General features: G+C 36.9%; 1 non-coding gene across 1 annotated transcript; it reads right to left on the bottom strand.

The window, feature by feature from the left end:
- Positions 1-30,219: 30,219 nt before the first annotated feature.
- On the bottom strand, positions 30,220-30,291 carry TRNAC-GCA (transfer RNA cysteine (anticodon GCA)). Its single transcript has one exon. It is a non-coding gene; the product is annotated as a tRNA-Cys (tRNA).
- Between the last annotated feature and the right edge of the window lie 113,888 nt (positions 30,292-144,179).

The raw sequence follows: 144,179 nt of genomic DNA, 5'->3' as shown, positions 1-144,179 counted from the left end.
AAACTCAGTAATCTGTTTTAACATTGTACTTTGATAAAGCAGCTCTTCTCTAACTTTATTTTAAAATGCGCAGATGCTCTTCCATCTTCCATCCCAGTGTATCTATCAAGCCAGATAAATCACTATTAGCTACTGTCTGTAGGCAATGCACTAAGAGAGCATAGACATCCTGCAGGCTCACCATGTGCTGTGGTTTGTGTTGGACACTTGCTATTCCATTCTCATAGCGATCTTAGGTGGTGGGTATAATTATTGCACTTTTACAGATAAGAAAACAAACTCAGGACTGTTAAATAATGAACTCAGGATAGCATGGCTGGTGAGCGAAAGGAATGCTTTTTGTGTGTGGTTCTGAAAGTTCTTATGAATTTTAAAAAATTACTGAGTATTTTACTATAGTTTATTTTTGTTATCTATTTAGGAGAAATACTGCTGCTTCTTTGCTTTACTGTTTTTATCCCATATGACTCACTCTACCTATATTCGCATTAATCTCTTCTACTTGCCTACAGCATATTTTATGTAGACTGTGCACACTGCCGGCAGAGTGTACTTAATAAAGGACTTTCCTATGTGCCCCTATATCAGTCTATAACCACTTCATAAGACTAGCACTTGGCCAGTAATTCTGTGTCTCCAGGGCAGATACAATGCTTTAGACAAATCTCTTTTGAAGCAAAGACTACAATTTTTAAGATGCCTACTAAATAAAAATAAAATTTAATTATGTCACCAGATAAAGCATTAGGCCAAGATTTCTGTATTTAGCATTTACTGTAGTTTAAATGTGCCTGAACTAGAGTTTTACTCTCAAAATAAAATATTTTATGATTCTCACAGCAAATGCTTTCGACATTATCCTTTATTGTTTATCAACTTTGTCAGTTCCAAAAATAATTTAATATTGTAAAAATTGAATCCACATAGCTCTGAGGTAGAAATTTTATCTTTGATAATATATGCACATGGAATAGGAAAACAATGTGATTTTAGCATATAAGATTATCTAATGATATTAGGTAGAAGGGATGTTGTTGACTAGGTTTTTTGTTTCTTTATTTTTTAACGATAGGGCTATCCTGAAATTTGAAATTCAAGCAGAGTCTTTTCAAAGAAAAGATTGAGTAGAATGTATAATCAGAAAGTCAGTGACCAGAAATACATTTTAACGTTTTTATTTAAAATCACCTAGTTTAAATCTAATCAACTGAATTCCATGAGAAAAAAAAAAATTTAGAAAACATACAACAAGAAAGGTTTATGGGGAAAAAGCCTAATTATTGGCTAGTATGTACCTTTAAATTCTTATCTATTCTCTTTCTCCCTTAGTTTAAATTCAGCATCTGATATCTTACACTGGAAGTTATCTTGTCATCACGAATTCTTCTAGGATTATGTGAAAAGTAACTAGGAGAGTAATTATCTTGAAACATCTCAGGGATCAATTATCAGTACTAATTGACTTAATGCCAGTCATTTTTATGCTGGGATCTGTTTTACTCAACTGTTTCTCTGAAGGACAGCTGATGCTGAAGTTGATGCAGTCAGATATAGCTTTACCAAGAGTGTCTTTCCTTCATTTCTCAGTCATCTCAAAAAAAAAAAAAAAAGAAAAAGTCATGACCCACCTCCCAGAATATTGGAAAAAAAAAGCAAAAATAAACAAATGGAGCCTAATTAAACTTAAAAGCTTCTGCACAACAAAGGAAACTATAAGCAAGGTGAAAAGACAGCCTTCAGAATGGGAGAAAATAATAGCAAATGAAGCAACTGACAAACAACTAATCTCAAAAATATACAAGTAACTCCTACAGCTCAATTCCAGAAAAATAAATGACCCAATCAAAAAATGGGCCAAAGAACTAAATAGACATTTCTCCAAAGAAGACATACAGATTGCTAACAAACACATGAAAAGATGCTCAACATCACTCATTATCAGAGAAATGCAAATCAAAACCACCTATGAGGTACCATTTCACGCCAGTCAGAAAGGCTGCGATCCAAATGTCTACAAGCAACACATGCTGGAGAGGGTGTGGAGAAAAGGGAACCCTCTTACACTGTTGGTGGGAATGCAAACTAGTACAGCCACTATGGAGAACAGTGTGGAGATTCCTTAAAAAACTGGAAATAGAACTGCCTTATGATCCAGCAATCCCACTGCTGGGCATACACACTGAGGAAACCAGCAGGGAAAGAGACACGTGTACCCCAGTGTTCATCGCAGCACTGTTTATAATAGCCAGGACATGGAAGCAACCTAGATGTCCATCAGCAGATGAATGAATAAGCAAGCTGTGGTACATATACACAATGGAGTATTACTCAGCCATTAAAAAGAATACATTTGAATCAGTTCTAATGAGGTGGATGAAACTGGAGCCTATAATACAGAGTGAAGTAAGCCAGAAGGAAAAACACCAATACAGTATACTAACGCATATATGTGGAATTTAGAAAGATGGTAACAATAACCCTGTATACGAGACAGCAAAAGAGACACTGATGTATAGAACAGTCTTTTGGACTCTGTGGAAGAGGGAGAGGGTGGGATGATTTGGGAGAATGGCATTGAAATACGTATAATATCATATATGAAATGAGTTGCCTGTCCAGGTTCGATGCACGACACTGGATGCTTGGGGCTGGTGCACTGGGACGACCCAGAGGGATGGTATGGAGAGGGAGGAGGGAGAAGGATTCAGGATGGGGAACACATGTATACCTGTGGCAGGTTCATTTTGATATATGGCAAAACCAATACAATATTGTAAAGTTAAATAAAATAAAATTTTTAAAAATTTTTAAATGAAGAATGAAAAGAAAACTGAGTGGTCCTTGCTTAGTTCTAGCTTAGCAATCTGGATTCTTTATACCAGCAGAAATAACTATGTAGGTGACTGTGATACGTGGAGAGGAAGAGGCCTGATAGAGAAAGGAGGTGAGGCGAGTGAGATGAAAGCATTGTAACACTGTGGGAGGCTGGAGTTGAAGTTATTGAAAAGGCTAAACAAATACTTTAAAAAGGATACTAAACAGAATTTTAAATTGTTGGGATCATTGCAATGTAAACCCCTTGTATTTCTGAAAACCCATAGTAAACTTTATATCAAAAGAACTTGGAAGAATGTGTGTGTGTGTGTGTGTCTGTGTGTGTGTGCATGCACACCTGTGTACATGAGTTAGAGATTCATTAATTAAGTAATATGTTCTAGTTTTAAATCCATATTAAATTAAAAAGAGTCAGATTTGGAGAATGTTCCAAAAGGTAAATTAATGCAAGGGTTACCAGACCTCCGAGACAAAAATAACCACTTCTTACCTTTACTCCTCAGAAATTATATATATTTTGAGATGTACATTTCAGTTGCTCAGTTGTGTCTGACTTATTGAAATGCCAATGGGCTGAAGTAAGCAAGGCTTTTCTCTCGTTCACCAACTCCTAGAGCTTGCTCAAACTCATGTCCATGAGTCAGTGATGCCATCCATCCATCTCATCCTCTGTCGTCCCCTTCTCCTCCTGGCTTTAGTCTTTCTCAGCATCAGGGTATTTTCCACTGAGTCAGTTCTTCTCATCAGGTGGCCAAAATATTGGAGCTTCAGCTTCAGCATCAGTCCTTCCAATGAATATTCAGGACTGATTTCCTTTAGGATAGACTGGTTGTATCTCCTTGCAGTCCAAGGGACTCTAAAGGGTCTTCTCCAACATGACAGTTTGAAAGCATCAATTCTTCTGCACTCAGGTTTCTTTATGGTCCAACTCTCACATACATACGTGACTACTGGAAAAACCATAACTTTGACTGGAAGGACTTTGTTGGTTATGTAATGTCTCTGCTTTTTAGTATACTGTCTAGGTTGGTCATAGCTTTTCATCCAAGGAACAAGCATCTTTTAATTTCATGGCTGCAGTCATCATCTGCAGAGATTTTGGAACCCAAGAAAATAAAGTCTGTCACTGTTTCCACTGTTTCCCCATCTATTTGCCATGAAGTGATGGGACCAGATGCCATGATCATTTTTTAAGCCAGCTTTTTCACTCTATTCTTTCATTTTCATCAAGAGGCTCTTTAGTTCCTCTTCACTCTCTGCCATAAAGATGGTGTCATCTGCATATCTGAGGTTATTGATATTTCTCCCAGCAATCTTGATTCCAGCTTGTGCTTCATCCAGTCTGTCATTGGCATGACGTACTCTGCATGTACGTTAAATAAACAGGGTGACAATATACAACCTTGATGTACTCCTTTCCCAATTTGGAACCAGTCTGTTTTTCCATGTTGGGTTCTAATTGTTGCTTCCTGACCTGCATACAGATTTCTGAGGAGGCAGATAAGGTGGTCTGGTATTCTCACCTCATGAAGAATTTTCCACAGTTTGTTGCGATCCACACGAAGGCTTTGATGTAGTCAAAAAAGCAGAAGTAAATGTTTTTCTGGAACTCTCTTGCTTTTTCAATGACTCAAGAGATGTTGGCAATTTGATCTCCAGTTGTTCTGTTTTTTCTAAATCCAACTTCAGCATCTGGAAGTTCTCAATTATGTACTGTTGAAGACTAGCTTGGAGAATTTTGAGCATTACTTTCCTAGAATGTGAGATAAGTGCAATTGTGCAGTAGTTTGAACATTTTTGGGCATTATTTTTCTTTGGGATTGGAATGAAAACTGACCTTTTCCAGTCCTGTGACCACTGCTGAGTTTTCCAAGTTTACTGGCATATTGAGTACAACACTGTCACAGCATCATCTTTTAGGATTTGAAATAGCTCAACTGGAATTCTATCACCTCCACTAGCTTTGTTCATAGTGATGCTTCTGAAGTCCCACTTGACTTCACATTCCAGGATGTCTGGATCTAGGTGTGTGATCACAGCATCATGGTTATCTGGGTCATGAAAATCTTTTTAATATAGTTCTGTGTATTCTCGCCACTCTTCTTAATATCTTCTACTTCTGTTAGGTCCGTGCCATTTCTGTCCTTTATTAAGCCCATCTTTGCATGAAATGTTCCCTTGGTATCTCTAATTTTCTTGAAGAGATCTCTAGTCTTTCCATTCTATTGTTTTCCTCTATTTCTTTGCATTGATAACTTAGGAAAGGTTTCTTAACTCTTCTTGCTATTCTTTGGAACTCTTCATTCAGATGAATATATCTTTCCTTTTCTCCTTTGCCTTTCACTTATCTTTTTATCTCAGCTATTCGAAAGGCTTCCTCAGACAACCACTTTGCATTTCTTTTTCTTGGGGTGATTTTGGTCACGGCCTCTTGTACAATGTTATGAACCTCTGTCCATAGCTCTTCAGACACTCCATCAGATTTAATCCCTTGAATCTACTTGTCATTTCCACTGTACAATCATAAGGGATTTGATTTAGGTCATACCCAAATGGTCTAGTGGTTTTCCCTACTTTTTCAATTTAAGTCTGAATTTGGCAATAAGGAGTTTGCCATCTGAGCCACAGTCAGCTCCTGGTCTTGTTTTTGCTGACTGTATAGAGCTTCTCCATCTTGAGAAGCAAGGGGTATAATCAATATTTCACTATTGACCATCTGGTGATGTCTGTGTGTAGAGTTGTCTCTTGTGTTGTAGGAAGAGAGTGTTTGCTATGACCAGTACATTTCTTGGCAAAGACTGTTAGCCTTTGCCCTGCTTCATTTTGTACTCCAAGGCCAAACTTGCCTGTTACTCTCTATATCTCTTGACTTCTTAGTTTTGCAATCCAGTCCCCTATGATGAAAAGGATATCTGTTTTTTGTGTTAGTTCATTTTGAGATAAGTAAATATTAAACTTCCTACAAACTTGAAATCAACATTTTGGCAGACTTTTTGAGATCTAGATAGCTTATGATTGGATTTAAATTAGACTTGCTTTTGTTCACTAAAATCTACCTCTAAGAATACCTTCACAATCTCTCCCCTCAAATCTTTAGAACTTCGGAGTATGTTTTCAGATTTATGTACTTAAATGATTAAAATTGATATAACAATCATCTTGTTCCTTTTATAAAGGTAAAGGAAATATTTCAAATAAATACTATATAACTGAGAAATTAATCATCCAAAACAAAATAAATTCTCCCTGAAAGAGCTAAAAATAACATTTCATCAGAACCCTATGGAAACAAAATAGGATTCTTCAGTGTATTATCCTACATTGACACCTTGAAAATATCCCCTAAATTACCTGTTGGCTAGACAAAACTGAGTTTCATCTTATTGTTGTACAGGAAATCACCATCATATCAAGATAGATAGGGTCTCAGAGAAAGAGCAAATCTTGGATACATTTGTGATTTGGAGTCTGTTTAAGGTGAGTTTTTCAAACTGGTGCCTATTTAAGATTATAGTACTATATGAACACAGCAAGATGAGGTTGCAGGAAAATTAAAGTCTTCATTAGAGAATAGTAACTTGATGTTTTCTATTCAAGTTGAACAATTTGGTCATTTAAGTAATATTTTCATCAAATTTCTGGAATAAATATATTTGTAATTTTTATCTTGTTGAGTCAGAATTTCTGAGTATAGTAAAACTGGATTAACAATAGCAGTGCTTAAAGAAGAAATCCATGTTAGGAATGACATCAAATAATAGTCATATTAACATAGTAAACTGTGCATGTACAAATGGTTTTGATTCTATGTGTGATCATAAGGTGAAAACTCTGAGATCATTTAAAAACTAATATAAAAATGTGGACACGTACAGCAAATTTGAGAACTGAAGAATTAACATACCACAGACCTAGCTCAGCTGGTAAAGAATCCTCTTGCATTGTGGGAGACCCCAATTTGATTCCTGGGTCAGGAAGATTCCCTGGAGAAGGGATAGGCTACCCAATCCAGTATTCTTGGGCTTCTCTGGTGACTCCCACCTGCAATGCAGAAAACCTGGATTCAGTCCCTGGGTTGGGAAGATCCCCTGGAGGAGGGCATAACAACCCCCTCCAGTATTCTTGCCTGGAGAATACCCATGGACAGAAGACCCTGGTGGGCTGCTGTATATGGAGTTGCAAAAAGTTGAACATGACTGAGACACTAAGCACAGCAGAGATCATTCCTGACTGTCCTTGGCAGAATACTGAGGTTCTGTATAGTGAAAAAAGTGAAGTCGCTCAGTCGTGTCCAACTCTTTGCGACCCCATGGACTGTAACCTACCAGGCTCCTCCATCCATGGGATTTTCCAGGCAAGAATACTGGGGTGGGTTGCCATTTCCTTCTCCAGGAGATCTTCCCAACCCAGGGATTGAACCCAGGTTTTATGTATTGCAGGCGGGAGTCACCAGAGAAGCCCAAGAATACTGGACTGGGTAGCCTATCCCTTTTCCAGGGAATCTTCCTGACATTCAGTGGGTCTCCCACATTGTAGGCAGATGCTTTACCATCTGAGCCAGGATGGTGGTATAATACAATTGAGCAATTCTTATGTTCTCATATTCACAAAAAGGTGTGACCTCAAAGTTATGTAATATATTGACATATATGAGTTAATGTATATTTAGAAATTATTGTTATATCCAAAATTATCTTGTTAGTCCTTAACAAAATAAGTTTTTCCCCATTTCAAAACCATATTGAAAGTGTTTCTTATTATATTATTCATAAAAAAGTTCTTATTTTAGATAAGTGTTCTTTGGTAAAGCATGCAAAATGAAACTGTAACACTGTGAGTCTGTGATTTCATATACATGAGAATTGTTTCTATGGAGAATATGTAAGGATATTGGAATTAACCTACCTCTGGTGAAAGCTATAGTGAAATGTGCAGAATTCACTTTGTTTTAGAAGTGGCTTTAGAGACTACATAATTGTTAGATTCCCGGGAATGGCATCAACTATCTCTGATAATCGTCATTTGACGGGGACTTTAGTGGTTTATATTTCTCAAAAATCATACCAAAAGAATTTCACTGTGATTTTTCATTATCAGATATTTTTTACACGTTAGTAAATCAGATGGTGATTGCAGCCATGAAATTAAAAGACGCTTAGTCCTTGGAAGGAAAGTTATGACTAACTTAGACAGCTTATTAAAAAGCAGGGACATTACTTTGCCAACAAAGGTCCATCTAGTCAAGGCTATGGTTTTTCCAGTGGTCACATATGGATGTGAGAGTTGGACTATAAAGAAAGCTGAGCGCAGAAGAACTGATGCTTTTGAACTGTGGTGTTGGAGAAGACTCTTGAGAGTCCCTTGGACTGCAAGGAGATCCAACCAGTCCATCCTAAAGGAGATCAGTCCTGGGTGTTCGTTGGGAGAACTGATGTTGAAGCTGAAACTCCAATACTTTGGCCACCTCATGCAAAGAGCTGACTCATTGGAAAAGACCCTGATGCTGGGGAAGATTGAGGGCAGGAGAAGAAGGGGACAACAGAGAATGAGATGGTTGGATGGCATCACCGACTCGTTGGACAGGGGTTTGGGTAGACTCTGAGAGCTGGTGATGGACAGGAAGGCTGGCATGCTATGGTTAATGGAGTCGCAGAGAGTCGGACACGACTGAGGGACTGAACTGAATTGAACCTAGTAAATCTATCTCCTCTCCAATTCTAATGCCTTAATTCTTACCTTGATAACAGAATGCTGTATGCAGAGTAGTTTGAAGTTTAATAATTAAGTAGACCTGTACTGAGCTTCTGTTTCAATGGGTGTTTAGATTTTTTTAAAAGTTGGATTCCCCTGTCTATAAATGAGGATATTGACACCTGTCTTGCAGGTTTGCTAGGACTGTCAGAGGGAATGACTAATATAAAGCTCTCAGAAGTGATAAATTTTAAAAAAAATTATAATTTTTTTCTCTTCTTATTTGAAGAAGGATGTGTTCTAGAGCCAGTTTTTCCCATAAGAAGATCACTTCTCTCTTAAAGCTTTTCATAATCTGTCTGGTGAAACACTGAATTTTTAATTTTCTCTGTGCTAATAACCTCTCTGGGATATAATTTGCTTTCTGTACAATCCTGAAAGTAACACCACCCTCATATGGTTATGGTGGAAATTAGAGGAAAGAACACAAAATATATTTATCAGATGTACATAACAGCATTATTATTATTAAGTTAGCAAATAAGTTAGCAATTGATGAAATAAATCTCTCCTTTAGGCCCCTCCCAATTCTATCCTCCTATCTCTCCACAAACCCTCTACTATCAGCCCACCTTCCCCTCCAGACCCCCCCAACAAAGGAACACAAATTCTGTCATGTAATTTGTTTCAGATTTAAAGGCCAGTGTGACCATACACATACTATATTTTCAGTTCATAAAAATTTATCACCTTAAGTAGAAAAGCTCTTTTGCTTTTCTTACCATTTACTTATCTTACTATTGTTAAGATTCTCCCCTTATCTGGAACTGGCTGAGCCATTTTGTCTGCTGCAGGGAAAGAGTGTGCAACCAACCTAATTCCTGCTGGCAAATTATTTATAACTCAGATACTCATTGAAATCAAGCCATCCATTTGTGGGCCAAATGTTATTGACTTGACTCTCACAGTGAGTGATATATTTTGAATTCAACACCTACACAAGATTTCCAATTTTGGGGGCGGTGGGGCTACATTGATTGTCTTAGTTAATCTATGCCTTTGTATCACCCTGAATTAACTCAGGGTTTGAATCATCCAGTGATTCCACACACGAAGCTGTACCTAGTTGCGAAACTCCGCAGGCTTTCCTGGTTACTCAAATTCCACTTACTGAAACTTTGACCATATTTCCAGCTCTCCTGAAGTCATGGGGAGACTGGGAGATGAGGTAGGGGAAGATTATGGGAAGAACTATTTCACAGCTGAATCACTTAGCAAATAACTTAAATTTCAGTAATTTACAAATCTGTTTCTAAAAGTCTTTTCTACTACTCCCAGTGCACAAAGTGAGTGTTGCAGAAACTTGGCATTTTAATGTTTTCTCTTTGCCTCCCAGGGACTATAATTCTTCACACCCTGGAGTAAAGAGAAATTTAGCACTTCGCTACCCCATCTCCCAGTTTCTGCTCTGGGCCCACTTTTGTATGAACTAAAATCATCAAGGTGCTCAGTTAAACAAAATACATGTCTGTTCATTTATAACATCTTGCTTACCTAGAAGGCTACTTTCGATTAAAACAGAAATTTATTTTATCTATAATTGCATTGAATATTCCAATATCATTATTTTTATGTGTTGCCTGATTTGGAATCCAAGTGTTAAGTAACCTATACTCTAATAATCTATAGAGTATATTGTAGTGCTATCTAGTATCACAGATAACTTTATGTTGGATGAAGGTGTTTCTCTTAAATTAGAATACATTAATAAATTGGCTTCTCAAAGAGTGAACACAAAGTAATTCCCTTCCTGATCTTTTCCTTTAATTTGTTTCAGAGAATTTGAAGGATAGTACAGTATGATGAATGGTGATTAAACTGAGCCCGAACATAATGATGAAGAAAATATTTAAACTTTTCAGTCTTGACAAGAGGCATTAAAATAGAACACAGACCATTTTATGTTGAGCAGAGTTAAATTCAAGATTCTTTTGGAAGTCTGCATGATGCTATATATTGAACAAAGCAATGAAGTCAAAGGACACAATGTTTTATTTATAAGCTTAAAAAAAAAGGATCAGCACTCAGCACTCAGAATTTTGATTATTTAATTTCCTTCCAAATAGGGAATGTTTACTTTAGTAATTTTCTCATTTTTGGTATTTTGTTATGAGAAATTTTAATGTATATTTGCATATAGCGATGATTTAATTGCCTAAAATAGAGGAACTATCATTAAAAAACTATTGTATTTTTTTTTCTTTTCTTTTTTTTTTTTATTCAATTTTAATTAAAAAAAAATTATACATGTGTTCCCCATCCTGAACCCTCCTCCCTCCTCCCTCCCCATACCATCCCTCTGGGTCGTCCCAGTGCACCAGCCGCAAGCATCCAGCATCGTGCATTGAACCTGGACTGGCATCTCGTTTCATACATGACATTTCACATGTTTCAATGCCATTCTCCCAAATCTTCCCACCCTCTCCCTCTCCCACAGAGTCCATAAGCCTGTTCTATACATCAGTGTCTCTTTTGCTGTCTCGTATACAGGGTTATCGTTACCATCTTTCTAAATTCCACATATATGCGTTAGTATACTGTATTGGTGTTTGTCCTTCTGGCTTACTTCACTCTGTATTATAGGCTCCAGTTTCATCCACCTCATTAGAACTGATTCAAATGTATTCTTTTTAATGGCTGAGTAATACTCCATTGTGTATATGTACCACAGCTGTCTTATCCAATCATCTGCTGATGGACATCTAGGTTGCTTCCATGTCCTGGCTATTATAAACAGTGCTGCGATGAACATTGGGGTACACGTGTCTCTTTCCCTGCTGGTTTCCTCAGTGTGTGTGCCCAGCAGTGGGATTGCTGGATCATAAGGCAGTTCTATTTCCAGTTTTTTAAGGAATCTCCACACTGTTCTCCATAGTGGCTGTACTAGTTTGCATTCCCACCAACAGTGTAAGAGGGTTCCCTTTTCTCCACACCCTCTCCAGCATTTATTATTTGTAGACTTTTGGATCGCAGCCATTCTGACTGGTGTGAAATGGTATCTCATAGTGGTTTTGATTTGCATTTCTCTGATAATGAGTGATGTTGAGCATCTTTTCATGTGTTTGTTAGCAATCTGTATGTCTTCTTTGGAGATATGTCTATTTAGATCTTTGGCCCATTTTTTGATTGGGTCATTTATTTTTCTAGAGTTGAGCTGTAGGAGTTGCTTGTATATTTTTGAGATTAGTTGTTTGTCGGTTGCTTCATTTGCTATTATTTTCTCCCATTCTGAAGGCTGTCTTTTCACCTTGCTAATAGTTTCCTTTGATGTGCAGAAGCTTTTAAGTTTAATTAGGTCCCATTTGTTTATTTTTGCTTTTATTTCCAATATTCTGGGAGGTGGGTCATAGAGGATCCTGCTGTGATGTATGTCAGAGAGTGTTTTGCCTATGTTCTCCTCTAGGAGAAACAAAGGGAGAAAAATAAAATCAATAAAATTAGAAACGAAAATGGAGAGATCACAACAGACAACACAGAAATACAGAGGATCATAAGAGACTATTATCAACAATTATATGCCAATAAAATGGACAACGAGGAAGAAATGGACAAATTCTTAGTAAAGTACAACTTTCCAAAACTCGACCAGGAAGAAATAGAAAACCTTAACAGACCCATCTCAAGCACGGAAATTGAAACTGTAATCAAAAATCTTCCAGCAAACAAAAGCCCAGGTCCAGATGGCTTCACAGCTGAATTCTACCAAAAATTTAGAGAAGAGCTAACACCTATCCTGCTCAAACTCTTCCAGAAAATTTCAGAGGAAGGTAAACTTCCAAACTCATTCTATGAGGCCACCATCACCCTAATACCAAAACCTGACAAAGATCCCACAAAAAAAGAAAACTACAGGCCAATATCACTGATGAACATAGATGCAAAAATCCTAAATAAAATTCTAGCAATCAGAATCCAACAACACATTAAAAAGATCATACACCATGACCAAGTGGGCTTTATCTCAGGGATGCAAGGATTCTTCAATATCCGCAAATCAATCAATGTAATACACCACATTAACAAATTGAAAAACAAAAACCATATGATTATCTCAATAGATGCAGAGAAAGCCTTTGACAAAATTCAACACCCATTTATGATAAAAACTCTCCAGAAAGCAGGAATAGAAGGAACATACCTCAACATAATAAAAGCTATATATGACAAACCCACAGCAAACATTATCCTCAATGGTGAAAAATTGGAAGCATTTCCTCTAAAGTCAGGAACAAGACAAGGGTGCCCACTTTCACCATTACTATTCAACATAGTTTTGGAAGTTTTGGCCACAGCAATCAGAGCAGAAAAAGAAATAAAAGGAATCCAAATTGGAAAAGAAGAAGTAAAACTCTCACTATTTGCAGATGACATGATCCTCTACATAGAAAACCCTAAAGACTCCACCAGAAAATTACTAGAACTAATCAATGATTATAGTAAAGTTGCAGGATATAAAATCAACACACAGAAATCCCTTGCATTCCTATACACTAATAATGAGAAAACAGAAAGAGAAATTAAGGAAACAATTCCATTCACCATTGCAACGAAAAGAATAAAATACTTACGAATATATCTACCTAAAGAAACTAAAGACCTATATATAGAAAACTATAAAACACTGGTGAAAGAAATCAAAGAGGACACTAATAGATGGAGAAATATACCATGTTCATGGATTGGAAGAATCAATATAGTGAAAATGAGTATACTACCCAAAGCAATTTATAGATTCAATGCAATCCCTACCAAGCTACCAACAGTATTCTTCACAGAGCTAGAACAAATAATTTCACAATTTGTATGGAAATACAAAAAACCTCGAATAGCCAAAGCGATCTTGAGAAAGAAAAATGGAACTGGAGGAATCAACCTACCTGACTTCAGGCTCTACTACAAAGCCACAGTTATCAAGACAGTATAGTACTGGCACAAAGACAGAAATATAGATCAATGGAACAAAATAGAAAGCCCAGAGATAAATCCACGCACATATGGACACCTTATCTTTGACAAAGGAGGCAAGAATATACAATGGATTAAAGACAATCTCTTTAACAAGTGGTGCTGGGAAATCTGGTCAACCACTTGTAAAAGAATGAAACTAGAACACTTTCTAACACCATATACAAAAATAAACTCAAAATGGATTAAAGATCTCAATGTAAGACCAGAAACTAAAAAACTATTGTATTTCTATATCTTATTATCACCTTCAATAATGACAACTACATAAGGGAAAGTAGTGTTGATATAATAATAGTTGGTAATATATTATATTTATGCTATGGTAGACAATGTTATTGTATTTTAATAAATAGTAACTATTTCTCATGAGCATTTTATGATATAAGAAAAATTATTATTCATTTTTATAAATGGATATGCTAAAGAGATGTTACGTGAATTACTCAGGCTCTCTGATTCTCACATCCATGTTTATCAGCATTTATGACAATTTTTCCACATCTTCATAAATATTTGAAACTGGCTATTCAGGAGTTATATGATGGTGGTTCTGATTCAAATGGTAGCAGTGGATAGCATAAGAGGTGGAATCCTGGATATTTTCTAAAGGTGGAGCTGACACATTTTAATGATGGATAAGTATGGTGTATGACAGAAAGATAAAAAGTCAATAAGGACTCCACGTTTTTATCCTACACACTGAAACCTTGGAATTCCAATGAATGGATAGAGATAAGACTATGGAGGGAGCAAGGAAATCCAACTAGTCCATCCTAAAGGAGATCAGACCTGAATATTCATTGGAAGGACTGATGCTGAAGCTGAAACTCCCAATACTTTGGCCTCCTGATGCGAAGAACTGACTCATTTGAAAAGACCCTGATGCTGGGAAAGATTGGAGGCAGGAGGAGAAGGGGACAATAAAGGATGAGATACTTGGATGGCATCACCAACTCATGGACATGAGTTTGAGTAAACTCTGGCAGTTGGCGATAGACAGGGAGGCCTGGTGTGCTGCAGTCCATGGGGTCACAAAGAGTCAGACGTGACTCAATGACTGAACTGAACTGAACTGAACTAATGCAGAGAGCAGCTTTTAAGGAGATCATTTGAAATTTGGTTCTGACAATATTTATTTAGCATATTAATTAGACATTGAGGTGGCAATATCTAACAGACACTGGATATATTTCACAAGATATGTAGAAATTCAAATTTAGGGTGTTTCTGTTTACAGGTTATATTGAGAAAAGATATTATATAAAACCTTAAAGGGAGTGGATGTAACTAGAGAACAGAAAGGACTTTTTTCTAATAAGAAAGAACTAGTTAATCTCGGTAAACTATTGGTGAGAACACCTGAAAAACTGCTGTCACATTACTAACAAATCTACTGCAAGGTTCTAAAGGTAATGATGTAGTAAAATGTTGCCAGACAAATATCTCAGGAATAGGTATAAATCTAGAAAGGTGAGATCAGTATCTGAAAATAGTATTCATTTAGGGCTATTCACCAATTCAGGACTGGTGGCTCAGATGGTAAAGAACCTGTCTGCATTGCGGAATACTCGGATTCGACCCGTGGGTTGGGAAGATCCCCTGGAGAAGGAAATGGCAACCCACTCCAGTATTGCCTGGGCAATTGCTCGGGAAATCCCATGGACAGAGGAGCCTGGCAGGCTACAGTAGTCCTTTGGGTCACAAAGTGTTGGATACAACTGAGTACTAACACTTTCACTTACTTTTTTTCTCACCAATTCAGGAAGAGGTGCTGACAGGCAAAGAACATGAGCAGAGTTTTTAACAGCCTTCAGGACTGATATAAAGGTCTAAGTTCTGCCATTGAGAAGCAACTAGTAATTTCCCACATTTTGTATTATGATCCCCAAAACCTATATTCTAAGAATTAGGATGAATGAGAAGTTGACTTGCCCTCACAGAGTGTGAAGCCAAATTTTCAAGACTATTGATCCCAAAGGTGAATGGGATATCAGATTGCTAGTACCCTTATTTGAATTCCAGAAGCCAAAGTAAAATCGGTTTAGAAGAAAATATCTTTATTTTAGACTTAAATTCCATTTACATTATCAAATGTCACTTACAATTCCTCACACTTAATAAAAAGTAGCTACACACTAGACACATAAAGAAGTTAAAACACACAAATGAAATGAAAAACAAGAAAAAATAGATAATAAAGATAAACCAAGGAATCCTAGACATGTTATCAGATAAAGACTTTAAATCAAGTTTAAATAGTGTGTGCACAGAGATGTAATAAAATGTTGAAACTTTTGTCAGGGAAGTGAAAATTATAAAAAGGAATCAAATTACAATTTTAGAACTGAAAAATAAAGTAACCTAAATTAAGAAATCAACAGAAGTTTTGCAGATGATTGACAAGGAAGCCACATCTAGTTACATGATTCAACTATTGAAGACTGAAAGAAGCAAAATAGAAATTTTTATAAGTAGAAAGAAAAAAAGAAAAAATACTGTTTTCCTACAAAGCAGTAACATAGAGACTTGTTACTATTTTCTCAACCCAAATGAAAGCCCAAAAGACAATGAGAATGATGTCTTTAAAATTCTAAAGAAAGTGAAGTCACTCAGTCGTGTCTGACTCTTTGCAACCCCGTGGACTGTAGCCTACCAGGCTCCTCTGTCCATGGGATTTTCCAGGCAATAGTCCTGGAGTGGATTGCTATTTCCTTCTCCAGGGGATCTTCCCAACCCAGGGATCAAACCCAGGCCTCCCGCATTGTAGACAGACCCTTTACCATCTGAGCCACCAGCGAAGTGATTAAAAGATAACAACTCAACCTAGAGTTCTCTCTCCAGCAAAGGCATCCTTCAAGCTAGAAGGGGAAATATACTTTCAGGCTATCAAATTTGAGGAAATTTATTACTAACATATTTATATTAAATGATAGATTCAAGGTGGGCTTCAGACAAAAAAACACAAGTATCCTAGAAGAAACATAAAGAAAAAAAAATCAAAACAAAACAGCAGTAAAATGGTAAACACAAAGGGAATGATAAGTGAATAATGCTGTATAAAACAATTTGGTCTTACTGTGTTTAACACATATCTATCTGTATATCTAGATATATTGCCTATATATACATACATATATTGCATTTAAGACTAGCATATAACTAAAGAGGTAAAGAGTGTGGCAAGATTTTTGCACTGCACAGGAAAATATAAATTCTTGGTGGTTTAACCTAACCCTTTATTCACTGAAGGAAAAGTAAAAGATTATGTAACTTCTAGACTAAAGGAAGGAAACAGCTTTTTTAAAAATAAAAGGAAGGCAGAAATGAAGAGAAAAAGGATGTACCAGGCAGGAAAAATAGGAAACAAATGTTGTAAGGGTAGATTTAATCTCTCAAATATCAGTAATTACATTCAATGTAAGTGAACTAAATGATGCCTTTAATGGACAAAATATGTCAGACTGGATTTTTTTTTTAACTTTACAATATTGTATTGGTTTTGCCATATATCAAAATGATTCAAAAAACTGTATTTTTCAATGGGAGATTCAAGAGAGATCTAGAAGGTAAATAATTGAAAAAATAGAACATCTCCAAAGGTAGAGGAAATGCCTGTGTTTACATTCTAGCTAAAATCGCTTGCTTTTGCTACTATTCTTGTCTCTCAAAATGGAAATCCACGTTTAAGGCTTCGATTTAATCTTCATCACCATAGAATGAGCTTTGACACTCTGTGAGGCAGTGTGAGCTTCCCCTTAATTTGATGTTCTTGATTAACCATACAGCCATCCCCCTCCTCAGCTTGGCGGAGGATTCCAATCAAGCTTTTGAAGCTATCCATTATCAACTTTTTTGTGGTCTAGCAATTTAAACAAGTCTTGCAAGTTTAAAGTTGTAATATTTCGTTATCTTTTTCATGTTTGCCTCTCTATAGAAAAAATGTTAAGAAAGAGTTTAATGGGAAAAGAGGAAGTAAAAGATAATGAAGAAGTAAGGGATGGAGTTTTCACTGAGGAAAACAAAAGCAACAGGAGGCAGGAAGAATGGGGATGGAGTATGAGGAAATACTGAGTAAAGTTATTCAGTTGTGAAGACTATACATTTAGAAAAAAAATTAAAGTTGGTTTGTACACAGGATAGTGTTCCATGAGAGAATTTTTTTCTGGCATTACCTGGGAAATTTTGCTTTGCTTTGTTTTGAATAACTGATACTGAAAACAATGTAGTTGAGAAATTAGGAGAACAGGAAAATAACTGTAATACTTCTGGGATAGCAAAGCATTTGTGATCCTAAGGAAACTACTAACTTCAAGTGGAGAGTAAGACCAGGAAATGTTCATGTCCAGTGAACCTGGACGATCAAGGTTCATGTTTCCAGAACCCAGTACAGGAGAATGTGGAATAAAATGGTCCTTCATTCATCGGCCAGTTGGATCCTGGGTGGTTGTGGCTATATCTGCATTTTCTCGAAAATAAATCTTACTAAGTCATTGTATATGATATATTTTATGCAGATTTTATGATTAGCCTTCCATGAAATATCAACATTTAGTACCAAAATAAGTTCTTAATGTGGCAAATCTCACCTATATTTCGAGTACTGTTGATCTTTCTAGGAAGTATGGAATGCTGACATGATTAACTTCTCTCCAGTGATGTTTGTGCCTGGAGAATCCCAGGGACGGCGGAGCCTGGTGGGCTGCCATCTATGGGGTGGCACAGAGTCGGACACGACTGAAGTGACTTAGCAGCAGCAGCAGTGATGTTTGCTTGTATTTTCCACTGTAAGAATTTTAATTATAGGTTCTAGTTCCTTGTAAAAATATTATTAAGTCATGCTTTATGAATAATTTTAAAGATACAGTTTTAATTTTATTTTATAATTTTATAAATTTTAAAGATTGCTTAAAGCATTTGAGAAGATCTTTTGATTTTAGGAATTCCAATTTCTGTGTATGAATCAGGAATTTGAAAACATTAAATCAATATCGAGAACTGAGACATTCCTGTGAGAAGGGAAAACAGTTTGGTGAAATTTACCAAAACCAACTTATGTGTATTTCCCAGGTTGTGAAGTGAGAAAAACAAAAGAGATACAAATATGTATCATCTAACATGGATACAATAGATGTTAAAGGCCCAGTAAGCATGGAAGTGTTTCTGAGAAAAGTGTAGGAATAGAAGAACCCACAGTATGAAATGAAACATAAACATCAGTTGTATGCATTTTAAGTCAGCCAAAGAGCCAAATGTTCACTTTTGTAGCAAAATAAGAAGGTGCAAACACAGATTTTACTGAGCTCTTACCCACTCCAGTGTTCTTGCCTGGAGAATCCCCACCGACAGAGTGGCCTAGCAGGTTGCAGTCCATGGGGTAACAAAGAGTAGGGCATAACTAAGCACAGGGCATATTCTTATTTTCAACCTAAGGACAATGATGGATGTTTAGACCTATAAATGACTGATGTTAAAATAATGCTAGGGTGTCTGTGTTCAGCTCCCAAAAGGAGAAATATTCTCACTTATCAGTAGTAACTGTTGGAGTCAGGGGTATAGAATACCCCACTTTCCCTGATGGGGTCATGATCATCCTTGGGGGAACTTTTTGGGCATTTCTGATACTTTTCAAGATTATAAATATCAGGTCTGAAATTATTTTAATGGATCAGGTATTTGTGGAAGATTTTTCTTGCACAATAGAAGATTTGGCATCCTAAGATTTGCACCCAGTACTCCAAATATCAGAGCTTAATATAATTCTCTTTCCTAGAAAATTGTGCAGAATAATCACTTTAACCATATCTCTCTTGTTTGTTTTTCTTAGCTTCACATATTTTTAATCATTCAGTAAGCATTAATCGTGCATCTGTAGTATAGCTGACCTTGTATAAGATAATTAAAATGTGATACCAGGCCTTCAAGAAATTCAGCTTATTGAATCAACAAATTTTTCACTCATCATCATTAACATTATATTAGTTGCCATCTCAGAGAAGGCGATGGCACCCTACTCCAGTACTCTTGCCTGGAAAATCCCATGGACGGAGGAGCCTGGTAGGCTGTAGCCCATGGGGTCGCGAAGAGTCGGACACGACTGAGCGACTTCACTTTCAATTTTCACTTTCCACTTTCATGCATTGGAGAAGGAAATAGCAACCCACTCCAGTGTTCTTGCCTGGAGAATCCCAAGGACAGGGGAGCCTGGTGGGCTGCTGTCCATGGGGTCACACAGAGTCAGACACGACTGAAGTTACTTAGCAGCAGCAGCAGCAGCAGCAACAGTTGCCATCTAAGATCTACCATTCGTTGAACACTACATATGTGTGAAGTATTCAGCTAAATATATTGCATGTATTATCTCAACTAAAACCTCTGCAACAGCTAATGTGACATATTTTGGAGTTCAAAACATTGAGTGTAGAGTAATTAGCTCACAGTTAAAGAGTTAGAGGTTGATGAATCCTGGGCTAAGCTCGGAGCTAATTGATTTCAGTGTTTGAACTCTTCAGCATTATTTTAAACTATATACCCTAGGCAAACTAATTGGTGCTTTGGGAACCCGTAATTGGAGTAATATACTCTATTTGAAATAGGAGGTACCAGGAAGGCTGTAAAATGATATGACATTTAACTTGTGCCCTTAAAAATGTATAGCAGGTAGTCATTAACTCAATGGACAAGTAAAGATAACACATTCCAAATACATGAATCTACATGACCAAGAGAATGAAGCCTCATTATTTTTAAGATAAATTTCCAATATGAAGATATGTATTAACCTACTTACCTAGGAAAAATGCTATAGGTAATGGATATGAAATAAGGGTCTGTGTCACAAAATTTATTGGCTATGGTGAGCCTTGCTCATTGCATTTTACCTCAGTGGTGATTAATAAACATCAGATTTTAATTTTATTTTATGACATTGTAATAGTGTTTACCATTTCTGTTCAAAATAACCTTGTGCATTTATTGCATTTTTAGTAAGAATTATTATTATAGATCAACACCTTTTGGTTAATAGCACTGATAATGCAAATAAAGTTAGTTTATTACAGGAACCAGACACATAAGAACAAGCCAAATAAATTTTGAATAGCCATCAGTATAATCATGCTAATGGCATTCTCATCTTCTTTGATCTGTTTTAGTACCAACTCCTTTAACATTGATGGACAATAACATGGAGTAGTGACGACAAGACAGTTAATAAGCTGCTGACTCTTATTTCACTGTATCTTTTCTATTAACATCCTTTGATCTTAGATGGGAGGACTAACTATTTTAAAACTGTCATTTCTACTAGAGATTAACCTATATAGTTAATGCAAATTCAATGAACATCTCAACGTGGTTTTTTTTTTTTTCTGTATTAAAATAAATTGATTCTGAGTTTCATCTAGAAGACACGTGTAATAGGTAACAAAGTACGATTTGTAAAAGAAAAGCAGTGAGGAGGAACATGGTTGCTTTGCCATGTGTATAAATATCCCATAAACCCATAAATTTTAAAAAATGCTCCTGTGCAATCATAGATAAAGAAAGAAATGGAATAATATTTGAAATAATATTTATTATTACCATATGTCTATCATCTTCAAGATTACTGAGCAGGGAGCAAACCAAGTCAATGAGCTATATAGTGATATTGGAATATCAAATTAGTAGGGAAGAGGTTGATTGTTATTATAAGCTAAAAAGTTATAGGAAAAGTAAACTTAGATCACTAAAATATACATGCTCATATTCAATTCAACTGTGCTATTATGTAACCTAAAATAAACTATAAACTATTACAAGAACAAAGTTTCTGAGAGCATTTTTGGGCATCAGGAAGTAAGAGAATATATTCAAATATGATATGAAATGAAAATTGTTAAAGAATAGTAAATATTTTATATGTAAAACTTCATTGCTAAGTCTAAAGAAAAAAAGACAAACTGGCAAAATACTGGCAGTGGATATTTTGGGCAAATCACTGAAAGGCATAAAAAGATAGACATTTTAGTCATCTATACATCCATCAGTGAAGAGTCAGACACGACTGAGCGACTTCACTTTCACTTTCCACTTTCCTGCATTGGAGAAGGAAATGCAACCCACTCCAGTGTTCTTGCTTGGAGAATCCCAGGGACAGGGGAGCCTGGTGGGCTGCTGTCTATGGGGTCGCACAGAGTCGGACACGACTCAAGCAACTTAGCAGAAGCAGCTGCAGCAGCATCTATACAAAAAGTCATCCCAAAGCATAGTAACTTAAAACTGGAATAATCAGGAGTGGACTGGGAATTCGGGTGTGGTTTATCTAAGTAGTTCTAGCTTGAGATCTCTGAGATTACCATCAGTTGTTTGGTTGTGGCTACAATCATCAAAATTCTTCATTCATATGTGTAGTGGACTAGGCTGTAGAAATCAGAACCACAGGAGCTAGGACTGCTGTGATTCTGCAGACATGCTCTCTCTAGATAAATAGTCTCTCCAGGTTAGTAATATCACAGTGGCAAGACTTCTTTTAAACAGCTTCAGTGTTCCAAAGGCAGATAAGCCCAGAGAGCAACCCGGGTGGAGGTTTTGTCAATTTTATGACCTAGCCTCGAAAATCACTTTATTCTTACCCTATTTTGTTGGTCAGAAAAGGCAGAAGCCCCAGTCCAGATTCCAGGGTAGGAAATACAGGATCCATCTCTTAATGGGAAAAGTGTGAGTCATATGAAAGAAGAATATCTGGAAAATACATTCCGCCACAGGAAAGTGACTCACAAATTCTAAATATATAGATACATACAATCATCCCATGGTAACTGTTCAAAAACATTCATTGTATTAATGATTGCAATTTTATTACAGGAAACAATATGCTTATTTTTTAGTTAAAATGCAGTCTATCCCTACCATTAAATCTCATGACTGTTAAAAGTGTGGTATAAATTAATATTTAAAGCAATGGGATGAGAATTCATGAGCTATTGGTGGAAGGAATGTAGGTTACAAAATAGAATGTATGATAAATAGTCTATTCATAAATAATTATAAAAGAAACACCCCAAGAGTTTAAAATGTTATTTTTTATATATTAACATTTTGGGGAGGAAAAACACAACTATAAATAAAGCAATTATCAAAATAATGATCCAGGTTTTATCGAGTAGTAATGCAGGGAATGCAGAGATGGAATCAACAATATGGACAATAATAATGCCTGGTTCTGGAGCATATTCTATATTTCGCCTCTTAAAAAAAATAAGAGAACTGAACTGCAAAATTTTAGTAAGTGTACAGTGGTGAGCTTCACAGCTAAACCTGTCTTCTTTTATTCAGCGTTCCTTTGGTGTACTGAGCTTTAAAATTGCATTCCAGTTCAGAAATCAAACTTTTTTTAGATGTTCTCTGTGTGCAATCACTGAGAAGTTTCATGTAAAGACTTGCAGTGTTTTCTGTCTGACCCAGACCAAATAGGAATATATAAGGGAAACGTTATTTCCAAAAGCTGTACTTCTGCATTAAAATGTGTGACATTTTAGTTATTGCTAAGTAGCACATTCGTTGATAATAAAACTTCCTGCTTTTTCTCCAAAAACATAAATATGTTATGCATCAGACAGTAAATGCAATGAACACTGGGCAAAGTGACCTGAGTTCCATTGTGGACAAGGAATGTCTCCTGCCATATCGGTAAACAAAGGATGTTGCTGCTCTCAAGCCATCAATCAATGGGTCACCCAGACTACATCCTGAGGGGACTCAGGATGGATGGAGAAAAACAGGATACTGGCCCTAGATATTTAACGTGAATGTTATATACCTAGAAAGGACTTTATTCCTTAATTTGAGATGTGTGGTTTTCCTTTATTAACAGTAATCTTTTGATATTCCAAATACCTGGGGTTTATTTTTGTTTTTACAAAAACTCTTATATATCCCAGCTCCTCCTTTACCTCTTTGGAACAGTCCTTCAGAGGCATTTGAGAGGCTATCTCCTGGGCTGAAGTCCTCAGCATGTTCACCAAATAAACCATAATTCCTAATTTTTAGGTTATGTATTTTTTTCAGTGGACACTATCTTGTTTCTCTAATTACATGTCCTCAGGCATGTTATAACCTCATTTAGACCTATTACTTCATCTAAAAAATAAATAGCACACTCACTTAATTTTTAATGTCTTTTTGGTTCTGAAACAATTCCAGTTTTCTCTTTCTCCTCTATAGTGGATTTATTAATCAGTCCATACCATATGATGTTGTTTAAATATTCTGTTTCTGCTATCTCTAATGTTTTTCTAATATTGCTAGAGTAAATTCGCATGATTGTCAGCCCAATTAACTAGTGAAAACCTTAAATCATAGAAGACATGCAAACATTATTTCTCCAAACACAGTATAAGACTTGATGGAAATTTACTCATACATGCATTTGGCGTACAGCAAAACCTGGAAATGGAGGTAAGCGAGTGCCCAGTCAGATGCATGGTCAGATCTCTGTGCTCAGGGCTACAGCCACAGTATAGAAAGATTTAGTGAGTCCATTAAGTGAGAGGGAATACAAAGGCAGAAGGGATAGGGACACAGGCTTCCTCACCCTGTATCCCATCCCTCATCCTGTGTAGATACTAAAAGAAAATCGAGGAGTGACATAGTCATGAGGCAGAGTGAGACTGAAGATGCCTCAGGGAAGAACCTTTCCAGTCCTAGTGGTATGGGAGGATGGCAGAATTCCTTGAATCCTAGAATGTTGTGACACTCTCAAAAGGATACACCTAATAATAAAGGGTTGTATAACTGTGGATATCAGGTGTGGTTCTTTCCTCAGTCCTTGTCTTGTCATAGTGAAGAAAAAAAAAATTAAAATGATTCACCAGAAAGTTCACACAGGCATGATCTATTAAACAAGCAGCAAACAATGTGGTGGGGGGGAGGACACTCCCTAGATGTGAGAGTAGACCCACCCTGTTTTAGGTCCTGTTCCCCTCCCAAGTAATCCTTGGAGTCTAATTGTTTTGCCCCATGTCAAACAGGGCTTGTATCCGAGACCAACCAGGGAGGGGCATGTTGGGGATGTTTTTCCCGCCAAAGCTCCAGTGCTTTTTGATTTGTTTCTCTGCCTTTTAGCTGCAGTTTTTAATCCTCACTTTGGACTCTTTTCTCTACCTAACAGGTGGATGTGTTTCATTATCATAGTCAATTTTCGCTGCTATGATAAAGGACCATCGACTGATTGGTTTACAACCAACAGAAGTTTATTTCTCACAGTTCTGCAGGCTGAGACATCCAAGATCAGGGTGCTTGCATGATCTCATTCTGATGAGAGAGCTTTTCTGATTTTCAGACTGCCGACTTCTTATCTTCACATGGCAGAAAGCAGGCAAGGGGATGCTCTGGAGTCCTTTTTATAAGAACACCAATCCCATTCATGAGGGCTCCACTTTCATGACCTAATTTCCTCCCAAAAGTCTTACCATCTAATACCATTGTGTTATGAATTAGAATTTCAACATAAGAATTTAAGGGAGGGGAGCAGAGACATTCAGTACCTTGCATGCATAAGCATGGAACTGTAGGCTTTCATCAATTTCTTCTTTTCTATATGTGAACAGAGGCTCTCAGACAGACTTGGAATCCTCTCTCTGAATACTTAGGAACTCACATTCTTCCTTTGAGGCATTAATTTCCCAATACCCGGAACTATTTAGGGAAACAATAGATATAAGCTGGTCCTGACAAAGCTAATATACTTACGAGTTATCCTACAATCCAGAGATTTCTCAGTAAATGCAAAAAAAAAAAAAAAACCAAACAACTGTTAATTTATACTGAATCAAATTAAATTTTAATATGCAGAAAAGGACTAAGTAAAAACATTTAATAATGGTAAAAAGAGTGATTAAAGATTAAATATTACCTACTTAGGAAAACAAACCTTTCAGACACTGGGTGGCATGTATTTCCATGCAATTTGCATTACATCAATATAATTAAACTAAATGTGAAAGTAATTAAAAGGTAAAACAAATGCTAAAAATGTGTACATTTGCAATGAGTCAAAAATACATTCAGTGTTTAAGAGGGAAAGGGCATTGTTAGCCAGATTAATGCAACATATGTTAAAGCATAAGGGTGAGCAAGCCACAATAATTTTCCTTTTGTTTAAAAGGAGGGGGGATATGATTAAAAGTATATTTTAATGGAAAACTATGCATTATAACAACATGTAGAATGCAAAGGCTTGGAATTGTATATAATGCTTTTATAAAAAGATATATTAAAGCTTAAGTGTGTACAAGCCAAAATGAAATGTGATGAAGCAACTAGTATTATGTATTTAGAATCTGAAGTGTAGAAGAATGTGCCACCACAAAAGACCTCTTTGGCAAAAGGATTATTTTAAGCTGATTGTTTTGAGAAACAGCAGAAACAAGATAAGCTTGGAAAACTGAAGAGAAGTTGCCCTTTTGTAAAGTGTGAATTTATAAAGGATATCTCCATTTGTAAAGGAGTTTTCCTTCTCTGTACCAGGAAGAGACAAATCTCATCAAAGGAAAAGGCACTAAGATAAACTTGTATAACAAGCCTTACCCTTTTTACCATGCTTTTCTTAATAACCTCCTCATAACTAGTCTCCTTCTAACCCCTTTATTCTTTCATCTCTAGCTAGTTTTTAAGCCAGAGATCTAAGCCACCTCAAAGAGTTGTTCATTCTTCCCTGGATACTTCCCCTGTGCACATGTTAATACACTTCTGTTTGTTTTTCTCTTGTTTATATATTATTAAAAAGATCTCAACCTAGAACCCAGACAGTACAGGAAAAATTGTTTTCCTTCTCTAAGAAACCATGTGCACATTTAAATACATCCCTATTCTAACTTTTCGTGTGTTGCCCTATTGATTCATCTTTTCCCATTCATCATTTTTCTCAAATTCCTCTTATGAAAGTTACTAAATGCATCTAATCACCAGCTGCTACTATTAGTTCTCATCCTATTTTTAGATTGCTTGAATATATCTTCCTTTGCCTTCTATGTTGATGCACTGCTACCTTCTCTGATTTTTGAATAATTATGATAATTTTGATTCTTAACAGTCTGTATTACTGTTGGTATTAAATGGTTAAATGAATGAAATTGTGGTGTGGAAAATACAATAATAAAAAATGTTATAACAACTTTATTTCTGTTTTCACCTTATATGTCAATAAGAAATTACTATACTCTTATTTAAAACAAAAGAAAGGAAAATTCAAACACTCCATTTCCACACCAAAGAAAAAAACGTGAAGCAAAACCTAATTCAAGGGTAACAGCAAAAAAAGCAAATATGGTAAACAGAGAGTACAGCAAAATGCTTCAGGGGAAAGGAAAAGAAGCAGAAGTTATTGATAGGTGTTAAGTAATTAGCAGTTGACATTTTCAAGATGAGGTAATGAAGGTAACGAAAATATCTTAGAGATGCTATTAATAAGAGAAAGTCTCTACTATCTAATGTTTAGCATATACAAAATATGTCTGAAAATTTTCTGTTTTTCCAAAAATAGACTATATCAGAACAAAGACACCAAAAAGTCTCAGTAGAATTTTGTCAAGGAGAACTCAGAACAGAAGAAATTCTCTTTATTACATCTTCCTAAAATTTTTCACTATTATATTTATGAGTACAATATTTATTATTAACACAAGAATCTCTCTTTATTACAATTTGTGGTTTTCTATTTGTGTATGTGTGGGCTTCCTGGTGACTCATTGGTAAAGAATCCACCTATCAATGCAGGAGATGCAGATTCAGTCCCTGGGAGAAAGAAAGGTCCCCTAAAGAAGGAAATGGCAACCCACTCCAGTATTCTTGCCTGGAAAATCCCATGGATGGAGTTGCCTGTTGGGCTACAGTGCATGGGGTCTCAAAGAGTCAGACTCGACTCAGAGACTTTCACATACATACATATATATGGTATTAAATTTAATTTGGCTTAGCATGTACATTTGTTTCTTTCTCTCTACAATGTGTAGTCAGTGATTCTAATGAAAAGTCTTTCTTGTCTACATAAATCCTAAAGGATTTTTATCATTTAAATGAATGATAACTAACAGCATTGAATGGTCATCTCTAAGTAAGGCAGCTGCCCTCTTAAATGGTGAGCCAAAGAGGCTTATTTGATTTAGTTTCTTTTTTTTTTTTATTGTACATTACCTTTTAATATCCAACTATCCTTAGACTCCTCTACATATTTCTCTTTTGAAAGATCTCCCCAACCCCAGAATTTTACACCTACTATGCAAATGGTTTCCAAATATCTAGCTGAAACCTGTCTAATGAGATTTAGATTCATACTTCCAGTTCAGCAGATCAGCATAATCAATTGTTTTTTCCACTAATACTTCAAACTCAATAAACACAAACATCATCTTTCCCAGGTGATCTGTCACTTTGCTATTCTAAATTTATCTTGGTAGAAAGCGATTCTCACACTTACCTGAGAACAATCATCAAGACCTAACACTGGAGGCAAGTTTTTCCTGTAGAATTCTCTGCTACCTGTAGTTAGAAAAACAAAAAACTCTTCCTTGTCTGATAGAAATGTACCTGACATTTGCCCATGACGTTTAAATTCTTTGTCTAAGAATTAGAGCTGCATGAGGATATAATTGTTGATTCAATTAACGTCTTCACAGTTTTACAGATTTTAGTCCTATCACAATGCTTTCATCTTGCAAGATCTGAGTGCTGATTTTTAAAATACACTTTACGCATCCTCATGCCACTTCTTTACTTTTAATCATTTCATATGTTCTTTCTTAGAACTTTTCTAACTACCTACTCTATATAAAATAATTTTATATTAGCATAATTTTTCATGCTAAACTAAGCATTATCAGTTCACTTCTACTGTAAATTTACATATGACAAAAAGGTATGTGGTTTTGCTTCCAAAGATTTTCACAAGATGGCCAAGATTATCTTGATTTATTAGTAATTTATGTCTTTAGAGAATATAATCCAGTGTCTTTAAACTTTCATTCTAAATCAGATGAATATGTATATATACATATACATCATATGTAAATGCTGCAGGTGTAAAATGGAGATAATAGCTTGGTAGGGCTATTGGGAAAGGAAATAAGTAAAAGTAAAGCATTTTGGAACAATGGCTGGCACATAATTGCATGCTAATCTCAGCTCTGATTATTATTAATATGTATGAATTTCTCAGGGTCTTTTACAGTGAAAGACAATAGCTGTTGAATTGAAATTTCATATCTGTGATAAATCATCCTCCTAAATTATAAAATAGAAACTCTCAAAAGCTTAACTTTATGGAGATTTAGACATGAACTAATTTGACTCTCTAGCATGGGTTAGATTTAGATGGCAGACTAAGAAATATTCAGCGACTTACCCAAGACGACATATCTAGTTTGACTTGCAAAATTGGTACTAGAACATGAATCTTATGAGCCAATACTGTCTAACTCATCGTGTTAGTTGCAGTTTTCATTTGTTGTTACTTTATTTTATGGAATTGTGTCAAAGAAATTTTGCAGATAATAATGAGCATTAACTTGTGGTTCCCTTTGTCATATGATTAATCATAAAATTAACTTGAGATTGTGATTATTTCTTATAGTACCCATTTCCTTACACTCTCACACCTCCAGGCATTATGATCACATATTTTCTATTCATTCTTTTGTTACTCATATCTGTGGCTGGAGTTAGGGGAAGCTCACTCACTGAAACCTCCCACTCTGGCCAGTAACCCTAGTAATCATTTAAGTGAGTTATTTTACAACAGGAGGTCCTGGTAAGGAACATGGAACTATTAAGCCATCATCAACTGGAAGAATTCAGGAAAGATCAGAAGGAGACACCATGTGTCTCCCAGAATCCTTCCTGCTAGCATCTTGGCTGAGCAATGTGTGTGCCACCAGGAAAGGCCCTGAGTCATTATTATTGGCCAAATACAAACTGCAAACTAATCCCATCGTCATGAAACTGAGACTGGGAGCCATGTGGCAGAGCAGTTCTCCTGGGTTCCCTTACCCTCCACCCAGGCGCCCTTTCCCAATAACATCTCTTACTTGGTCAGCTCTTGGTGTCTCCTTGGACAATTCATTTCCAAATTTTAGACAAGAGCCTATTCTCAGGACCTGGAAGGGGTCCCTCTTCCTGCAACAGAACTATCAAGAGCAAGGTTTGGTAACTAGTGATCCACCAAAATTGTAAATGGCAACCCACTCTAGTATTCTTGCCTGGAAAATCCCATGGATGGTGGAACCTGGTAGGCTACAGTCCATGGGGTTGCAAAGAGTCAGACACGACTGAGCAACTTCACTTCACTTCACTTTCCTGTTGTGGAATCTGGCTGGGAGCTGGGTGTCCAGCCAGGGACATTTCCCAGCAATATCACTTCACCTGGTCTTCAGCTGTGGCTGTGTAACTAGTTTCACAAGACATTTGAGTAGCAGTAATGGTGGCACTTCTGGTGTTAATATTCCTTCTTCATTCTTTCTCCTTTCTCCAGTTACAGGGCTCCGATATCCTGTGTGTATGTGTGTGTGAAGTCGCTCAGTTGTGTCCGACTCTTTGCAAGCCCGTGGACTGTAGCCCACCAGGCTCCTCTATCCATGGGATTCTTCAGGCAAGAATACTGGAGTGGGTTGCCATTTCCTTCTCCAGGGGATCTTCCCAACCCAGGGATCGAACCTGGGTCTCCTGCACTGCAGGCAGACGCTCTATCCTCTGAGCCACCAGGGATATCCTGCTGCTACTGCCAAGTCGCTTCAGTTGTGTCCGACTCTGTGTGACCCCATAGACGGCAGCCCACGAGGCTCCCCCCTCCCTGGGATTCTCCAGGCAAGAACACTGGAGTTGGTTGCCATTGCCTTCTCCAATGCAGGAAAGTGAAAAGTGAAAGTGAAGTCGCTGAGTTTTGTCCGACTCTTAACAACCCCATGGACTGAGGCCCACCAGGCTCCTCCATCCATGGGATTTTCCAGGCAAGAGTACTGGAGTGGGGTGAGGGATATCCTAGGAGATAGCAAAACCTTAACAAGAAGAAGCTGCAGGCCTAAATCAACTGTAAGGGAGGGGAAATGTTTCCCTACTCTTCGAGGACCTTTTGGCTAATCTGATAATTAAATTGACATGAGACAAATTAACAGGACAAAAAGCTAATTATGTACATAAATTCAATTATGTGCATTCGAGGGCCAAGGACATATTACACAATTGAGGATTATATGACAACTAAGAGAAGAAGAATCAGATAGGAGTCTGAGACTTCAAAGGGGAAGAAGGTAATTCATATGGAATTAGAAAAGCAAATGTTTAGTAAACAAACATTTGCTATAACAAGCAGAGACAATGGGACAGGGAGAACTTTGGTCTCCTTGCCCCCCTGAGTTTCCCTCTCCACTCCTAGTCCATAGTCTTTGTAGATATTTCTCTCTCTTTATCGAAATTCGTTTAGCCAGTTAAGTAGGAGGTACAAAGAGACTCCTTGAGTGTTTTATTTCTGAAAAATATTCAGCCTAAAATAATCTTCATGCCAAATAGATACATTTTGGGGTGGCCCATGTTGCTTACCTAAATAGTCCATTGAACAGAGCTGCCTCAGAGATCATATCAGACTGTTATGGAAGTGAAAAATAAATACCTATTATCTAACACCACTTTGATTTGAAGCATCTCCTTGGTGTTTCTACAAAGAATTCGATATTTGAAGTTAATAAAATTAGCTACTTTTAATGTTTTTAATGTTTTATTGTAGATTTCTACTAATTCAGAGAGCCAACTCACAAATGTCGTATCATTAATATATGTACCTTATCTCGATGTAGCATATTTAGTATTTAGAGACTTAGAGACTTTCTAATAACATTCAAAGTACCACGATTTACTTTTATTTCCACAGCCATCACTCTAACCCACTATCTTCAGGAAAAGTCTACATATTACCAAGTGGATTGAGACGTGTAGAGTGGGGGGTATGCTAGAGTGAGAAATAAATAAAAAAGCATAAGACTATTTTCTCAACATGAATACAACAGTGGAAAAATGTAAACAAGTAATCTGTGAGTATTGTTACTTGGAGGTAACATAGATATCGTTTTTTTGCCAATAATACATATCAATTACTCTTTTATATTTGCTAAAGCATTTTCTGAGACTTGGTTTTGTACTCCTCTTGCTTTTTTTCCCTTTTGTTTTCATTTCACGCAGCTGTAGCTTCCCTGTGACACAGTTAAGCCCCATTCTGCCCACCTTCTTTAAAATGTCCTTTCTGTGACTTACTGGAAATAGGCTCCCAGTTGTTTTTTAATTGCCATGCATGGGAAATGTTTTTCAACAGCACAGCTGGCTCCAGGATAAGCCTCTGGTGTTGGAGCAACTACTTTCTAATCATGTCCCTACCTTTCCGATTAAATTGTGAAGAACCCAGCTGGGAGCAAACTCTTCAAATGGATAACCAGCCCTACTATGTCAGCTCCTAGTTGCTCTAATGTGATAATCAGGAAAAAGAAGTGTTTTTTGTTTGTTTGTTTGTTTGTCTTGATAACTGCACTTCAGTAGTATTGAGAACAAAAGGACTTCAGTAGAAAGGAAATGGGAGTTTATGTAGTCTTTTATTTCAAGCTCATGGGAAAAATCAGAAACACTGAAATTCTGTTTACTTATTACATTCCTAAATTCTTCTGTATTTGCTCTATTAATTATTCTTGGCTACATAGCTAACTCTCACTCTATTATCCTGATGTCCACTTTATATGAATTCCTGCCTCTGGGTTTACTGTATCCTACTAATAATTATTCTTTTGCTATTTGGTCTGTATGTTAGCTTGCAGTGTCAGAAAAAAAAAAAAATTTATACAACTACAACACTTCTATTACTAGCTAGACAGAAATCATTTGCTAATTCTAACTAAAGTGAAAGTGTTAGTCACTCAGTCATGTCTGACTCTTTGTGACTCCATGGACTGTACCCATGCTCATGGGATTCTCCAGACCAGATACTGGAGTGGGTTGCCATTCCCTTCTCCAGGGCATCTTCTGGATCTGGGATTGAACCATGTCTTCTGCATTACAGAATTCTAACTAAAGGCCATTCTAATAAAATCTCTTTTAGGCTCGGTTCTTTAAGATTGCTTATTGCAAAATACATAGAAGAAAAATATGCACTCTTGCTGCTTTCGTTTTGGTCTGATGAAGTTCATTTTAAGTCAAACTCTGAGGCAACTTCCAAAATGATCCTTAAACTTAGATCATACATTGTTTTTAAAAGTAATTTGGTGTCAGTGTTTAATTAAACTGATTTTTTTGAGTTATAGTTGATTTAAGACAAATATGATGTAGTAAGTGGTACTGATAAACTGACCTAGACAGCATATAGGAAATACAGCTCCAGTGCTGCCACCAAGGAAAGGCAGATTGGAGGTTATTTGATGAAAAACTTCCCTCCAATGGAAAATAAAGAGGTTGACCTTTTTGAGAGCAATTGATTATTTAATGGTGGCAAAGGCACTTTATTTATTTATTTTTGTCTTTGGAGTTTCTAAATATTATTTCAGCTAAAAGCAAAGAGATATTTTGTTATATCTATGATTTTAAACATGTAGACTTTTGCTTCAAAGCTTCCTCATGTCCTTGAATCTACTAATATTCCTTTACAGAAAAATCAAAACCAACCCAAACAACCCCACAATTATTTAAAGGATAGAAATCAAAGTGTAGATTGGAGTCTCAGCAGAGCTTAGCTTAATTGACATATATTTATTGATGCTAGAGAGATTTAAAAAATATGCCTTATGATTTAAATTCCATTCTTCAATGCTTTCATGGAAATATTATAGATTCATATCTCTTAAGCTTTCTAGAATCATCAGGTAGAGGTGATATTTAACTTTTAGGATAATAGTCACAAGTCTATCCCCTAATGAGAAATAAATACAATAAAATCTCCAAATTTTGTAAATTCTGGTTTCATAAAGTATAATTAACAACAAAAAAGTATCAATACCTTTTATTTATTCTTATTAAGAATATAAAAACTGATTCAGAAAATCATAATCCAAGTCACACTTTCTTAAATATTCATTTTACAGTAATGCACACATCTAAAAGTAACATTTTATAATGCTTAAATTATATTTTAGCATGTTCTTAAATTTTTTTACCTTGTAAAAATGCATGACAATGAATTTGTCTAATTATGCTCTTAGATAAAAGCATATTGGCTCATTAATTTTATTTTTTTCTTCTTAAATGTAACAATAAACAGTGTTGTATTCAAAGGTGAATTTTTAAAAAGAGAATAGCAGCAAATTAAAAACATCAAATAAATTAATATTTTGAAGAAATATAATTATGTGTATATAATTATTTTTAAAATATTATCACTTGAAGACTGCACTTTTAGAAAACTGTTTTCAATTGCCTTCCTATGCACAGACTTTACACATATAGTTTAATTTTTTCCAACCTAAGCTACTGCTTGATGACATACTTTGCAACTTTCTACATAGTATATCATGAACCGTTTTGACATGCAGTTACAAAATTATCTACCAAGAAAAATCAGAGTTATATGAGAAAGAAATATTTTATCTAATTAAATTGAATTTGACATATTTAGCAGCATAAAGAGTATTAAAATATTAATGATGATGATATGTCACCATTTTTAGTTTTAATTACTATGCCATAGCTCAATCTTTATTACAAATACATATAATAACTCAGGTGAACCATAATATATGCTCTTAGATAAATTCAGCTATTCTATTTTTTATCACAGTATAAACAAGCATTTAAATCAGTAGAAATATCTATCTTCAGTTAACTCATTGGTTCATTAATAAATTTTATATGTCATATAAGATTAACAAAGATATATACCATATAAAAGAAAATTTCTACCAGTTAAAAAAAAATAAAAGATAATAAAATTAAAAAGTCAAATAATCACAAAATATGATGGGAAATATTAAGAGATTATTTTTTCATTGGAATGTGATTCCTTTGCAATACTGTGTTAGTCTCTGCTGTATAACATTGTGAATCAATCATAGGCATACATAAATCCCATCCCTCTTGGATCTCCCTCCCACCTCACCTCAATCCCACTTCTCCAGGTCATCACATAGCACCTAGATGAGCTTCCTATGTTAGCTATCTGTTTTACACATGGTAGTGTATATATGTCAATCAAACTCCCAGTTCATCCCATCATCACCCTCCCCCTAACTGTGTCCAACATATCCAATTTCTAGGTCTGCATTTCTATTCTTGCCTTAGAAATAGGCTTGTCTGTAATGACCTCAGATATGCAGATGACACCACCCTTATGGCAGAAAGTGAAGAGAAACTATAAAGCCTCTTGATGAAGGTGAAAGAGGAGAGTGAACAAGTTGGCTTAAAACTCAACATTCAGAAAACGAAGATCATGGCATCTGGTCCCATCACTTCATGGGAAATAGATAGGAAAACGGTGGAGACAGTGTCAGACTGTATTTTTGGGGGCTCCAAAATCACTGCAGATGGTGACTGCAGCCATGAAATTAAAAGACGCTTATTCCTTGGAAGAAAAGTTATGACCAACCTAGACAGCATATTGAAAAGCAGAGACATTACTTTGCCAACAAAGTCCATCTAGTCAAGGCTATGATTTTTCCAGTGGTCATATATGGATGCGAGAGTTGGACTGTGAAGAAAGCTGAGAACCAAAGAGTTGGTGCTTTTGAACTGTGGTGTTGGAGAAGACTCTTGAGAGTCCCTTAGGCTGCAAGGAGATCCAACCAGTCCATTCTGAAGGAGATCAGCCCTGGGATTTCTTTGGAAGGAACGAAGCTAAAGCTGAAACTCCAGTACTTTGGCCACCTCATGTGAAGAGTTGACTCATTGGAAAAGACTCTGATGCTGGGAGGGATTGGGGGCAGGAGGAGAAGGGGGCGACAGAGGATGAGATGGCTGGATGGCATCACTGACTTGATGGACATGAGTCTGAGTGAACTCGGGACTTGGTGATGGACAGGGAGGCCTGGCGTGCTGCAATTCATGGGGTCGCAAAGAGTTGGACACAACTGAGCAACTGAAATGAATTGTACCAATTTTTCTAGATTCCACATATATGTGTTAGTATATGATATATTTTTTTTTTCTCTTTCTGACTTACTTCACTCTGTATGACAGACTCTAGGTCATCCACATCTCTACAAATGAACCTATTTTGTTCTTTTTAGTGGCTGAGTAAGATTCCATTGCATGTATGCACAATATCATCTCTATCCATTCATATGTCAATGGACACTTAGGTTATTTCCATGTTCTGATTATTGTAAATAGTGCCACAAGACACTACACATGGACATCACCAGATGGTCAACACCGAAATCAGATTAGTTATGTTCTTTGCAGCCAAAGATGGAGAAGCTCTATACAGTCAACAAAAACAAGACCAGGAGCTGACTGTGGCTCAGACCATGAACTCCTTATTACCAAATTCAGACTTAAATTGAAGAAAGTGGGGAAAACTATTAGACCATTCAGGTATGACCTAAATCAAATCCCTTATGATTATACAGTGGAAGTTAGAAATAGATTTAAGGGACTAGATCTGATAGATAGAGTGCCTGATGAACTATGGACTGAGGTTCGTGACATTGTACAGGAGACGGGGATCAAGACCATCCCCATGGAAAAGAAATGCATAAAAGCCAAATGGCTGTCTGGGAAGGCCTTACAAATAGCTGTGAAAAGAAGAGAAGCGAAAAGCAAAGGAGAAAAGGAAAGATATAAGCATCTGAATGCAGAGTTCCAAAGAATAGCAAGAAGAGATAAGAAAGCCTTCCTCAGCAATCAATGCAAGGAAATAGAGGAAAACAACAGAATGGGAAAGACTAGCGATCTCTTCAAGAAAATTAGAGATACCAAGGGAATATTTCATGCAAAGATGGGCTCGATAAAGGACAGAAATGGTGTGGACCTAACAGAAGTAGAAGATATTAAGAAGAGGTGGCAAGAATACACAGAAGAACTGTACAAAAAAGATCTTCATGACCCAGATAATCATGATGGTATGGTCACTCACCTAGAGCCAGACATCCTGTAATGTGAAGTCAAGTGGGCCTTAGAAAGCATCACTACAAACAAAGCTAGTGGAGGTGGTGGAATTCCAATTAAGCTATTTCAAATCCTGAAGATGATGCTGTGTAAGGGCTGTACTCAATATGCCAGCAAATTTGGAAAACTCAGCAGTGGCCACAGGACTGGAAAAGGTCAGTTTTCATTCCAATCCCAAAGAAAGGCAATGCCAAAGAATGCTCAAACTACCACACAATTGCACTCATCTCACATGCTAATAAAGTAATGCTCAAAATTCTCCCAGCCAGGCCTCAGCAATACGTGAACCGTCAACTTCCTGATGTTCAAGCTGGTTTTAGAAAAGGCAGAGGAACCAGAGATCAAATTGCCAACATCCACTGGATCATGGAAAAAGCAAGAGAGTTCCAGACATACATCTATTTCTGCTTTATTGACTACCAAAGCCTTTGACTGTGTGAATCACAATAAACTGTGGAAAATTCTGAAAGAGATAGGAATACCAGACCACCTGACCTGCCTCTTGAGAAATCTGTATGCAGGTCAGGAAGCAACAGTTAGAACTGCACATGGAACAACAGACTGGTTACAAATAGGAAAAGGAGTTCGTCAAGGCTGTATATTGTTACCCTGCTCATTTAACTTATATGCAGAGTACCTCATGAGAAACGCTGGACTGGAAGAAACACAAGCTGGAATCAAGATTGCCGGGGAGAAATCTCAATAACCTCAGATATGCAGATGACACCACCCTTATGGCAGAAAGTGAAGAGGAACTCAAAAGCCTCTTGATGAAAGTGAAAGTGGAGAGTGAAAAAGTTGACTTAAAGCTCAACATTCAGAAAACGAAGATCATGGCATCCGGTCCCATCACTTCATGGGAAATAGATGGGGAAACGGTGGAGACAGTGTCAGACTTTATTTTCTGGGTTCCAAAATCACTGCAGATGGTGACTGCAGCCATGGAATTAAAAGACGCTTACTCCTTGGGAGGAAAGTTATGACCAACCTAGATAGCATATTCAAAACCAGAGACAAATGTGTGACGAAAAGCAGACACAAATGAGTGACGGAACTGAACTGATGATACTGTTCTCCACAGTGAAGAGATTCTTTATAATTAGTGGAGATAGACTTAGTATCTCTAGTTCCTGCCATGGTGTCATCCTATCGTTCATGATACACATTTGATGCATTCTAATGCCTGCTAAGATCTGTTTATCTTTCTTCTAGTCCTTCTGAAACAATATTATTAAGGCTCATTTCAAGGATGCAGTCTGGGTGCTCTCTTTATTAATGTGCTTTGGAACAGGCGTTTCTAGGGACACTGCTGCTTGCTGGCCACTTTGGTGTGCCAGCCAGTTGCCGTGTGACTTGTGCTGAAAACTTTGTGATGCAAGCTGGCAGTTGAGGAGGTTAATAGGAAAAATGGAAAATTTATATCAAATGTTAAGTGAAGTGTGTGTAGAAAATAGAGGCAGAACTGAACTGCTTTAGAGAGGTTAAAAAGTAGTATGAATCCTTTTACTCTAATGGTTTTAGTCATTTTATGATCCAAACCTATTATATCTTGTTGGGAAAAGTTGTCATAATTTTGCAGAGTTCTTTTACCAACAACAGGTTAAAAATAACATCAAGGGATGCTAAGTAAAAAACAAGTGATAAAAAATTCATCAAATAAGTTGCCCTATTTCTTTACTTAGATTTGTTCTCTTCACTTGCTTGCACTATGAATGTTGAGTTTCAGTCATCTAAAATTGAAAGCACTGTTCTTTATTAAGGTTGTTGTTATTCAGTAACTCAATCATGTCTGACTCTTTGTGACCCTGTGTACTATAGCTTGCCAGGCTCCTCTGTCCCCCACTATCTCCCACTGAAAGTGAAAGCCACTCAGTCATGTCCAATTCTTTGCAACCCCATGGAATTCTCTAGGCCAGAATACTGGAGTGGGTAGCCTCTATGTTCTCCAGGGGATCTTCCCAACCCAAGAATCAAACCCAGGTCTCCTACATTGCAGGCGGATTCTTTACCAGCTGAGCCACAAGGGAAGCACAATCTCCTGGAGTGTGCTCAAATTCATATCCATTGAGTCAGTGATGCTATCTAACCATTTCATCCCTTGCTGCTCCCATCTCCTTTTGCCTTCAATCTTTCACAGCATCAGGGTCTTTTCCAATGAGCGGACTCCAATCCAGCATTTCACATGATGTACTCTGCACAGAAGTTAAGTAATCTGGATGATAATATACAGCCTTTTCATATCCCTTTCCCAATTTTGAACCACTCAGTTGTTCCATTCCAGTTCTAACTCTTATTTCTTGACCTGCATACAGGTTTCTCAGGAGACACGTAAGGTGGTCTGGTATTCCCCTATCTTTAAGAATTTTCCACAGTGTGTTATGATCCACACAGTCAAAGGCTTTAATGCGGTCAAGGAAGCAGAAGTAAATGTTTTTCTGGAATTCCTTTGCTTTCTCCATGATCCAACGACTGTTGGCTATTTGATTCTCTGGTTCCTCTGCCTTTTCTAAACTCAGCTTGTGCATCTGGAAGTTCCCGATTCAGGTAGTGCTAAAGCCTAATTTGAAGGGTTTTGAGCATAACCTTGCTAGCATGTCAAATGAGTGCAATTATATGGTAGTTTGAAATTCTTTGGGATTGAAATGAAAACTGACCTTTTCCAGTCTTAATCTCTTCTGCTTCTGTTAGGTCCTTACCATTTCTCTCCTTTATAGTGCCCATCCTTGCCACCAGGTGATATTAATTTCCTCATGATGCAAAGAAATGTTGAGTGAGCTAAAGTCACATAGATTCTAAGTGACAAAAATAAGAATTATACACTCAACTCCATATCTATTTTTACTTTTTTTCTTTATTTTTAATTAGACGGTAATTACTTAATATTGTGATGGGTTTTGCCATATATCAAGATGAATCAGCCATAGGTATACATATGTCCCCTCTCTCTTGAACCTCTCTCCCACCTCCCTCCCCATACACCCCTCTAGGTTGTCACAGAGCACCGACTTTGGGTTCTCGGTGTCATATGTCAAACTCGCTCTGGCTATCTATTTTACATGTGGTCATCTACATCTTATTTTTGAGCCTAACACTCATAACGTTTTTTACACTATTTCTCTAGACCAGGTAGAGGGGTACATTTTCCTGTGTTCAGACAAAGTAAAAACAAGGGAAGTAGAGCCTGCCTAAAATGTAAGTAGTACCCAATCTAACCCTGTCTTGAAGTAATTTAACTCTGGGACTCTTTCCACTGCTGGTGATTTTCCTATGCCAAAATCTCCACAACTCCCTGCATGTGCCAGGATATTGTATGATCTCGTGATTTTGCTTGTGCTATGTCCAATTATTAATACACTTTGTCTTCACAACTTTGCCTTGAAAGCTCATACAAGTCCTTTAAGACCCAGTTGAAAAGCCAGATCAATCAGAATTTCCCAGGCAGAGTTTACAGCATCCAGACCTTAACAACATGCTTTAATGCACCCTTTAACAGAAAACAATATGTAGGCAAGTTGAAAATGTTATTTATGAACAATTAAGCCCACAGTACAGAACAATTAATCTCAAATCATAGAGCCAGAAATTAGAGGGCCTCACACATAGACCTTTTTTCCAAAACTGCTGAGAATTTTGCATGGTATGATGGTTAGTAACCAGTCTCACTCTGGAGCTAACCTAACTTGGTCAGAACCCCAGCCCTGTGGTTTGTGTCCATGGATAAACTACATAATTTCAGTGGGCTTTAGCATCTTTTTCTCTGGGAAAAGAAAGAGAATAATAATAATACTGTCTTAAAGTTAGTGTGAGAAAGAAATAGGTTGATTTATTATGAAAAGTGAAAATAGTATCTAGCACACACTGAGTACTGTACAATGTGACATTGATGATCAGAAAAAAATAAGTAAACATCTCTAAAGATTATAATGAAAACCTTGGGGGAAATAAAAGTTTCCCTAGCAATAAATCAATATATTCTATCTACCTAAAATGAGTGCTGCTTCAAACAAAAACAGAAGCCTGGATAGAACCATCCCAGTGTAAAACGTTTGGGTCACGGTCTCACTGAGAAACACAGAAATAGATCAGCTGAATAAAAAAAGAAAGAAAAGAAAGAAAAAAAAAGCATGGATAAAAGCAGAACAGACTCCAGTTGCTTTCCCAAGCTACTTCGGAAAAACTATATATTAATATTTGAAGCTTAAGTCTTACAGTTATTTTTTTCTAGCTATGAATCTTAAAATAGTGATATACCTTTTAACTCTTTCCATGATTTGCTTCAAAATAATCCAGTGGATGGTCCAGGGAGAGATGAGGGGGTATAGACGTAACACTTTTTCCTTGAAAAATTCTAGAAGTTGGGTGGTGGCAGTACTATTCTTTTTACTTTTATTTGTAAAACAATTTTTAACATTTAATCTTATCATTGGGTTATGAACATTTTCAGATTGGGTGTGAGACCAGGTGACTTTTTAAAAAATATCCTTCCTGACAGCAACAGCTCAACATTGGTAGTGTTAACCATGACATTTGTTTTAACAAATGAGCTAAAACAGCATTTTTTTAAGATGCTAAAATTACCTGTAAAACATTTTATTAAAATAATTAATCATAAAATAACTAATAGGGAAACAAATTTTATAATATCAATAAATACCAAATACATTGAGTGCCATTCATTTTTTTAAAAATAGAATGTTTATATCAAAACTGTATTAAAACTTCAAAAAGAAAAAATGTACAGAAAAGCCTTGCTCTCACCCCTCTTCCCCCAGATGATATTTTACTAGGCCTCTGTTTATCTTTCCAGTGTGACATTATACAGATACAAGCAAATGTGGGTATTCCCTTTCTCCTTCTTATGTAAAATTCATTATATATTATATATTTTTATAAAACACATAGTTATATGTACATACATATATTGTTCTTCACCTTGCATTTTTTACTTACTATATCTTGGGCATATTTCCATTTCAATAAGGAAATTTTCCTTCGTTTTTGTTACAGCTGCATACTATTCCACTGTGTGGATATACAGTCTGTTAAACCAGTTTTCTGTTGATGGACATTTGTGTTGTTTTCTATTTTTTACTATTGGAAACAATGACAAACATTTACAAAGCATATGAGTAACTGTGGGATATGAATGTGAGCTCATTTGCTCAGTTGTGTCTGAGTCTTTGTGAACTCATGGACTGTAGCCTGGCAGGTTCCTCTGTCCATGGAATTTTCCAGGCAAGAATACTGGAGTGGGTTATCATTTCCTTCTCCATAAAACAGCTTTTTATATTACCATTAGCCCTGAATTTCCCTAGCTTGAGTGTATATCTAGATCATCTACAAGGTCTCATTAAAACCTGATCACCAGACTTCTTCCAGTCAGGAGTTTCTAATTCAGTAGTTCAGGAAGGATTCCAGTTTGTGTATTTCTAACAAAGTCCTGGTAGAGGCTGCTGCTCTGGAACCCATTCTTTCAGAACATTTCACCCAATCTCTATATTCATAGCATTGTCTCCCGTATTATTAAGGACTCAGCATCATGAAGATAGAGTTATATTCTCTGTATTATTAGAGCACTGAACAGTATGTGGAATATTGTGTAAGATTCATAATTGAACATAAGTGTACTTAATATCTCTAGATTTTCTTGGCTCATATTCAAACAAAAGAATCAGTTTAAATTACCTTTGAGATTCTTTCCAAGAGATTGAAATGAGAATGTGAGAACAATGGATATTATTTTAAATTTTACTGAATATGACTTTAATTGGGATAGCAACATCTAGTCATTAATCCAAAAATAATGAAAGGGTAAATGCATCCTTTGTACCAGACACTATCTTGAGGACAGGAGCATGGCTCTCAGATGTCTTCAAGGCTTTGCTTCCATTGACTGGAAAGATTAATATTGTAATAGCATGAGAGAGAATTAGAATCCCCAGATAGGGAGGTCATTTTTATTGCTACTGCAAAAACACAGATGTAAAATCATACATGTCTCATTGCAGGTTGTCAATGCAAAAATGGAAAAGAAGGAGTAAATATAAAAGAAGAATAAATCGTCTGTTATAAAAGAAGATTAAAAAAAATAAACCTCAGTATCTCTTTAATTTGGGAGAATAGAATGCTAGACACTTTTCTTGTTTCTACCATAAAAGTATATTTCTTGAAAAGGATAGAACGTTATGTCAGCACAATGTAAATATAAATAAGTCAATTTGATATAAATATAATCTGTAAGTTAGGTAAGAATACAGTCTTTTCCATTTCTGGAAATTGGAAAAAAATTCTTATATTAATCACAGGGATTGTGACTTTAGTAAGATGATTCTTATATAGGTGGTTTATGCTTTTTGATACTCAGGCATTGAAAAATAAACTAAGCCTTAAAGATGTCATGTTTGCTCACACTACGTTTTTATGATTCAACTTTTCATTTTGGTTTGTTTTGCTGTCTTTCCTTAAGGGCTAACCATTGCTTTACCCAGCAGGGAGAAGAGAGCTCACCCACCAGGTTCCCTCCAACTTGCACTGATGAGCTCTTGGGGCTGTTTACATTAGCCATGCAAATTTGAAAAACCCCAACTGCCTCCTGGTGTTTAAATCTCACAACCCAATTTGTTTCTGAGGCTGGTGCACTTAGCAGCTGTGCCACAGAGCTTTGCCCATCCCTAAGACAAAAGCTAAGAAATAAAAAATAAAAGACTAGGCAAAATACCCCAATGTCTTAGACAGATCACTGCATCGAAGGAGGTAATTAATGACCCTGAACAGTCACAGCCAACCTATTTTCAGTTATAATCAAGATGAAAACGTATGTGTCAGGTATTTTCCGGAACCGGACCATATGTATAATAGTCGCTCACAAGCACACTTTGAAAAGTTAGTAATGACAAAATGTATGTGCCTAAGCAATTTCCTCCCTCCCCATCAACAATAGCTTTTTCTTACAGTTTATTTTAAAACATCTGTTTCTGGCAGATTTAAGAAGATATGAGTTTGGATTTTTAAAAATCCCACTGCTGTTAAAACAACAGGAAAAAGAAAAAGTACATATTTATGTATTTTGGCTGAAAATGTCCCTCAGTTGAGCCGTTTCTGAGGAAAAGTGCCTTTAACACAAGTCTCAGAGACTATGGGGGTGTAAATAAAAACTCAAAAAATGAACATCTCTGAGCTTTAAATCTGGAAGTGAGTTGGAACTGACACTGCTATTACAAGGAAATAACCTTGGAGTCTAGTGTTCCATTCTGCATTTAGCACACTATATTAGCATATGTAGAAAAAATTCCCAGTAAGACCCTTTGCAATTTAGCCTTAATCTGCTTCTCCCTTCATCAAATAAATAAATAAATAAATAAATAACGTCAATACACTTCACAATGTTTTTCAAAAACATAGATACCTTTGCATTGCTATATGCCATAGATCATTATTCATGATGATGATCCTGCCTTGACGGCGTCCTCATTCTTTACCTTTTAGTCTTACTTTTATTTATTTTTAAATTTATTATTTTTAATTTGTATTGAAGTATAATTGATTTACAATGCCGTGTTACTTTCAGGTATACAGCAAAGTTAGTTGTACAGATACATATATCCACTTATTTTCTCATATGCTATTGCTAAGTCACTTCAGTCGTGTCCGACTCTGTGTGACCCCATAGACGGCAGCCCACCAGGCTTCCCTGTCCCTGGGATTCTCCAGGCAAGAACACTGGAGTGGATTGCCATTTCCTTCTCCAATGCATTAAAGTGAAAAGTGAAAAGTGAAAGTGAAGTCGCTCAGTCATGTCCGACCCTCAGTGACCCCATGGACTGCAGCCTTCCAGGTTCCTCAATCCATGGGATTTTCCAAGCAAGAGTACTGGAGTAGGGTGCCATTGCCTTCTCATATAGGTCATTGCAAAGTATGGAGTAGAGTTCTCTGTGCTATACTGTAGGTCCTTATTATCTATTTTCTGCATCAGTTCAGTACAGTTCAGTCGCTCAGTCATGTCCAACTCTTTGCAACCCCACCCACCGTCTATGGGGTCGCACAGAGTTGGACATGACTGAAGCGACTTAGCAGCAGCAGCAGCAGCAGCAAGCCTCCCTGTCCATCACCAACTCCCAGAGTTTACTCACACTCATGTCCATCGAGTCGGTGATGCCATCCAGCCATCTCATCCTCTGTCATCCCCTTCTCCTCCTGCCCCAATTCCTCCCAGCGTCAGGGTCTTTTCCAATGAGTCAACTCTTTGCGTGTGGTGGCCAAAGTATTGGAGTTTCACCTTTAGCATCAGTCCTTCCAATGAACACCCAGGGCTGATCTCCTTTAGGATGGACTGGTTGGATCTCCTTGCAGTCCAAGGGACTCTCAAGAGTCTTCTCCAACACCACAGTTCAAAAGCATCAATTCTTTGGTGCTCAGCCTTCTTCACAGTCCAACTCTCATATCCATACATGACCACTGGAAAAACCATAGCCTTGACTAGATGGACCTTTGTTGGCAAAGTAATGTCTCTGCTTTTGAATATGCTATCTAGGTTGGTCATAACTTTCCTTCCAAGGAGTAAGCTTCTTTTAATTTCATGGCTGCAGTCACCATCTGCAGTGACTTTGGAGCCCTCCAAAATAAAGTCTGACACTGTTTCCACTGTTTCCCCATCTATTTCCCATGAAGTGATGGGACCAGATGCCATGATCTTAGTTTTCTGAATGTTGAGCTTTAAGCTAACTTTTTCACTCTTCTCTCATCAGGAGGCTTTTTAGTTCCTCTTCACTTTCTGTCATAAGGGTGGTGTCATCCGCATATCTGAGGTTATTGATATTTCTCCCGGCAATCTTGATTCCAGCTTGTGCTTCTTCCAGCCCAGCGCTTCTCATGATGTACTCTGCATATAAGTTTAAGCATAGTAGTGTCTATATGTTAATTGCAGTCTCTCGATTTATCCTTCTCCTCTCTCTCCCTCTTGTTAATCATAAACTGATTTACAATGTTGTGTTAATCACTGTTTTGCAGCAAAGTGATTCAGTTATACATATACCTGTATTTAATTCTTTTTTCAAATATACTTTCTGTTATGATTTACCATTTTTTTTTTTTTTTTTTGGCTGTGCTCTGTCTTCATTGCTACAGGCTCTTTTCTAGTTGCAATGAGTGAGGGCTACTCTTCATTGCAGTGTGTGAACTTCTCATTGCAGTGACTTCTCTTGTTGCAGAGCACAGCTCTAAAACATGCAGGCTTTGTAGTTGTGACACATGGACTCATTAGTTGTGGTTGCCAGGCTCTGGAGCACGGGCTCAATAGTTATGGCACATGGCCTTAATTGCTCCATTGCTTGCCAGACCAAGGATGGAGTCCATGTCTCCTGTGTTGGTAGGTGGATTCTTTACCACTAAGCTCCCAGGGAAGTACTAACATGGGATATTGAATACGGTTCTCCATAAGACCTTGATGTTTAGCCATTCTATATATAAAAAGCTTATATCTGCTAACCCCAGTCTCTGACTCCATACCTTCCCCAGCACTCTTGGCAATCACCAGTCTGTTTGCTGTGCCCAGGATTCCGTTTCTGTTTCATAGATAGGTTCATTTATGTCCTATTTTAGATTCCACTTATAAGTGATATCATATGATGTTTGTCTTTTATCTTTCTTACTTCACTTAGAATGATAATCTCCAGTTGTAACCATGCTGCTGCAAATGACATTATTTTGTTCCTTTTTGTGACTGAGTAGTATTCCACTGGATGTATGTGCCACATCTTCTGTATCCATTCTTCTGATGATGGTCATTTAGCTTATTTTCATGTGTTGGCTATTGTGAATAGTGCTGTTATGAATAGATGAGTACATGTATGTTTTTGAATTATGTTTTTTTCCCCCAGATATATGCCCAGGAGTGGGATTGTTGGATCATATAATAATTCCATTTTTAGTTTTGTGAGGAACCTCCATATTGTTTTCCACAGTGGCTGCACCAACTTACATTGCCACCAACAATGTAGGAGTGGCATTCACATCCTCTCTGGCATTTGTTATTTGTAGACTTCATAATTATGGTCATTCTAACCAGTGTGAGATGGTACTCCTTGTCATTTTAGAAAATCTTATAATTTACATTTGTTCTCCAATTTCTCCAATTGCAGAACTTGTTCTCCAAGTTCTCCAATTTTATCAGCTCTCTAAGCCTTCCTCTATCCTAACATACAATATCAATGTCTACCTATTAGCTGCTTTAGCAATAGCACTATCAAATGTACATTATTATTATATATATGATAATGCATTGCCCTCTGAACTAGAAACTCCATAAAACTCTCTGGTTGAAAGTGACTCATTTATCCTCAGGTAATTGACAGTTGAAGTGAGTAATTCCAGAGTCTTATTTTACTGAGTTGTCTGTATGACGTTTCTTACATCAAGAATTAGTTAACATACTCATTTGTCTATTTCAGGTTATAGACCTGCACTTCTAATTTCTTTAGGTAATTTTTAAATAAGTTTTTGAAGGTGTGACCAGATGCAAATCTTTTCTGAAGCTCTTGGTGGAATAAGTTGCTTTTATAAGCCTGGATGTCAATCCTTCACCACTTATTCCCTCTGTAAATTTTCTATTTTAGCAAATGACCAATGTTTTCCTGATTTTAGGTACAGTGTCTTGTATAAGATTGCCTTTGAAAAGTGAAGTATGCCCTCAATGGCCTAATTAATTATGTACTTTGCAGCAAGGCTCTGCTTTCAATTGTCTACTACATCAGAGCACTTCAACACTAACTGAAAATTTAATCAAGCAGGAGCAATGTAGTTTAAGCAAGGTAATGTTTTAGATAAGAGTAAATAGAACTTAAAAAGAAGATAAACACACCATTCTAATTGAAAAAAACAATGTGTCTCTATATTGTTAGAAGGAAATTAAAAAAAAACAACACTCTTGTGAGTTAATGTAGCATGTCTTCACTTTAAAAATGGGAAAAAATAAAAAAGATAAGGCTTAAGAAAGCATTTTAACTTGAGACTCTCCTCTATACTTGAACACTATCTTGTTATGAAATGCTGTGAAGACAAGCTTCTAGAGTACACCTCAGCCTCAAATGTGTCAGTGCTTTTTGGAGAGAGATTACAGGTGAAATCCTAGGAGAAAAATTGCAGAAGGAGCCACAACTTGCTTTCCCCACTTGATGAGTTATTTATGTCTCTCTCTCTCTCTCTCTTTTTTTTTTTTTTGTTTGAAAGTACAGTTGATTCTGTGCTTTCATTCATATCTGATAAATACTCAAGGAAACCTAGTTTTATATTAGAATAAGATTATTTTTCTTAGCCACAATAGAGGATTATGAGCTCATGAACTTTTACACCACTGTAAATATTAAGACTAGAAATTTACCTGATGAGTCCCTAAGGTGAAAGAATGTACATGTCAGTCTGTGTACCTCTCTTCCCTCCTCTCAGAAGAGAATGAGCTCATAAAGTTAATGACATGTAAGCTGTTTCAGCAAAGATTATGAAAACAATGTGTTTTACACTTTATTCATTTGTGTTTACATCTGTTTGCATTCTTTCTGTAGCTCATTAATAGCCTTCTCAAAATATATTACATTATGTAGCTAGCATTTGTGTTACAATTTTAGAAATAAAAGTCCATTGCTTTTTATGGGATTAACTCTCATAAATGAAGCACTGTCCCTGAAAAACCAGAAAATGTGTAGTTAGTTAATCTATCTGTAAGGTTTCATGATATTCTACATGTAGTGCCCATAGAGAAAGCTGAGGGGATAATTCCTCAACTGCTCTAGAAAACTAACCTCCAACTCTGGAAACAGTTGCATTCAATGAAATTCTAGGTTCCCATTAAGCAGTTGGAGACATTCATAAGCCAAGAATTCCTCTCCCTTGAGAAAATCCTGTTCCATATCAAAGGTGACAGTGGTTCATCTAATCATTTATTTGGATAAGTGGAGACAAAACAGACATCTCAGACAAAAGACTGGAGTTCAGTCTAAACCACTTTACTTACTGGCTTTGGGCAACTAAGTTCTCCGTGTCTCAATTGATACTAGGATTAATATCTTTAAAAAAAATAGTTTGTTATAAAAACTACTTGTTAATCATCCCAAGATAAGGAAGCTGTGTAATGCTTAGCTTTCTGCCCTTTTCTTAGATGATACTAGAAAGCAGTATTAACTTTCATCTGGAAGTCTGGATACTCCAGTTTCACAGGCCTAATTTAATCACTCACTAAAAATTGGGGAGCTACAGAGTTCAGGCTAATATTTTTCTGTTGGCTTGAAAACCATGCTTTTCAAACATTATTCTCAAAATCAGTCTATTTGCAAAAAGGATACTTTGTTTTTCTAGGTCTCTGTCTCCAATATTAGAGTATTCCCAGACTCCCAAAATACACATTGCTTTGTAAGTTTTGAAAGTGCTCTCTAATCTGGAGGACATAGCCTTGGCTAGTAAAAAGTCTTCATGTCCAGTCGCTTTTGGTTTTTCAGGGCCATGTGGTTGCTTTCCTATCCATATGCATCAGAACATCGTTTTATCACAATGGTGACTGAGACACCAAATAAACTGACCATATCTCACACATTCTAATTTTCCTTTTGTCCCTGTTTCTCAAAATTATGAGATGACAATAGAATTTTCCACCATTTTTATTTGTGAGACCTCTGAAGTGCTGCCCTCCTCCTGCCTTTCTCCCTCACCAATGTAGGGCTTTTTGGCCTTACCATTTCTCTGGCAGGTTCCTTCCATGGCTTTTTAGGTTGTGTATCTTCTGATTGCCAAGCATGATCACGATAACAACAACTTATTATCTATATGAAGAGAGGATTCTTTGAAGAAGACAGAACAGAACATTTCCTATTTCCCTTGTCAACTTATTCCTCATACGTTATTGATAGGATGTCCTCAAGTAGAAATTCCAATCTAGAAAACATGGCAGTTGAAATTCCAATTTCCAAAGACATTCCTTGCATAGTCTTCGCATAAGGATCTTCAATCCTTAGGGCTCCACATGTAAGTTTCCATGTAAAAGCTCCTACTGTGTCAGACCAATTTATATCAGAGTCCACATCCCATCTCTTGTAATCTTGTTCTGTCAGATTCTCCACCCTCCTTTCAGGAGAGGCCAACATTTGAACAGGTAGAGGTTTCATTCTCTGTGTCCTACATCTTGGAACTGTTAATTGTAGCTTTATTGCTATAAATATTGATGCCAATAAGGGAAATAAATCAGACAGGAAATATTACATGATCTCACTTTCATGTGGAATCTAAAAAACTTGAACTCACAGACACAGTGAGTAGATTGGTGGTTGCCAGGGGTTGGAAGTTGGGGAAATGAAGAAATTGTGGATTAATATGTATTAACTTTCATTATAAGATGAATAAATTCCATAGACCTAATGTTAACAATACAGTACTATACAGTAGTATGTACTTAATATTTGCTTAGAGGGTAGATGGTAAATATTCTACATACACACACACAGAAAATAATTACAATCTGAGGTGATACAAATGTTAACCAGCATTTTTGTGGTAATCATTTCATAATATATACCTAAACCAAATCATTACTTTGTACACCTTGCTGCTGCTGCTGCTAAGTCACTTCAGTCGTGTCCGACTCTGTGTGACCCCATAGACGGCAGTCTGCCAGGCTCCCCCATCCCTGGGATTCTCCAGGCAAGAACACTGGAATGGGTTGTCATTTCCTTCTCCAATGCATGAAACTGAAAAGTGAAAGTGAAGTCGCTCAGTCGTGTCCGACTCTTTGCTACCCCATGGACTGCAGCCTACCAGGCTCCTCCGTCCATGGGATTTTCCAGGCAAGAGTACTGGAGTGGGGTGCCATTGCCTTCTCTGTTGTACACCTTAAATTTACACAAAGTTAATTTGTCAATTATATCAAAATGAAGCCAAGAAACAAAACAATAAAAATAAAGACACCTGTAAAAAAGACATTTATACCAGCCTCTGCTTTAAGATTTAGACTTAAAAGACCTCTTAGCCCTGGAGAAAAATTGAATCATGGTTCTCTGTTTCCTGTAGATTTCAACCAATGATAAGTTTGGCTTTAACTATGCATATTTTTTAAAAAAGATAAGTTTATGTGTAAATCAAGGTTAATTCCAGAAAATAGGCCCAATTTGGAAACAGCCCAAGTATCTATCAACATAAGAATAGACAAACTAACCATGATACATCACATAAAAGGGACTAGTATTCAGCAATAAGAAAGGAACACTATCTGAAACACACAAAAAAGATAAAATCATAATGAGCAAAAGAGGTCAGCCACCAAAGGTTATACATGAATGTTTCTATGTATAGGACATTTTAAAACTGGCAAAGCTATTATTCTTAGAAGTCAAAATGTTGGTTGCCTGGGGCATGAGGATAAGGTTGATTGCAGTGGGCAGGGAGAACTATCAAGGTATATAGGAATATCCAGTGTCTTCATCTAGGCAGTAATTATAGGAGTGTATCCATGTGTGTCAGGAGGCAACAGTTGGAACAGACATGTTGGAACAACAACAGACGTGGAACAACAGACTGGTTCCAAGTAGGAAAAGGAGTACATCAAGGCTGTATACTGTCACCCTGCTTATTTAACTTCTATGCAGAGAACATCATGAGAAACACTGGGCTGGAAGAAGCACAAGCTGGAATCAAGATTGCTGGGAGAAATCTCAGTAACCTCAGATATGCAGATGACACCACCCTTATGGCAGAAAGTGAAGAGGAACTAAAAAGCCTCTTGATGAAAGTGAAAGAGAAGAGTGAAAAAGTTGGCTTAAAGCTCAACATTCAGAAAACTAAGATCATGGCATCTGGTCCCATCACTTCATGGCAAACAGATGGGGAAACAGTGGAAACAGTGTCAGACTTTATTTTTTTGGGCTCCAAAATCACTGCAGATAGTGACTACAGCCATGAAATTGAAAGAAGCTTACTCCTTGGAAGGAAAGTTATGACCAACCTAGATAGCATATTGAAACAGAGACATTACTTTGCCAACAAAGGTCCGGCTAGTCAAGGCTATGGTTTTTCCAATGGTCATGTATGGATGTGAGAGTTGGACTGTGAATAAAGCTGAGCACCGAAGAATTGATGCTTTTGAACTGTGGTGTTGGAGAAGACTCTTGAGAGTCCCTTGGACTGCAAGGAGATCCAACCAGTCCATTCTAAAGGAGATCAGTCCTGGGTATACTTTGGAAGGAATGATGCTAAAGCTGAAACTCCAGTACTTTGGCCACCTCATGCGAAGAGTTGACTCATTGGAAAAGACTCTGATGCTGGGAGGGATTGGGGGCAGGAGTAGAAGGGGACGACAGAGGATGAGATGGCTAGATGGCATCACTGACTCGGACGTGAGTTTGAGTAAACTCCAGGAGTTGGTGATGGACAGTGAGGCCTGGCGTGCTGCGATTCATGGGGTCACAAAGAGTCGGACACAACTGAGCGACTGAACTGAACTTATCCTTGTGTTAAATTATTTTCAATAATTATCCATAGCTAAATATCTGTATTTTCCAGTAGCATAACAATGTGGCTCATTGTCTTCAGTTCAGTTGCTCAGTTGAGTCTGACTCTTTGTAACCCCATGGACTGCAGCATGCCAGGCTTCCTTGTCCTACACCAACTCCCAAAGCTTGATAAAACTCATGTTCATCATTAGTGATACCAACTGACCATCTCATCCTCTGTCCCCTTCTCCTCCCACTTTCAATCTTTCCCAGCATCAGGGTCTTTTCCAATGGGTCAGTTCTTCTCATCGGGTGGCCAAAGTATTGGAATTTCACCTTCAGCATCAGTCCTTCCAGTGAATATTTAGGACTGATTTTCTTTAGGATGGACTGGTTGGATCTCCTGCAGTTCAAGGGACTCTCAAGAGTCTTCTCTAACACCACAGTTCAAAAGCATCAATTATTCAGTGATCTGCCTTCTTTATGGTCCAACTCTCACATCCATACATGACTACTGGAAAAACAATAGCTTTAATTACATGGACCTTTGTCAGCAATATCTCTGCTTTTTAATATGCTAAGTCAGTCAAAGCCTTTCTTCCAAGGAGCAAGCATCATTTAATTCGTGACAGTAGTCACCATCTACAGTGATTTTGGAGTCCAATAATGTAAAGTCTGACACTGTTTCCATTGTTTCCCCATGTATTTGCCATGAAGTGATGGGACCAGATACCATGATCCTTGTTTTTTGAATGTTGAGTTTTAAGCCAACTTTTTCATTTTCCTCTTTCACTTTCATCAAGAGGCTCTTTAGTTCTTCTTCGCTTTCTGCCATAAGGGTAGTGGCATCTGCGTATCTAAGGTTATTGATACTTCTCCCGGCAATTGTTCCATGTCCGGTATTAACTGTTGCTTCTTGACCTGCATACAGATTTGTTAGGGGCAAGTAAGGGGGTCTGATGGTCCCATCTCCTGAAGAATTTTCTACAGTTTTTGTGATCCACAGTCAAGGGCTTTGGCATAATCAATAAAGCAGAAGTAGATGTTTTTCTGGAATTTTCTTGCTTTTTCTATGATCCAATGGATGGTGGCATTTTGATCGCTGGTTTCTCTGCCTTTTCTAAATCCAGCTTGAACATCTGGAAGTTCATGATTCACATACTATTGAAGCCTGGATTGGAGAATATTGAGCATTACTTTGCTAGCATGTGAGATGAGTGCAATTGTGCTATAGTTTGAACATTTTTTGCCATTGCCTTTCTTTGGGATTGGAATGAAAACTGACCTTTTCCAGTCCTGTGGCCATTCCTGAGTTTTCCAAATTTGCTGGCATATTGAGTGCAGCACTTTCACAGCATCATCTTTTAGAGTTTGAAATATCTCAACTGGAATTCCATCACCTCTACTAGCTTTGATCTTAGTGATGCTTCCTAAGGCCCACTTGACTTCTCATTCCAGGATGTCTGGCTCTAGGTTAGTGATCACTCCATTGTGGTTATGTGGGCCATTAAGATCTTCTTTGTAGAGTTATTCTGTGTATTCCTGCAACCTATTCTCAATATCATCTGCTACTGTTATGTCCATACTGTTTCATTCTTTATTGTGCCCATCTTTGCATGAAATGTTCCCTTGGTGTCTCTAATTTTCTTGAAGAGATCTCTAGTCTTTTCCATTCTATTGTTTTCCTCTATTCTTTGCATTGATCACTGAAGAATGCTTTCTTATCTCTCCTTGCTATTCTTTGGAACTCTGCATTCAAATGGGTATATCTTCCTTTTTCTCCTTTGCCTTTAGCTTCTCTTCTTTTCATAGATATTTGTAAGGCCTCCTCACACAATCATTTTGCCTTGTTGCATTTCTTTTTCTTGGGGATGTTCTTGATCACTTCTGCCTGTACAAGGTCACAAACTCCATCCATAGTTTTTCAGGCACTCTGTCTATCAGATCTAATCCTTTAACTCTATTTGTCACTTTGAATGTATAATCATAAGGAATTTAATTTAATTCATATCTGAATGGTCTAGTGGTTTTCCCTACTTTCTTCAAGTTAAGACTGAATTTGGCAATAAGGAGTTTGCAATCTGAGCCACAGTCAGCTTCCAGTCTTCTTTTTGCTGACTGTATAGAGCTTCTCCATCTTTGGCTACAAAGACTATAATCAATCTGGTTTTGGTATTGACCATCTGGAAATGTCCATGTGTAGAGTCTTCTCTTGTCTTGTTGGAAGAGGGTGTTTGCCATGACCAGTGCGTTCTCTCGGCAAAAGTCTATTAGCTTTTGCTCTGCTTCATTTTTTACTCTAAGGCCAAATTTGCCTATTACTCCAGGTATCTCTTGATTTTCTACATTTCATTCCAGTCCTCTATAATGAAAAGGACATCTTTTTTGCACGTTAGGTCTAGAACATCTTGTAGGTTTTCATAGATTCATTTAACTTCAGCTTCTTAAGCATTACTGGTTGGGGCATAGACTTGGATTACTGTGATACTAAATGGTTTGCCTTGGAAATGAACAAAGATCATTCTGTTGTTTTTGAGACTGCACCCGAGTATTACATTTCTGACTCTTTTGTTGACTTTGAGGGGTACTTCCTTTCTTCCAAGGGATTCTTCCCACAGTATAGATATAATGGCCATCTGAGTCAAATTCACCCATTCCCGTCCATTTTAGTTCACTAGTTTGTAAAATGTCAGTGTTCAGTCTTGCCATCTTCTGTTTGACCACTTCCAATTTGCCTTGATTCATGGACCCAACATTCCAGGTTTGTACGCAATACTGTTCTTTATAGCATCAGACTTTACTCCCATCACCAGTCACATCCACAACTGGGCATTGTTTTTTCTTTGGTTCCATGTCTTCATTCTCTCTGGAGTTATTTCTCCACTGATCTCCAGTAGCATATTGGGCACCTACCAACTTGGGGAGTTCTTCTTTCAGTGTTCTCTCTTTTTGCCTTTTTATGCTGTTCATGGGGTTCTCAAGGCAAGAATACTGAACTGGTTTGCCATTCCCTTCTCCAGTGGACCATGTTTTGTCAGAACTCATCACCATGACCCGTTGTCTTGGGTGTCCCTACACGGCATCGCTTGGCTCATTGTCTTAGATGTAAATATAGTAAATTCTAAAATGTAGCGTTCAAAAGCTGGGAATAAACATCTTAATATACCCATGTAATTTATTCATTATCTCTATTTCTCTTCTTATAATTCTTTTATGTCTGTTTCAATCTTAATCAGTTTAGCCAAAATTATTATCAAGACAAGTTTCCTGGTGTTTTGATTATATTTACACACTGATGAAATTTGGAGTTCATTGATATATTGAAAGATGAAACTCAAACACTGAGTAGACTTTTTTAAAATGTCAATATCTTTGGTTAGTAAAGATGCAGTTTTAGTACTGAATCATTAATATCAACAAGTATGATTTTTATAAAATAAACTAAGGAGGAAATCTAACATAATTCCCAGTGATAGAAAGGGCAGAAGACCTATTTGGAAAACAAGTAAAATTCAAACATCTTCTGCGTTTTGATAAGAGACTACTGCTTATGTGCTGGAGGTTAAGTAACATTACTTTCTCTTAGGCTGCCTATGGATAATCTTCTCTCATTTGGACTACATATAATACCTATTCATACCATTAATATGACTTATTGAAATCCAAAACTTTGGGATGCTCAGAAGTAATCAATAGTGATTGCATTTGTTTTCTTACCTTATAAATAGACTCATCACATTTTTAAAAATTAGCATCCTCTGTAATAATAATAAATCTACCAGTGTGTGTTTGTGTCTGCATGAAACTTCAGAAAGGAATGTTTAAAACACTTCCAAATAAGTACTCACAAGCATTTTAAATAATTATGATTTAACATAATTTTTTGAAGGAAAAATTTTTTGAAGGAAAACCACGTTCATGGAAAAATTCAAAAAGATGAAAAGAAGTACCTTAAATAGCATTAATAAATATAGTTGTAAAAAAAATATATATATATATATAGTTGCAATCACCAAGCTGTTTTAAGGAACTATAGTCCTCTAAACATTCTAGATTATTTTTATTCATCTTCTCTCTCCTGGAACCTAGAGCTTTCATGTAATTATTGTTTGTCATTATTATTGCATCTCTTAAGACATTTAAAATGTAATTTTTACCATTTATGTTTATATTTAATCTAAAAGAATATAACTGTCAATTTCAAGAAATATTCCATTATATCCATTGCTTTAAGATCCACTCTAGAGTCTGAATATGGTAAATGATTAATAATATGCTAATAAATGATAGCCATTTAACAATAAATTCTTTCTTCCAAAAAATCTAGTCAAAGAGAGTATAAGACCTATCTAAAATAAGAAAATAATCAGATATTCATAAATTCCTATTCTTATTATTGAAAGTGAAAAAAATGTGATCAAAATAGATTGCAAACATGAACACTACTTTTGCCTTAAACCTGAGTATTTGAACATCATTCAAAAACTAAAACCTTTATAGAGAAAAATTTGAGATACCTTCCTTACCCAACTTTACACCCAAGCAAGTCTCTCCAAAATCCATTATCTCTTATTTATGTTCACAATTTTTAAAGATTCTTTTAATATGGGTCATTTTTTAAAAATCATTAATGAATTTGTTACAATAGTCCATCTGTTTTATGTTTTGTCTCTTTTTTTTTGGCTGCAAGGATGTTGGATCTTGACTCCCCAACCAGGTATCAAACCAGCACCCCCTGTACTGGAAACCCAGACCACCAGAAAGTCCTAACTGGACCACCAGAAAAGTCCTAACTTTTGCATTTCAGAATAGTATATTTATACTGCCGTTTCTCTTTTAATGACTTTGGACATTAACTTACAAGTACAGAGTATATCTCATCATCATACCTTCTTGTTTCCAATATTATACTCTTATTTTTAATTAAATCATCACTCTGTGATTATCATGTTAAGACTGTAAATGTTCTTTACTTCTGAAGCATGCAGTGGTCTACTTTAAAAAAAATGAGTTTTTAATATTCTGTTCTTCCTTGACTCAACTTTTGCTTTATTTTTGATTGCTTGATATTGCATATTAAATGCATAAGAGAACAATCATTGTCTTTATGTTGCTATAGCCAGAGAGAGATCCCCATCTTCAGTTTCACAGTAATAATTTCTATATAATCACATTCTTAAATAGGTATCTCCACCATATCTTCTAAGTTTTCTAAATAAGAGTATTATTCCACTTGGCCATGTTGCTTGAAATTAATTTTTATTGTTTGTGTCAATTAAGAAGGCTTCTGATTGAAAGGAACAAAAACTCATTGCAAATGGTTGAAACCATATTAAAATTTACCAGTTCTCATAAGGTGCTGTTTTAGTCTCTAAGTCACATCTGAGTCTTGCGACCCGATGGACTATAGCCCATCAGGCTGCTATGTCCATGGAATTCTCCAAGCAAGAATACTGGAGAAGGTTGCCATACCTTCTCTAGGGGATCTTCCTGACCCAGGAACCAAACCTGTGTCTCCTGCATTACAGGCAGATCCTTTACTGACTTAGTTACAAGGGAAGTCTTATCCTCATAAGAGAATATTGCAAACCTGGGACACAGTAGGTTGGGCTGCTGTGGTGGAAGAGTAGTTTATCATGTTATCAAAGGTGATTGGCATTCACAGATGTCTCTGTCAAGTTTTAGTAATATTTCTCAATTTTCTTGGAGAAGGAAATGGCAACCCACTCCAGTACTCTTGCCTGGAAAATCCCATGGACAGAGGAGCCTGGTAGGCTACAGTCCATGGGGTCGCAAAGAGTAGGACACTACTGAGCAACTTCACTTTACTTTTACTCAATTTTCTAGACTATTCAGACATGAGTTGACAAGGGAATAGGTGGTGAAATATTTTCCAGTGATAAATACTATTAATATGCTAAACTCAAAATTGTCTCCTCGTTCAGGTCAAAGCTTTTCTAGTTTGGATTACTTTATTTTTATTTTCTATTACAATAAGAATGCTTCAAATTTCCTAAGTGTTTCACCAGAAATACTTTAACTTATCTGAATCATGGCGTTGTTAAAATATTTTCTGAGAAGAAAACACCCTTTGGTTGCAACTGGAGCAACTAAACAGACCCTGCAATCCATGAGAAGAACTCTTGTTTCTTTTCCCATGGAGGAAAAACATTAAGACTAAAATAAATATTTATTAAAATAGGATACAGCAAAAGTCACAGTATAGGAGCTGACTAGTCATTTCTCCATTCTTGATACCTCCAGTTCATCCTTCCCTTACCTGCCAGATTTTCTAAGCACATTGATCCTATAATGACACTGCTTAAACAAAATCTCTATAACTACTATTGACTTAACACTGCTAGTAATATTATTTCAAGATGCTAATAGCTTCTCTCAAAGATAATTTCTACATCCTTAGAAAGTCAAGAGAACTTCCTAAGTTACATTTATATTATAATGATGTTTTGCTCCATATGATAATTATTTGGATCTTTTTTTTCTTTCCAACTGAGTGGCAAACTTCTTGAGACGGTGCACCACATCTTATAAACTTTTTATTCCCTATAAAATCCAGTACTATACCTTTCATATGTGAAATACTTAATATTTATGAAATAAATGCATTTTAAGAATGAATGAAGACAGCAATATCTAATACACTTTAGGGGAAACCATTAACTTTTAAAATATAAAGGCCATATTTTTTCCCACACTGGTTACTTTTTAATTTATCAGTGCTTACTGATACCATGCAGCTAGTGTAATTTTTGAAAAGTGGACGATAGTGAGCTGCACATGGGAGTTAATTCAAGTGTTTCAGACATCAAGCTATATTGAACGTAAGGTCATTTTGTTAACTTATTTTAATTGGGTGAAATAGCTGCACGTCTGACAATACCTTTTGATACTGGAACCATTTTGATGCTGGAACCATCAGTGATAGGCAGATTTTCAGTTTTTACCCATACAGTCTCATCCTGTGCAATGTTTCTTGTGGCTTATAAACTTTTAGAATCGTATACTAAAACTACAGAGTCAGATACAAACATCTTAAGTTTACTCTGTTGATGTTGTTGATCAGTCACTAAATGGTGTCCAACTCTTTGCAACCGCATGGACTGCAGCATGCCAGGCTCCTCTGTTCTCCACTATCCCCCTGTATTTGCTCAAATTCATGTCCACTGAGTTGGTGATGCTATCTAACAAACTTGTTTTTTGCCACCCCCATCTCCTTTTGCCTTCAGTCTTTCCCAACATCAGTGTTTTTTCCAATGAATCAGCTTTTCAAATCAGGTGGCCAAATGATTAGAGCTTCAGCTTCAGCATCAGTCCTTCCAGTGAATATTCAGGGTTGGTTTCCTTTAGGACTGACTGATTGGATTTCCTTGCAGCCCAAGTAACTCTCAAGAGTCCTCCAACACCACAGTTCAAAAGCATTATTTGTCAGCGCTCCACCATCTTTATGGTCCAACTCTTACATCCATACAGGACTACTCGAGGAAACATAGCTTTGTTTACTCTTAGGCTGTATTAATTTGTTGATGTTTATTTCATGAGGTATATGAACCTTTGTTTTAATCAATATGACTTTCTATGTCTTTATGATTTAAAACCTGAACTGATTCACCTACCTAAGCTTAGAAGTATACATTCTGTCTCTTGTCCCTCTCCTCTGCCTTCTCCTCCCCTCTCTCCCTCTAATTCCCTTTCATTATTCCTCTCCTATCTTCTCATTCCCAGAACTTCAAAAAGGTAACACTTGATTAAATTTGTATTAAAATTGATTAGATTAAAATTGTAAAACTGATCCAAATAAAATTAAACTGATTCTCCCAGAATACAAATAACCACCATAAAGATTCTGAGATTCTAGGCAAAACAGTGATGGCTCAAAGCCATGGGGGAGAGACAGTCATCAGCATGAGGCATACTTTTTTTAAGATTACAGGCTACTCATAAGCATGCATGCACAGCTAATTTCTACCATATAAAGTCTTCCAAAAAGGAATATGTATATTACATAAAAAAACAACACCTAGGAAAAACCTTTAAAGGCTAACAATATAATTTTTTTCTGTGTGTGGCGTAAGATGGAGGAATAGAAGGACGTGTGCTCATATTCTCCTGTGAGAACTCCAAAACAACAACTCTCTACTGAACAACCATCAACTGGAGAATATTGGATCCCACTATAAAAAGATACCCCATGTCTGAGGGCAAAGGAAAAGCCTCAGCAAGACTGTAGGAGGGGTGAAATCGTGTTTAGAATCAAACCCCTTACCCACCAGAGATGCTCAGAGGCCTCAAACCTGGTGCTCAAATCCAGAGCACCAGGATCCAGAGACCCCACAGAGACTGAGCCAGAACTGTGTTTGAGTGTCTCCTGCAAGGTAGTGGCCTGACGCAGGGACAGGGGCTCTGGGTGCAGCAGACCTGGGTGGGGCATAAGCGCTCTTAGAGGAGGTTGCCATTAACCCCACCATAGAGCAACCAGAACTTACACAGGACTGGGGAAACAGACTTTTGGAGGGCACAAATAGAACCTTGTGAACACTAGGACCCAGGAGAAAGGAGCAGTGACCTCACAAGAGACTGACCCCAACTTGCCCGTGAGTGTCCAGGAGTCTCCGAGGGAGGCTTGGGTCGACAGTGCCCTGCTGTTGCTGCTACTGCTGCTAAGTCATTAAAGTCATGTCTGACTCTGTGCGACCCCGGAGACGGCAGCCCACCAGGCTCCCCTGTCCCTGGGATTCTCCAGGAAGAACACTGGAGTGGGTTGCCATTTCCTGACCCAATGCATGAAAGTGAAAAGTGAAAGTGAAGTCACTCAGTTGTGTCCGACTCCTAGCAACCCCATGGACTGCAGCCTACCAGGCTCCCCTGTCCCTGGGATTCTCCAGGCAAGAACACTGGAGTGGGTTGCCATGTCCTTCTCCAGTGCCCTGCTGCAGTGTCAGGCAAAAGTGAGCAGACAGTGCATGCATGGGACCTTTTGAAGGAGGTCGCCATTATCTTCATTACCTCCACCATAGTTTGGCCTCAGGTCAAACAAAAAGGAGAGAATACAGCACCACCCATCAACAGAAAATTGGATTAAAGATTTATTGAGCATAGCCCTGCCCATCAAAACAAGACCCAGTTTCCCCCTCAAGACCCAGTTTCCCCCTCTCTCCCATCAGGAAGCTTCCATAAGCCTCTTATCCTTATCCATCAGAGGGCAGACAGAATGAAAACTACAAACACAGAAAACTAACCAAACTGATCACATGGACCACAACCTTGTCTAACTCAATGAAATGATGAACCATGCTGTGTAGGGCCACCCAAGAAGGATGGGTGATAGTGGAGAGTTCTGACAAAATGTGGTGCCCTGGAGAAGGGAATGGCAAACCACTTCAGTATTCTTGCCTTGAGAACCCCATGAACAGCATGAAAGGACACTGAAAGATAAACTCCCCCAGGTCAGTAGGTGCCCAATATACTACTGGAGAACAGTGGAGAAATAACTCCAGAAGAATGAAGAGATGGAACCAAAGCAAAAAGTAACACTCAGTTGTGGATGTGACTGGTGATGAAAGTAAAGTCCTATGCTGTAAAGGACAGTATAGCATAGAAACCTGGAATGTTAGGTCCATGAATCAAGGTAAATTGGAAGTGGCCAAACGGGAGATGTCAAGAGTGAAGATCAACATTTTAAGAATCAGTGAACTAAAACGGACTGGAATGGGTGAATTTAACTCAGATGACCATTATATCTACTACTGTGGGCAAGAATCCTTTAGAAGAAATGAAGTAACCCTCAAAATAAACAAAAGAGTCCAAAATGCAGTACTTGGAAGCCATCTCAAAAACAGTAGAATGATCTCTGTTCATTTCCAAGGCAAACCATTCAATATTACAGTAATCCAAGTCTATGTCCCAACCAGTAACGCTGAAGAAGCTGAAGTTGAACGGCTCTATGAAGACCTATAAGACCTTCTAGACCTAACACCCAAAAAAGATGTCCTTTTCATTATAGGAGACTGGATGCAAAAGTAGGAAGTCAAGAGATACCTGAAGTAACAGGCAAATTTGGTCTTGGAGTACAGAATGAAGCAGGGCAAAGGCTAACAGTGTTTTGCCAAGAGAATGCACTGGTCATAGCAAACACCCTCTTCCAACAAAAGAGAAGACTCTACACATGGACATCACCAGATGGTCAACACTGAAATCAGATTGATTATTTTCTTTGCTGCCAAAGATGGAGAAGCTCTATAGTCAGAACAAACAAACAGGAGATAACTGTGGCTCAAATCATGAACTCCTTATTGCCAAATTCAGACTTAACTTGAAGAAAGTAGGGAAACCCATTAGACCATTCAGATACAAACTAAATCAAATCTCGTGTGATTATACAGTGGATATGACAAATAGATTCAAAGGATTAGATCTGATAGACAGAGTGCCTGAAGAACTATGGATGGAGGTTCATAACACTGCACAAGAGGCAGTGTTCAAGACCATCCCCAAGAAAAAGAAATGCAAAAAGGCAAAATAGTTGTCTGAGGAGGCCTTACAAATAGCTGTGAAAAGACAAGGGAAAAACAAAGGAAAAAAGAAAGACATACCCATTTGAATGCAGAGTTCCAAAGAATAGCACGGAGAGATAAGAAAGCCTTCCTCAGTAATCAATGCAAAGAAATAGAGGAAAACAATAAAATGGGAAAGATTAGAGATCTCTTCATGAAAATTAGAGATACCAAGAGAACATTTCATGTAAAGATAAATAAAGGACAGAATAAAGGACACAATAAAGGACAAAAATGGTAGTATGGACCTAACAGAAGCAGAAGATATTGAGAAGAACTGGCAACAATATACAGAAGAACTATACAAAAAGGATTTTCATGACCCAGATAATCACGATGGTGTGATCACTCACCTAGAGCCAGACATCCTGGAATGCAAAGTCAAGTGGGCCTTAGAAAGCATCACTACGAACAAAGCTAGTGGAAGTGATGGAATTCCAGTTTGAATTCCAATTCAAATCCTAAAAGATGATGCTGTGAAAGTGCTGCACTCAATATGCCCACAAATTTGGAAAACTCAACAGAGGCCACAGGATTGGAAAAGGTCAGTTTTCATTTCAATCCCAAAGAAAGGCAATGGCAAAGCTATAGCACAATTGCAGTCATCTCACTCACTCGCAAAATAATGCTCAAAATTCTCCAAGCCAGGCTTCAATAGTACTTGAACTGTGAACTTCCAGATGTTCAAGCTGGATTTACAAAAGGCAGAGGAACCAGAAAACTGGCAAAAGAAAATTGTGAAAATTCATTTTTTCACAAATCTGGAAATTAACCAAAATCTTACAAAATTTGGAGTCATTTTTCTTTTTTAAGAAAGAAAATGACTGAAACTTGGTAAGAACAGTTAGCTTATGACATGTTTACTTGTTTTTTTTTTCCACCCTTTTGTCTCCAGCACTACAGTGGTCTTTAAAACCAACAGCCTGCAATCATAACAAAGTTAGAACGTTGGCAGACATTGGAGAAGGCACAATGCTGTAAGAACTCCTTTAAACCCCAGTCCCACAAATTTATCTCTATTTTTCTATTGGTTCCAAGAAGTCACAACTTGTTAGGCTGTATATATGTGGCCTGACACAGAAGATCCCCAATGTAAGCAGTCTTTGCTCCTGGAGGAGAAAATACCTCAGTTGGAATCAATTTCCTACAGATACCAAGGAGCAACTGTATTACACTAATTGATTAAAGACCCCTACCATGGGATCCCAGTTGAACCAATCTGTGCAATTAACACTTCATGCTTAAAAAAAAAAAAAAAAAAAACACTTCATGCTTTCTCCTCACCAAAAACTCGCTCTTTCCACATGAGTCTCAATTTTTTCCAAGTTTTAAGCAATTATAAAAAAAAAAAAAAGTGTGAATAGCTGACAAACTTAACCTCAGGTTGTTAATCTTTGAGAGAAGGAATTTATTTGCATTTTTGGAAGACTTCTGTTACCAAGTTAATCTTGGATTGTGGAATATTTTGTGAGACTTTCTGGTTTATAGATGGCCACGAAGCACACCTCAGTCCCACATTAGCCATTGTTTCTTATATTGGGCAGATTAATTTTCATTTTTATCCTTTTGGGCAGTTAAAATATTAAACTGAGTTTCCTCAGTAACTCTCCTGTGGCTGGCACAGTGATTGTTGCTGGGGTAAAGATAGGAATATGACATGGTAGACAAAAACTCAAGCTTTATGAAAGAATGCTAGAGGTGAGGTCTCAGCCTGTCCTAGAAATAGTTGTGAAATTGAGCTACTTAAGTTTAACATTTTTATGTAAATTAAGGCGGTAATAGGAAGGTTATGAAATTAATTAAGAAAATTCACATAGAAGTCTAAACATGTAAACCAGTACTAGACACACAATACATACTATATAAAGCTGATCTATGATGATGATGATAAGGAGAAATATTTCTTATTTCCTTTAATCAAAGACTTAGTACCCTCGTAAATTATGACAGCATAAATTTTCAATTTTTTTCAAAACTAGAAAGAGTTTTCAATACTAAAAGGAGAATCTTCACTTTTGAATCTTGCCTTCAATTTCACTAATGTAACTTTTTTCAACTTGAGGCTTTTGATCATCTCTTGTGAGATTTCCTGCAAAAATTAGTATGTACGGTGACTTTAGAAATGTATAAACACTTATTAAAGTTTATTCCAGGCAGATGTCACCTACTAGCACAAGTATATAAAATCTAGCATTCCACATAATGAAAATATCATTAAGATTCATGTCCCATCAAGAGTCAAGGTGTCTTTCCAGTCATATCATTCAGAAGTGTTTTCTATCAAACTGTATCTTTCAGTCACACCAAACATTTTATTCATGACAAGGCATTGTTAACAGTATTACAAAACGTAAGGACAGCTCTCAATGTAAATGCAGTCACTGATTATTATGAATATCATAAACTCCATATTCAGAAGACATAGGCTTTTTGGAACTGTAGGTTCTATATTTAACCTATTTGCATTTGTATATGTATAATAACTACTATGGAAATACTCAGGATCTATATTGCCAATGAAATACGAAAGAATGTCCTTATTATTTTAAACTACACACTACTCTGCAGCCAAAATGAAGGGATTAGCACTGGTGTTCAAAGATCAACGACAAAAGCGGCCCTTTCATCTCTTTTTGAATTCCCAGATGTCAGAGCAAAGCAACAGAAGGACTTTTAGGGGCAGAGAATTGTATAACCTTGGATGTGCAGTGTGTTTCTTAGGTGATTATAAAGGAAGGCAATGCTTTTCTGAGTTTCAAAGGAACACAAAATATAGCCAAGGCATGCATTTTGTTTCTCAATGGATCTGTCATCCAAAGTCTATTTGGATGTGTTAACAATAGATAATAACAGAAAATAGAATACATTTTTGAACCAAACAGGAGACTAAAATTATCATGTGAGACAATTCTACATTTCCAATATATTATATTACTCAGTTCAGTTCATTTAAGTCACTCAGTCCTTTCCGACTCTTTGCAACCCCATGAATCGCAGCACGCCAGGCCTTCCTGTCCATCACCAACTCCCGGAGCTTACTCAAACTCATGTCCATCGAGTCGGTGATGCCATCCAACCATCTCACCCTCTGTTGTCCCCTTCTCTCATCTTCAATCTTTATCAGCATCAGGATCTTTTCAAATGAGTCAGTTCTTAGCATCAGGTAGCCAAAGTATTGGAGTTTCAGCATCAGTCCTTCCAATGAACATTCAGGACTGATGTCCTTTAGGATGGACTGGTTGGATCTCCTTGCAGTCCAAGGGATTCTCAAGAGTCTTCTCCAACACCACAGTTCAAAAGCATCAATTCTTCAGCACTCACCTTTCTCTACAGACTAACTCTCACATCCATACATGACTACTAGAAAAACCATAGCTTTGACTAGAAGGATCTTTGTGGGCAAAGTAATGCCTCTGCTTTTTAGTATGCTGTCTAGGTTGGTCATCAGAGAAGGCGATGGCACCCCAACTCCAGTACTCTTGCTGGAAAATTCCATGGATGGAGGAGCCTGGTTGGCTGCAGTCCATGGGGTCGTGAAGAGTCAGACATGACTGAACGACTTCACTTTGACTTTTCACTTTCATGCATTGGAGAAGGAAATGGCAACCCACTCCAGTGTTCTTGCCTGGAGAATTCCAGGGACAGGGGGGCCTGGTGGGCTGCCATCAAAGGGGTCACACAGAGTCAGACATGACTGAAGTGACTTAGCAGCAGCAGCTAGGTTGGTCATAGCTATTCTTCCAAGGAGCAAGTGTCTTTTAATTTCATGGCTGCAGTCACCATTTGCAGTGATTTTGGGGCCCAAGAAAATAGTCTTTCAATGTTTCCATTGTATCTCGACCTATTTGCTATGAAGTGATGGGATCAGATGCCATGATCTTAGTTTTCTAAATGTTGAGTTTTAAGCCAACTTTTCCACTCTCCTCTTTCACTTTCATCAAGAGGCTCTTTAGTTCTTCTTCACTTTCTGCCATAAGGGTAGTGTTATCTGCATATCTGAGGTTATTGATATTTCTCCTGGCAATCTTGATTCCAGCTTGTGTTTCATCCAGCCCAGCGTTTCACATAATGTTAACTGCATAGAAGTTAAATAAACAGGGTGACAATATACAGCCTTGTTGTACCCCTTTCCCAATTTGGAACCAGTCTGTTGTTTCATTACCAGTTCTAACTGTTGTTTCTTGACCTGCATACACATTTCTCAGGAGGCAGGTCAGGTGGTCTTGTATTCCCATCAGTTTAAGAATTTTCCACAGTTTATTGTGATCCACACAGTCAAAGGCTTTGCCGTAGTCAATAAAGCAGAAGTAGATATTTTTCTGGAACTCTTGCTTTTTTGATATTCCAAAGGATGTTGGCAGTTTTCTTATTACCTTTATAGAGAAGATATTTTTTTTAGAAGTCTTTGCTTTGCCATTTTCCCTGTCTCCTTTATATTTTAAATTTTTAGTTAAATTAATATTGCTTTCTTAAGAAATTTATTTCTAACTCTTAGGTCTAAAAGAAGTTCTGGAAGCATATTATTTAAAAGTGCACAGTAATTTTTATATTCTTAATATTTGTAATTAACTGTGAGGTTAGGGCTTAATATCTGTATCCTTCATGGGAATAAGCTAAAGGAAGATATTGCTTTTCTTGCTCATTGATGTATAATCAGTACAAGTACAGTGTCATTCATATAATAGGACTATAGTATTTTTTAATTAAGAAGTGAATTGGTGAATACATGACTTTGAGCTTCACTAAAAAGTGTCAATACATAAGTATGCTCTATTTGAATGACTAGGACACACCATGAGTGAAAACAACTTGGAATCAATTCAACTTTATATGAAAAGTCACTAACCCCAGAACTGTAGTGGGAATACAATGATAAAGGCTTTTCTCACTCATGCCAAATATCCATCAATGTTCATTTTTTGTTCTAATCCATATAATCATCATGTTAGAACTTAGGCTGTTAAAGGAGCTTTTATTTTCAACCTTTCTACCTTCTGTGAAGGAGAGAAAGACATTGCTAACCACATCTGACTCTTAAAGCTACTCTTACAAATGTCACATGTCATTTCTGCTCACATTTAATTGACTAAGTAAGTCATAAAAGCAATCTTAATTCAAGTGGATGGGCATGAATAACCCTTCAATAAGGAAGGATACAAAGTCATATGGGCAAGCTGGTTTTCAGTGGGAAAGTGTGAAAATATTCTTCTGCAGAGAGAAACAACAAATATGTGTGAACAATAATATAACCTATCAGAATAACGTTGCTCCCCAGTCTGATGTTAATTTTACTAAACCACACTAGACTTAATCTTGCTATGTTTCCAAGCAAAAAAGAAAATTAAACTTCACTGGATTTTCTTTAATGTGGTAGCATGTTAAAAACTGGCCTACATAATGAAAGTTGCATTACTAGAAATGTTGGATAGCATGCTTTAAAGTGCATATATACAGTGACTCTACTGTATATGAAAACAATTTATGACAGAGATTTCTTCACAGTTCATTAAATAGCTTTTCAAAACTGGTTTGAAACTTTCCAAAGCATGTTTAAGATTTGTAGAAATGACACCTTGGATATAAAAGTAAAATAAAGCATTACTTTGACTCCTGACATATCTGCAATGGAAACACATCAATCACCCACAGCCTGAAGTATTAGATGATGTTTAGTGCTAAGAAAGACTCCTTAGAAATATTGTCTGACAGGCATATCATGGTCTTTCTTTTTTTAAAAATTTTCTTTCCAAAATTAGCAGTTCAGAGAGACCTTAATCAACAACACTTAAAAAACACCTGCCTTATATTCCTTGGAGTACATGTTTTCTTGAAGTCTTATAGAAAAAAATCAGAACAGGACACACTCGGACAATACTTTGAATGTTTCATCTATAAATGACAAATTTTTCTATTAGCATTCTCTAAACCTTATTTTTCATGTTCTTGGTGAAAGGAAACAGATCAATCAAAAATGCCTCTTGGGTCTTGAATTCTACTAGGTGATTTGAAGGATACAGTTGAAATATATTGAATAATTCCTACCTTGAGGTATCATACAGGTAGGATGTTAAGCTAAGCCAAAATTAAGCATTTAAGAATAAATAAATTCTAAAATGTATAGCACAAAATTCTGGATGGAGATAATAGTTTCAATTCAAATCTCAAAATATTTAACTCTAAGCTTGAAGGGATTAGTTTAAAATAATATATATATATAGTATATGTAATAATGTATACATTATTATATTTTAGTCTAATCTCTTCTTCCCATATTATTACATATATTATTTATAATTATATATACAAATTTGCATATTATGTATAGAAATATATATATATATATAACACACAAGAATGGAAAAACTTTAATGTATAGTTTATGACACTTCTGGAAGCTTCTGTTTCAGCCTCAGAAGAATTTCAGTAAGCAAAGGGAGTAGGCATTTAACTTCAAATTTGGAACAGTAAGCCAAGGGGAGAGAATAATTTGAATAAAATAGTACATAAATAGGTTAAAGGATTAAAATCATATAATTACCTCAACACAGAAAAAGTAACTGGTACATGTCCACATCTATTAACAAGAATTCTTAACTAGAAATAGGAAATTCCCTTAACTCAATAAAGAGAACCCTTAAAAGCCTATTGTGAATATCAAGGTTAATTATGAAACACTGTAAACATGACCTTTCAAAATGGGCACCCACTATAGCCAATGCTATTCAATGTCATATGTGGGTATTAGCTAGCTAAGCAGTTTTAAAAATAATAAAATTTTAAAAAGAAGAAAATGATAAATTGACTGAGAAGGAAAAACATTGTCATTTTTCCAAGTGAAATTATTGCCTACTTTATAAAAATCAAAACTCCTCTGATAATGTATTAAAGTGAACAAGACAATTTTTCAAAGAAAAGAAATTCAAAATATAAAATCCAGTTAAATTTTGGCATACAGCTGTTAAAACCATAATTTTCAAAAATACATGACATAAAAATATAACACCTAACAGTAATTATAAGAAAAAAATATATAGAGCATGTGTGTGGAATAAGTTATGAATATATGATGGTTAAAGATTGGAATTCAATGCTGTAAAGATTCAGTCTCTCTGAGTTAATCTATAATGTTGATGAAATCTCAAATATAATACAAAAACTGGCAGTGTGTGTAAAACTCTACTTGTAGTCTCTAAAATTTCTGTTAGTGTTGGATGTTCAGAGAACAGCAAAGATACTATTGGATAAAAAAAAGATTTGTGAACATATGGAGAGTTCTCTTAAAGTGTTATGTAGAAATAGACCCATAAATAGAATAGATGGCCTAGTAAATAGACCCACTTTTAAATGCACACTTATAGAAGACATTAACAGATTGCAGATCAATGCCTGAAAGAGAAATACTGAAATAAATGATACTGGGGTAATTAATTTATCCATGTCAAAAGAGAAAAAGAAAAAAAAGAAGAGAAAGAAAAAACAGATCTTGAATTCATACCATAAACCAAAGCAGTCCTATATGGATAAATGGCCTAACTGTAGCAGATAAATCTATAAAACTTTAGAGACAATTTGGAAAACACACTTATAATTTAACTCTGGCTTTTGTAAGTAAGATATCAAATCCAAAAAAAGTGAAATTTACAAATTCTACAGCATTTAAAATGAAGTACATCCATTTATAAAAAAGTTAAAAGTGAATAAAATATGTAAAGTTTTTAGAAGACTGGAGGAAAATACATTTATAAACTTGGAGTAGGAAAAGATGTCTTAAATAACAGAGAGAAAAAGGAAAGGATTGATAAATCAATTATGCCATACTTAAGGGAGAAGGCAATGGCACCCCACTCCAGTACTCTTGCCTGGAGAAGCCCATGGATGCAGGAGCCTGGTAGGCTACAGTCCATGGGGTCGCTAAGAGTCAGACAGGACTGAGCGACTTCACTTTCACTTTTCACTTTCATGCATTGGAGAAGGAAACGGCAACCCACTCCAGTGTTCTTGCCTGGAGAATCCCAGGGACGGGGGAGCCTGATGGGCTGCTGTCTATGGGGTCGCACAGAGTTCGACACGACTGACGCGACTTAGCAGCAGCACCAGCAGCAAAACATAAGAACTAATGCTCCTCTAAAACAAAATTTAAAAATTAAGAAACAACCTGGAAGAAGATATTTGTGAAAGCATTTCTAAAAAGAAGTCAATATATAAACAATGCCTAAAATCTATTTTAAATAAAAATTTAGAAAGATGCATTCAAAAAAGAACATGATGCAGCCAATAAACAGTCTAATTTCTTGACAAATTGTTCATCTTAACCAAAGCAACCAAGAAGTTTTTAAGTAAAAAAGGATAAATAAACATACAAGAGAAGTGTTAGTCTCTCCAAGAAGTAAAATGAGAGAAATTTTCCTGTTTTTAATTTCATTGATTCTACTACAATCCTTATTATTTCTTCTGTTTACTTTGGAAATAATTTGCTTTTACTTTTCTAGTTTCCTTACATGGAAACTTAGGTGATTGACTTTAGGTTTTACTTCTTTCTTATTGTTGTTGTTATTCAGTCCTTCAGTCATGTCTGACTCTTTGAGACCCCATGGACTGCAGCATGCCAAACCCCCTGTCCTTCACCATCTCCGGGAGTTTGCTCAAACTCATGTCCATTGAGTTGATAATGCCATCCAACCATCTCATCCTCTATGGGTCCCTTCTCCTGCCTTCAATCTTTCCCAGCATCAGGGTCTTTTCAATGAGTCAGCTTTTCGTATCAGGTGGCCAGTATTGGAGTTTCAGCTTCAGCATCAGTCCTTCCAATGAATATTCAGGATTGATTTCCTTGAGGACTGACCAGTTTGATCTCCTTGCAGCTCAAGGGACTCTCGAGAGTCTTCTCCAGCACCAGAGTTTGAAAGCATGGATTCTTTTCTATTATATGTGTTCAATGCTGTAAATGTCCTTGTAAGCAATGAATTTACCGTGTTATACAAATTTTCATAAATGGTTTTAATTTTTATTTAGTTCAAAATATTTTTAAAATTTTATTTAAATTTCTTCTTTCCCTCCTGTGTTATTTAGAAATGTGTGGTTTACTCAGCATGAATTTGGGGATTTTCCAGTTATATTCTGGTTGTTGGTTTCTAGTTTAATTTCACTGTGGTCTGAGAGCAGACATTATATAATTTCTACAGTTTAAATTTTTTCTGTGGTTATGTTTTGTGGCCCAGAGTGTTCCTGTATTGGTAAAGGCCTCTTGTGGGCTTGGAAAGAATACGTATTTTGGCATTGTTGGATGAAATAGTTTATGGATGTCAATTACATCCAGTTGAATGATGGTGTTGTTGAATATGTTCTTACTGATTTTCTGTCTCCTAAATTTGTCTCTTTCTCATAGAGGAGTATTAATTCTTTAACTATGATAGTGAATAGAATAGTGAAGTTGCTCAGTCGTGTCCGACTCTTTGCAACCACATGGACTGTAGCCTACCAGGCTCCTCTGTCCGTGGGATTTTCCAGGGAGTAGTCCTGGAGTGGATTGCTATTTCCTTCTCCAGGGGATCTTCCCAACCCATGGATCGAACCCGGGTCTCCTGCATTGTAGACAGACATTTCACCATCTGAGCCACCAGGGAAGTCCTTAACTATGATAGTGAATTAATATTTTTCTCCTTGTGATCTATCAGTTATCACCTTATATAGTTTGATACTCTGTTATGAGGCATACAAGAATCATTATGTCTTCCAGGATAATTGACTCCTTCATCACTATATAACAACTTTCATTATACCTAATAACTTTCTTTGTTTTGAAATCTACTTTACCTTAAATTGGGCTTCCCTGTTAGCTCAGTTGGTAAAGAATCTACCTGCAATGCAAGAAACCCTGGTTCATTTCCTGGGTTGGGAAGATCTGCTGGAGAAGGCTAGGCTAACCACTCCAGTATTCTTGGGCTTCCCTGGTGGCTCAGCTGGTAAAGAATCTGCCTGCAGTGTGGGAAACCTGCTTTCCACCCCTGGGTTGGGACAATCCCCTGGAGAAGGGAACTGGCTACCCACCCCAGTATCCTGGCCTGGAAAATTCCATGGAATATTCCATGGGGTTGCAAAGAGCTGGACACCACTGAGACACTTTCACTTTCACTTTGCCTGAAATTAATATAGCCACTTCTGATTTCTTTTAATTAGTATTACCATAGTATAATTTCCCCCATCCATTTATTTGTAATCTATATGTATATTTGTATTTAAAGTGGATTTCTTGTAGACAATATATAGTTGCATCATGCGTTTTGATAAACTCGTTGATATAGTTATGGAAAGAGTATGATTCATTCTTTAAGAAAATTACTTGAAATAAATGAAAAATTTTTCCTGTTCATGGATAAGAAGACTAAATGTTATCAAGATATCTGTTCTTCCTAAATGAATTTATGGATTTAGTGCAATCTCAATCAAAATCTCAAATGTTATTTTGTATTTTTGACAAATTGATTCTAAAGTTTATATGGAGAGGCAGAAGACACAGAATAGACAATATTGAAGAAGAGCAAAACTGGAGGACTGATACTATACAATATTAGGTATAAAGTGGTTTGTATACTAGGATAAAGCTGCAGTTGTCAAAACAGTGTGGTATAAGCGTATGAAAAGAGGCTCCACATTAGGTCATTAGAGAGTCGGTTTTTTATAATACCACTACACACCTATTAAATGGCCGGAATCCATAACACTGACAACACCAAATGTTAGCAAATATGTGAAGCTACCTGAACTCTTATTCACTGTAGTAGAAATGAAAATCGATATAGCCAATTTGGGGTATAGTTTGGCACATTTTTATGATGCTAAACATATTCCTACCATATGATTCAGCATTTGTACTTCTTGCTATTTACCCCAAAAAGGTGAATACTTATGCCCTCAAAAAACTTGCAAAAATAAGTTTATAGCGGATTTATTGATAATTGCTAAAGTCCTTCAATAGGTGAATAGTCAAATATTCTGTAGTGCATCCAGACCAGGCATTATTGTTCAGCACTAAAAGGAAATATGCTTTCAAGCCATGAAAAGACATGGAGTAACCTTAACTGCATATTATTAAGTGACATAGCCAATCTGAAAAAGCTACATACATATCATTCCAACTATATGACATTCTGGAAAAGGCAAACCATGGAAACAATGAAAAGATCAGTTGCTGCCCAGGACAGGGTTAGGGGTTAGAGAGGAACAATTAGGCAAATCACAGAAGATTTTTAGGGCAATGAAGGTGATATCTACCCTAATAATGCATCCATGTCATTATAAATTTGTTAATATACTCATATACTACACTAAGTGACTATGTACTTTGGGTGATTAAGAATATGTCAGTGTAAAAAAAAAAAAATATATATATATATATATATATGTCAGTGTAGATTTTGTCAATTGTAACAGATGTATAGTAATGGGATGTTGATAATGGGAGAGGCTATATATATGGGAGGGGAGGGGTATATGGATAATTTCTGTACTTTCACTTTGATTTTTCCATAAACCTAAAACTACTCTAAAAAATAATTTTTTTAAAGAGTAATTGACTAAATCAACTCATTTAATTTTTAAATGTTAAATAAGGGATATCGATATATAGATCTTTAAGATGTCATGTTTGTATATGTATTTGACTAACATATTATATATTACTACCTAGTACATGTTGTATATAAATTAGTTAATTTAACTAACATAACCACTATTTTACATATAAATTCTGTCATGCTACAAAAAAATATGGAAAGCATTATGAGTTATGTCATAATGAGAGAAATCAATCTTACCATAACAAATTTTATTATCCTTGTTTTACTAGTGCTAGCCCATTTGATTAAACAAAATTAAACTATCAGTTTAAATAATAGGCTAGAAAGAAAAATTCAAGATAATTTGATTACATGCCAGCAAAATACATGAGAATCATTTTAAAGATCTCATATAAATAAATGATTTAGTGTTATAAAATTAATACACAAATGGAATCATTTTTTTATTTTTTGTAAATAAAATTAGCTGCAAATATATGACCAAAAAAATTGTTTATAATAGGTAACAAAGTGCATACAAAATTTGTAAGAATTGTGTATCATCTATATGTATATCTGTATCTGTCTATATTTATTCTACAGAAATATGAGAGGGAGAAAGACAAGGAGAGAGAAGAAAAGTAACAATATCTATAAAAGATATTATCAAAATATTAAGATAAATGAAAAAACAAAGTGTTTCTGGATAAGAAAACAAATTATAAGGATATAAAATTATCTTAACCTAATCTATAAAGTTAACTGAAGTCCAATTAAAATAGCAGGTGGGGGTTACTTAATGAAATGAAGCTCCACTTTGGTAAAATAATCATGATAGAGAAATCAGGAAAAGTATTTTTAAAAGTATAATAAGGTAAGAGTCTTAACACACATTAGAGATGGAAGCTAAAAAGATAAGCTTGATTTGTTACTGTCATCAAAACATATAGATCAATGGTACAGACAGGAGTGCAGATATACCTCCAAACTATGCATGGGGTTTAGTCTACAAAAAAGGTGACATTTCCACTCAGTGAGGAAATAAAAGTGAAGTTGGGACAGGTTATGTGAGTATGTGTCTGTGTGTATCTGTGTGTATGTCTGTGTAAGCTGTATTTACCCTTTATTACAAACATAAATTCCATCTTGTAGATTATGCTTGTTAGAATACTTTTTTGTTAGCAAACCTTTTCCAAAGAAAGAAGAGTCCCTTCCTTTGGTTCAGCTCCTGATTAAGCTGGGCCTAATTTTAGAGTGAAGTGATACTTAAAACATTCAAAGACAAATATAGGTCAAAAGGATTTTTCAACAAAGACACTTTTATTTAATCAGTATAATATTTGGCATAGTAGATACTATTCTGCTGTTTTTACACTCTTGGAAAGTGAGGATTCTTTTTTTTTAATAAAATATCTGAACAGTTGTCCACACCCATGCTACTAACTGTAAAAGTTTATCCCCTTTTCGGCAGTCTGATATGAAAAAGTAATGACATCTAAAGGCACTATTTTTCTTTATAAGTATGATTCAAAAGGTTTGCTTTTTCTAATCTCTACTAGATTAAGTTTGTGTATTTCTGAAGAAAGAGAAAGATATAATTCTGCAGAATATTACATGTTTTTATTGCATCATGCATAAATATCTCTTAGAATTTAAATATCAAGGCTTAGCATACCCAGCTTTAAGGGAAAACTTATAGTTTAGTAATTTCATTTTGCTTTAGATTTTATTTAAGTAGAATGAATTACAATCTGGGAAATTAATCTGAGCCTCAGGACAGGACTCTGCAATGTTCTCCTGGCTCAATTTGTTTGAGCAAATTTCTAAGCAGGATATCCATCACACCCCAGGAGTCATAAGTGAAATATAAATATATCTCACTGTATAAAAATTTTAAATGCTACAGAAAAATAATTCATCAGAATACAACCAATTGAGAAGGCCTGCCAGTAAAAATAGTTATTTTTAAATCTATTACAGAGCTGATTAAATTTAAGAAATGCGCTATAAACAACTCATCTGGAAAACAGACAATAGATGAAATTGTTGAAAGACAAAGGCTAAAGGCAGTTAGAAACAGCAAGAGGTTTTGAATGTCAGGTTTTAAGAATGAAAATTTTATTAGTTTGGGGTGCTATAACAGACTACCATAGACTGAATAGCTTAAGACAACACACATTTATTTCACTCAATTTTGGAGCCTGAAAGTCTCAGACCAGAGTATCAGGGTAGCTGGGCTCTTGGTGAAGGCCCTCCTGCTGGCTTACAGTTGGACTCCTGTCTTCTCGCTGGTGCCCACATGTGGCTGAAAGAGTGTTAGCTGATTCTCTTGTCTTTGCTTATCAGGGCACTAGTCCTATGAAGGTTCCACTCTCATGACCTAATTACCTCACAAAGTCGCCATCTTCAAATACCACCATGTTAGCATTAGAGTTTCAACAGACACAATTTGGTAAGACTCAAACACTCAGTACACAATAGGCCTTCAAAAAGCATGTTTACTTACTCTGTTATTAAAACTGTTAATTTGACAAACCAAGAGTTGTTGAGTATGTATGTCTCCATCGGTTTAATTGCTGAATTCAAGTTAAATGCAGTGTGTAAACAAGCCTGGAAACAACCAAAGTGACTGTTAACAAAGAACTGATGAGATAAGCCATGGTACATTCATTTGATGAAAAGTTATTATAAAGGTTTGCAGAAAGATTAGCAAGGTATTTAAACAAAAAAAAATCAAAAGCAAGATACAAAATAATATATATTATTATGTATATTATATATTATAACCCACTATATAATGTATTATCACATATATATATGTATATATCAAATTGGTAGATAGATTGTTATATACATACTCAATTTATGGCTAAGTAGATCTATAGATATGTAAGAGAGTAATGAAAAAAATTCTCTTTGTGGGAGAAAGTACACAACTATTTAAAATAAATGATATCTCTAGAAAAATATTGGGATGCGACAGGGACATAAATCAGGAAGAAGAGACTTTCACTATTCACTTTGCCTTCTTATATTAAAAGAAATTAACCATACAGCAAATCATATGAACTACTTATTGAACATTTTGTTTAAAAGAATATACAGAGAGAAAAGTACAAAACTTGTAAGGGTACAACATGATGAACCTAATGACCATGAGCATACACAATTAACCAGCAGCAAGATTAAGAAATATCAGCATCACCCCAGAAATAGCTTTCATGCACTCCACAAGTCTGTTTTCGGTTTTAACATGACTGATATTTGGTTTTAATATGACTGATAACATTTCACGCTAAGTTAGAACTATACAACCACTATTTTTGTTTGTTAAAAGAATATAAATTTAGCTTATAAGGACTTGAATTCTTTTATACAATAACTCTTAATTGTAATTAATTGGTATTTTATTAATTCAGGGGACACAAATAGCAAAAATTCTCTAGAAGCCAGAAAAGAAAAAATGAACGTTCTTGGTTTTTGACTTTTTTTGTTTTGTTTTATGATTAGATTATTTTCCTCTAGAAAAAGAAATGATAGCCCATCTCTGCTCCATGGTTTGAGACCTCAGCTAAGATGTCTTGGATGACTGGACTTGTCTATACGTCTAGGGACTTCGTTCTTTTCATGATGTATGCTGGGGCTAGAAAGTCCAAGATGACTTCTTCACTCATGTCAGGTGCCACGGCTGGTGTGATGGATCAGCTTGTATGATGAACAGCTGGCATTGCTCTCCCTGTGGCCTCTCTGAGTAGCTAGAATGAGCTTTCACACATTTTTTTTTATATTCCACGTATAAGGGATGCCATAATTGTTCCAGTATGCATACATTTTTATTTATCACTTACTATTAGTTTTTTGATTTTTTTTTTTTTTTTTAAATATTTCTGTAGCTCAGCTACCTGTAAAGCTAAGGCACTTAAAGTTTGGTGGCTTTTAGTGAATCACTTAGCACAACGGTTTTCAAAGTGTGGCTTCTAGACTAGCAATGTCAGTATCAACAAGGAACTGGTTGAAAAGGCAAAATGACAGGCTGCCCTGTACCACTGAATCAGAAACTTATTGGGTGGAACCCAGATATCTGTCCTCCAGTTGTTGTTAACAACTGAACATGTCCTCCAGTTGTTGTTCAGTTGCTAATCCATGTCCAAATCTGCGACCCCATGGATTACAGCATGCCAGGCTTCCTGTCCTTCATCATCTTCCCAGAATTTGCTCAAACTCATGTCCATTGAGTCAGTGATGCCATCCAACCATTTCGTCTTCTGTCATCTATTTCTCCTCCTGCCTTTAATCTTTTCCAGCATCAGGGACTTTTCCAATGAGTTGGCTCTTCACATCAGGTGGCCAAAGTATTGAAGCTTAAGCATTAGTCCTTTCAAAGAATATTCATTGTTGATTTCCTTTAGGATTTATCTTATTGCTGTCCCAGGGACTCTCAAGAGACTTCTCCTGCACCACAGTTTGAAAGCATGAATTCTTTGGTGCTCAGCCTTCGTTATGGTCCAACTCTTGCATCCATATATGACTATGGATTGTTTATATTTCTCCCAGCAGTCTTAATTCCAGCTTGTAATTCATCTAAACCAGGATTTCACATGATGTACTCTACATAGAAGTTAAATAAGCAGGGTGAAAATATACAGCCTTGATGTACTCCTTTCCCAGTTTTGAAACAGTCTATTGTTCCATGTCCAGTTCTAACTGTTGAATCTTGGCCTGCATACAGGTTTCTCAGGAGGCAGGTCAGGTAGTCTGGTAGTCCCAACTGTTTAAGAATTTTCCACAGTTTGTTGTGATCCACACAGTCAAAGGCTTTGACATAGCATTTAAGTTCTCCAGATAAGCCATATAAATGCTCAAGTTTGAGAACTGTTTCCTTTGGAAAAGTTAGACTTGATTGCTATACATTATCCTCAAATTTTTCACTATTAGAGTCTCCTCCAGTAACCGCCATATATAACTGCTTTGCTAAAATATATAAAAATTAATTTCTAACATTTACACTTTGCAGTTTCAAGCATACTATTATCCTGTGGCTGATTTAATTAACATTTTTCAAATTAGTCTGTCCTTAACTAATTTGGGAGAGAATGCCAGGTGACTAATTTCTGATTACTCAGTGTCTCTTTCAATTGTTTTTTTGCTACTTGCTATATAACCCTGTTCATGTCATTTTCCTATTTCATTTACACTGAGGCTTCCTAATAGATGGTATCCTGTATGCATTGTATATATGTATATATATACAATGTTTGTTTTGTCCTACTCCTATTCTCTCCTTAACACCATCAAAACCCAGCTCTGAATCTACTATACCACTTAATTTTTAAAATTTTGCAATGTCTTAGTTAAATGGTAAACCAATATACCAATATGCTTTTGTCCCAAATTTCATCAGGCTCTGTGTGGCATTTGAGATTTCCCCATATTCTAGAAAGGAGTACATTTCCTAGACTTTCCCTTATATTTTGTACCACTTCTTTCCAGTGTCTCAGATTTGTTCTCTTTTTAGCTTGACGTATGAAATGGTAGTATTTCTCCACACTAGCTTTGTCTTTTTGGCCCCTTCTCTTCTTATTTTACACTGACACCATTGAGCAACTTCACGTAACCTATAGCCTAAATATTTATACAATGATGATTCTGGAATTTATGTTTCCAAAACTGACCTCACCCATGAGATTCAGATCTACATATCCAAAACTTACTAAATGTTTTCTTAAGAAATACCCATAGACTTTTCTCTGTCAGTGAGTCTAAAAAATACCTGTGTATTATTTCTGAGGTTAAAAGTACCACATACTTACTGTAGAAATATATATATTACAAAAATAATGCAAAATTGAAAACTGGAATCACTTATAATACTACCACTCAGAAACAACCAGTTAGTATGTATACACTCACACACACACACACACCCCCCCTACTCCTTGCTTTGAAAGTATAATGTTACATTTTTCTACCAGAAATGTGACTGTTTAGAACCCCAGAGTATTTTTATTACTCTCATGAAAAACACTGTAACAACTTATGCATAAATTTCAAGCCAAGTAAATTTAGACCAATTTTACAGAAGGCTCTACTTCTTTGACTGTTATATGCACCTGGTTGCATTTAAATTACAAAGGGGAATGTGAAGAAGGATAGAGATCTTTCAGGTTCAAAGCAGACACAACACTACCCTTGAGTTACTGGGTATGGTTTTCCATAAATATATTTTCCTTCCGGGAACCAATATACTCACTCTAGAAAAATAACAGAGAGCTGCACTGTGACATTTAGTGAAAATTCAGTTTTGAAATGGACATGTGGCTTCAAACTGTTATCTCACTTCCATGCATCTTAGATCAAGACTGTTGAAAAACTGTATATTTGAAAGTCCAAATGTTGGTATAAAGTGTTTGGGTTTAACATTATTCTGAGGGATATGTGTGACTGTATGTACGTGTATATATCTCTCTGTATTTATATTTTAAAAAGAAAGAAAGAAAACTGCAAATATATTTAACTATGAAGTAGACATTTTTATTATTTCTCAATTTTTGATTGATTCAAAAATTAGGTCCATATCATCTCAGATATAATAGATGGCTTTTTAAAGTAAAAAAAAGTCAAGATATAATTACATAACTTGAGACATGAAGGAAAACATTAAAGAATCAGTTAAATGAAATATGGATCAAGAAGGGAAGGCTTTCTGAGATCATTGTTTTAACAAGCTTTGTGGAAGTAGGTGCTTCTTTAAAGTATGCACATGAAAAGTTGGATTTAAAAATTAAAATCATCCTATAAATGGAGGGAAAAAAATCAAAACAGGGAGCATTTTGTATTAGACAATCTCTGTGTCTCATAACTAATTTAGTACCAAAAGTTGTTCATTGCTTGCTTCTGGAAGACCAAGCAAAATGCAGCACAGAAAGATAAATAAGTCTGGTCACTGTCGTAAGGCAGTTTTTCCTCTCTGGAGAAGAGAGACAATATGTAAGACAAGTATAGTGATAGATGCTATGTAATAATTGACCAAAGAGTGAGAACAGCTCCTCTGTCACCCAACTCCATGTTGCCTGAAGAGGCAGCTACCTCTGAGTGACATTTGGGTGTATAGCACTCTCAGATATCACTATTGTACAAAGTAAGTTGTTAGCATTCATGGAACTAGAGCTGACCACTCAGCTTCATAACAGGATCAGTCCCAATGAGGTTGCATATTCCTGCTTTCCTGTGCCTCAGTATATCCACCATGACCTGAGTTCTCACCTCACGACTACTCTCTGCTCCTCTGACCCAGCTGCTAACCCCTTCCTCCTAAACTATGGTTCTTTGTCTTTGAAACTTAGCATTAGTGATAAGTAAACTTTCTTGCATCCTGAGACTCTTCTCAGAAATTTGGAGTGATCTCTTTGCTCTTAAAAAAACGAGTATGCGCTTGATTCCCCACTCCATTTAGGCCATCTAAACCCCACACTCTTTATTTTACTTTATGCCACATTTCCATAGGAAATGAACAGCTGGCATCTTTTACCAACCATCAAAGAATTAAGTCCCTCTTATTTTACAAAGCTAAAAACATAGTTCCATTTCCTTGAGACTTATACCATTCAGATGAACCACTTACTCATCTTCCTTGTTTCCATGATATACCAGTCTCTTGCTGACTCCTCCAATTATGCGGTCAAAACTTAGCTCTCAACTCAAAATTTTACTTTCCCATTAGTTGCTATTATAATTCTTAGCAACATCAATAGCCACGTAGTTATTTCAGACAGCATACTTAATCTTTCAGTTTCTTCACTAATAAAAATTTCCCCCAGTTGTTTTCACCTAGTTTCTCTAATAATAGTACTTAGAACAATTACAATCATGAAAAACTTGACCTCATCTTCAAAATTTTAATGCAAAAAAACAGCCTTTAAGAGCAATCTCTTTTAGTTTGCTTTTTCAAGTACTCTCAGTTCAACTTTTCCACCATGTCTGCCACATTCTGTCCCCGTATCTGTTAGTTTTACCATTTGCTCTTAATCCATCTATTATCCTTTCTTCTATCACTTTACCTTCTTTATTGAGCATCTTAGAGTCTAATCTGTGATTCCTCAGTGAATTACTCAGTGTGGTTTTCAATCCATCCCCTGCCCTCTCATCATAATATTTGCTTTCCAAAATCCCAACTCTGAATGGACTTGAAGGGAACAAAAATAATATATCACTCCAAAATATGCCACTTTGAACTGTTTTGAACTGAAGACTCTTAAGAAACATCAGATGCAACAAAGAAACTCTGAACCTCCTTTTTCTTCCTAAAAGCAGAAAACCCTCCATGTAGCAAGAAAAAGAAAGACATTTTTATCTGGGAATTGGTGGCCAAGAGATCTGTACAAAAACCTTGGTAAACTAACTCTTACCTTCCTACTTACTTCTTCACAATCTACTATGCCTATTCCAAACCACTTTTTCATGCCAAATCTTTACAAACTTATCATGTTTTTCAAAATGATATAAAAGCTTCCTGCTATGATCACATCTTCAGGTCGTCATTTTCCTGTGAAGAACTTCATGTACATAACAAGTAAAATATACGTGCTCTTCTCCTGTTAATCTGTCTTATGTTAGTTTAATTCTTAGGCTCAGCTGGGGATTTTAAGAGGTTAAAGGAGAATTTTTCGTCCCCTACAAACTCCTAAAAGAGCCTTCTCTGAACCTCTGACCAAGCGGCTGAGTCACACATCCAAGCCAACACATTTGTTTTACTTAACATTTCGTATCTTAAGATTCAAACAGGCTGCAGCACTGTCTGATCATTCTACTATATATAAAGTAGCCAGCTCACTTTCTAATTCTTGAGAAGATTATATAATATCTTCTTCTTTCTCCTACCCGCCTTCTGCCATCTCAGCTCATGAGCTTGCTTCACACAATATCAAGAAAAGAGAAATTATTGGACGCTAAATCTTTTCTCTCACCTACAAAAAATGACCCAAGCAAGGCCACAGTGACCTCCAAGTTGCTAAATTCAGTGTTCTCCTTTTCTACCTACGTCTTACACGAATCCAACATTCAATACTCTTGACCTCTTGTTCCTGAAAACATTTCTTGTCTCTAGAATTCTGTACCAGCAGACTCTCATTTTTATTCTTCTCTGACCTTTTCCCTCTCTTTTTACAGACGCTATACATTGAAATTCCCTAGGGCTGTGTCCCATATCTCTGCAGACGTTTTATTTTCTTCATACCACATAGTTTGTCCTTGTGTGTGTTTTACCCGTTTAATGTACACCCCAGTAATGCCATACACTATTGTTGCATGTCCTTAAGGTGGTTCTTATCTTTTCATATATCTTTTATCACTTTGTCTCTACTTTCATTACATTGCACAGGACATTACACATAGAATATATATTTGTTAAATGAATGAATAAACAGTACTACTGTGAACTTATTAAAACAGTAATATTTCTATTCCCATGGATGAAAGCATAGAGTAATGTCAATGATTTATCTTCTCTCTATTTTCACAGTCTTGTTTTTGTTTTTTTTTTAAGAAACAATAGGCTTTTAGCAGGCTTCCTTTGTGACTCAAATAGTAAAGAATCTGGCTACAGTGCAGGATACCCAGGGTCAATCCCTGGGTCAGAAAGATGTCCTGGAGAAGGAAATGGCAACCCACCCCAGTATTCCTCCCTGGAGAATTCCATGGACAGAGGAATCTGTAGGACTACAGTCCATGGGGTCGCAAAGAGTCAGACATGACTGAGCAACTAACACACACAAACAGGCTTTCAGCCACTCCTTTCTCTTACTGAAAATAATCATTTCCTCTTGTTACACTCTTGTTCTTATTTGAGAGCCGTAACTGGCAGCCTTTTCTTTTCTTCTTGAGATAGTGTGCCAGTGCTAAAGCTAAAGAGATCTTTCAGACAGAAGTGTGAGGCTCTGCTCCAAGGGACAACCTGTTTTCACTTTGGTGCCTGCAGGGCATCTGACATCATTCATTTTGATCAGGCTACTTTCTACCTTATTAGTGATTCTACATGCTTCATGGTGCAGGTTAATTTCCTCTTACAGATCTGCATAAATAGCCGGCATTATCCTATATCTCAGCTACATATTCCTTCAGGGAATTGATCAGCATACCTTCTCCCACTTGAATACTATATTTAAATTCTCTATGTATCTGTATTGGAATATGCCTGAAAAAAAAAGTCATACGTAGAGCATGTCTGATTATAGACATTATCTGAAGCATAGTTAAATAGTATTATTTAACTATGTACCAACAATATAATGTACCAACAATTGAAATACTGGCCTAATTTACCAACTATTTTGGAACAATATATTGATAGCTTTCTATTTAAGTAAAATCTCCCTTTTTTATATCTTTGCTGTCATTATTAAGTATACTATTAGACACAGATAAATATGGATTAATTTAATTAAATCTCTGTATATTATAGAGGTTTAAGGTTTTAGGAATCGTGCCCTATGTTAATATAAAAATGAAGGTACCTTCTGTTTGGGAAGGCATGCAGTCTGGCATATCTCTCTCTAAAATATAAAGAAAATACAAAGGTGGATGAACCAAAGTGAATTGATTCCCTCCCAGTAAGAAATTTCCAGATTCATAGTTTAAACCAATTTAACCTATAGGTATAACCACTTTAAATGTGTTTTGTTTGTTTCCATTACTCATCTTCCTTTTGTTAGGTAGGAAGTTAGGCGTGAGGAACAAGGAGAGGCCTAGTGGAAAAGGATGAAAGCTGATCTCTAAACCCCACCGGAAACGTGGCCCAATACAGCCCAGGAGAGCTCACAGATGTGTTACAAAATAACCACAGAGACTTTTCCAACTCAGGCAGAAGGGCTCTAGGCACACAGCGGATACCACAGGAACTGGCCCAACTTAGGCACACGTGCCCTTGATGCAGAGCTGTGTCCTCAAGTGACCACGGATACTAGGAGCCCATGAAGTGTTCATAAATATGCTATACATATATACATCTGTTTATCACAGACTAAATTACAGGAAAGACATGTGCAATAGAGCCGATTGTTATATAACTTGCAATCATCATTCAAAATTTTCAGCCCACGCCCATCTAGATGAATATTCAAAAGCCTTGTTTTAAAAACCCCAGTATCTCATCATTCCCAGACCAGTGTCTTTCCTGGCTTGGCCCACCTCTCCCTTTAGCTGTTTTTTTTTGTTTTGTTTTGTTTTTGTTTTCTGTTCTTTCCTTAATAAACTTGCTTTTACCATGGCTAAGACCTCAGATTCTTCTTTGTGTCCTTACCAAGAACAGAGGCCCACAAGGGAGAGTCCTCTTCCTCACTCTCTTCTCTAAATCCCCTAACAACTTGAACTAGTCTGTGCTAATAGTTAGGTCAAGGAACTTTTTTCTAGGTCTAGGATGTTGATAATGAACCTGGTTCAGTTCTTGTAGCAACCAGAAACCACTGTAAGACATTTTAAGAATTTTTTATATGAAGGATGACTTGTTCCTGAATCTGTTGGAAGGGCTGGAGGAAATGATCAAAGAATAGGATTCTCAAAAGGACTCTTATGACAGATTCCACTTTCCAAGGGAGCTATGCCCTTTGCCTGTTACAAGGAGTAGGAAGTTGCTATTGACTTGACTACACTCCCAGGCTTATCCCCTCTCTACTCTGGGAAGCTGGGATCAGACAGCCACCACAAACACAAGTGTATTTTGACATATACAACCTGGTCATGGACACAGACACTGATTCTGACCCACTGACACAATCATCCTTTAACACCACAACCTAGACATGGTCCATTGGAAAAATGCTTCAGATGAAATCAGCTCCGTCCTGGCTTTCCAGGAGAAAAGAACTAACTGAACAAGAAGATTGCCTCTGTTCCATTTCTGCCTTGCAAGGCTCAAATGAAAGCCTATACTTTAATTTCATGCTTACAGAATAGGAAGTGTGAGCAGATGATACATTGCATTGACCACATCCACCTTAATATCATTGTCAAGAAAACCAATATGAAAAGGGGGTGAGTGTGAGAAATCCACTAAACAAGCTGATCACAATTAAATATCCCTCTTTACCAGTATTATTATTTTGAAATAATTAATATGTCCTGTGAAGTATAGAATTAGTTCTCTATTGCTTTAGACTCTGCCTCTTGAAAAACATATATGCAGGTCAGGAAACAACAGTTAGAACTGGACATGGAACAACAGACTGGTTCCAAACAGGAAAAGCAGCACATCAAGGCTGTATATTGTCACCCTGCTTATTTAACTTATATACAAAGTACATCATGAGAAACACTGGGCTGGAAGAAGCACAAGCTGGAATCAAGATTGCCAGGAGAAATATCAATACCTCAGATATGCAAATGACACCACCCTTAAGGCAGAAAGTGAAGAAGAACTAAAAAGCCTCTTGATGAAAGTGAAAGAGGAGAGTGAAAAAGTTGGCTTAAAGCTCAACATTCAGAAAACGAAGATCATGGCATCCAGTCCCATCACTTCATGGGAAATAGATGGGGAAACAGTGGAAAGTGTCAGACTTTATTTTTGGGGGCTCCAAAATCAGTGCAGATGGTGACTGCAGCCATGAAATTGAAAGACACTTACTCCTTGGAAGGAAAGTTATGACCAACCTAGATAGCATAATGAAAAGCAGAGACATTACTTTGCCAACAAAGGTTCGTCTAGTCAAGGCTATGGTTTTTCCTGTGGTCATATATGGATGTGAGAGTTGGACTATGAAGAAAGCTGAGCACCAAAGAATTGATGCTTTTGAACTGTGGTGTTGGAGAAGACTCTTGAGAGTCCCTTGGACTGCAAGAAGGTCCAGCCAGTCCATTCTAAAGGAGATCAGTCCTGGGTGTTCTTTGGAAGGAATGATGCTGAAGCTGAAACTCCAGTACTTTGGCCACCTCATGCAAAGACTTGACTCACTGGAAAAGATTCTGATGCTGGGAGGAATTGGGGTCAGGAGGAGAAGGGGATTACAGAGGATGAGTTGGCTGGATGACATCACCAACTAGATGGACGTGAGTTTGAGTGAACTCCGGGCATTGGTGATGGACAGGGAGGCCTGGCATGATGCGATTCATGGGGTCGCAAGGAGTCGGACACAACTGAGCAACTGCTCTCAACTGAACTGATACTAAAATTGAATTTCCCAAATTTCCTAGACTTTATCTGACCTCTTTCTCTGCATGTTAAACTCCTAAACAGCACTGTCATTTTCTCCCAACATCCTATTTATTAGCCATATTTTTCTCCAGCTTCACTTGTATTTATTTTCTTCTATATGGCCCAAAGCTCCCCTTGTAAATCTCTATCATAAAATGATCATTTATTAACCAACCTATCTATTCTAATAGATCATAAAGTTTTTAAGGACAGTCTTCTTCCTCTGTTCATTGCAGGTGCTCAGTAAAGACTATCTGAATCTATGCTCAAATGACATTTTTGGGCTTTTTAGTACCATTTAAATATCAGTTATTTTTTAACAAGCTTTTGTTATATTCAAAGTGCTATATTTCTGATTGCATAACACATCAAATGATTGGGCACTTGTCTTCAGTTTTTAGTTTAAGTGTGCTGACCTGTTGGGTGTATCCATTTTTTTTTTTTTTAAAGATACTTAAAAAGAAGATTTCATCCTCTCCCACACTCCCACCCAGAAATGTTAAATCAACCATTGTGTTGCATCTTAGATTTTTTTTCTTTTTCTTTTTTTTTTGTCTTGAAAAAAGTTAATGACTCAGGACAAAAATAGAAGTTGTCCTCCACCCAGAAAACTATCACCACTTTCTCATCACCACCACCACCCATTGCCCACTACTAGTGACTCATTTTGAGAAGCAACTAACATGGAAGAGAAAGTCTTTGGGTGAAACTGAAGGTCCTGAAATGGTGAATAGAGTTGAGAAAAGAAGTATGTTTTATTAGAATGAATGACATTGTGTTTCCCTCACCAGAAGTTCCACCCCAACTCTTCAAACACCCCAATGCCTACTTTTGGAGGAATATCACCAAAATTTATTTTACATTGAATGCAAAAATAATCCAATAAATTTTCTTTCTCATGATGAGATATTCCTAATAAAATCATGTGAATCCTGAAGCAAATTTAGATGTAAACAGTAGGTTTTACAGGCTGAATTTTCAAAGCTAAAACATTATTTATAGTAAACTGCTTATGTTTAGGAATTGCTTATCTTATTTTTTGCTTGTTTTGTGTCAAAAACTTAAATTTGAAAAGGTGCAGAAGAAAATTTTAGAAGGTAAATTGTATAGTACTAGCATCTAGAGAAAGGGAGACCACCATAAAAATTATGATAATATCATTATGGTTTTGTACATCACAATCTCGAAGAACAAGCTTTGCAGCACAAATAATGACACCGTGTTTTCCTTGCCAAAAGTTTTATCTCCAGGAAATTAAAAACCCAGAAAAGACGGTAAACATCTTTACAATAGAGAATAGAACAAAAAGTATACAATCATTCTACAAGCTACTTACATCTAAATATAGCTATTGTTAATAATGGAAGGGTATCAGGGAAGAGAATAAACTGTGAATTATCCTTCTTACTGCTATTAATAACTAAGTAATCAAAACAGCAAAGATTATTGTTCAAGTATTGAATATAGGAAGTTGGTGGAGGGGGGGAAGCAAAAGGGAAAAAAAATAATCAATATATATGGATTAAAGTAGGGTCAGAGTCTTTTTTCTTTTTTAATTGAATCAAAGCAACTTCAATTTAAACAAATGCAAATGAGAGCTCATTTAAGATAAAACACTGTCATTAAGTGCTTTGTGCTTTAAATTATATAAAGATCATAAAAATTCCAAAAGTATATTTTTCAAAGTAAATTGAAAGAGACTAGCCTCCAGGAGTTTGCCCTATGGATATACTCCAATAAGTTCACTTGGACCCACTTTGAAAAATATAAACTTAAAATTAAAAAAGAGAAATGCAGAGGCTCCCAAGATAATTATAAATATATGGTGTCATCCGTGTTAGCAATTGCTTTTTAAGTCACAGATATCTTAAAGACAAAAAGGAATGCAATTCCACACACCCAAGTGCTACATGGCAAATTACTGCTTATTATGTACAGACCAAATAGTGTTTTATCTTGTAGATGTTAGAGGGCAGAGTAGAAGGATGTGTGTTCAACTTCTGCGAGAACTCCAAAATTACAACTCGCTGCTGAACAATCATAGACAGGAGAATGTTGGATCCTACCAAAAAAAGATACCCCACGTCCAAGGCCAAGGAGAAACCCAAACAAGATGGTAGGAGGGGCAAAATTGCATTTAGAATCAAACCCCTTACCTACCAGAGATGCTCGGAGGGTTCAAACAAAACCTTATGTGCACCAGGAGATCCCACAGATACTGAGCCAGATATGCCTTTGAGTGTATGAGTGTCTCCTGAGGTGGTGAGGGTCAGCAGTGGCCTGCCAAAGGGACAGGGGCTCTGGGTACAGCAGACCTGGGTGTGGCATAAGCCCTCTGGGAGGAGGTTGCCGTTAACTCCACCACAGTGCCACAAGAACTTACACAGGACTGGGGAAACAGATTCTTGGAGGGCACAAACAAAACCTTATGTGCATCAAGACCCAGGAGACAGGAGCAGTGACCCCACAAGAGACTGAACCTGACTTGCCTGTGGGTGTCCAGGAGTCTCTGGTGGAGGCATGGGTCGGCGGTGGCCTGCTGAAAGGTCAGGGGCACTACGTGTATGCATAAGACCTTTTGAAGGAGGTCACCATTATCTTCATTACTTCCACCATAGTTTGGTCAAACAAGAGGGAGGGAACACAGCACCAAGCATCAATATAAAATTGGATTAAAGATTTACTGAGCATGATCCCACCCACAAGAACAAGATCCAGTTTCCCCCTCAGTCAGTCTCTCCCATCAGGAAGCCTCCATAAGCCTCTTTTTTTTTTTTTTTTTTCATAAAACAAAAAGTTTATTTTATTATTTTGACTTTATGATCATAACTTCCTCAATTCTGTGAATGTGCACATGGATCTCCCCTCCCCTATTATATATTCTTTTATGGACCTCTGTGTATTTACCTTGCCTTCATAACTTACTCGGAACTGTGATTATTTGCTTAATATTTATTTTTATCTCTAGGTCATAAATTTCATGAGTAGGGAAAATGCTTATCTGTGCATCCCTAGTACCTTTGTTCAATATATATTAGTTGAATTACCTATCCTTATCCCTCAGAGGGCAGACAGACTGAAAACCACAATCACAGAAAACTAATCAAACTGATCACATTCACCAAAGCCTTGTTCAACTCAATGAAAGTATGTGCCATGTAGGGCCACCCAGGACGGACGGGTCATGGTGGAGAGTTATGACAAAATGTGGTCCACTGGCGAAGGAAATGTTGAACCACTTCAATATTCTTGCCTTGAAAACCCCATGAACGGTATGAAAAGGCAAAAAAATAGGACACTGAAAGATGAACTCCCCAGGTCAGTAGGTGCCCAATATGCTAATGGAGAACAGTGGAAAAATAACTTGAGAAAGAATGAAGAGACGGAGCCAAAACAAAAACAACACCCAGCTGTGGATGTGACTGGTGATGGAAGGAAATTATGATGTTATAAAGAACAATATTACATAGGAACCTGGAATGTTAGGTCCATGAATCAAGGTAAATCAGAAATGGTCAAACAGGAGATGGCAAGACTGAGCACTGACATTTTACGAACCAGTGAACTAAAATGGACTGCAATGGGTGAATTTAACTCAGCTAAACATTATATCTACTACTGTGGCAAGAATCCCTCAGAAGAAATGGAGTAGCTGTCATAATCAAAAAAAGAGTCTGAAATGCAGTACCTTGGATACAATCTCGAAAATGATAGCATGATCTCTGTTCTTTTCTAAGGCAAACCATTCAATGTCACTGTAATCCAAGTCTATTCCCCAACCAGTAACGCTGAAGAAGTTGAAGTTGAACGGTTCTATGAAGACATACAAGACCTTCTAGAACTAACACACAAAAAATATGTCCTTTTCATTATAGGGGACTGGAATGCAAAAGTAGGAAATCAAGAGATACCTGGTGCAATAGGCAAATCTGGCCTTGGATTACAGAATGAAACAGGGCAAAGGCTAACAGAGGTTTCCCAAGAGAATGCACTGGTCATAGCAAATACTCTCTTCCAACAACACAGGAGAAGACTCTACACATGGAAATCACCAGATGGTCATCCAAAATCAGATTGATTATATTCTTTGCAGCCAAAAATGGAGAAGCTCTACACAGTCAGCAGAAACAAGACTGGGAGCTAACTGTGGCTCAGATCATGAACTGCTTATTGCCAAATTTGAACTTAAATTGAAGAAAGTAGGGAAAACCACTAGACCATTCAGGTATGACCAAATCCGATATACAGTGGAAATGAGAAATAGATTCAAGGGATTAGATCTGATAGACAGAGTGCCTGAAGAACTATGGAAGGAGGTTCATGACATTGTATAAGAGGCAGTGATCAAGACCATCCCCAAGATAAAGAAATGCAAAAAGACAAAATGGTTGTCTGAGGAGGCCTTACAGATAGCTGTGAAAAGAAGAGAAGCAAAGGGCAAAGGAGAAAAAGAAAGATATGCCCATTTGAATGCAGAGTTCCAAAGAATAGCAAAGAGAGATAAGAAAGACTTCTTCAGAGATCAGTGCAAAGAGAGGAAAACAATAGAATGGGAAAGACTAGAGATCTCTTCAAGAAAATTAGAGGTACCAAGGGAACATTTCATGCAAAGATGGGCACAATAAAGGATAGAAATATTATGGAAATAACAGAAGCAGAAGATATTAAGAAAAGGTGACAAGAATATATGGAAGAACTATACAAAAAAGATCTTCATGACCCAGATAACCACAATGGTGTGACCACACACCTAGAGCCAGACATCCTAAAATGCAAAGTCAAATGGGCCTTAGGAAGCATCGCTAGGAACAAAGCTCATGAAGGTGATGGAATTCCAGTTGAGCTATTTCAAATCCTAAAAGATGATGCTGTGAAAGTGCTGCACTCAGTATGCCAGCAAATTTGGAAAACTCAACAGTGGCCACAGGACTGAAAAAGTTCAATTTTAATTCTAATCCCAAAGAAAGAAATGTCAAAGCATGTTCCAACTACCACACAGTTGCATTCATCTCACACACTAGCAAAGTAATGCTCAACATTCTCCAAGCCAGGCTTCAGCAGTACATGAACTGTGAACTGTTCAAGCTGGATTTAGAAAAAGCAGAGGAACCAGAGATCAAATTGCCAACATCCGTTGGATCATCAAAAAAAGCAAGAGAGTTCCAGAAAAATAGCTGCTTTATTGACTATGGCAAAGCCTTTGACTGTTTGGATCACAACAAACTGTGGAAAATTCTTCAAGTGATGGGAATACCATACTACATGACCTGCCTCCTGAGAAATCTCTATGCAGGTCAGGAAGCAACAGTTAGAACTGGACATGGAACAACAGACTGGTTCCAAATAAGGAAAGAGTACGTAAGGCTGTATGTATAGTCATCCTGCTTATTTAACTTATGTGCAGAGTACATGATGCGAAATGCTGGGCTCGATGAATCAAAAGCTGGAATCAAGATTGCCTGGAGAAATATCAATAACCTCAGATTTGCAGATGATACTACCCTTATGGCAAAAAGCAAAGAACTAAAGAGACTGTTTATGAAAGTGAAGGAGGAGAGTGAAAATGTTGGTTTAAAACTCAACATTCAGAAAACTAAGATCATGGCATCATGTCACATCTCTTAATGGCAAATAGATGGGGAAACAATGGAAACATATAAAATAAAAAACTTTATATTTTTGGTCTCTAAAATGACTACAGATGGTTACTGCAGCCATGAAATTAAAAGACGCTTGCTCCTTGGAAGAAAAGCTATGACCAAACTAGACAGCATGCTAAAAAGCAAAGACATTACTTTGCCAACAAAGATACATCTAGTCAAAGCTATGGTTTTTCCAGTAGTCATGTATGGATGTGAGAGTTGGACTATAAAGAAATCTGAGCTCTGAAGAACTGATACTTTGGAACTGTGGTGTTGGAGTAGACTCTTGAGAGTCCATTGGACTGCAAGGAGATCCAACCAGTCCATCCTAAAGATCTATCCTGAGTGTTCATTGGAAGGACTGATGCTGAAGCTGAAACTCCAATACTTTGGCCACCTGATGCAAATAACTGACTCATTGGAAAAGACCCTGATGCTGGGAACGATTGAAGGTGGGAGGAGAAGAGGAAGACAGAGGACTAGATGGTTGGATGGCATCACCGACTGAATGGGCATGAGTTTGTGTATGCTTCAGGAGTTTTGTGATGGACAGGAAAGCCTAGCATGCTGTAGTGCATGGGGTTGCAAAGTGTCAGACACGATTGAGTAGCTGAGCTGAACTGAAAATAGTGTTTATCTCACTTTTCTTCTCTTTCACTTCTCTTCATTATTTCCCTTCTTCTTCTTTTTCCCCCATGTATTATTAATCTGTGAAACGAATGCATTTTTGTGGCAGTAAAAACTATTGCTGCTAATTGCTACCGTCATACCTAGCATACATCTTAATTCTGCATGTTTCAGGAAGTCGACATGTGTTTCTATTCTCTAAGTTCTAACACCGCATTGTAACACTGTGCAGTACCGGACTCTTCTATGACTTTCAGTAAAACTCACTGATTGAATAAATGAGTGCATATACATCAAGAAACAATGACCTCTACTGTGAAACTTTCTCACTGTATTAATTTTCTTTTGCTGCCTCAGCAATTCTCCCACAAATTGAAAAGTTTAAAACAACACAAACCTATTATCATAGGACCAGAGGCCACAAGTTCAACACAAATCACAGGTTGTTAGTAAGGCTGTACTTATTACTGGAGGTTTTAGGAAAAGAATCCACTTTCACATTCATTCAACTTTGGAGGAATCCATTTCCTTGCAGTTGTAGAACTTAATTAAGTCCATATAACTATCAGTTTGCAGATGTTCTGAGCTTTTGGAGGCCCCTATTTTTTTCTTGATTCCCCATTTTTTCTTGGATTCCTTCATCCCAGAGCTAGCAACAGAACTTTGAATTCTTTTTCTCTACATTTTCTCTCTTCTTCATACAAATGGAGAAAGTTATTGTTTTTAATGACTCATGATTCTTTTAAACCCACCTGGATAATCCATGGTACTCTTATTTTAAGGTCAATTACTTTGATAATGTCTGTAAAGTCCCTTTTGCCATGTAATGTACCATATTCATGAATTCCAGAGATTAGGGTGTGAACGTCTACAAGATGCTAATACTATGCCAATCAAATAATACTTTGTTTTCTTTACTATTTATTTGATTATATAAGTGACCAATGTCAAAATAAATAGCTTAAAATTTGTATGTTTTAGAATATTTGGGCAAAGGCAAAAAGATCCTTGAAATCTTGGGAAGAGCTTTTTGTTCTTCAAATATTTTATAAGTTGATTGTTGTTGCTCAGTTGCCCAGTCATGTCTGGCTCTTTGTGTCCTCGTGGACAGCAGCACGACAGGCCTCCCTGTCCCTCACCATCTCCTGGAGTTTGCCCAGGTAAACCTTTAAGTTATTTTGACAAATTATGATCTCTGCACAATAACTGAATGTGTGGCCATGATCATATAGTTCTTTCAGTTCTTTGTTTTAGTTTCAAGTTTTGTATGTGTTAGTAAAAATATTATTCAAAAAAAAAAAATAAGACTGGATAAGACAGTATTAGCAATGAAGATGATACAAAATCTTCCTACAGACAGAGATTGAGTAAATGTATTCCAGGGGTATTTCCCTTCAGTTCTAGATTCTCAGCTTCTCTGGGGGTTGTTGTTGTTAAGTCAGTAAGTCATATCCAACTCTTTGTTTCCTCCATGGACTGAAGCCCTCCAGGCTCCTCTGTCCATGGGATTTCACAGGCAAGAATACTGGAGTGAGTTGCCATTTCTTTCTCCAGGGGATCGTCTCAACCTGGATTGGCAGGCAGTTTCTTTACCATCCAAGCCACCAAGGAAGCCTCACTGGGGGTTGTGGGAAGACTAAGCATATTTTGGAGCTGCAAAAAGTCAGACAAGATGAGTGCACACACACACACACACATACAAGCATATTTAAGATACAATATTGGTTACTTCAAATTTTAGTTGCTTAACAGTTTTACTGACATGTGACAATTTAAAAAAATTGTTTCCTTATAAGTTAATTTATTTGATGCCTATATCGACACAGATCATATAACTTCACCACAAAAATGGTTAAAATAATTAAAGTTAATAACATACTCAAGGGTAAACATTTGTCAGTCACTATATGTCACATTCCTGTATGAATTATTACCTATTTACTCACAGACACCTGAGGTAGAATTTCCTTGAATTACAGCTCCCAAACTCTAAAAATTCTAATGATTTTTGTTATTTAATCAACCTAAGCAGTGATAAGGCAGTCAAATAATAAAACAAAATACCAAGAGCTTTCCAGAACATTATTGTCACATAGAAGTTAGACATCTCTTCCAAATCTAAAACCTTTACATTTATGACAGTTGCACAATCCCATTTTATTTTACAAAAATAAATCTCTTGCACCAGTTCAATTTTACTTGTTTTATATTGCACAAATGAACAGTCTTACATTCTACTAAATTTTTGACATTTAATGTAATAATTATCTTCTATTGGATATGTGATTAATAATTCACAGTCTTCAAGGCTCTGATTGATATTGAACATGCATCCCATTATAATTTACTGAATCTTTTCAATAGCAGTGAATCATGGTATAAACTAGCTTTGTTTATTTCAAGGGCATTTTTCTAATACAGAACAAAATTAAATTGAAAACAAGCCAAATTTTAAAGAGAGCACTATTTGGTTTCGTGAACTGCATTCGTTGAATGGTACAAGTAAAATGACTGTCTAGGGTGTAACAAACACAATGAATCAGGAAAGGTGTCTTAGTCTTCAGGATTTCCTACTAAATAGTTTGTGTAGTTGTTAAATACTGACCTAGCCTAGGAGGAAAGTTAATGAAGTCTAGCTGAAAATCTATTGCACTTGATCAAAGTGGCCTTAAGGTTCCCCTCAGCTTGACTAAATTCTAGACAGATTTCTTCCTGATTCTTAGCTCTGACCTCCCTTGTCTTAGAGCATTTTCTTTTGAAAACTTACAGTTGTCAATCCTTTCTCTGTCCATTTGAGATGTAAATCTTTTTTAAAAAATCTCTAAGTTTTATTAAGAAAACCCAAGACTGAATTTCTCAAGTATTTGGGAGCTATCTTTGAAATGTGGCCTTTGAGGAAGATAGCACCCCTCTTTCCCCATTTCTATGGGAAGATAGCCTAACTTGGGGGAGCAACGCAGTCCATGTGGTAAAATTTCCTTATGCATGGAGTTGGGAAAAAGTTCACTTTTCCTTGGAATAAGGCCAATTAGCAAACACAGATGGCCTTAGACCCCACCCTCCACCCCAGTTCTTAAACTCTCTCCCACCTTTTGTTTCAACTGGGTTGTGTTTAAACTCCATTCGGTCTTTCCTCATTCAGTAGTCATGAACAAAGTCTTCCTTGCTTATTTCAGTTTATCCGGGGCAATTTTTCTTTGACACACTTCAAGACAAAATGTAACCATGAACATCAGAAACTGAGGAGGGAAATCTCTCTTTTCAGTTAAAACATATTTTAAGAGCATTAAAATTAGTTATAATAAATCAGTGTGTCTCCCAAAGTTTAAGCACGTTAGTATATGCCTTCCTATTTACTGAAAGCTGCACCAAAAATGAAGCATTGAGGTACAGAAGGAAAGAATTTACAGTGTAGAGAGGATAGTGACTAGATCTACAACTAGAGAATTCATCAAACTTCACGAAGAGTATGAATGGAAGAGTATGAATGAAACTCCAAACCTGAGATTCCTAGAATATACGTGGACTAGATAGATGGAAAGTATATTCTTCCTGGAGTATATGGCCGTCAGTGTGCCCAGCAGAACGTCGATGGGGCTCTAGACTCCTATCAGAAGTGTCTGCAGAGGATTGAGCTGAGAAGCAGAGTTGAATTGTGAGAGCTCATCAGTTCAGTTGCTTAGTCATGTCTGACTCTGCGACCCAGTGGACTTCAGGGCTTCCCTGTCCATCGCCAACTTCCAGAGCTTGCTCAAACTCATGTCCATCAAGTTGGTGATGCCATCCAGCCATCTCTTCCTCTGTCATCCCCTTCTCCTCCTGGCCTTAATCTTTCCCAGCATCAGGGTCTTTTCAAATGAGTCAGTTATTTGTATAAGGTGGCCAAAGTATTGGAGCTTCAGCTGCAGTATCAGTCCTTCCAGTGAATATTCAGGACTGATTTCCTTTAGAATGGACTGGTTGGATCTCCTTGCAGTCCAGTGGACTCTCAAGAGTCTCCTCCAACATCACAGTTCAAAAGCATCAATTCTTTAGCACTCAGCTTTCCTTATGGTCCAACTCTCACATCCATATGTGACTACTGGAAAAAACCATAGCTTTGACTAGACAGACCTTTGTTGGCAAAGTAATGTCTCTGTATTTTAATATGCTATTTAGGTTGGTCATAGCTTTTCTTCCAAGGAGCAAGTGTCTTTTAATTTCATGGCTGCAGTCACCATCTGCAGTGATTTTGGAGCCTCCCACAATAAAGTCTGTCACTGTTTCCATTATTTCCCCATCTATTTGCCATGAAATGATGGGACCAGATGCCATGATCTTAGTTTTCTGAATGTTGAGCTTTAAGCCAACTTTTTCACTCTCTTCTTTCACTTTCATCAAGAAACTCTTTAATTCTTCTTCATTTTCTGCCATAAGGGTGGTGTCATCTGCATATCTGAGGTTATTGATATTTCTCCCAGCAATCTTGATTTCAGCTTGTGCTTCATCCAGCCCTGCATTTCTCATGATGTACTCTGCATATAAGCTCATGGAAAGATGTAAACCAAGTCAACTGCATCTTTCTGCTCTCCCATCCTTCCCTCATCCCCAGGCAGAACAGAGCCAATACTTGGCACATAGTGGGCAAATCTGACATATCTTTTCTCCGTTTGGTTTGGTTTAGTCACTAAGTCATGTCTGACTCTTGTGGACACCATGGACTATGGCCTACCAGGCTCTTCTGTCCATGGATTTCTCCAGGCAAGAACACTGGAGTTGGTTGCCATTTCCTTCTCCAGGGGATCTTTTCAACCCAGGAATCGAACCCAGGTCTCCTGCATTGCAGGCAGATTCTTTAATGACTAAGCTATGAGGGAAGCCCATCTTTTCTCTAACTAAAAGAAAAAGTAACCAACTCATCCATTAAGCAAAGAACAACAGCACAGGAGGCCTAGATCTACCCTGGGGTTCCTGGGAAACACTCTTCCCATTCAGATTTTTAGAAAGTCCACAACTGGTATGGGAAAACTACTTTGTTTCAAAAACAGCCTGCTCAGAATACCTACTAGGAGAAACCTAGATATAATAGTAAAGAAAAAAAAATCTAAAAATTAACTAGCCCAAATGGCAACCCACACCAGTATTCTTGTTTGGAAAATTCCAAGGACAGAGGAGCCTGGCAGGCTATATAGTCCATGGAGCTGTTCAGTCAGACACAACTAAGCACACACGCACACACACACACACACACACAGTTTAAAAAAAAAAAAAAAAGAATGTTATAAGTAAAAATTACCAGATATACAAAGAAACTCATAGCATAAAAATTAAAATCACACGTAAATAATTAGTTCCCTTAAAAAATCTAGACAACACTTATGGTACAAATATGAAGCAAAACAATTGATAGAATGCAGGAGAAAAGAATCCATTATTTATAGTTTCTTGTTTAGTTCTTTTTCACAGAAATTTTGTTTATTTACTTACAGTGAACATTTTTTTTAATGGCTTGTCATTTACTGAGTGATTTGTTTTTTTACAGAGTCCTGCATAAGCATAGTGGTTCACTATTCCTAAGTGCCTAGAGTTGAATTCATATTTGCCTCCACCAAGATCTTTAGTGTGGGGGAATAAACAAAGACCGCCCAAAGGAGAACAAGAGAAGGCTGTCCAGACGTGCAGGGGATTCGGCTATCATTACTTGCATTTGTCAGAGACTCAGAGACAGTCAGCAGAGTAGAAAGGCTTTATAGTTAAAAAAAAAAAAAAAAAAAAGCAAAACAGAAAAAGCTTCAGGTATGCCCCAACTGGACATTATTTGCAGAGGGAAGCTGGAGATTGGTTAGCTGGTCTTGGGATATCTCGTATGATTGGTTTGGGGAGCATATTTGGCTTTTTCTAGTTGGTTCTAAGTTAAAAAGGGAAGAACAAAAATTAGGAAGCCCTTTAATTTTTGACCAAATTGTGACAGTATGGAGACGACTGATATGGGAGCTATGGTTAGGCTTCCTGAACTGGTTGCTATCGAGGTTGCAGGTCAAAGTTCTACTTTTACATTAGGTCTGGTGATTGTCCTTTTGTATACTCAGTATCTCAAGAGTTGTTTTTTTTTTTCTAATTGGAGTATAACTGCTTTACAATGTTGGGTCAGTTTCTGCTGAAAAGACAACCCTTAGAATGGGAGAAAATATTTGCCAATGAAACAACTGACAAAGGATTAATCTCCAGAACATACAAGCAGCTCATGCAACTCAGTATCAGAAAAACAAACAACCCAATCAAAAACAATGGGCAGAAGCCCTAAATAAACATTTCTCCAAAGAAAATATACAGATGGTCAACAAATACATGAAAAGATGCTCAACATCATTAATTATTAGAGAAATGCAAATCTCAAGGGTTTTAGAACCCCACAGGCATGAGTCCTGTAGCTTTGACAGCACTCCCTGCCCACTCCACCCTGATTACACACACACACACACACACACACACACACACAGCATCAAAGCTCCAGTGCATGGAATGGATGGTTTGTTGTGATATTGCTGTTGGCTAAATAGTACATTTGTGCTCAATACTCTGACTTTGCAGATGCTCCTCCCACTCTTCTTCCTTCTTCTCTTTCATTCCCTTTGACATCTATGAGTCTTCATTTATTGTTTTTTCATTATTTAAAGCTCAACTATATAGTTAAAATTCTTGTTATACTATTACATTATATCATTATATTTCAGACTGCCTTTCTATGAGCTTGGAATATAGGGACTAAGCTCATCCTACCATTTTAACCAGGACATACATGTATGAAAATAAAAATTAAAAGATGAGAACATTTAGGATAAAAGGAATTTTAAAAAGAGACATAGTCAAACACTGTTGACTTTTTTAAAAATGGAATTTTTTTTTAATTTCCAGATATTAATAGCATATTTCTGAAGAGCAATATTAAGCTATAAATTCAAAATGTCAATTATAGAAGTAGAAGGTATAGAACTAGTCCTGTGGGGAAAATATGGTAAAGAATTTTCTGTTAGAAACACTACATACTCAGGTTTTTGTAATTATTCACCATCATAGGGATCTTTTTGCTCTAATGTGCTCAGCTTTTAACAGGGACCTTTTTGCTCTAATGTGCTCAGCTTTTAGGTGTTGTCTTCTATGTAATTATGTATTTCTCTTTCCAGGCAATACCTCACGCTACTTCCTTTTTTTCACACAACACTCACAAACAAAATGCACTTTTTTGTCCAATATTGTTCTACTTTTTCCTTTTTCAAAACTTACAATGTAAGGGCAAATGTAAATTAAAAAGACTTAGCTTTCACTGTAGAATATAAGGGAAAAGATTCTCCCCTTCTAACATTATTCTTTAAGAATCTTGTCATTTTAAATGCTTTCTCTGCTTGAAATGTGTGTAAACATTTTAGCAGCTAAATAAGCCTCTTGCTAGGATCCAGAAACATCTTTTTCAGGAATACAGGAACCAACTCTTTCAAATGTAATTATCAAAGACAGAGCGCTGCCTCTCAGATTCTAGGGGATACTAGAAACTACTTAGGCTGGACTTTCCTCCAAGTTGTAAAAGTACCTCCCCTTATGATGGTATGAGAAGTTTGTTTTTCCTTTGTATAAAATCAACTAACAAAAACAAATGGCTATCCCAAGTACCAGGTGAATCTAGAATGAATGTGTGTAACAATGCTGACAGTCTTCTTCCTTGAAAATTAGTTATTATTTGAGAACATGCATGTAATAGGTGGTATCTGCTTGCCTGTGTAAATGGGTGAGATTTCCTTCTATTTTCCAGACTCTTAGTGGATTACCTGCGATGTGTATCACATTCTGGCTTAATGCTTAGTCGATAATAAAACTGTTTTCCTTCTCTTCCTCTTTGGAGAGGTTTTCTGGGTTGGCAGGAGAATTTATTTCCCTAATAAAATCCTCCAGATTTATTTAAGGTTCTGCATCCTGGGCGAAAAAAAAAAAAAAGATTCTGAATTCTTGTTACATAAAATTCAGAAGATATTGTAACTCAGTAAAAATGGAAGAATCCTTCTTTGTGGGCTTTTTTGTGTAGATTGAGAAACGATTAGTCCAGAAGAAAGACTTGAGAAGATCTCTTCTGCCATGTAGGTGTGAAATGGAGGCCTGAGAGGTTACAGCCTTTCAACCGATGTCTATCCTGAGTGATTTGGTTAATAGATACACGAAGAGCCAAAACAATCATAACCTTCCTCTCAATTTCAGTTGGCACTATTGGGAATGATGCCAAGTTTGTGCACTTCAAAATCTGTGAAGCTGTCAAGGACCAGTTGCCACTAGAGAAACTGTGAGACTAAGGTTGTGCGCATATGCCCTCAGTTGCTCAGTCGTGTCTGACTCTTTGCGACCCCGTGGATGTAGCCCACCATGCTCCTCTGTCCATAGGAATTCCCAGGCAATAATACTGAAGGGGGTTTCCATTTCCTTCTCTAGTGGATCTTCCTGACCCAGGGATTGAACCCATGTTTCCTGCACTGTAGGCAGATTCTTTACTGCTGAGCCACCATGGAAGCCCTAAGAATAAGGTGTAACAGAAACAAACTGCAGAGAAATCAAAAGTAGCAAGAGAGAGAGAGTACTGACACCATCCTTGGGATATTTCGGTCTAACTTTTGAGACTTAAGCTATACTAATTTTTCCTAATATCATTGTCAAAAGAAAAAGTTGAATTAATTCACTGACTATGCCAGCCCTAACAGTTTCATGTGAAGGAAGTAAATCTTAAAATAGTAAAGGTTCTATTTGTACATGTATTCCTTTTGCAAGTATTTATTGAATACCTATCATATGACACACAGTCTTCTAGTACAAGGGAGTCATTAGCGAATATATCAAAGAAAATCTTTAGATTCAGCACCTTATATTCCAGTGAGAGTGTTAGTCAATAAATTAGATTTTAAGCAAAATGCATACAGTGCGTGTGTGTGTGTGTGCGCAGTTGTGTCTGACTGTTTGTGACCCCGTAGACTGTAAGCTGCTAGGTTCCTCTGTACCAAGCAAGGAATACTAGACTGGGTTGCCATTTGCTCCTCCAAAGGATCTTCCACACCCAGGGATTGAACATGTGTCTCTTGCATCTCCTGCATCAGCAAGTGGATTCTTTACCACTGAGCCTCCTGAGAAGCACAGAGAAAGTGCAAAGGAGGCAAAGTATTCCAGAAAATTAGGAAGGAGGAGTGGAAACTAAGGTAAGGAAGTCAGGCAGACTTTTTTAAAGAAGGTGACTTTTAGTTTGAAGACCTGAAGGAAACAAGAGAGCTTCCCAAGAGCTATGACTGGGGGGATAGCATCTCAGGCAGCAGGAACAGACATGGTGCACTGAAATGTGCCTGGCTTGTTCAAGGAGCATTGATTAGATCAATACAGTTGCACTGAATGAGGGAATAAGGGAGTAGAAAGAGATGAGGTGGAAGAATAATCTGAATGAGACTTCGTGCTCCTCATAAGAACTTTGACTTTTACTCTGAAAGAAATGGGAAACCATTTGATGCATGTATCAGAGAGTAACATCAGATTTATATACTAAAATATATTGTTGGGATTTTTTACTATATACTTTTCTAGTAACAATATATCTGGCTATAGTGATTAATATATTTTTCCCATACATTTGCACCATGATCTTTTTTTTCATTCTGGCATTTTGGAAGTGAGTTCCATAGACTCAGAGATTGGATGGCACCTTAGAAAGGAACATTTATACAAAAGGAAGAATGTGGAGTAGTGGGAGCAGTTTCCTTTAGCCTTATTGATAGTGCTTTATCTTTTTACATGGGAGAACAATTGTAAATTAAATTTCATGGCTAAAATTAATTTTAAGTGTTATTAAAAATGCATTGGTAATCAGTAGAAACTTTGAGAATTCTTTATTTGGTTTTTGCTTTTCTATCTTATCTTTGTGACTTCCAAAGAGCATGAAGTCAAATCACAGAACAATGAAATAATTAGAAAGATAAGATTGACCCAGAGATCTGCCAGTCCCTTTATTCAAAGAAAAAAAGATGTGTTATATTATTTTGAAGAAATACTGTAATGTAAAGCCAAAAAAATTGATTTTAATTTGCTTGTTTTTTTTTTAATCTCTAAACCTTTTAAGAATTATTTCCATTGTAATTTTATAGTAGCAGAGTGATTTGTAAATGTATATGTGTTAGTAATGAAAATCTCCAATATGCTATGTAAGTAGAGTTATCAAGGGGCATCTTATCTGGTGCCTGGACCCATCAAATCCACCCTTACTGATAAAGCCTTGTCTTTGAGTTCTGAGTCAATCTCCCCGAATTAACCAGGGGATATTTAGCTGCAAGTCAGAAAGTCACCTTTAAGGATTTGAATCATGTGACCTTCCTTCTCTTTCTAAATAAATGGCCTATAATTTTAAAACCCTGTTATCTCCACTTTATAACCTAAACATACAGCAGGGTGTTTATTTAAATTTATGAATCCGATTAGGAAATAGTTATTCTTTTAGATTTGCTCTCCATTCTCAAAAAGTGTCATCTAGAGATTGCATTTGATTGTTGCCAGACTGTTATAGAACAGATTAGCCAATTATTAATTCCTACAATTTCTATTTACATCCTCCCAAAGCTCTTTATTGTGAGGGAACTATCAAGGGGAAGGGGGAAAGAGCACCCTCACAGTTTTTTGCTGATTATTGGTACTGAAACTTGACTATGTTAAAAGAGTGTGATTGATACAGGGTAAAATGTCATTGTTAGAATATAATATCCTATCTTCCCCAAAGTGTTTCTTCTTTATATTATTGAATAAAAATAGATAAGGTTCTCTCATGCATAGGTCTCAAGTAATAACTTCCTTATAATATGAATATATTATATATCCAGATTCATATTATTATACTCATTTGGATATAAAATGCACATAATAAATTTAAAATAACAAATAAGTTATATAATTTAATTCATATAGACATTATTTTCTTGTCCCATCTGTTCCAGTGAAAGATCTGAGTAAAAAGCTTTTCTTAATCTACTTCATCAAGAACTCCATTGGCTAGCAACACTATGGTCTCAAGAATTCTATTCAATTTCAAGTGGGTCTGATTGGATTAAACCAGAGGTTGAGCAACATTTTTCTGTGAAGAGCCTATTACTAAATATTATAGGTTTTGCTAGTCAATTGGAAAAATGAAGAATATTATATAAGCATTTATATAACGAGAGAAAACACATTTGCACACATTTTATATTGCCATAATTAAAAACTTTATTTGTGAACACTTAAATCTGAATTTCCTGTACATTTTATGGGTCCAAAATATTTTCTTCTTTTGATTTCTTGTGAGCATTTCAAGTTGTACAAATAATTTGTAGCCCCTATAAAACACAAAAGTATGCTGTGGGTCAGATTTGACTGGGGCTAGAGTTACCTGACCCCCATGTTAAAGGAACCTTAAACATTTCCCTTTTTCTTTCTGGTTATTGAGTGCTTTGAGAATCCAGGCTTAAACTAATCAGAGCTGCTTTCAATTTCATTCAAATATATAGACTTCTTTGTTCACGTCCCATTTTAGTCACAATAATCTCTCTTCTTTTTTCACTATATGGTTGTTTTGTTCATTTTACATTACCACCACCAAAATATTAATTCTCATTGTGTGCATATGTATTAACTCTGAATTCTCTATTAATAGACATACAACACACCATAATAGCACAATATGTACATTTTCTCCTTGTTCCTTTCACATTAGGTCTACATATAATTCTCGCTCCTTCTATATCTCTCTCCAAGAGTCCCCTTACCTTGTTTCTCATGCTGTACATTGATCCTTACAATTAGTTGGAAAAATAAAATCCCTCCCTTTAAAGTTGGGTTCATCATTACGTAAGATGAATTACAGCATACAATTATATGACCAGAGAACACTGAGTACATGATGACGTGGCATAACTTTATATTGAACTTACAGAAATGACAGCCATAACTTTCTCTATGTGCTCCTGAAAAAGAAAAAAGTTGCCAACACTGCAGTTCTCCCACTAGGCCCTCAGGCAACTATGTTAGCAACTGCTTGCCAGCACACCAGCTATAAGCAAACAGATGGGGGAAAGAGAATTAAGACTTTGATGCAGAGGCATACTAGGTGAGTCAGGGGGATCTGATTACAGAAAGAAATAAGGTAACAATACTTATATATTAATTTGCTAAAGATTGCCTCATAAAATTATTGTTTTGGAAGAAGAACCATTTTTATCAGTAAGTACTAGATAGGCGAGGTTGCTTTTGTTGGTATCTTTAAATGAAAAAAAGCTGATTGTTTATAATATTTTCTGAGAACTTTTAAATTGTTACTTTTGTTTCAGCATCCAAGGCTGATGTTAAGCATAGAAACTCAGATTATTAGTCAGTCCTGGTTAGAAACCTCAAAAGGGACACATTGTTGGAAGAATGCTGGGAGAACATTAACCATCAGAGCAAGTGCATTTGGAGACGAACCTGAGAGCCCTAGAATAAGCTAATTTAGGTTGAAAATCTGGCTCAGACTTTAACTTACTGTGTGACTACAGACAAGTTCATTACTTTTCATATGACTTAATTTATACGTCTCTGAAGGAATGGAAAAGACTCTGATGCTGGGAGGGATTGGGGGCAAGAGGAGAAGAGGATGACAGAGGATGAGATGGCTGAATGGCATCACCAACTCGATGGACGTGAGTTTGAGTGAACCCCGGGAGATGGTGATGGACAGGGAGGCCTGGCGTGCTGCGATTCATGGGGTTGAAAAGAGTCGGACACAACTCAGCGACTGAACTGAACTGAAGGAATGGACTTGTTTAGAGATAATTTTCTATGTATACAGTTTCCATACACCACACAGTGTTTGTTGAGTAAATGTTCGTTTTATTTTAGAAAGAGCAAATCAATGTCAAGAAAAATAGCCATGACAAAAGTCCCTTTTCTTTCACAATCATGGTTGGATTTAGAAGGCAGATTTTATTCAGTTTCTTTATTTTTATCTACACCATTTTATTTACTTTATTTCATGTATTATAGATTTATTTTTTAACTGAGATATCTTGCCATTTGCATGGATGGATCTTGAAGGTGTTTTGCTAAGTGAAGTAAGTCAGATGGAGAAAGATAAATACCATTTGATTTCACTCATATGTGAAATATAAAAAGCAAGCAAACAAAATAAGTGAACAAAACAAACCAAGCAAAAACAAATGCATGGACAGAGAGAACAGAATAGTGGGTTTTTTTTATAGGTATAAATACAATACTGTACACATGATACTTATATAACATTATAAACCAATATTAGCAGAAAGGTTTAAGCAATCAAACAGGATCCTCTAAAAAGCATTCCCTCTTAATAATATTGGAGTATTATAAGATAATTACAAATAAAGTCATATATTTTCATATAAATTGAGACTAACTCTGATTTTAATTTGGGGAAAAAATGCCTAATACAAAGAGAAAACTTGTATTAGGAGAAAACTTATAAACTAGTTTCTGTATATTTTTTTACATTTGAAAGCAATGTCATTGGTATTTGATTGAAAAATGGCCTAAGTGAGGAAAAACTGTCCACTAATTATGGTAATAAAATGACCTTCATAAATTTTAATCATCAAATTATTTTTAGTTCCACATTTGAAAATTAATTTATAATCAATCAAATTGTTATGCTCAAACTATTTGCATTCAATTAGCAAAAGTTTCTCCATAACATCACTGTATGATGATACAATGATTATTCTTATATATATGGCAGATTCTCTTGAAAATTTCCTGTCATTGCTTTTTGCATTTCTCACTTGTCATGACTATCATGAGACATTTACACTGCTGTAGAGTATTCCTCCAGGAAGAATCATTCCTCAGCTATCACATTCATAATTTAAGCCTTATTATGCTCATAGAACACCATTTGATATACATCTCTTACAGAAAGGCCTATTTTTAACTGCCAAGAGTTTTGGCAATTTAAGGAAAAGATAATTTAATATTTAGGAGAAAATTTTTAGATAGACGACTTTGACCAAAGGATATAGGAATCAGTGTAATGATGTGCTGCATACTTCATCACGGTATTTGCGATGTATTTGGGAAATACATACAGAAATAGCTAAGTGCAACGTCTTTATATTTCAAACCCCATTTAATATTTTAAAAACATGTAAAATGTAGAAATGGATAAGATTTTAACATGTGTATGGTTTTGTTTGCTTCTATAAAAACAACTTTTGACAATTTAATATTACAAAATCCAAAATAGTCACTGTAGCTTACTCAGCATTAAGTAAAAGAGTGTGCAATAAGGCAAAGCCAGTGTAAGGAAATCTTGATGTTTGTGGCTCCTAGTCTGTGCACCTGCAAATTTTCTCTGTTCCTAAGGATAGTTTAATGCTGTTGCAGCATGTTCTGCTGATGGGTTCATAGAATGACTTTGGCAGTTAGGTGTGCTATTTCAGATTTTCATGGTCTGTGCCAAAATGTGTTAATTTTTGGAAAGGTGCCATTAAAAAATAAATGTTGCAACATATAACATGTTGCAGCACCTATTTAAAAAAAAATAGAAAGTCTATATGTTAAAATGTTATTCATGCTTGATGTTGATCTTTGGAAAGACAAAATAAATAATTTATGTTTTAATTATTTGGAAAACAATTAACAAGGACAGGGTTTTTCCTAATATTGATACATATGAGTTGAAAGTTATTTTTTAAATAAATACAGAGATTATGAAGCAGAAACCCAATTTATAATAAAATTATTTTTATTTAGAAATAAATTTATCTTTTAGTTCTTGCATATTTATGGTTAAAAAATATTTGAAATTATCCTGCTATGCTGAGGTCACATTTGGCACTGATTTTGCATTGTGATATAAAACGTTCTAGGTCACTAGAACAGGAATAGCCACTTTAAAAGACTTTTTTAAAAAATAGAAAGGGCAGGAGTAATAGAGGTATGTGTTTTGGCAGAAAATAGTGACATTAATAGAACTGGGCTACATGCTTATAAATATAGCATCCACTAAGAAAAGATTAGTGTTAGCTCAAAGTAGTTAGAAACATTAGAAATACTGGGATGGACAATTGTGTGAAAAAGTCAGAAACCCTTTTAGAGACGATTCAGAGTAAGTAAAAGTTTATATAAATTGGGATGAATCGCTAAGTATAATAAGAAGAAAATGAAAAAGAAGATTATCCTTAGTTAAAAGTGTCTACATCTTTCTCCGGTAATTTTGTTTCATATCAGGTGTGGAAAATTTACCTATTTAAATTTGGTGTCAGCTTATTCTTATGACCTATGTGACCTTGAGGAAGTTGATTAACCTTGCTGCCCTCAACTTCCTCACAAGTCAAAAGAAATTACATGAGTTTACATGAAACTGGTGCCTGGAACCCATACACTCAATGAATTTAATGAATTATTTTTACTGGAAAATGGACTAATTTATTTATTTAAATATGCTGCCTGATTGGGAACTATTATATATGCCATGTACAGGATTTGTTGTCATATAATATAGATTTGGATGAGTAGCCACAAAAAAAGAAGAGAAACACAATAAAAATTTTCAAGTTTCTATTCAAAATAACCATTATTAATGTTACCATATTATTCTAGAGATTTAAGTATTTAATTTAATTATCTTTGTGCTTAATTTGGGGCTTCCCTGCTGGCTCACTGGTAAAGCATCTGCCTACCAATGCATGGGTTCAATCCTTGGATCAGAAAGATTCCCTGGAGAAGGAAATTGCAACCCTACTCCAGTATTCTTGCTTTGGAAATCCTATGGACAGAAGAGCCTGGCAGGCTATAGTGATGGGGTCTCAAAGAGTTGGATAGAACTTAGTGACTTAACAACAACAACAAATGCTTACTTTGAGATTTAATACTCTTTGCTCATTTTAATAAATTATTAATTTATTTTATAAAATAATCCTTCTTTGAAAATATATCTATTTGATATGTGTCTTGAGCTTTCTCTACATATTATCCCATAATCCTGTCAATGTGGTGGTGGTGGTTTAGTCGCTAAGTCAAGTACGATTCTTCGCAACCACATGGATTGTAGCCCGCCAGGCTCCTCTGTCCACGGGATTTTCTAGGCAAGAATACAGAAGTGGGTTGTCATTTCCTTCTCCAGGGTTTCTTCCTGACCCAGGGATTGAACCTGGGTCTCCTGTGCTGCAGGCAGATTCTTTATCAGCTGAGCTACCAGGGAATTCCCAATCCAATCAATAAGTTAGAATGAAAAGACACATTCTCTATGTTTTGTATTTATTAGAATTGGTATTGGAACATAAGCTGCTTGTAGTCAGACACTAGGTCTACATTATATTTTTTGTACCTCAAATGATGTGACATAATTTTAAAATATAAATATTTATAATTAACTGACAACCTTTTATTGGATATAAAGACTGCTGACGTGAAATTAAAATACACTTGCTCTTTGGAAGGAAAGCTGTGACAAACCTAGCAAGTGTATTAAAGAGCAGAGACATCATTTTGCCAACAAAGGTCCATGTAGTTAAAGCTATGGTTTTTCCAGTAGTCTTGTACAGGTGTGAGAATTGGAACATTTAAAGTAGGCTAAGCACCAAAGAATTGATGCTTTTAAATTGTGGTGCTGGAAAAAATTCTTAAGTCTCTTGGACTGCAAGGAGATCAAACCAGTCAATCTTAAAGGGATTAAAGCTTGAACATTCTTTGGAAGGACTGATACTGAAGTTCCAATACTTTGGCCACCTGATGCACAGAGCTGCCTCATTGGAAAAAGACCCTGATGATGGGAAAGATTAAAGGCAAAAGTAAAAGGGGATGGTAGAGGAAGAGATGGTTATATAGCATCACTGACTCAATGAACATGAATTTGAGCAAACTCCAGGATATAGTGGAGGACAGAGGAGCCTGGCATGGTGCATTCCATGAGGTTGCAGAGTTGGACACGACTTATGACTGAACAACAGAAATATACACGTGTGTATTGATCAAATCAATGTTACTGTGAAAGAAACGTCTCACCTCTCGGCTCCATTTGTTTTTGTTTTTTTTTTTCTTTAATTGCAATTAGACAAACTTTACCCTCTACCACTGGGAATCATGTAATTGCCTAGGGTGTTTTTTAGAGATGATACACATAGAAAATCAGGAACTAAGGATCCACAGCTTGGTCTAAATATGTTAAATACTGGAGATGAGATGCCAGCAGAAAGGATTAATGACATCTTTACTTCAAACCTCTAGAAGGACATTCCCAAAGAAAATGAGAGTTCATTCTGAGCCAAGAAAGAGTGCAGTAGGATAGTATTTTTCTTCTGAATAGTATTTTATTCTGATAAAACTTATAGATATTTATACTTTGCCTTTATAGAGAGCTATGAATCATGATAACTGACAGCCCCGGGCTCACCAACAGAGGTCTCCTATGAAATGCCTTTTAGATACAACATAGAAAAACCTGGGGCCACAGATCACTGATCATAGGGCTTATTTTTGAAGACTAACACTGATACAAAGATAAAGCTTCTGGGAATAGAAACTGTCTTCAACAGATAAAATATAATTACGAGGAGCCCTTTTTACAGGAAGAGCAGGGAAGGGCAGTGAGATCTTTAGTCCATCATACCATGAACTGTACAGAGCTCTAGAGAGAAAAAGATAATCACATTCCACATGATACTCAGAAAGGACAAGAGCATTGATATCTCTCATTGAAAAAGAAAAATAAAATACAATAGCAGGGAAACCAAGTAAATAAATGGTCTAACAGCTGGGAGTAAAACTCAGAAGCAGCTATCTAGCCTTTCAGTCAACACTTATTTTCTGATTTCTATAAAGGAGATGACGCAAGAAAATAGGTCTTATGTAAGAATTCAAGAAGAGAAATCAGTTGAAGAGAAAGATGCAAACCTAGCAACCTGAATACATGGGTGGCATATCACAATCAACAACCAGGGGTTGTGTAAATAGATACTCATCTTATCAGGAATAATCATTCTTTCACTCCTCTGTGTTACAGAGTTAACATTTTAATGAATCTTTGTATGATTCTATTTCCTAATCCTACTATAATCGGGATTTGAACTTTGTTGTTATTCCCTTAAAATTTAATTATGGGCCTTTCTAGTAAAATTATACTGGATGTGTCTTTAAAAAGACAAAGAAAACCCCTTGATAACTGAATTGGCTGATTGGTTTGTCTGTATGTTTGGCTTAGCGAGATGCTTTTAGGGCAAAGTTTCTTTCATTAATGTTCTACAGGTTTATTATAGAAATAATCCACACCTTTTGATATATCTTAAATTTTAATTAAACTCATATCTCCAGGTAGCCTTCTGAGGAACTCTGCTGCATTTCTCATTACTATAAAAATATGAGTTATTATTAGAATATATATTGTTTAATTTTTATCATGTGGTTGGCCTTTATCATCCTCCCCTACCTTCTAATGATTTCACCATTTCGATTTACTCTATATTTTCCTTTTTGTATCTCTTCTTTAGCTCACCAAGAAGGAATGGTAGGAGAAATTTCAATGATATTGATAGAATCTATTTGGGCATGGCTAGAATACACATTATCTTCTCCTTTTTCTATATCAAATAAGTGTGGAGCATATTATTGGTCTTAAGTAGGAACTCAAAGTTAGCCATCATCATTCTTTCTCTCTAGTTTAAAGCACTTATTTAAATATGCTTTTTTCAATGATCTTTCTAATTTAAGTGTTAGAGTCTTAGGTGGGGACTGTTTTTGCCAATATTCTCCCTTTCTCTTCTCCGAGTATATATTTCAAACAGTCATACAAAGCAATTTAATAAATATGTGTCTCTTCTTTCCCCATTTTCACTGAATAATCATTATTCTGCTAGATGGTTAACAGCTCAGTAGATAAAATTTCAGATAAAAAAAATAGCAAATGGATGTACTTGGTCTAATTAAGACATTTCTCCAAAATAAGTGTTTATTGAAATAGCTGATTAGAGGAAAGCAACACCACATGTCTGTGAGGATTACTTTATTCTCAGTTTTCTGGAATACTTGAACTCAACCAAGTTTGATTTAAATCATAACAAATCCAAAATATGTGGACATAACATGTCACAACAGCTCATGTTAACTCAGTGATTTCTAGACAGTAAATTATTTGTAAGTCATTTGAATGAACTTCTTAATATATGAGAATACATAGTAGACCTGCAGCCCCTAATAAAAGTGTAACAACTCTTGTAGATTTATATTCTTGGACAATGATTGAGAATTTTTCTAAGCTTAATCAGTGAATGTAATTAGTTGGTAGTCAGACTGTTTGATTATCATTTCTTCAATGTATTCACATATATCTACCTCTAAAAGAAGATTGAAATGTTCTTTCAAGTGAGTGATGTTGGTATGCCCTTCCTTTTGTAATTCAGTTCCTTAAGTAGATGAGAAATTTTATACTTGGGTAGATGTATGCATTCTCTGTTTTATTAGGCAATATTTTCAAAGGTCAGCTATGTTTAGAAACTGTTACATGTATTTAGTCTATTCAAATAACATATTTTTTATGTTATTTAAATGGTTCCTTCACTTCCTAAAGGATTCACAGTCTAATATAGTACTCTTCAAACTTGATGTTGACTTTCTGGAATGCCTTTAAACTACTGATACCTGTGTTCCACTATAGATGCCAGGTATCTGATAAAATTGTCAGGAATATAGCCTAAGTGTCAAGCTTTTTAAAGTCCGCAGATGATTCTAATATGAAGGTGGATTTGAGAACCACAGACAGTGAAAGATATATGATCAATGTAGAGCTCTAATGGAAGTAAATAAAACTGAAGAATGTGATAATATATGCAAGTCAGGAAGCAACAATTAGAACTGGACATGGAATAACAGACTGGTTCCAAATAGGAAAAGGAGTATGTCAAGACTGTATATTGTCACCCAGTTTATTTAACTTATATGCAGAGTACATCATGAGAAACGCTGGGCTGGAAGAAGCACAAGCTGGGATCAAGATTGCCGGGAGAAATATCAATAACCTCAGATATGTAGATTACACCACCACTATGGCAGAAAGTGAAGAGGAACTAAAATGCCTCCTGATGAAAGTGAAAGTGGAGAGTGAAAAAGTTGGCTTAAAGCTCAACATTCAGAAAATGAAAGATCATGGCATCTGGTCCCATCACTTCATGGGAAATAGATGGGGAAACAGTGGAAACAGTGTCAGAATTTATTTTTGGGGGCTCCAAAATCACTGCAGATGGTGATTGCAGCCATGAAATTGAAAGACGCTTACTCCTTGGAAGAAAAGTTATGACCAACCTAGAGAGCATATTCAAAAGCAGAGACATTACTTTGCCCACAAAGGTCCATCTAGTCAAGGCTATGGTTTTTCCAGTGGTTATGTATGGATGTGAGAGTTGGACTATGAAGAAAGCTGAGCACCGAAGAATTGATGCTTTTGAACTGTGGTGTTGGAGAAGACTCTTGAGAGTCCCTTGGACTGCAAGGAGATCCAACCAGTCCATTCTGAAGGAGATCAGCCCTGGGATTTCTTTGGAAGGAATGATGCTGAAGCTGAAACTCCAGTACTTTGGCCACCTCATGCGAAGAGTTGACTCATTGGAAAAGACGCTGATGCTGGGAGGGATTGGGGGCAGGAGGAGAAGGGGACGCCAGAGGATGAGATGGCTGGATGGCATCACTGACTCGATGGACGTGAGTCTGAGTGATCTCCGGGAGTTGGTAATGGACTGGGAGGCCTGGCGTGCTGCGATTCATGGGGTCGCAAAGAGTCGGACACGACTGAGTGACTGAACTGAACTGAACTGAACTGAAAAGGACTTAACGAAAGAGATTGAATCCTGAGAGAAAAGTAGTTGCCACTAGTTAGCCTGCAGAAAAACACTGAAAGAATATACTGAGAGGAGATAGTAGCTGCATTAAGGAGTTTGCTGTGCTGAGTGTATTTGAATAGACTAGGTGTGTTTGAACAGAGGGAATAGATGAAGCTGGAAAATTAGCTTGAAACCAGATAATGGAGTCATATTAGAGTTTCCTATAAGTAAAAAGACTGCATATTTATATTTTCCTTTTTATATCTTGTCATATAAAATTAGGTCAACATCTTTATATATGTTCTTTTAATAAAAGTAAATACGACAGCTCATAGAATGGAGGAGAGAATTGTATAAGAACATTTAGCTGACCTGAAGTGAGGTGGTAATGTCCTGAATAGGGCCAGTGAGAGAAAAGTTTCAGAAAATAGACCATTTATTGATTTAAAGCAAAACATTCATTGAAGACCATGTTTGCTGAGTAATATACCTGGGGCTATGTGCTATGTGCTAAGTGGCTTCAGTCATGTCCAACTCTGTACTCCCCTATGGACTGTAGCCTGCCAGGCTCCTCTGTCCATGGGATTCTCCAGGCAAGAATACTGGAGTGGGTTGCCACACCTTCCTGCAAGTGATCTTCTTGACCCAAGGATCGAACCCACTTCTTCTACCTTAGTGGGTTCTTTACCACTAGCACCACCTGGGAAGCCTGTCAGTCAGTCAGTTCAGTCGCTCAGTTGCATCCAACTCTTTGTGACTTCATGGACGGCCGTGTGCCAGGCTTCCCTGTCCATCATCAGCTCCCGGAGTCTGCTCAAACTCATGTCCATCGAGTTGGTGATGCCATCCAACCATCTCATCCTCTCTCATCCTCTTCTTCTCCTGTCTTTAATCTTTCCCATCATCAGGGTCTTTTCTAAAGAGTCAGTTCTTTGCATCAAGTGGCCAAAGGATTGGAACTTAAGCATCAGCATCAGTCCTTCCAATGAATATTCAGGACTGATTTCCTTTAGGATTGACTGGTTGGAACTCTTTTCAAGAGACTTCTCCAATACATCAGTGTAAAAGCATCAATTCTTTGGTGCTCAGTTTTCTTTATGGTCCAACTCTCACATCCATACATGATTACTGGAAAAACCATAACTTTGACTAGACAGAGCTTTGTTGGCAAAGTAATGTTTCTGCTTTTTAATATGCTAAGTTGGTCATAGTTTTTCTTCCAAGGAGCAAGTGTCTTTTAATTTCATGGCTTCAGTCACCATCTGCAGTTACTTTGGATCCCAAGAAAATAAAATTTGTCTGTCACTGTTTCCATTTTTTCCCATCTATTTGCCATAAAATGATGGGAACAGATGCCATGATCTTAGTTTTCTGAATGTTGAGCTTTAAGCCAGCTTTTTCACTCTTTTCTTTCAGTTTCATCAAGAGATTCTTTAGTTCTTCTTCTCTTTCTACCATAAGGGTGGTATCCTCTGTATATCTGAGGTTATTGATGTTTCTCCCAGCAATCTTGATTCCAGTTTGTGCTTCATCCAGCCCAGCCTTTTGCATGATGTACTCTGCAAATGAGTTAAATAAGCAGGGTGACATTATACAGCCTTGACATACTCATTCCCCAATTTGGAATCAGTCCGTTGTTCCATGTCTGGTTGTAACTGTTGCTTCTTGATCTGCATACAGATTTCTCAGGAGGCAGGTAAGGTAGTCTGGTATTTCCATCTCTTGAATTTTCCACAGTCTATTGTGATCCACACAGTCCAAGGCTTTGATGTAGTAAATAAACCAGAAGTAGATGTTTTTCTGAATCTCTCTTGCTTTTTCAATGATCCAACAGATGTTGGCAATTTGATCTCTGGTTTCTCTGCCTTTTGACCTGTGACAAAAACACAGTATCCCCTAGTAATATATTGCTGTGTAATGTGAGAGATCACTTCCTTCAGCACTGTGTGAAGGATTCTATATGAGTTCCTAACAGGTGGATAACTTCTTAAAGCTCCTTAAAAAGAAGCAGAGGTACTGCTTAAAATAAAAGGCAGTGATAATATAATAGCCAGTATTTATTCATTGCTTGCTTATTTTCTAACCTATTACATGTTGCAGTGACCATTTTGGTGGTTCTCTGCTTCATTCCCTGTCCTTTCTATCTTTGCTCTCTATTGTAAGGGGAATGCCCCTGAAAAGTTACATTTCCCAGACTCTCTTGACAATTGGTTTTTAGTAAATTCAGACAAGGGAGGCTGTGGAGGGAGATAAGAGAGCAGGAAAGCAAGCAAAGTCAGTGCCTTTCTCCTCCTTTTTCTCTCGGGATACAGCAGCGTCACTGAGGGCAAGGCCAGTGTCATGATTCCAAGTTCCTGCCTGGATGCTCCTCCTCTGTGTTCCCAACTCTAGAAGGGTGGTTTCAGCTCCTGAGAAACCATACCCATCCTTTTCCCTTCGGTCATAGGAGGCATATTATCTTCTGTATATTAATCTCTGGGTTATTTTATCATCTTGTTTATCCCTGAGCTTTCCAAACACTTTTGTAATCAGTTGTTCAGTCACTCAATCATGTCTGACTCTTTGCGACCTCATGGACTGCAGCATGTCAGGCTTCCCTGTCCATCACCATCTCCCAGAGCCTGCTAAAATTCATGTCCTTTGAGTCAGTGATGCCACCCAACCACCTCATCCTCTGTTACCCACTTCTTCTCCTGCCTTCAATATTTTCCAGCATCAGGGTTTTTTAGAGTGGGCTTTTCCAGGCTCTTCACATCAGGTGGCCAAAGTATTGGAGCTTCAGCTTCAGCATCCGTCCTTCCAATGAGTATTCAGGTTCCTCATCTTAAATTTTGCTGTTGTTCTACTTGAGTTAGTTACTGTTTTCTTTTTAGAACGTCAACTGATACACAAATATTTAATGATTTGAGTCTCACATAAATTTAAGAAGTGGGCACTATTTTATCTTCACTAATAACATGAGGTAAGTAAAGTTTAGAGTAGTTAAGTCACTAACCCAAGGTCACACTACTAGTAACAAGACAAATAATAGAACTCAGGTTTTCTGGCTACAAGTTCTGTGCTCTTCACTAGTATTCTAATGCCTTCTAAACTTTTTTTACTGTCATCCACAAAAAGAAATAGATTTTATATCACACAGCAAGACCACTGCACATATCCACACACATAAACTTTTGAAACAAAAGTTTCACTAAAGAATATGTATATATGTATATCATTGTAAGTAATACTTGATGCTGTAACAACAACTAAATTCTATACACAGAAATGGTTTATTTTTCACTTTCATTATTCTGCCCCAAGTAGTCAGTTAGGGACCTTGAAGCTGAACATCTTGTAAGACCTCCATGTCCTTTATTGGATCCTTCCAATCAATCCAGGATCAAAGACAGTGGGAAATACATATGTTCTTAAAATTTAGCTTGCAGAGAATGAATATTTCCTCTGATATTCCAAGTCCAGAAGTAGTTACCATCCCACATAAATGGCTATTTTATGTGCCCAGCATAAAAATAAAATGGATTTTGGAGATTCATATATTGTCTCTGGCAGAATGAGCTATGTTGATATGTATGTTAAAGAGTGCTGTAGGTTTTTTCCACTTGTCCATTAAGAAATGGAGTATTTTCCCCCTGTTTTTGCTCTGGCCTTGGGATTTGCTTTGGATAATAGAATGTGCAGTGAAGTAGATGCTTTGCTGAACAGTCTTTAAGAGGCTAAGAGGGTGTTCAGTTCATTCTTCTGGAGAGAGAGGCCATGGAGAATCCATGGAGACTGAAACACAGCAAGGAGGTAGGGAATGTGCAGAATCTAGGCTACAATCAACAATTGGTTGAATACAATGAGCTGGTAACTCCAACTGACATTACAGAGAACAGAACTATCTATTCAAGCCTCACAATGGTAAGTAATAAATTCTTGCTTTTTAAGCCATAAAATTTGAGATAATTTGCTTTACAGCAATGGAAAATTGAAGCATCACCAAATATCAATTTCACTATTTCTCACACATAGAACACACTTATAGTGCCCTGAGACAGAAGACAGCCCCATCTGACCACTGTCTTCAGCTAAAATTCCATGATCTCCAGATAATATAGAGTACCCTTCTCCTTGTATATATGTGGATCCTTTGTAGTTCAGACCCCACATCTACTCTGAGTTTAGTAATTGTGTGTTCAGTGTTTTTTTTTTTTTTTTCCCTATCCTAATCCATTGTAGTCTATTAAATTGTATTTCATTAAAACTGCAGGTCACATGACCCAGTAAATTGATTTCATGACCTACTAATATTAGATCATAAAGAACAGCTTTAAAAAACACTGCATAACACTACACTGCCTCTCATAAATGTGATTAGTAAGTTTTGCATGGGTCTGGGAAGGACAAATGAAAAGAAAGGTTACAGAAGGATTTTAAGTAGGGAAAGGACTTGAACAGACTTTCCTTTTGGAATAATCACTCTAGTAGCACCATGGAGAACTGATTGGGAAGAAACAGGACTGGTAGATGTTGTATTAGGAAAGAGGCAACAGAGATACTTTGGTGGTAATTTTCATGAGGTTAAGGAAAAGACATATAAGTAGGTAAATTTATAATTTTGAGGTTATTTCATAGATGTGTGACATTAACGAGGGAGAGGAAGACAAGCATTTATGTCTGCTCTTACAACAGGGAAAGAAGAGTCCCTAAGAATGCAGTGTGTTCTGTTTAGATAATCTGTTTTTATGAGAGAACATGGATGTTTATACAATTTTTTGAAGCACCTTTATTGGCAATGGAGGCCTATGAAGATAACTGAAAAAGGAATGATGATGATAAATACAAAATGAAAATAAGTAGAGCTGATAGTGTCAACTATATTTTACAGTTGTAAGTGAAGAGCCAAAAACTGTGTGTCCATGTGTAAGTAAAGTCTGTGTATGCCTACATGGTAGTCTTTTGGTAAGAAAATTAAACTTATTAAAACCTTCAAGTAACTTTCTTTTTATTTTCTGAGCCAATTTTTCAGGAGATAAATATGAATAAAACACATTACTTGGGTTCTGGAAGATTTGAATAGATCTGATGTAGTCTCCTTTACTTCCACCAAATACTCTGCTATTCAATGAGAATTAGTTTTCCTAAGGGTGACTTAGGGCCAAAAAACTCATAGTCAGAAAAGAACTATGAGATATGCTATTCACATTAGATTTTTTAAATGACACTAATTATATATTTTTAAAATATTTTTAACAGGGATGCTTTTCCTTAAACCTTTTTGAATCAAATAATCATTCCTCTGAAATTTCATTTAATCAAGATTTTATGGTAGCACCATGAGAAGAACAGGATTTTATGAAGGGAAATGGTCTGGGCAATAATAACATTTTTTAATAGAATGCATCATTTAAGGTAATATAAAAATGATGTGATTAGTCCATTCAAACTCTGCACACCAAGCTGCGCTCCACCAGTATGTTCTGCAGAACACAGTCAACATTTCCACACCCCCTTTTTTATTGCTATCATGATGATTTATGTGCTGGAACTGCTGGGTTTAGCTTGCTATTTTTGCTTTTCAAAAAAGAGGTATGCTATGAATCATTTAAAATACTAGGAAATGTATTTCATAATAAATGGCTGCCTTAAGCTTTTTTCTGTAAATTAAAGAGCAAAGATATTTGTGCTAAGTTTCTGAAGATGTTGAGGTGAATGACATTTCAAGTGAGTTGGTGGAAATCAGGAGTGGACCACATGTTTTTGTAGCAATCATTCTTTAATCTGATTTATTTGTTTAGACTTGTTTTTGTCATTAAGCTCTCCACATTTACATTAACGCTATATAACAGGTTTTTTAAAAATATAATTATTATTGTGATTTAATTGAATATTTACTCCTCTAAAACACCAAATTCAATGCATATTTAATTTAATTATTTAATTTTGAACAATTTTATTGTTCTTCTTTTGCAAATTTCATGAAAGATGTGATCTGGGGTACTTGCTGGCCCTGAACACAATCTGATAACTATGATCTAAAGTTCAGTAACAATTTTTTACACATTTATGAAAAAACATCTTTCTAAATTATTGTTAAAGAAAAATCTATTGTGATTTATAATGAAATTCAGCTAAGGGCCTATTTCTTACCTTGGATACTATTTGATGTACAAAGAGAGATTGTAGAGAGTTCCTACTTGCCATCGTTATGTATCAGAAAACTGTGTGGAGAAGTATGAGTAATTTGAAGATGGAGTGTACAATCCAAAAATCTCTTGTTTTGCAAGAAGAACTGGATATGGAAGAATAGAACCATGAAAACTCAAGACTTAAGAGATGTTAGTATTAATTTGGGTTGGAAGTTAAGAAAGATTCAAAATGACAGAAGATAGGAGAACTTGTTCTAATTCCAGGTAAAAATTTATTCTGGAGATGACAGAGAGCTTAAGCAGAATTTTAATGCTTATTGAGCTCTGATTCCATTATTGATACTGTTGTAAGTGCTTTTGAAGTATTAAATTATTTAATATTCACAAACATTACCTGAGATAAAGGTTATTATAATGCCTATTTTATAGTCACTAGATAGAGGATCTGAAGTCATGTAGCAATTCCTATATATAACAGAAGGAAAGTAGCAGGACCAGGATAAAAATGCTGGTATTCTGGCCTACACAAAAATACCTCTTAATGGTCAAAGTTCAATTGGTTGCATTAGGTATATAATAAATCCCATGTCTATACAAATGATATTTGAAGGCATAGCCTGATACTGCCTTTAATAATCTATGATCTATTCTACTTTGAAAGAAAATGACTAGCAAATTTTTAAAAAGCCTTCACGTGTGGGAGTGTTGGTGTGTGTATGTGTAGATGAGTGAGTATCTCAGGAGGGAAAATAAAACTAGTTAGATTCTGCAATACACAGACAAAATACAAGAAAGAAACCAAGCAATGGTCTTCAAGCTAGGTTGTAGCTTGAAGTAATATTTTTCTTAGGTATGGAAGGAATCATTGTCCAGAAGCTATTTCTAAATATATTTATTTAAAGTCATTTGTGTTGCAGTAAGCCTGATGTTGACAAGAAGGCAACGGCACCCCACTCCAGTACTCTTGCTTGGAAAATCCCATGGACATGGGAACCTGGTAGGCTGCAGTCCATGGGGTCGATAAGAGTCGGACATGACTGAGTGACTTCCCTTTCACTTTTCACTTTCATGCATTGGAGAAGGAAATGGCAACCCACTCCAGTGTTCTTGCCTGGAGAATCCCAGGGACAGGGGAGCCTGGTAGGCTGCCATCTATGGGGTTGCACAGAATTGGACATGACTGAAGCAACTTAGCAGCAGCAGCGAGCCTGATGTTGAAGACTCATGTTGATTCTTTTTTCCTACCTTCTCCTTAAAGTTCAGTTACCCAGTTGGCATGCTATAAAAATTTCCAGACATTAAGCAAAAGGGTAGTTTGGATTATTCATATAATTTAAGAAAGTAAATCACACTAATAACTGGGTAATAAATCCTTTTGAGAACCAGGATGTTTCTAATTTTGTATTCAGAATCATTGAAGGGAGAACAAATGATGAGAGCTGATTAATTTTTTAAATGTTGCTTACTTTGTGATTTTTGTCCTTAAAATAGAAGAAAGTCCAAGAATTTAATGATATAGATGAAATAAGACATTACCCTTTTTATGTATTTCTTTATATGCATAAATTGTATTTTAAGATTTTGTTGAAAATTAGAAATAAATTGCATTTTAATAATCTCATAAAACTAAAAAGTCTATATTTTCTAACGTAATAACTGTTTAAAGAAAAGCCCAATTGTCATATTTAAGTTAATGTTTTAATAAAATCTTTGTTATTATATGTATTCACCAAATATTCATCAAAATCTATAATGTGATAAGTGGTTTTGACCAGTTGTGCATAGACACAGAATAATATTGAAGTCTTGGAGTCCAAAATAATTAAAAAAATAATCTCAGTTTATACACAGACTGCAGATACAAATATTTTTACTTCAGCTAAGGCAGATGTCTTATAAGAAAACCCTTGTTATCCTCAAGATCAGATGCCCCTCTTCTGATCATCTCCAGGCTGATAACCAGAGGGTAGTCAGAAAAATCTTAGGGAAGTACAGTTCCCGCTCTGTGAGAAATTAATATACATAAAGGAGAAGGTACAAGATCTGACTAATGATGACTTTCTAGAATGGAGAGAACATTTTTGTGAAGCTCAGTGGGGTCATATTCTATTGTTTAGAGTTGGCTGTGAAAGAAGTTGTGATGGATCTGCCATAAGGGTGGTGTCATCTGCATATCTGAGGTTATTGATATTTCTCCCAGCAATCTTGATTCCAGCTTGTGCTTCTTTCAGCCCAGCATTTCTCATGATGTACTCTGCATATAAGTTAAACAAGCAGGGTCACAACATACAGCCTTGATGTATTCCTTTTCCTATTTGGAACCAGTCTGTTGTTTCATGTCCTGTTCTAACTATTGCTTCCTGACCTGCATATAGGTTTCTCAAGAGGCAAGTCAGGTGGTCTGGTATTCCTATCTCTTGAAGAATTTCCCACAGTTTATTGTGATCCACACAGTCAAAGGCTTTGGCATAGTCAATAAAGCAGAAATAGATGTTTTTCTGGAACTCTCTTGCTTTTTCCATGATCCAGCGGATGTTGGTAATTTGATCTCTGGTTCCTTTGCCTTTTCTAAAATCAGCTTGAACATCTGAAAGTTTACAGTTCACGTATTGCTGAAGCCTGGCTTGGAGAATTTTGAGCATTACTTTACTAGCATGTGAGATGAGTGCAATTGTACGGTAGTTTGAGCATTCTTTGGCATTGGAATGAAAACTGACCTTTTCCGGTCCTGTGGCCACTGCTGAGTTTTCCAAATTTGCTGTCATATTGGGTGTAGCACTTTCACAGCATCATCTTTCAGGATTTGAAATAGCTCAACTGGAATTCCATCACCTCCACTAGCTTTGTTCATAGTGATGCTTTCTAAGGCCCACTTGACTTCACATTCCAGGATGGCTGGCTCTAGGTCAGTGATCACACCATTGTGATTATCTGTGTTGTGAAGATCTTTTTTGTACAGTTCTGTGTATTCTTGCCACCTCTTCTTACTATCTTCTGCTTCTGTTAGGTCCATACCATTTCTGTCCTTTATCGAGCCCATCTTTGCATGAAATGTTCCTTTGGTATCTCTAATTTTCTTGAAGAGATCTCTAGTCTTTCCCATTCTGTTGTTTTCCTCTATTTCTTTGCATTGATCGCTGAAGAAGGCTTTCTTATCTCTTCTTGCTATTCTTTGGAACTCTGCATTCAGATGCTTATATCTTTCGTTTTCTCCTTTGCTTTTCAGTTTTCACAGCTATTTGTAAGGCCTCCTCAGAGAGCCATTTTGCTTTTTTGCATTTCTTGCGTTTTGTTGTAGATTAGGTGATCATAATTGTGTAGGTTTAGTTCTGGGTATTTATCAGGTGTTACTGATCTATATGTCTGCTTTTGTGCCAATACCCTCCTGATTTTATTCCTGTAGCTTTGTAGTATTGTCTGAAATCTGGGAGAATTATGTCTCCAGCTCTATTCTTTTTCATTATGATTATTTAGGCAATTCTGGGTCTTTTGTAGTTCCATATATAATTTAAAACTATTTATTCTAGTTTTGTTGAAAATATCATGGGTGTTTTGATAGGGATAACATTAAATCTGTAGATTGCTTTGGGTACTATGGCTTTTTTAAATATTAATTTTTCCAATCTAAAAGCATGAATATCTTTCTGTTTATCTGAATTATCTTCAGTTCCCTTTATTGATAGTTTAAAGTCTCAGCATTTCAGTCTTTCACCTTCCTGATTAAATTCATGCCTAGATACAGTTTATGGAAATTTTTTTTTTTTTTACTTTCTGATATTTCATTGTTAGTGTCAAGAAACATAACAGATTTCTGTACATTAATCTTGCATTATCTGCTTTTATTTTTGAATTTAAACATAATCCAGTAAAGGGGAAGGGTGTGGCCATGATTAGATAATTGCTGAAGTGGTTTGATGAATCCATGAGGAATCATTATGCTATTCTTTCTTATTTTGTATATGTCTGAAAAATGCTATGTAAAATACTAAAAAGAAGTGTGCTAAAATTTAAACACACACATACTTTAAAATGCCAGAATAGAACCCATCAGTCATATAGGCCACAATCCAAGACCTGTTCATTATTTTTTACTAAGTACATATATATATGATATAGAAATAATGATTTTAAAGTGCTTGTATCAAATAATTCAATGTTTGTATAAATTTTCAGTATTTTAATACATATCAATGATGTTTCAATATTTTTCATTATCTTTATTTTTAAAAATCCCTGGTGGCTCAGATGGCGAAGTATCTGCTTACAATGGAGGAGACCTCGGTTCGATCCTGGGTAGGGAAGAGCCTCTGGAGAATGAAATTCCTAACCACTCCAGTGTTCTTGTCTGCAGAAATCTATGGGCAATGGAGTCTGGCAGGCTACAGTTCATGGGGTTGCAAAGAGTTGCACATGACTGAACAACTAACAATTACACTTTCACTACTTTAGAAAAATTTAATGCTAAACAATAATGGCAATATAAGGAGGATACTTTGATGTTTATATCACTGACTAAACCCTTGATTTAACTTTTTTGTGTGTTTTTGTCTTGAGAGAAACTATTTGTCATTATTAGTTGTATCACTTCAGTTCAGTCGCTCAGTCATGTCCGACTCTCAGGCTTTCCTGTCCATCACTAACTCACAGAGCTTGTTCAAACCCATGTCCATAGGGTTGGTGATGCCATCCAGCCATCTTATCCTTTGTCATCCACTTCTCCTCCTGCCCTCAATCTTTCCCAGCATCAGGGTCTTTTCCAAGGAGTCAGTTCTTCACATCAGGTAGCCAAAGGATTGGAGCTTCAGCTTCAGCATCAGTCCTTCCAGTGCATATTCAGGACTGCTTTCCTTTAGGATGGACTGGTTGGATCTCCTTTTAGTCCAAGGGACTCTCAAGAGTCTTCCCCAACACTACAGTTCAAAAGCATCAATTCTTTGGCACTCAGCTTTCTGTATAGTCCAACTCTCACATCCATTCATGACTACTGGAAAAACCATAGCTTTGACTAGATGAATCTTTGTTGGCGAAGTAATGTCTCTGCTTTTTAATATGTTGTCTAGGTTAGTCAGTTTTTCTTCCAAGGAGCAACTGTCTTTTAATTTCACGGCTACAGTTACCTTTTGCAGTGGTCTTTGAGCCACCTAAAATAAAGTATCTCACTGTTTCCATTGTTTCCCCATCATTTAATACATAATATTATATATCATGTAATATATAATAGTTATATACATTGGGAAAAAGGATTTTATAAACTTTATTAATAGTGGAATGATTTCCTCAAACAAATCTTATATGGAAATTCAAAAAATGTAAAGGAGAAATAAGTGTCATGAATATGATTGAAATAACACAGAGGACCAAGACCTGCTACCACAACTAATCCCCTGCCACCAGGGCAAACATGATGATGAGACACAGTAAAATAAATTTGTACTCCTTATTCTTTCTAGGTATGAGTCAAAAGAGATTTTTATCTCTATATTTTATGGTGATATATTGACGTTAATGATAGCTCATTATTATAAATATTCCATATTGTGCGTAGAAATAAATATACCAAGTATTTAAGAAGATAGACTGTGAAGACAGTTTGATTTCTAATCATTATCAATGTGCCTCTTCATTTACTCAAACCTTTAAGTTATGAAGTAGTCTTCATATAGTCTCAAACTTTTCTTCAATTTACTCCCTGACATATAAACCTTTTTATGACAGTCATTATTGTATTACTTACCTTCAAGATATTGCAAAGTGTTTTGTTTGCATTATGTTATTGAATTACCAAAATATCCCTATGTACCCATATTATCTCCTGTTTGCTAATAATGTACCTGAAGCAGAGAAAGGCAAAATAAATCACCCAAATATAAACTGTTATCACATGATAGAGTCTGATTTAATCTGACTTCAAACACATGCTCTTAATGGCTATACTGTATTTAACTTCTCTACATATCTGTTTCCTCAACTTTAAAAAGCACACAATTAAAAGGAATAAATGAGATATACTTAGTGTAAGTTGTTATTTACGATTCCTATATTTGTTTTATATTTATAGCAAGTTTTTCACTCAGATTAGTAACAACGGCGATATGTTCATCAGCCTGTTGACTATGGTATGTTCAGTTTTAGAAGATATTGCCAAACGCATCTTTAAAGTGTTCTAAGCTTTACATCCTCAGCTACAATGTGATGTTTACTTGCGTCTCCACCTTTTCACCAGCTCTTGATTTAGTCTGTGTTTTTATTTTTGGCCTTTAAATTCTGTGGTTTTAATGCAGACATTTGCCTGATAAGTAATGACATTATGTACCTTTCCTTTTCTGTTTTGCTTGTTGGCCATTTGAACATCCTCTTCTTGTGAAAAGCCTGCCCACATTTTTTTTTTTTTTTTCCCATTTTCACAAAACTGAGTTGTCTGCCTATTTCTTATTGATCTATAGGAATTCTTTATATTCTGGATGCAAGATTCTTGCCATACACACAAACATAAGAGTATGTGGGAGCAAAATCCACACACTCCCCTCACTCCTACCAAATTTTGATGTGAAATGAATGATAAGAAAACATTTATGGTGCTAATTGTTGTTGTTTATTCGGTTTTGACAGCAGTAAGCCTGAAACTGATGAATATACTTTGGACAGATAGTATTTGGAGACACTGTCCATGTCATCAATTCCATAGTGCTCTCTGCAGGAGACTTGAAAGACACGGGTTAGATTCTTGGGTCTGGAAGACCCCCTGGAGTAGAAAATGGCAACCCACTGCAGTATTGTTGCCTGGAGAATCCCATGATAGAGGAACCTGGCAGGTGCGGCCCGTGGGGTCACAAAGGGTTGGGCATGACTAAAGCGACATAGCACACACTTATTCATCTGTATTTCTTAATATATTAGTATCCTTATTAGGTGTTGCTGCATCCATATATATCACTTGTCTTATTTTAGTGTCTGTGACATAATAGCTACTGTACAAATATTGATCTATGTAGTTAATTAAGTTTCCTGAAATGTGTGATATATAAGGAACACACACACTTACCCTCCTATTATTAGGACTTTTTTTCCTCTCATTATATATTTTATACTTCAATTTTATGGACATTTAGGAAGTAATAAGTAGATATTATTGGGGTATCATTTTGCCTAGAAAGTTTTATGATCTCGACTTTCTTGTATCTTTTACATCTTTTTCTACATGCATTCTATATTTTAAAATGCTAAATCATTTCTAGCTCCTATTGCCAACAAGAAATCTCAGTTTATTAGCACTACACAATATATTCTCATAATCTGATCCCTTTTTAATCTTTCCTTAGACTAATAAGGAAAAGTCTTAGCATTTGCTTCCCATTCTGAGTTCTTTTCCACCATCTTACTTAGGCTTATCTTATTTCCTTGAGATGAATACTCTTCCCTGGACTTTACTCAGTTGGCAAACCACTAATTATAATTCAGTTTCCTAAATGTCTTTTCTGTTTTAAACATTTTGTAACCTTTCCATAAAAGGAAGCCAAACTTTCCTCTATGCTTTCAGAGGATTTCATGTATGCTTTATTATGAAACATGTTGTTTTCAACAAATAGTTATTAAATACATCAGTCACTTAATTAATGGCTTATAATTATACCTAAAATAGGTTAATTTCTTGTGACTACTTCTTGAAATGAGGCATTGTACATTTAAATATTTTTTAAAAATTAATTTTTCATACAGGAAAATATATCCTTATGACACTAATTCTTTACTCATTTTTTATAGGGATAATGTCATGGAATAGTAAAATTAAGGAAACATGTATAAGTTATTGTCTAAAACCTCTATTCTGAAATATACATATATCTTATATATTTTTTTAAATATTCATAAAGATGACCTATGTCTCCATGCTGACTTATCAGTGTGGTATCTTTAACACTGGGATTTTTTGTTATCCATGAATTCAAATACTGGCAGATGTGTTTTTCTATCATTAGTGTATGTATGTACGTATGTATCTATCTATATGTATATATATGTGTGTGTGTATATATATATATATATATATATATATATATATGCTTTTATACTTTAGGAGTCGGACATGACTGAGCGACTTCACTTTCACTTTTCACTTTCATGCATTGGAGAAGGCAATGGCAACCCACTCCAGTGTTCTTGCCTGGAGAATCCCAGGGACGGGGGAGCCTGGTGTGCTGCCATCTATGGGGTCGCACAGAGTCGGACACGACTGAAGCAACTTAGCAGCAGCAGCAGCAGCAGCATGAGTTGACACCCTCTTTGGGCTTTCCTGGTGGCTCATATAGTAAAGAATCTGCCTGCAATACAGGTGACCTGGGTTTGATCCATGGGTTGGAAAGATCCCCTGGAGGAGGGCACGGCAACCCACTCCAGTATTCTGGCTTGCAGAATCCTCATGGACAGAGGAGCCTGGTGGCTACAATCCATGGGGTATCAAAGAGTCAAACATGACTGAGAGACTAAGCTCATGAGTTGATACAGTTTTATTCGCTTCCCAATCTCAGCAAAAATATGCACATATACATATGCTAAGTGAAAAAATTAAAAATTAAAAGAAATGTATTAATGAAAGTGGTTCTCTCCAATTTCCAGTTTTGTATTTTGTTTTAGCTCACTGAAATGCTGCCAGCAGAGTGATTTTACTTTTATATGGCAAATCCAGGTTTCACTTACCCCAAATAACTCCACAACTTTTATCCCTTACACTTATTTTTTGAACAACATGTTTCTACATTACTCCTTAAAAGATTAGAAACCATAGGTGGTTATAAATTAGAAATAGCACCTCCTATCCAATTTTTATTGGTTTAATAGTTTATATTGATGGCTATTTCTTCATAAAACTAGAGGAGGGGGAAAAAAAAAAAAACTATTTCATGAGCAAAATGACACCATTATAAATTAGAGTCCCGAAAACTGCACCGCTTTCTTCAAACTCAATGTTCTTTTAAGGCAATGATAGCTCCCTAAGGAATGTCCATGTTTATGAGCCCCTGACAGTGTTTTTGAAGGGGAAATACCTCTTTCAGTGGTGAAAATGCTATCAACATGTACCCGAGGCAGATCTCAGCAAGTGCTAAATAGTTTCTTCACTGACTCTTATTCCATCTGGTTGAAGGACACATAGCAGTTCCATGAGATTCATGTGGCTGTACTTATTATTGATGTTGTGTTGTCAGTGACTCTGAAATTGCCCACAACTTTTATTCATATTTTCCTCTTTGCTGATGCCTATTGCATGTCATTTAAATATACATTCTTTGAACCAGTAGATATTTTCTTTAAATATTAAAAATTTGTTTAGGTGACAAACCCAAAGCACTTAGGTTATTGCTTATTTCACCTTTGTGTAAACTGAAATTTAAATTTCACCTTGAATGTCTAGTGCTATGTGAATCTGATATTTAGTTATTTGAATATTTAGATTAAAGAATCTACCTGTCAGTGCAGGAGATATAAGAGATATGGGTTTGGTTCCCAGGCCAGGAAGAGTCCTTGGAGGAGGAAATGCCACCCTACTCCAGTATTCTTGCTGGGAAATCCCATGGACAGATGAGCCTGATGGACTACAGTTGATGGAGCCACAAAGAGTTGGACACATCTGAACATCTGAGCACACAGCAATATTTTTATTTGTATTAAAATGATCATTGAAATTATTTCTTTGTGTATGTTTTTCAATTATGAGAAAAATATGGATAATATTAACTTTAAAAAAAATTAAAATTTTAAGCCAAGATGCTGTTATCAACCTTACCTGTTTGGTAATCAGAACAAGCCAAAATACAATATAGCACAACACAATCAGTACAATAAAACTCATTCCTATGTAATACTGGGTTACTATAGGGCTAGTGACAGAATAATGGAACCCATAATAATAGTTATAACAACAACAATAGTGGTAAGTTAACTTTTAAATAAAAATTTGAACTTTAAATCTTTTAAATATGACTTGCCACAGTCCTCAGCCCTCCCTACTGTATCTTGAGAAGCCCATTTTATTCATTTCATTGCTTGCCTGACCTCTACTGGGTTATGCTCTTCAGCGTAGCCCTGATAAGCGAGAATCCTATAATGAAAGTGAAGGAGGAAACAGACAGAACAGGTTCCATCTTGAAAGCAAGACTCCATCTTCGGCTAGACTGTGGACTTTGAGCTACATGCCCAGTATCTATGGAAATGACATGCTGCTTCTGCTAAGTCGCTTAAGTCGTGTCGACTCTGTGAGACCCCATAGACAGCAGCCCACCAGGCTCCTCTGTCCAGGGGATTCTCTAGGCAAGAACACTGGAGTGGACTGCCATTTCCTTCTCCAATGGAAATGACATATCAACTGGAAAACCAGCCCCCCCCGGGTGGAAGAGCCCCAGGGCTCATACCCAGACTCTCCATCGCCTAAAAGAATACCCTAATTGTCTGTGTAAATGGCACCCCACTCCAGTACTCTTGCCTGGAAAATCCCATGGACGGAGGAGCCTGGTAGGCTGCAGTCCATGGGCTCTCTAGGAGTCGGACACGATTGAGCAACTTCACTTTCACTTTTCACTTTCATGAGTTAAAGGAAATGGCAACCCACTCCAGTGTTCTTGTCTGGAGAATCCCAGGGATGGCGGAGCCTGGTGGGCTGCCGTCTATGGGGTCGCACAGAGTTGGACACGACTGAAGCAACTTAGCAGTAGCAGCAACCAAATAGAATCATTAATTCTATTATTCTTATTGGGGTATGACCACAGGCCTATTGATAATTGTCCACTGTTAAATACCTAGGCTTAAGGCATATGAATCATGAGTTGACTTTGATTATATCTTTCTTTTCCTTTGTTCAGACCAGTTTCAGATAATTTGTGGAGGTGGTTTTAATTATGCAGGCTCAGGCTATATAAGGTTTTCACAAAAACTGGTCGGGGTCCTTGGCTAAGAGAAAACTCTGCCTTGGGCCCCGCCGGTGTAATAAACTGCCCTCCACTATCTGCATTGTCCTTCTGAGTGAATTTGTTTACTGGAATGCGCGGCTACAACAAAAGTAATATAAGTAAACCTAGTTTTATAATTAAACATAAGAAAATATGGGATAGTATCAGAAGCTAAGAAACTGTTAAAAACCATACATTTTGCAAGTGAAGACCTAAGATTAGAATTTGGAAGTCATTTATAACTTCTCTTCATTATTGTCCCAATTTTAATAACATTGTAGATGCTTATTTTGATAAATTTTGCTGGCTTTAAAATATAAACTGAAAAATGTGTTTTTGTCTTATATAGTTTCCACTAAAAGTACAAGAAAAAATCTTTTGAATGAAAACTAAATGGAAAAAGTCTGATCTTTTAAAATTTCACTTCCCTAGAATATTTTATTCATGAAAAGTATGCTTTTGTGCTACAAGACAAGCCCACTCAAAGCATTTTTAAATTTAGATTTCCTTATTCAGCACACCCTTTTGATATGCAATAATTTTCTTTATAGTGCAATGAATGTTAATAATTACATACATAACAATTTGACCAGATGTTTACATTAGATGCAAGGTAATATAAAATAACAAAAAAGTGATAATAACACATTCATGCAAAAATAACTCAGAATAAACCACATTCGTTATTTTATGATGTTAACAAGGGGATGATTGTTTATCTCTCCTTAGCAGACTCTTAGAGGATATTATTCAGTTTTGCTGTCTAAATGATTAAGTTTTACACATAGAGAAATTCTGAAAAAAGCAAGGCAAAAGTACTAAATACACACAACATGTATGTGTGTATCTCTGCATGTAAATTTTTATAGTACATTCTTTTCCTTCAAAACTACTGCTAGTATATGACAAAAAATAATACAAAGTTGAAAACAAATGACAAGAGAAGTCAAAAGGACATAAAACAGTGGAATATATAAGTGCAACATCTCCACTTTTATAATTGCCTATTGGGCTAAGCAGAGTGCTTGCATAAAAACTTTATAATTTTTTTTCCAAACCAATACAATTTCCTTTTTTGTATAATCAGCCAGTATTTATTGATGTGATCCATGTGCCAGGTTTTATGCTTGATGTCGAAGAGACAGAGCTGAATAAAATATGACACTCTCCCTCAGAGAGCCTACAATAAAATGAGAGGCAGGTGTGAACAAATTATTATAAATAAAATATGGTGAGTAGAGGTATAAACCAAGCACTATGAAAACACTGGGAGAGGATGTTCACAGAAATATTCAGCAAGGAATAGCTGATTTCTGAAGTTCAGTAGGAGTTTTACCATGTGGGGCAGGGATGAGATCAATTTCTAGAGAGATGAATGTCTTGGTCTGGGTGCGGGTTGAAAAAGTATTTCCAGACATGAGACAGATGAGAGGGAAATTAAGTTTATTAGAATGGGAGACACTGTTACAACAGAGGGCCAGCTCAAGGGAGAACCAACATCGAACAGGGGTCTTTAGTCCACCTTTATACCCAGGGTACAAGCAGTGGGATAGGGGTCTTGTGGGCCATTTGCTGACTGGATGAGGCATGTGTACCTCCACCCACATATATTGGGTGGAGGGAGGAGTAAGGCAAATACCTTCTCCCTATGGGGTAGGAGAGGAGACAAGTTATACTGCTCAGGAGGACTTGAAATCCATTAATAGTTACAACATGGGGTAGGGAAGGATGATAAGGGTCTGGTTTTTCCATTCCTGCATTCCATGACCTTCCTTGGTTTTATCTGCTCTTTGTCCTTGGGTCACCACATTCCTCCCCCTCTTTATTTTTAGGGCAAATTCTTTGGCCCCTTTTGATACCTGGCTCATGTCTAACTGTCTACCTATTTCCTTTCTCAGGCATTTGGTAACCCAGCTGCTGCTGCTGTGTGTGCTTAGTCATGTCTGACTCTTGCAAACCCATAGACCATCAGCCCCATAGACTGTCTGCCAGGCTCCTCTGTCTATGGGATTCTCCAAGGAAGGATACTGGAGCGGGTTTCCATTTCCTTCTAAAGGGGATCTTCCTGACCCAGGAACTGAACCCTGGTCTCCTGCGTTGCAGGCAGACTTTTTACTGACTGAGGTATGAGGGAAGCCCTTGGGAATCCAGTCTCAGGGGAAAAGGGGTGATGGCCACTCTGGTTTCTTCAGGCTGTACAGGGGTGTCATGAGGCTCTGGGTTCCTTTTGCCTGCTGTCTATCAGGGTGCATTTACAGAGGGAGATGAGAGTTCATGGAATGATAAGGTGACTTGTTTCAGCATTGTCTAGGTATTGGTCAGGGAATATTCTTGTCATACTATCACTTGGAGATATTCTGAAGGAGATCAGCCCTGGGATTTCTTTGGAAGGAATGATGCTAAAGCTGAAACTCCAGTACTTTGGCCACCTCATGCGAAGAGTTGACTCACTGGAAAAGACTCTGATGCTGGGAGGGATTGGGGGCAAGAGGAGAAGGGGACGACAGAGGATGAGATGGCTGGATGGCATCACTGACTCGATGGACGTGAGTCTGAGTGAACTCCGGGAGTTGGTGATGGACAGGGAGGCCTGGCGTGCTGTGATTCATGGGGTCGCAAAGAGTCGGACACGACTGAGTGACTGAACTGAACTGAGAAGAAACAAACTTAACAAGAAAGTTAAAGATATGTGGCCCAAAGATTAGTAGAAATAGAAAAGCTGCTCAGGGGCTAGCCAGGAGAACCAGGACCACACACTGGTTCATGAAATTAGTGTTTCTCTAGGTACGAGAAGATGCAAGGATTTGGGCTCATAAAATCTTTACCTGAAAACATATGACTATCTGAAGACCAGTTCTTCTGGGTTTTTCCCAGAGCACAGAGTGCCTTATTTCTGCTCTCCACCCTGAACACCTTTCAGGGGGTGTTGAAGGTCAGCAGCTTGCAGTGGTCATTATGTAATCTTTGTAGAGGCAGCTGGCAAGTGTCAACTTCCAGTCAGCAGGGTACCTTCATAGTCACATATGTGACCATGCTTTGGGAGCATTTTCATGGCTATGTGTCCTGCGGTGTTGGGAAGGCTCATTCCCATGTCTAGGGAAGATTCCATTGATATGTTACTCAGTGTACTGTTATTGAACCAGGCTTTGCTAGTAGCAAAAGTCTCTGGACATACCTGTCTTACTAGCCTCTTGGTCCACGAAAATATTCCCTCTTTTTGCTTCTTCCCATATCTCGAGTTACATTATTACAATCATTGTTCTCATATGGAATTGCATTTCAGCATTGTATCACAGGCTTGGTTACACATCTGGAAACTTATGAAAAAATCTTCTGAAACAAGTGACATAGAAAATAATATAGCTATGCTGCTGCTGCTGCTGCTAAGTCGCTTCAGTTGTATATAGCTAGCAGTTATTAGTAAGGTCATAAGTAAGAATTATAAGTCAAGAACTTTCATTGGGTAGAACCTAGTTTACCCCAGGTCATCTGACTTCATTTGTCAAATACATATAGCCTGGTGTTAATCTCCTGGTTCTACATCATGGAGCATCTGATCTTTATCTGAAGATTGGTTACTGAGATAAACTTTAGAAACAAACTTAGAGTATCCGTTTTTATAATTCAATTAAATCTTTTAGCAATATAACATGACAACAAGGAACTATCTCAGAAGTGAGTCTTAGTAAACACTAGTCCCATCACTTCATTGGAAACAGATGGGGAAACAGTGGACACAGTGTCAGACTTTATTATTTTGGGCTCCAAAATCACTGCAGATGGTGACTGCAGCCATGAAATTAAAAGACGCTTACTCCTTGGAAGAAAAGTTATGACCAACCTAGATAGCATATTCAAAAGCAGAGACATTACTTTGCCAACAAAGGTTCGTCTAGTCAAGGCTATGGTTTTTCCAGCAGTCATGGATGGATGTGAGAGTTGGACTGTGAAGAAAGCTGAGTGCTGAAGAATTGATGCTTTTGAACTGTGGTGTTGGAGAAGACTCTTGAGAGTCCCTTGGACTGCAAGGAGATCCAACCAGTCCATTCTGAAGGAGATCAGCCCTGGGATTTCTTTGGAAGGAACGATGCTAAAGCTGAAACTCCAGTACTTTGGCCACCTCATGTGAGGAGTTGACTCATTGGAAAAGACTCTGATGCTGGGAGGGATTGGGGGCAGGAGGAGAAAGGGATGACAGAGGATGCGATGGCTGGATGGCATCACTGACTCGATGGACGTGAGTCTGAGTGAACTCCGGGGGTTGGAGGCGGGCAGGGAGGCCTGGCGTGCTGCGATTCATGGAGTCGCAAAGAGTCGAACACAACTGAGCGACTGAACTGAACTGAGACCTTAATTAACAAAGCTAGAAACTTAGTTTAACAATTAACAAAACAATATTCAGTGAATTATGATTTTTTCATTATGAGGGCATTAACCCTGTAGCCAGGGAAGGCTTTAACCCATCAAATAAAAATGAGGTTTGTCAGGGAGCTGGGAAAAGTCAACTGGCTGTCTTGGATTTCCCATAGCCCTGACTCTTTGATTTTCAGCTATTGTTCACCCATTTTTAATTCCCTAATTTAGGAGTTGACTGTTGCCATGTTTTAAGGACATCAGGATAGCAAAAGTCTAATAGTGAGGGTTTTGTTTTGTTTTGTTTTTTTGGTAGAAGCAGAATGAACTTTTACATGTACCATAATCTATTTCTGCTTTATTGACTATGCCAAAGCCTTTGACTGTGTGGATCACAATAAACTGTGGAAAATTCTGAAAGAGATGGGAATACCAGACCACCTGACCTGCCTCTTGAAAAATTTGTATGCAGGTCAGGAAGCAACAGTTAGAACTGGACATGGAACAACAGACTGGTTCCAAATAGGAAAAGGAGTAAGTCAAGGCTGTGTATTGTCACCCTGCTTATTTAACTTATATGCAGAGTACATCATGAGAAATGCTGGACTGGAAGAAACAGAAGCTGGAATCAAGATTGCCAGGAGAAATATCAATAACCTCAGATATGCAGATGATATCACCCTTATGGCAGAAAGTGAAGAGGAACTAAAAAGCCTCTTGATGAAGGTGAAAGTGGAGAGTAAAAAAGTTGGCTTAAAGCTCAACATTCAGAAAATGAAGATCATGGCCTCTGGTCCCATCACTTCATGGGAAATAGATGGGGAAACAGTGGAAACAGTGTCAGACTTTATTTTTCTGGGCTCCAAAATCACTGCAGATGGTGACTGCAGCCATGAGATTAAAAGACGCTTACTCCTTGGAAGAAAAGTTATGACCAACCTAGATAGCATATTGAAAAGCAGAGACATTACTTTGCCAACACAGGTCCGTCCAGTCAAGGCTATGGTTTTTCCAGTGGTCATGGATGGATGTGAGAGTTGGACTGTGAAGAAAGCTGAGCACTGAAGAATTGATGCTTTTGAACTGTGGTGTTAGAGAAGACTCTTGAGAGTCCCTTGGACTGCAAGGAGATCCAACCAGTCCATTCTGAAGGAGAACAGCCCTGGAATTTCTTTGGAAGGAATGATGTTAAAGCTGAAACTCCAGTAATTTGGCCACATCATGTGAAGAGTTGACTCATTGGAGAAGACCCTGATGCTGGGAGGGATTGAGGGCAGGAGGAGAAAGGGACGACAGAGGATGAGATGGCTGGATGGCATCACTGACTCGATGGACGTGAGTCTGAGTGAACTCTGGGAGTTGGTGATGGACAGGGAGGCCTGGAGTACTGCAATTCATGGGGTCGCAAAGAGTCGGACACGACTGAGTGACTGAACTGAACTGAATCTTAAATAATGTTTATTTACTTTACCAAAGTAACAAAAGATTTTAAAAACAAATATAAATCACTTAAAGGCAATGAAATGCATAATCTGTTATTGAAAGCTTCATTCTAAGAAAACTGTTCTCTTAACGTAGAGAGTAGACTAAATTCCAGTCTGTTACCAGTTTATCAGATAACAAACAAACAAAATTTGTTTATCAGTTAATCTTAGAAAATTAAATTGACGTGACAATGTAGCCTGGTCATTGCTGTGACTTGTAACACTTTAAGATGATAAGTAGAATTATAACTGACAACATTTTACCAGGACATATCAGTTTTTCATGAATTTCATATAATTTCTAGGATATTTATATAAGTAACATCAACCATACAATATAACCTGAGAAGATTCATCACTCCTCCAACAATACTTCCCATGTAATTTAACACATCAAATGAATGCAGGTAGTTTAAGAGCTCTTTGGGATGTCTCAGGGGCCCTCTGAAGCATCCCAAAGCCACCTCGAAGTCAAGCTATTTAGGAAGTTTTGTTGATAAATATCAAAAGGGTTTATAACACTCAGTCAGATAGAATCATATAGATCACTGTGAAACAATATATTCACTTGCTGCTGCTGCTGCTAAGTCGCTTCAGTCATGTCTGACTCTGTGCGACCCAATGGACGGCAGCCCACCAGGCTATATTCACTTAGCCAAAGTAATAAAGAAGATCTCAAAGGTAAACATAGAGAGATCACTTCAGAGGCAATGAAACTTAAAATCCATTATCAAAGGCAGTTCAACATTTGAAAAAAACTTGTATTCATGCACAAAACTCTTCCCTTGGGGTCCAGTTTCCATAAAACCTTATCACTTTCTGTACCCATTTGTTCTCCCATCCTGAAACAGCCACTTGTAAGTCAGAGCTACTTTTTCCCTTCATAAAATGTAATTTCATTCCTCATACCTTCTTTACTGAAAACACACATCCTACTTTCTGTAAGCAACCAAAAATTGACCTTTATATAAGCATTCTATAGATTAGTGAACAAAAATACCACTGATAATTTCTAAAAAAAATTCTAGAGAATATCACAGGATGGCATCAAACATTATTCATTAATAGTCCAAAATCTATATCGTCTCTGTAAGAGGAAATTAGTATTCAGTAATGAATGTTTCAGAATCTTATTTTATTTGGAAATGACTTAGCTATTCAATAAACTTCTGTCACTTAGTTTAACACAACCCTAGAAATTCAGGTTACCAAAATCTAGAGAGATCATTTTCGGAGAAGGAAATGGCACCCCACTCCAGTACTCTTGCCTGGAAAATCCCATGGATGGAGGAGCCTGGTGGGCTGCAGTCCATGTGGTTGCTAAGAGTCGGATACGACTGAGCGACTTCACTTTCACTTTTCACTTTCATGCATTGGAGAAGGAAATGGCAACCCACTCCATTGTTCTTGCCTGGAGAATCCCAGGGACAGGGGAGCCTGGTGGGTTGCCGCCTATGGGGTCGCACAGAGTTGGACACGACTGAAGTGACTTAGCAGCAGCAGCAGAGAGACCATTTTAGACTGAAATTTTTAGTCTTAATAGAATTTATCTAAAAGCTCATATCTCATTTACATTTTTTTGGAAGTTTCTTCACTCCAGGTACCTTCCTTCCTGACAAATTTGCAACATATATAGCAAATATAACAATATTTTACTTATAATAAACCTAGGCACAATGAAAATATGCTTAATGTTAATGACTCTTAGACATGTCTATATTGGATTAGCAAACAAACATTAATACTAGATATTTAATATTGAATATTTCCCAGTTCACATTAATCTGAAATTCATTTAGGTTAATTTCTCTTCTATTTAGAATTGTCTGATTTGTAAGTGCTTTTCCAGTGGTCATATATGGATGTGAGAGTTGGACTGTGAAGAAAGCTGAGCGCCGAAGAATTGATGCTTTTGAACTGTGGTGTTGGAGAAGACTCTTGAGAGTCCCTTGGACTGCAAGGAGATCCAACCAGTCCATTCTAAAGGAGATCAGTCCTGGGTGTTTATTGGAAGAACTGATGCTAAAGCTGAAACTCCAATACTTTGGCCACCTCATGCAAAGAGTTGACTCATTGGAAAAGACTCTGATGCTGGGAGGGATTGGGGGCAGGAGGAGAAGGGGATGACAGAGGATGAGATGGCTGGATGGCATCACCAACTCAATGGACAAGAGTTTGGGTGAACTCCAGGAAACAGGGAGGCCTGGCGTGCTGCAATTCATGGGGTCGGAAAGAGTTGGACACGACTGAGCGACTGAACTGAACTTTTCTTTAGGCCAATTAAATTAGAACTCATTTACAACATCAGCCATATTATCAAAAAAAGCCAAATGACACACACTGAGACATACATAAATCCAGACAGACAGACAAATATCTCATAGTTTTATGCGTGTGATTTAAAATGTCTCTTTGACTCCTCCCTCCTTTATTTACTTATTTATTTATTTTGTTTGCTTGAAGTTCTAATTTCCCCAAGGCTGAGGTCTCAGGAAAAGTGGGCCATGTATTTCAAGAACATGGAAAGGGTTCACTTCAAGCTTTTCCCTAGGCAGGCCTTTTAACAAGCTGCTGCTGCTGCTGCTAAGTCGCTTCAGTTATGTCCGACTCTGTGCGACCCCAGAGATGGCAGCCCACCAGGCTCCCCCATCCCTGGGATTCTCCAGGCAAGAACACTGGAGTGGGTTGCCATTTCCTTCTCCAATGCAAGAAAGTGAAAAGTGAAAGTGAAGTTGCTTAGTCGTGTCCAACTCTTAGCAACCCCATGGACTGCAGCCTACCAGGCTCTGCTGTCCATGGGATTTTCCAGGCAAGAGTACTAGTTGTTTTTAATTGTACATGCAAAAAGAACCAGTTTTGCAGTTTCCAAGAAAAAAAATTTATTTTAGCCAGTTTTCTATAGAGTCTAAAGAATATCATCGCTATCCTGTGTCAAAAAGTCATCTTTCCTTTCTGTAGTCCTAGTTTTATACCTAAATTATAGACCAAATAGTGCTCAAATTGATTCTGATATCAGAGGCAGATCAGCTGATAAAAATCTTTGATTGTCCGTCTGGAGGGAAGTGAGGTCTTTGTCCCATCAGAAGAGTCAGAAGGGTTAAGGAAATTTGCAGGAGTGGGGGAAGCTTGGCCTTTCCCACCCTGAGAAACAGGAGTAGTTGGAGGGAATTCTTTAGGATGTTCAGGAGTGGGGGAAACTTTGTTCGCTCTCCATGTGAGAGATAAGCATAGAGAGTTTTTGATCCTTCAGGCTTTTGAATATAGGAGAAAGACCTGGACCAAAGGGAACCTCAGAATCCTTTCCTAGAGATCGTATGGATATGAAAGGTCAAGTAGAGGTTGTCTAGGAAATCTGATGGAGAGAGACAGATGGGGACAGGAAATAGGGAGGCAACAGAAAGACACATGCGGCATGAGTCCCTCAAATCCAGATTCTGACTGAGGGCCATGAAGGACTAAACATAAAGAAATTCTGAGTCCTTCCCTGCTTCTGGCAAAAGCTGGTATGCCATTCAGAGGCCATTTTTTTGGGTCCCCCTGTCTGTATTGGGGCCAGGCCTTTTGCAGGGTCAACCCCCTGTTTGTATTGGGGCCAGGCCTTTTGCAGGGTCAAAATTCTCTAGTTTCTGAGAACATAGCCAAGGGGTGAGTCTGAGAGAGGCTCCCAAGATGTACCATAACCCATCCTTAGCCTATATACCTTAGAATGGGGATACTGAGAGTCACCGACTGGCAAAAGGGCATCCCTTTTTGTCTCAGTGACATCTCCACGCAACTAATGGCACTAAAATGGCCCACCATCCCAACAGTCGCGTCTGACAGTGAGAGGTGACCTCTGAGAACCTTGCAGCTAAGGCACCATGTGACCTGGCCAGAGAAAGAAAGAAATTCCCTGGAGCAACTGGGTGATTCACCATTGGGTGATTCACCATTTGGTGATTCCCTGAAACATAGAAGCACTCTTGGGATGGCTCAGGGCAACACCTGGGCTCCTATAAACCAATCTAGACAGAAAGGGAAAGAAGCGAAAGTGACAGGGAAGAAGGCTGAGGAATCCACCTTACAATCCTATCAGGGAAGAAATGGCCAGGGGACAATAGTCTCTGTTTTGCTTCAACCACTATGTGCCTGACATGATGCATGGAAGTTGTCTTGCTGGGTGTGGATGCCCTTGTGGCCTGATCCATTCCATGCCCCCTTATCCTTACACGGGAGTCTTCATGTGGCAGGCGCCCTAATGGCTTTTAAGTGCCTGACCCGTGCCCACACAATATTGGTTGGCCTAGTCCTCAGTTGGAAAGAAGACAAAGGAGAGACCCTCAGCCATTCAGGCAGCAGCTACTGGGGCTCAGTGAGCAGCGGAGCCTTTGGGACACACCAGAGGGTAACCCTGGCCAGAGTTCCTCAGTTGCTTCCATAACACTTGCCTGTTTGCAGAGGGTCCCTATGAAAAAGGAGAAGCAAGGAGGTGGGAAAGAGACCCCAAGTCCCTGTATGGGCCACCAAAAATGTCATGGTCCCGGTGTAGGTTGAAAAAGAATTTCCAGACATGAGACAGAATGAGAGGGAAATAAAGTTTATTAGAATAGGAGACGCTGTTACAACAGAGGGCCAGCTCAAGGGAGAACCGACATTGAACAGGGGTCCTTAGTCCACTTTTATACCCAGGGTACAAGCAGTGGGATAGGGGTCTTGTGGGCCATTTGCTGATTGGATGAGGCATGTATACTGGATGAGGGGAGACAGGTTATACTGTTTAGGAGGACTTGAAATCCATTAATAGTTACAACATGGGGTAGGGAAGGACAATAAGGGTCTGGTTTTTCCATTCCTGCATTCCAAGACCTTCCTTGATTTTATCTGCTCTTTCATCCTTTGATCACCACAATGAAGCAACACAGACTGAGGATAATATGAAAGAAAAGGTGAAGACGGATGAAATTCCATTAAGGAAAGCACATTGTGCTTGGAGAAAGAGGAGGGAGGAGTCAGAAAGATAAACCTAGACCAGGGGCAGGATCAGATTGGGAAGTGCTGTGAGCATGTGCTTTATCTTTAGGTGATAAAAGGCCAATAGAGGTTTTTAAAAATGGAAGCAACATTATCAGATTTGCTTAACTGGAAAGATACCTCTGGAAGTGGTAGTGAAATTCCTGCTTTTCTGCCTTCATGCAAAATTTGCTTCTTAGCTTAAACTTAATATCCTTTGACAGACATAATTGGCTCAATTGCACCCTTTTGGAAGGGGCAGAAGGAAGATAGAAGGGAGTTGTGAAGTGTGGTGGGTGGAGATAATAATGTAGCCCCACCCTTTTTAGACCTCTGCTAGCTTCCACAGCATTCTTTCAGGTTACAGGCACTGAATCCCAGTATTCCTCTTCACCCTTAAATAATTCTATGATCCTGGTTAATTGCAATATCCTCATGAATGACTCAGATAGTAAAATAGCCTGGAAACTCTTCATATAAAGTCTTGGAGACCTTCATCCATACCCTTCTTCAGGGACTACTTTGATGGTAATAGACCTTGACAGCCCAGGGATGGAAATCTCAAGAACCTTCTCAGTGACCAACACTTGATATGACATTTGCTTCTCCTCCTCAAGGAATAATCTCACTATCCCCACTGATTATTGTCACTTTGATATTTCTCAAGAGCCTTGCCCTCAAGAGGATGAGATAGTTATATAAATGACAATTGAAAGGTAATAAGAAAATACCCATAATGGAAATGATATAAAACTCAGCAGAGGCATTGATGAAAGAAGAACTAAATCTCCCCTTAAAATCAGGGAAAGATCCATTAAAAAGATTTTGAATTAAAAATTTTTGGGTGAGCACATGTTTGCCAGCTTCACAATTAGAGGAAGAGGGTTCTATATAGAAGAAACGCTATGTAGAAATCAAAATAGTGTTATAGTGAATGTCTTTTTCAAGGAACCACAAATATCACATATTATTAGTGAATATAGTTTGAAAATGGCCTCTGTGGCTAGATATGTGCTTACTATACCAAGAGCTTCAATTGAAGTTCTTCAATGCTACACAAAGAAGCTATTAATTAATTAATATTAATCCTGTAGGCTGTTTGAATCCATAGAATAATTTAGAGTGTGGAATGATTTTTATCATTATTGCATACGACAAAACTTACTTTTGCTTCCTAATCAACTCCTCAGACTTTTGCATTAAAGTCTCTAAAGTGTCAAGAAAATGTAAACTCTCTTGGAAATTTGTTCCATATGCTTATGTCAAAAATCTGAATCTCCAATCTTAAACTCTACACAGAATTCCAAACTTATTTATTAACATCTGGTTACCTTCAGATGCCGCATTGAGACATCTCCCTGTGACTTCCAACAATTTCTTGACTTCCTTGACCTTCCACCTTTAAAGGTGACAAACTACTTACTAGATTACACTCAAGCTCTTAGATATCATACTTAGCTATCATAATTAGACACTTTATTTGTCACTCATAAATAATCACAACTAAATTCTACTGTTATCTTTTAAGTACTTCTCTATTCCAACTTTTCCTCTGTAACCAAAATTAAATTGCTCATTTTAGGCTTGTATTCTATCTTCACTGATACTGCTTTAAATGTCTCTTATTACTACTAGTATGCCCTTAATGAATCTTTTAAGATGTATAATAAGCAAAAAATATGAATAGAAATTTAATTAGTATTACCAGCTACTTTAAACTCAAACCCTAACTTGTTTCCTGGTATGGACTAATTA

Source organism: Bos taurus, chromosome 12, assembly GCF_002263795.3.
Source record: "Bos taurus isolate L1 Dominette 01449 registration number 42190680 breed Hereford chromosome 12, ARS-UCD2.0, whole genome shotgun sequence".
Classification (NCBI taxonomy): Eukaryota; Metazoa; Chordata; class Mammalia; order Artiodactyla; family Bovidae; genus Bos; species Bos taurus.
Note: the sequence above shows the minus strand (reverse complement) of the source record. Positions and strands in the feature narration are given on the sequence as shown.